Raw genomic sequence first — 128,738 nt, 5'->3', positions numbered from 1 at the left:
CGAGCCTATATTAAGTGTTGGTGTGGAATTAATAATGTCTGAATTATACTATTTGCAAATGGCTTATATTAGCGTAGAGGAATAACCACCACAATTAGTGACAGACTAATAAATTTTATTTATCATAAAAAAATATTTATAGTTACATTATAATCACTCTTACTAAATTTATCTAATTTTGTGGGGTTATTCTACCATTTTGATCTATAATTATTAAATTAAAAAATTTATATTTAATTTTTTAAAAAACACTATTTTTAGCCTCCACATCAATGTTAATGGGTCTGTCCCTCACCACAATCATCTTCATTTCTATAAAATCACTTCTAATAAAAATAAATAAACAATAATAAATGTACTATATAAGTCAAATGTGTCTGTTTCAAGGGATGTTTCTTCTTAATCTGTACAAAATATTATTGTTTTTATTTGTGATTGCGTTGTGTGACTTGTGTCAATATATACATTGTATATTGCTTAAATTTGAATCCCATGCAAATTAATTAATTTTAATATAGTATTCTCTCTTTGCGAAATTTAATACAGGCTTGTTTTTAATCACCAATTATTAGTCAATTAATCTTTAGTTTCTATTTATCTAAACAAAACTTTAAATTTTTGTAACGAATTAAGGAAATAAAAAACTTAAGAATAATAAGAACAAAAAATTAGCAAGAGAATTGAAAATGAAAAAAACAATAAAATTTAAAAATTTTAATAAGAAGAAAATTAGGACAGTTGAATTCCTCTTCTACCCTTTTAATTCCCAATGCAATTCCATAATTCATCTTCTTCCTATTTCAATTAACAAAATCAATTTATAATAATATATATTATGAATTATAAACTCAATTCTAAATGAAATTTTTCTATATTTCTATGGCAAAATTAATTACAACTAAGCATTAAGTATTTCAACTCAGAAAAATATACAATTAATTAAAATACTTTTGTTCTAAATTATACAATTGTGTCCTAACAATCAAAGTATTATCAAATTACACTTTTCAATTTTTGATTCGAAAACATATAGATATTGATCAATAATGATGGCCAATCAATAATCAAGAAATAATAAACTTAGATTGATAGGAAGTGAAACAAGAGTGAAGAAGAACATGAAATTGCATTAGATCATAAACAAGAATTCAAGAGATTCATTTAACAACTCTAAAGAAAGATTTAGCCTATAATTGTCATTCTAAACATAAAATATTCTGAAATTACCACAAAAATAGATAAAGAAAAGATAAAAACTCTTGGAAAGTAGTGTGTTTGACCTCAGCCTCCAAAAATCGCATCTCCTCTCCTCTCCCTTCTAAGAAAGAAATAAATTTAAAGAAGAAGAGAAAATAATTTTTACGTGATTTGAGTATTAATAAACTCTAGTTCACGAGTCAATATTATATAGAGCTAGAAAAGCTTAAAGATATTTTTACACAAGTGTTTTTGAGGAACCTTAATTCTTAGTTCTTGATCTTAGAAATCACTCTCCCAAAAATCTAACCCTCGATCCCTTAGCATGAAGGGATCCTATTTTATTTGCAGGGTAAATCGGGTATGGATATACTCGGACCTAGTAGGCTTCTAAGTTATCAACTAGGTCCACTGATGGGGTAAAATATAATATATACTGACTTTTTTCCAATTGAGTGAAGTCCAATTCACGAGGTAACGATCGTTCGCATGAGTGGGGACCATTTGAGGATGTCATGTGTCGTGCGCAACCATATCTGTATCAAGAATGTTAGAGAATGTGTCGTTAAATAAAAAGGTGATCTCCTTTTGGTAGTGTGCGCACTCCACGAGTCTGGCGTAGGAGATAAACCCTTGATGTAGTGAGGCCTTGTGTTTGGTAGACATCACGGGAGGTGACATCCAGGAACCATCCAGATGTATCTTCAACTGCCCACGTCCGGATTAGCCCATGAGGGTATCTGGGTTAGTCCTGGAGTACTTTTTGTCTTTTGATCCAGACAACCTCCCTCGGACTAGAGTGGTTCGACCTTGTTATGTGTGTAATTGGGCTTGCATCCAGATCTAGAGCCATAGCCTTGACTCTGCTTATGAGCTGAGTTATTAACCTGACTGGGCCCATGAATGGGTTTGCCTTCGCTGATAGTGGGCTTTGGAAGTGATTACGTAACGACTCTGAAAACACAAATAATAGGATTTAAAACCTTTTTTTTTGTTGGAGGGAGGCGGGCCTCAACTTAACCCATGTCGCGACCCATTATATATTTTTATAGAAAATTTTACCCCAATGTCGCTGATCTCCTTAGCCATGCTGCGACCTATGTCTGGACTTCAAAACAACGTTTTTGTATAGGGCCTAGCATTAGCTCTCCTTAACCCACGTCGCAACCCTTAGTGGCTTATTCAATTTTTGCATTTTTAATCCCAAAATTTTACCAAGGCCTCCAAATCGTATAGGGATCTATCTTATGTTGAGAATAACACCAAAACTTGAATTTTCTTCTCTTTTTGATTCAATTTCTTCCAAAAGATCAATCATTCCTCTTTATTCACTACAACTAGAGAACTAAGCCGCGCTTCGCGCGGTATTGTTCAACTTTTGTAAACATTTTATAATTTTTTTTTTACTTATGTAATGATATAATCTAAAATATAATATTTTTATATGTACGTTATTAATAAAGTAATACTATTAAAATAACAAATTATTATTTTTATAATACACAAAAAGATAACAAATTTGTGATAAATATTAAATAGTGGAATTAACAAAGAAATAACATGTATTTTTATAATAAAATAAAAGAAAAAGAAAACAGTCTTTGAATTTAATAATTTAAGCTTGTGACTGATGATGGAGTTATTTTTGAATTGTTGTTTAAACGTTTTTCTTAACATACTATTTATAAAAGTTTTAACATTTTATTTTGTGGTGTCAGCGAAATGCTTTTTCTACAAAATATTGAATGTAGGATGACAACTGTAATATGGGCTATCGCAATATTATATATTTTCTAAAACTAAAAAAATGAGAATTTTATATAAAAAATATTAGTGATGGAATTTTTCTATATGAAATGTTTAGTAAGGGGATTAATTTTAATAAATTATGTAGATGTGAAATTTCTACCTTAAATTGTAATGATGAAAAGAAAATTATAATTCATGCGACTAATTATTTCTATAATTTATTTGTCTTAATGTTTTGTAGTAACTAAAATTTTATAAGTATCGTATGAAATTAGTTAAGCACTCGCGAGATAGTTAACAACATATTGTGTCTCATGCAATTGTTATAATTATTGAAAAATAAAATTTAATTTATGATTATTTTATTATTTTAGAAATTCATATATTAAGTAATTGTTAATATTTTTATTAAATAAATAAAATATTATAAATTATTCTTTTTCTATTATTCAATTATTTTTAAATGAAAAATAGAATAATTTTTTATTATTTTATATATGTAATAGTGTTATATATATTGAATTAAAATTAATAATTTAAAATAAAAAAATCTATTTTTTATCTGTTAAAAAACTTAAAGGATTTTTTTTTTTAATTTTTAATATTTGACATGTACCGAATGAGTGCAATATAATATTCATTATTTTTTTTTATACCGAATGAGTGTAATATAAAATATACTATTGTGTTATAAAAATTATGAATTTTTTGAAAGAAGTTTGTAATAGTAAATATCTGGGTCAACTAAACCACATGACATGTGACGTTAAAATTTCATAATTTATTAATATATTTATTATTATTAGCTCTATTACAAAGGTTATTAAAATTTATTTATTATTGATTATATAAGAAAAATATATGTTAATTATTAAATTATTAGAGTGTCTATTTTAATACTAATAGACTGCAATAGTATTTTATATTAAACTAAATGATTTTAAAATTTTATGATAAATATGATATTAAATTGAGATTTTTTTATATATTTTAAAAGTGTTATAACCGTCACCATCAACTATCATTATGGCTATTGTCGCTGTCAATTCCCATATATTCAAGTTAGTATTGCCACGATATTTTGTATCATACCATACTATTAATTTGGAGTGGCCACCACTATTAAATGGTTAAATTAGAAATTTAATAAGAAAAAATTTCTAGTAATATTAATACCAACTTTAAAAGTGTTTTTTTTTTCAAATATTACTACACATAAAGTATATAACAAAATTTATACACAATACAAATAATTAGTTTGTTCTATAAAAGACTAAATAATGAAGAATCAATCACTATGAGATTATTATTATTATTATTATTATTATTATTATTATTATTATTATTATTATTATTATTATTATTATTATTATTATTATTATTATTACATTCTCATAATATTTCACTAAAAGAAAATCTCATTATAATATAATAATAATAATAATAATAATAATAATAATAATAATAATAATAATAATAATAATAGTGTAAGTTATAAAAAGTTAAAAAGACACTATTAATTTTATTAATAAGAAATGATTTGATGATAAATATATTATTTTCATTTTATTTTAATAATATATATTTATATATAATTGTTAAATTAAAATGAAAGATAGTTGATATAGGTTTGCTTAAATTTGTGTTGTTTTGAAAGTTGAAATAAGTTAATGGTATGTATACATTTATTATGTTGAAATAAGTTACTTAGGGAAAAAGTAAAAAAAAATGCTATATATTTATTTATATAACAATATATCATATATATTATAAGTTATTTATGAATTATATAAAAATGTAAAAGTAGATGAAAAGAGGTATATGAATTAATAAATCAATTACATTATTATTACATAATTATGATTATTTTAAGAAATTTAATTTAAAAATTAAGAAATGTACAATAATTTAATAATTAAGAATATGATGATTTTTAGAATAATATATAATTTTAATTATATTTTTAAATTTAAAATGTAATATATCATATATATTTTATTCTAATTATAATAATAAATTAAACATCCAACTTAACATACAATTACACTTTTTTCTTTAAAAGAAAAAGAAGAAAACGTGATTATAAAATATAAAAATTACACATAGAATAAAGTCACACATACATGATAGCCTAACCATTTAGCTTAAAAATTCCTCTAATTTTTTGTCGAAGATTCCCTTATTGTGAATGAAACTTTGTTTAAATATATATACATACAAGTAAGAGGGTGATTTCTTAAGAGATTGACATGACTAATAAACTAAAAACATGATGATCAATACTAAACTTCTATAAATACACTCGATACACACACATATTTTTCTTGGGTGTGATTATTATTACTATTGTTAAACTTCTTCTCCATAGACATTGTGTTTGTGATTGAGATGATAATGTTGATGATGATTTCTTCTCCATAGCCATGCATTTTAATTTTTTCCTCCCATTGTTTTTGAAAATGAAAATAGAAAAAACAAAAAAAAAAGGTTTTATAAGATTGAAAGGAAGAGAGAGAGGAGTGTGAGGAGATCAAGTAGAGAATGAATTATATTTATAGAGAAACTATTGCATGATTGTGAGATGTTATGTAGAAAAAAAAAACTTGAAAGGTTGGTAGGAAAATGAAAAGACTTTGAGGAATTGTAATAATCAAAGTGAAGTGGAAGAGTCTCTACTTGATATATATTATGTATAATTAATTAGTTAATGCTTTTTAATTTATATATATAAATATAATTATAATTGCTAATATGACTATTATTATGTGTAAATATAAATTTATGGTATTAGAGTCGTTATATAATTTTCTTTTATAATTGAATATATATTTTATTTTGAAAGGATTTGTAATTGAATATTTAATTATGTATACTATTACAATTATATTTATTAATAATAGGTAATAAATATATATAATAAAATATGTTGTTAAATTCTTTTTAAAATTCATCATAATTCTTTTTTAATAATTCTTAATAGTTATAAAAATTTAAATATGGATATTTTTTTATTTAAATATTAAATAAATATAAATTTAAATAACTAATAAAATGACAAAATAGAATTAAAAAAATATTACAACTATATAGTGAATTTTTTTTGAAAAATTATTATTATTGTTTTGACTTTTTGAAGGGATTATTATATCATTGTTGGCTTATGTTTTTTTTTTTTTATTTATTTTTGGTAATAATTAATTTTATTTTTACTTATTCGGTTAATACAAATATAAATATAATAGGTGTTGTATTTAATTATCATTCTATTAGTATAAATTATTTTGAATGACCTTTGGTTTTTATAATATTTATTGATATTAATTGGACACATAATTTCTCTTTTACAAACTTAATTAAGTTATTATTGTTATTATTACTAATTTATAAATTATTATGATGTAATTGAATGAAAAAGTAATTGAAAAACTAAATAAAAGTGATAAATGGAGATAGCAAAGAATTAGAAAGAAACTTCATATAAGATGCCACCTAGAATGCTTTGTGCATTCCTTTATATTTATATATAGATTGCAAAATGAACAAATACAAGCGTAAAATTGTACTAAATAAAATAAAAACAACATAAAAGACTAATTAAAACACCACTTAATCATGACATAAACTAACTCAACAACAAATTAATACATATATTTTTGTAGGGATATGATTTTGTCCCGTGATGTACTTTCATAGAATGTATTCCATAGTACATTAGATGAGTCTCATGGTACATTAAATGAGTGTCAAGGTACGTTTCTACTTTTTAACCCTAATTACCCCTAGATCAATCTCAGCCGTCAGATCAAATAACTCCCTCATCTGACGGCTGTCGTACATCACAGATTACAATCCGTGAAAGCATAATAACGGGACAAAATCATATCCCTATTTTTGTAATAGTACAAAGTGTTTTGTAAAAATTGTCATTGTAAAAATGTTTATAAGTAAAATATCTTCTTAGAAAAAAAAAATTATTAGTAAAACAATCATGTTTGATCGCATCCAACCGTTATGCTATGCAACAACAAAACCACTATTAGTTTGCAGCCATAAATTTATATTTTGCAACTATAATGTTCGCATAATTATTTTGTTAATTTAACATTTTCGTGTTGTTAATTTAGTAAATTATGTTCTTTTTAGTGTTTGACGATCTTCAAATGATTGGTGTTGTCAAAAATGTGTCCACATTATCTAACATGTCTACATTGTCATCAAAATTTACATCAGCAACAAGATTGTCATTAGTGTAGGACTTGTACTCACATATCTTTATTGAAAAATAAATATCTTATAAGCAACCATCCATTGTAAATTAAGAGAACACAAACTTGTTAATAAAATTTGCATTATGTTATTGTTATGTGTGTACAGCCTTTGTTATGCTAAATGCATGCTATTTTGTTAGATCTAACAAGATCACTAAAAATCTATGGTTAATATGTGACTAAGAGACATGTGCTCTATCTCAAATAATTATTAATTATTAATTTTGTTTTAAATTTACAATTAATAAATAGTTTAAGATTTAGATAAAAGAATAATAACCAATTTACAGTAATATTTTTTCTAAGAGCAATTTGCGGTAAACCTCTTTATGTTTTAATTTTTATACACTTAACCCTCTTTTTTTTGTGGCAAAACCTCATTATGTTTTAACTTTTATACACTTAATCCCTTATCTTTTTTTTTGTGGCAAAACCCCCTTAGGTTTCAATATTTATACACTTAATCCCTTATATTTTTTTTGTGGCAAAATCCCCTTATGTTTTAATATTTATACACTTAATCCTTTTATCTTTTTTTTTTGTGGCAAAACCTCCTTATGTTTCTTTTTCTTTACAAATTTGACATGTCAGTTAAATATTACCGTTAAATATCAATTGGATGACCACTGTATACACCTGTGTATATGTAACAGTAAAACTTCAAACTCGATACAGTGGTAATCTAGTTAGTATTAACGGTAATATCTAACTAAAACTTTAAATTTGTAAAAAAAAGTAAACTCAAGGGGGTTTTGCCACCAAAATAAAAAATAAGGGGTTAAGTGTATTAAAACTAAAATATAAGAGAGTTTTGCTTAAAAAAAAAGATAAGGGGGTTAAGTCTATTAATACTAAAATATAAGGGGATTTTGCCACAAAAAAAAGATTAAGTGTATAAAAAATAAAACATAAAAGAATTTCGCTGTAAATTATTCTTTTTTTTTTAATAGTTAATTTTTAAGGAGGTTTGAATATATTTGGTTAGATCCGAAATATGAAATATGCAACTGGAATGGTCTACAAACAAAATAATATGATTGAATTAGATAAAAACACCCATAAATTCACCAATGCTACACCAACACTTTGATTTTATTATTAATATTTTTATAAAAAAACATAAAGATAATGAAGGAAGGTATAATATAACTATGAAGTGAAAAAATAGTTAACATTTCCAAGTCAAGCCAACGTTAGTCCATAGATCCCACCTAACACCCTCCCAACCATGCCAGCGACCAATACTTCAATTTCTCTTTCTCTCTCCTCTCGTGTTTTCTATTTTCATTTAAAAGAAAAAAAAATAATAGTAATATACTAGTAAATTTTGTAGGGTGTTTCTCTAATATATACTAAAGAAAGATGCATCTTTAAATATTTAGATTCTTTGAAAAAAAAATTAGTCTATTTTTTTATTTATTATTATATATATTATAATTATTTAAAATATTTTTATAAAAAATTCAAAAAATTTATACTAATTTACAATATAAAAAACAACCTTTAAATAATTTATTTCACACGAATAAAATAAAATAATTTTTTTTGCAAAAATTAATAAATTGTTTGAACTTTATTTTTAATAAACATAAAAAAAATTTATGGAATTCCACGTAGAAACTCACATAGCAACCATCGAAATAATTTAAATCGCCACTAAAATCTACCTGACAAATTATATAAAAATTATTGGAACAACAACTTGAACAACTGAATCTGTAAATTTTAAAAAATAGTTAAAATATTGTAGGGTGATTCTATAATGCACCCCTTAGAATGGATGTATTGATGGACCCTCTACTTGTTTCGGCATCTAGAAAAAAAAATTAGTCTCATTTTTTTCATATTCATGTACGCTATAGCTATTTAAGATATCCTACAAAATTTTAAGAAATTTGAAATAATTTACAATATAGAAAACAATGTTCAAACAGTCTATTTTACACGCGTGCAACACACTACTTGAACGCAATTTTTGGCGTGTTAAACTTCTTCGAATTTCTTAAAATTTTGCCGGATGACTTATATAAGTATAATTTACATGACCATGAGAAAAAATTTGACTAAAAAATTATTTCGGATACTAAAATAGATAGAGATGTATCGGTGTATCTCTTTTAAGAGGGTGAATTATAGAAGTTCCCAATGACTCCAAAATTTATTCTAAATGTAAAAAAAAAAAACTGATTTTCTAATATTGTACAACAAAAAAAAAAACAAAAGATAAAATATTAATAAAATAAAATGAGTGAGTGAGCTAACTACCTTGCGCCACGTGATGACTTCCTTCAACCTTCTCTCTTCCCTCTCTCTTTCTCTCTCTTCTTGTTGGATTGGTGGTAGCTCCCTTGATCTGGCCTAACCTTCTTTCACTATATAAACCCTTTCATTTCCATTTTTCTAAGCTCCCAAACAAACAAACATCTCTTTCTCTCTCGTTACTCCATTCCATTGGCTGATTCCGCCGAAGCCACGGAATTGCGTCGCCAGAGGTAATATTTTCATTGATTTCACTCTCTCTCTCTCTTCATTCTTTCGTTTGGTAAGAAAAGAAAGAGAAATTCTTGTTTTTGCGAAGTTATTGGATCTGTTATGTTGGCTCTTTGTGTTGGGAGATTCTGTCGATGTGCTCGAAGTTGCGATTGATTCATGCTTTGTTTTTTTGTTTAGTGGTGGAAGTTTGAAGTTAAATATATTATTAAGGTAGTTGAGGGTTAGCATTATGTGAGAGGTTGAGATCTGGTGGTGGTTCTTTATTAATTGAATCTTTAGGTTGCTATTGCTGGTCTTTGAATCTGTATATATTGGTTTTGTTACTCGCATTTTGCTGATTTTCCTTAGATCTGATTTAGTTGAGTTTTCTTTTCTTTTTTTTTTTTTCTGATTTGGTATGCTGTAGTTATCGTTAGTTTGTACGGATATGTTACTCATGCATGTGGTCAATTATATGCTTATATTGTATGAGTATTATTTATGGAACACTTAAATTGTGTTTTTTAAAAGAGCTGCCGGCCTTAGAATAGATCTAATTGTTGAATATTGTAGCTGAGATTCTTTGAGCTTTTTTTTTTTTTTTCATATTCTCTTTGTGTATGCAGAATTATTGTTTATCTGATTATTTTTCTATCTGAATTGTCAATCTTTGTAATTTTTCGTAGTTTATATATTGGATCATGTGCTGTTAGCCTGTTAGTGTATCAAAATATTGGAAATTATTAATTGTACTACAATCATGTTTTGTTTATTCCAACCTAAGATACACGAGGAAGCATGACGGTTGTTCTGTATTTTGATAAGAATTGGAACTTGGTTTTCTCGCTAGTATCTTGGGTGTATCTTTTGAGTACTTATTCCGTCATAACACTTATAACTGTTATTCCTGTTCTTTGTTCTTTTCAACTGCAACCTGGTAATTAGGAATAAATTGTTATCATTTGTGTTTACAGGTTATCTTTGATTCAACGCAATGGCTACCGGACAGCTGTTCTCTCGCACCACACAAGCTCTGTTTTACAATTATAAGCAACTTCCAATCCAGCGGATGCTCGATTTTGACTTCCTTTGTGGTATGTATAGGGATATATATATATATTATATAATGCAAAAAACTGTTTCTTATGTTGTCTTTATTGTGTTTTTATTCAGTTGTACTATAAGTTTTTTATATTCTTATGTATGTAGGGAGGGAGACACCATCAGTTGCTGGAATCATTAACCCAGGTGCTGAGGGATTTCAGAAACTCTTTTTTGGTCAAGAAGAAATAGCCATCCCAGTCCATTCAACGTATGTGTTTCTTTTCTTTCTCACGTTCTGTTTTCATGTTTCATACATCTTTATTTGCTTTAATTTGAATCTAAGACAGTCATAAATAAATAAATGTTCATGAACGTCAATTGCAAGATGAGAGTGTACTGTTGTGTTATGCTCTTCTAAGTCCTACATTCTAACATGGCTTGTTCACAACCATATAGCGAGCACACAAATTTATAACTTATACAATAAGTTTTATTTGATGCACACTTATTTTTTATGATTTTGTTCAATGTTAGTCTCAAAATTTGTTTATGACAGACTTATTACACCGATTAATTATTTCAATTAGCCTCCCCTGTACATAAATTAACAAGCATGCTCATGTGGGCACGGGCACATGTGAATCTATATATTTTCACACAAATCTATATATTTTATTTTTAATTTTAATGTCTACTGATTTTCAAGAGATTCACATATCCTTTTAATTTATCAAGCACAAAAACACACAAAACATGTTTTTTCATCCTTTGCATGCACGATTGTAGTAACATTACTATGGACTTCGAAGATGGAACTTTAGGGCTAGTGAACATCTTAAAAATGGACTATACTATTAGTTGGCCTTTCTTTTCTGAGTTTAAGATTGGCTTACCTTCATATTGAATATTGTTAATTTTTGTAGCATTGAAGCAGCTTGTGCCGCACACCCCACTGCTGATGTCTTTATCAACTTTGCTTCATTTAGAAGGTGGGTACTTGTTATGCTCATTAACGATTAGAATTTTGAAGTCTTACATAAGTTCTTATTAATGAACATGTATTATTTATTTCTCATTTCCAGTGCTGCTGCTTCTTCAATGTCTGCACTGAAGCAGCCAACCATTCGAGTTGTGGCTATCATTGCTGAAGGTGTACCTGAGTCAGATGCTAAGCAATTGATTGCTTATGCACGGTCTAACAATAAGGTGAGAGAACTACTGCAATGCCAACTGCAATGAACTGATTATGAAGATGAACTAATTATGTTGTCAGATTTTCATACATCTTACTTCCCTACAAGTTGAGGAGTTGATAGATGAGAGATTGATGATCTCTGGTTTTGCAGGTTGTTATTGGCCCAGCCACTGTTGGTGGCATTCAAGCTGGAGCCTTTAAGATTGGTGACACAGCTGGAACAATCGATAACATAATTCAGTGCAAGCTGTACAGACCCGGATCTGTTGGTTTTGTCTCCAAATCTGTGAGTATACACTCCGACTCCTCTTTATCTCTTTTGTTTTTCATTATGAATTTGCTGACCAGCTGCATCTACATGTTGATAATATTTTGATTTTCAACTGGTAACTAGTTTTGTATACATTTTCCTGGAAAATAATTTCACTTTTCTATCACAGGGTGGAATGTCTAACGAAATGTACAATACCATAGCCCGTGTAACAGATGGAATCTATGAAGGTAGACATGTGTGCTTGCTTCTCTGTAAAGTTTCTCTTCCCCTACACTATGCTCGCTAAGGTAAGGATGTAATAAAATTTGGAAATGTTGGACCATTGCAGGAATTGCTATTGGAGGAGATGTGTTTCCAGGTTCCACTCTTTCTGATCATGTTCTGCGGTTTAACAATATTCCACAGGTACTTTATTGCTATCATCTGCTCCTTAAGTTCTGGTGACAGAAGTGCAATTTTTCTTCTTCTTCTTTTACTTGGGTGAAAATGGATTACATCTGTGTAGACTCTGGTCATTTTGCATGACTAAAAAAATTAGGAAAAGAAAATAAAAATGATTGTCTCCTCCTCACAGACTTCTTCTCATGTTTTGTTCATCGTCAATTTATTCTAATCTGATTGACTGGCGCAGATTAAGATGATGGTTGTGCTTGGGGAGCTTGGTGGACGAGATGAGTATTCTCTGGTAGAAGCTTTAAAACAGGGGAAGGTGAACAAACCTGTGGTTGCTTGGGTTAGTGGAACCTGTGCACGCCTTTTCAAATCCGAAGTACAATTTGGTCATGCTGTAAGTTAAATATTTTTTTTTCTTAATTGATATTTATAGACCTAGTAAAATGTTCAATTTGTTTTAATCTTTTACGCTATGTAAATCAGGGAGCTAAAAGTGGTGGAGAGTTGGAGTCTGCACAAGCAAAGAATCAAGCACTTAGGGAAGCAGGAGCTGTTGTTCCTACTTCCTTTGAAGCTTTTGAAGCTGTAATCAAGGAGACTTTTGAAAAATTGGTTAGTTCTTCCTCTTTCCACCCGAAAATGACAAAAGAAGGCTTAATAAATTATTCACTAATGTTCATGCTTCCTACTTAACATATTTGATTAATTTCTCAGGCTGAAGAGGGAAAGATTTCACCTGTCAAGGAAATCAAGCCTCCTCAAATTCCAGAAGACCTAAACACTGCTATCAAGAGTGGAAAAGTTCGTGCTCCAACTCATATTATTTCTACCATCTCTGATGACAGAGGTACTACCTGAACTAGATACTGATCATTCTGCTCAATTTTCTAAGAATGTTTGTCAGATTAATGCTGATGAAATTCTTCTTTTAATTATGCAGGCGAAGAACCATGTTATGCTGGCGTTCCTATGTCTTCCATTGTTGAACAAGGCTATGGTGTTGGTGACGTTATTTCTCTTTTATGGTTCAAACGCAGCCTCCCCCGTTACTGTACTCACTTTATTGAGGTAGATTGTTCATCTGTATAAATTTTGCATTGTCTTGATTTTTGATTCTTAATGCAAAATTTTATACTGCGGGCTATGTAACTAATGCATTTATTGTTGATTAGATATGCATTATGCTATGTGCCGACCATGGTCCTTGTGTCTCTGGTGCTCATAACACTATCGTAACAGCTAGGGCTGGAAAGGACCTTGTTTCCAGCCTTGTCTCAGGTAAATTGTTGTTGTTGATTGTTTTGTTTCTCGAAATCGCAAGCCAGCATATTATTGCAATCTACAGAGAAATAAAAGATGATCTGATGAAACAGGTTTGCTTACGATTGGTCCACGTTTTGGTGGTGCCATTGATGATGCTGCTCGTTACTTCAAGGATGCTTATGACAGGGTAAATCCTATATCAAACTACAATGACTGATTGGGATAACTCAGTGCCTTGCCGCTAAAATGTTTTTGTACACTTACCCAGCTTATATCTTCATGTTATTGCAGGGTCTTACACCTTATGAATTTGTTGAAAGTATGAAGAAGAAGGGTATCCGTGTGCCAGGAATCGGTCACAGGTATGGAGACTTCTTTATTGTCTGTCTATTCATAATGCCATGCACTCGTTTAGTTTTTTTAACGCCTTGAACACTATTCTTTTTGTTTGCCAAAAAGGATTAAGAGAGGTGACAACAGAGACAAGAGAGTAGAACTACTTCAGAAGTTTGCACGCACACATTTCCCTTCTGTCAAGTACATGGAATATGCAGTGCAAGTTGAAACATACACCCTCTCAAAGGCAAACAACCTGGTCCTCAACGTAGATGGTGCAATTGGGTCCCTCTTCTTGGATCTCCTTGCTGGAAGTGGAATGTTCACCAAGCAAGAGATCGATGAGATTGTTGAAATCGGTTATCTGAACGGTCTCTTTGTGCTGGCCCGATCCATTGGTCTAATTGGGTAAGTAACTTAGAATCAATTTCTTACAAGTTTTTTGTGCGGTTCATCGTGTATGTTGCTAACCCTTGACGCATCAACAGTCAAGATTATGACCTAACTTGTCTTTTTATCCCCTAGGGGTGATTTTCTTAAAACTTTATGTGCTTAACTAAATACATAAATAATTGGTGACAAAAGAAATCAGTTTTGTTAGAGAAGCCTACATAAGACATTGCCCAATTGGTTTTGAGATGAACCATATACATCTTACCGTACACCTTACCATAAGATGCCTGGCTATGGCATTTATTTCATTTTTGTTTTCAAATTAGAATTTTGAAGTTCCATACTAACTAATTGTTATGTTATCGAATGTTATCAATCAGGCACACCTTTGACCAGAAGAGATTGAAGCAGCCACTCTACCGTCACCCATGGGAGGACGTTCTTTACACCAAGTGAGAGAAGTTGAGCCCCATTTTCATGCCACACCCACCTGCTTTACCCGAGCAATGTTTGTTTTGTTTAATTTTTTTTAGTCTCCGATTTGCTGAGACAGTTATTTCTGCTGTTAGTTTAGTGTCTGTAATGCTAATGGCTGAGCTAAGCTAAGTATAATTCTCTATCTGTAAGTTGTAACAAAAAAAAGGTTCACAAAGATAAACATTATCTTCCTATTTTATTAAAACAAACGCAATTTTTCACGACTTAAATATGGAAATAAGAAATTGTAAAAATGAGTACCAAACTTTCTCAAATAACATATCACATAGGAACGATGTGTATATTGCGTGTGATTGTTAACATTTTTGTTTTTTAGTTGCTATAAGTACTTTCAAAAAGAAAAAAGCAGAATAGACTGTTCAAACTATCTTTTAAACACCACTCACAAATCCCCAGCAAAAAAATACGAGTCATAAATAATTGCACAATTTTTTCAAGTTCATGTTCAATAAATAATATTAAATTATTTATCAAAAATATATATATTATGAGCATTGCTATTAGGCACTAGTGGTGTCTAATACTTTCTCGACATGTAGCGTTGCGATTGGCTAGCGATACTTTCTAAAAATTATTATATTAAATTATATGGGACCCGATACTTAGGTGGACCAATAGCGATATTGACACATAGGAGGGTGTTAGGCACCACTGGTGCCCTTTAGCATTTCTCATATATTATTGCATTAGATTAAAAATGATAAGAAAATAATATAAATAAATAAACGAAATTGAGACTGAGATATGTATAGAGATGAAACGTTTGGATATAATAAGGTTATCTCATTTATTATTTATTGAGATAATTACGGTAGAAGTTTTCAAAAAGTTTACTTTCATATATTATCAATTTAAAAAAATAGCGATAATAATCTCTAAGGTTTCAATTCTTGTATGTCCATTCATACCCAATTCAACAGAAATAGTCACTGGCTGTGTAGACTTAAGAATAAAGTTTGGAAATGAGTCATTTACAAAATAAGTAGTCACTAGCTGTGTAGACTTTGAATATGCTGGGTGTCTAGACACAAGGAGGTCTCTCACTGATTTTGTGTTCACAATACTTGGTGGCTGTGTCAGTTGGAAAGCAACACTGCAAAAAGTTGTTGCTCTGTCTTCAACAGAAGCTGCAACTGAAGCCATTAAAGAAGCACTATGGCTAAAGGGTTTCACCACTGAGCTGGGGTTAAACTCTGGAGAACAATTATACACTGTGCACTCTATCTCATGAAGAATCCTATGCATCATGAGAGATCAAAACATATAGATATAAAGCTGCACTTCATCAGAGATATCATCTCCAGCAACCAAGTCCAAGTAAGGAAGATAAGTATTGATCACAACCCAGCAAACATGCTTACAAAATGTTTCGCCCTAGACAAGTTTAAACACTGTTTAAACTTACTCAACATTGAAGAAGCTTAAGTCTCATCTCCACAAAGTATCTCAGTTAAGGTGGAAATTGTTGTAATTAAGACAGTTAAGGACTTTGAGCCTGCCACATCACCAACTAACCTTAACTAACTGTGTTAGTTACTTAACTACCTCAACCAACTTCTATAAATAGCATACTACAACCTATTTTTAGTTGAGGGACTTGTATTGATACACAAAAAGAAATAGAAAGAAAAGTGATCGAGCCTATTCTAGAGAGAATGGAGGGATGTGAAAATAAATTGTCTATTCTTGAAATAGCTTCTCCATGTGAGGTCAATTTGTAGTTTTGATTACATTGTCACAGTGGCTTGGATCACTACTTTTCTCTCTGTTATTGTAATTAAAGATCATCAATAAAGCTTCTTCATGATTCATGGTGGTATTGAGTAATGAATCACATTGATCATAGCTCAATCCACTTCATTCTTGGCTGTTATTTTCTTTAATTGTTCATAGAATTCTTGTTTTGTTAAGTCTTTCTCTGCTAATTGATCTTGCTGAAGAACAGTTCATCTTTTACAAATATCTTTGTTAGAGATTTTACTAGTTTACTAATTCATATTCTTAATCATGAATTAGAGTGGTGGATAGTGAACTAGTTTGAATAGATTCTCCATCATTTCTTCATGATGTATTACTCTCATATTATTTTTCAATAAAATGTATGTTCATTGTTCAAAAAAAAGTGTTCTTATAACCTTCTAGTGCAAGTGACAGAGGAAATAATTCTCCTTTTCCATTACAGGGTGGGATGTCTAATGAAATGTACAATACCATAGCTCGTGTAACAGATGGAATCTATGAAGGTAGACATATGTGCTTGCTTTTCTATAGAGTTTGTCTTCCTCTACATTTGTGTTATCAATAATTGCAAAGATAACATGTAAATTTGCAAATGTTTGACCATTGTAGGCATTGAGGTGATGTGTTTCCAGCCTCTACTATTTCTGATCATGTTCTGAGATTTAACAATATTCCACAGGTACTTGAGATCTTCTTTCTTAACTTTCATAGAATTCAGTGATTCTAAACCATGTCAATGGTGCTGGTTACTTAAATATTTGTACATATGATTGTCTAGTGTTATTAGTTATCTAATATATATCTCACAAGCTGATATTTTTCTAGACTTTTCCTTACGTTTTGTTCATTTTCTAATCTGATTAACTGACTCAGATTAAGATGATGGTTGTACTTGTTGGGTGGGAGCTTGTTGGAGAAGATGAGCATTCTCTTGTAGAAGCTTTAAAACATGGGAAGGTCAACAAACCTGTGGTTGTTTGGGTTAGTTGAATATTCTCTGCTTGGTCATATAACTTCATTTATCTTGATTGATTTTTGGCAGGACTAGTAAAATGCTCATTTTGTTTAATCTTTTACATTACATAAATCAGAGAGATAAGAATGAAGCACTTAGGGAAGCAGGAGCTGTTGTTCCTGCTTCATTTAAAGATTTTGAAGCTGTAATCAATGAGACATTTGACAAACTGGTTTGTTAATTCTTGCTCTTTCCAGGCTGAAGAGGGAAAATTTTCACCAGTGAAGGAAAATCTAATGAAAGATACTGCTTAATTTTCTGAGCCATGTTGTTTAATGTTAACGAAATTGTTTCATTCAATTTTCAGGTGAAGAGCCACGTTATGCTGGTGTTCCTATATTTTCTCTTGTTGAGCAAGGCTATGGTGTTGGTGACATTATTTCTCTGTTATGGTTCAAACACAGCCTTTTATGGAGCTAGTGTGCTCATCATGTGTGTAAATTTTAATAGTTTCTTGATTTTTGATGTTTAGCTGCTGAGTCTTGATGCATTTATTGTTGATTAGATATGCATTATTCTATGTGCTGACCATGGTCCTTGTGTCTCCAGAGCTCATAACTCTATACTTACAGAACCTCATGAGTTTGTTGAAGGTAAGAAGAAGAAGGGTATTTCGAGTGCCAGGACTCGGGCACAGGTATGGAGATTTCGTCGACTCTGATACCACAAAACCGGCTCTAGGGGAAATTTATCCTCACCTTATTCACACACAAAACAAACATAAACTTGTTTAGTATTTTAATGCTTTCAACACTAAGGATCAAAAGAGGTGACAACAGAAGTTTGCAGGCACACATTGGAATATGCAGTGCAAGTTGAAACCTTAACATAGATGGTGCCAATTGGGTTCCTCTTCTTGGAAGTGACCAAGCAAGAGATAGATGAGATTGTTGATAATGGCTATCTAAAGGGTCTGTTTATGTTGGCCCAATCCATTGGTCTTATTGGGTAAGTAACTTCAATCAATTTTCTTTGCCTGAATTCATCTCATCTCTTTATGTTGCCTGTTAAGGTAGATACAACCCATGACACATCAACAGTCAAGATTATGACATAAACTTGCTTTTTTATCCCCAAGGGGTGATGTTCTTAAAACTTTATGTGGTCCAAAACAGATTAGATGCTCCTATTTAACTAATAATACATCACACTAACTAATTGTTGACAAAACAAGTCAGTTTCATCTTTTAGATACCTGGCTGTGGCATTTATTTATTTTTGTTTTTAAATTAGAATTGTATAAGGAGAGGGAAAACAACAAACAAAACTGGCCCCCCAAGAATGCATGCAGCAACACAAATATTTCTCTTTACTTTTCTTAATTGCTATCATACTCAATTTTCCCTAAATGGTCCTATAGTATAGAACTTTATTGTAGAATAATAAAGTTCCATAATAACTAATTGTTGTGTTATCGAATGTATCAATTAGGCACACTTTTGACCAGAAGAGATTTAAGCGGCCACTCTACCGTCACCCATGGTGGACGCTCTTTACACTAAAGTAGTGTTTGGTTGGAAGTAATGAAATAATGGGATGAAAAGGAAACAATTTTCATTCCATTGTTTGGTTGTATTTTAAAGTATTAGAATGTCATTCTAATAAAATGCTCTTTTCACCATTTCAGTGGAATGAGTATTTCATTTTGAAATGAAAAGAAAAATTATTCCAATGTAACATAAAAAAAAATTTAATAATTTTTTTTATTAATTTTTTTATACATTTAAATTTTATTCCATTCTATTCTTATTTTTATTCATATTCTCATTTCTTTTCTTATATTTTCATTTCTCTCAACCAAACGCTACCCAAATAAGAATTTCGATACCATTTTCATGCAATGCCCACCTGCTTTACTCGAGCAATGTTTGATTTGTTTATTTTTGTTGTTAGTTTAGTGTTTGTAATGCTAATGATGGTTGAGCTGGGTAAGTTGTAACTAAAAAAAAAAGTAACTTTTGGATAATTATCTTCCTAGTTTTATGAAATCAAAAGTAACTTTTGGATAATTTATGTATTTAAGGGATTAAACATATAAGTTTCTAATCTAGATTGCACAATAATTCCTATTCCTACCCCATAAATCTTGTGTCAATTATCCATATTAAGGTTAGATGAAATAAGTAGTAGAAGACATAGTATGGTTGAGGCAAGCCCATCTGCCCATGTCTTTTCTTTTTCTATTATTGTGTTTGAAGAAGACAATACTTTACATTCAAAGTTGTCTCAAACACACACTTGAATGCTTAAGATCCACTTCTTTCAAGGGCTTAGCTTTCTTCAATCCCCACTGTACTCTATGTGTCATATCCTCAATAGTTTAAACATTTTTTTTCTTTATTAAAAAAGAGGAAAAAAGCTCAAAAATAAAAAGGATATAGTTTAATTTTATTTAAACAATATAAGAATATTCTTTTCATCTACAGTTTTCTACATTTTACAATTAAGAATATGTACTGTATATATATAATATAAATATTTTTCAGATTCCCCATTTGGTTTCGAAAATTGGATTTAAAGATATTCCTTTCCTTTCCTTTCCCTCTATTGGAAAATTAATCCAATTTTCTTTCTTCCAATATATATTCTATTTAAAAATACTTTATTTAAGAATAACCTCTTATTTGTTATAAAAAAATCAAGTCCAAATTTGAGCAGTTATAAATAAGAATAAATTAGTTATATATTTTTTAAGTCCCGTATTAACAAAATATACCTCTATATAAGAATAATTACATTTTAATAAAATATATACATATATTTTGTAAATTTATTTACACAAAATTAATAATTTTATTCTAAATTATAATATATGTATTAACATTATATTTAATCTAAAATAATTCTATTATAATATAATATTAATAATTATTTATTGTTATTATTATTATATTGATATTTTTTGGTTTAAATTTTATTTTCTAAATTAATTTTATTTAATTATAACCTCTCAATTCGAATATAATTTGCTTCGTGTATTCTTAAATAAAAGTTGCCGTGTATATATAATGTTTTGTCTTACAATTGGTGAAGTAAGCAAATATAACATAAAATAATAACATTTTATGATAGCTGACTTTACTTCACTACCAATCAAAACGAATTGCAGTGTCAAAAGATTTTGTTCAATTAATAGAAAAAAAAAACAGACACAATGGCTTAGGCCACCAGAGGTTTTCTGTTTTAATATGATACAAAATCGAAGTGGGTTCCCTCTTCCAGATCATTTGGTCATATAATTTATATTTTTTTTTCTTGAAACAAAACGTCATTAACTAAATCCCATTGGGATCTCTGCTTATATGATTTCTTTTTGAAATAATACTAAAAAAGAACCTTTCTTGTGAATGATTAAAAAAAAGTCCTATTCTAATCCATAAAACCAACCCTTAACATTTAGATAGTTTTATGATGTAAAGTTTGATAAATTAAAATCATTTATAATACATAAAGTAGCATTCATTTTACACATTAAGAAAAATAAGTAAGGGTGTTTATGCAATAAACCATGTTAAAATTAGGGCTGTACAGAAATTTTCGTAAACCGCCCAACCCGAATAACCCGACTAAACCAAACCGACAAAACTGAAAAAAAAAATACAAACCGACATAACTTGACAAAATTCTAAACCGCCCAATCTGTAAATTGGGCGGGTTGAATTTTGACCCAAACCGCCCAATGAACCTGCCCAAACCGATTTAACCCGATTTTCGCTTTTTTTTTTTTTTTTTTTTTTTTATATATATTATATAATACTAGGTGAATGTACGTGCCGAGCCACGTATTGCTAGTTTCATTTAAGATTTTGGTCTTTTTAAGATTTTAAATGTATTTTATTTTTAAAGATTACAAATTTTTTGTTTGAAAAAATTAAATATTTATATTTGAAATATTATTTAATAATGTATTAAAAATAATATTAGTGTAATTATAAAATTGTAAATAAATTTATTATTGGAGTAGTATTCTATTTAGTTCTTTTTTTAACATAGCATTGTAATGTAAGTTTATATCTATAAATATTCTGTAAAGTGTTAATATTATATGAACATCTCCATTTATAAAGCTAAAAAGTGAGTCAATGACAGAAGTGGTATATCTGCAATCACACAAAGATAGAAGTGGTATTTCTGCTTCCTATGCTTATCTAGAGAAAACATTAGATAAGTGAGGTTAATTTTAATATATAAAGATTTTTTTTTTTTTCAAAAAAATAAATAAAAAAAATTATTAATATTCTCCCAAGATGTTTGTTAGAATTATATGTGGCTAAGATGATTTTTTTAATTTAAAAAGAGATTATTAATATTTAAAAGATTGTTTAATTTTTTGGTTTAATTATTGGGTTTATTTATTAACGGGAGATCAAACCTAATCGTTAAATTTAACAGAATATTCTTTTATTTTTAAGTATATTCTGTTAAACCAATAAATGTCGTTAGATAGACACTTTTAATATATAAAGATATAATAATATATAATATATATTAAAAAAAACCCAAACCCTAAATTTTAGTCTCTCAGTCTGCCTCTTTCTCTCTCACTCGTTAGATTTGGAATATTATGTATTTAATGTTATTAATTTTTATTTTAGTTGAATCTGAGAAAAAAAAAAAAAAACATCCTAATTCGGTTTGGGCGGGTTAACCCGCCCAACCCCCCAAAACCGTCGGTCGGGTACAGAATTTTTTTTTTTTTAAATTGGGCAGTTTGCATGCAAAATTTTATAACCCGATCTTTATGTTGGGTTGGAAAATATATAGTATAAACCGACTAAACCGACCGATGTACAACCCTAGTTAAAATATCTATTTATTTTGACATTTAAAAGATTTTTTTAATCAAATTTAATTTTATATTATATTATAATTATTTAAGATATTTCATAAAATTTTAAGAAATTCAATATAATTTACCATGTAGAAAGTAGTGTTCAAACAATTTATTTTACACGTTTATAAAATTAAATAATTACGTGTGCAATATACTATTTGAATTTTATTTTCAGCATGTTAAATTTTTTCGAATTTTTTAAAATTTTATAAAATGTCTTAAATAACTCTGATGTACATGATCACAATAAAAAAATTAACTAAAAAATTATTTCAAATACCAAAATAAATATAAGTGTATCAACATATTTAAAAGATATATTGTAAAATTTTCCTAAACTATTTATTTAAGCTTTATTTATAGCAAATTTACATCAACATACAGACTCAGAACTCCAAAACACAAAGGGCTCGTTTGGAACGCCGTATTAGGTCGTATTGTATTGTATTGTATTATATTGAATTGTATTTTATGCAATATTTTTATGTAAAACTATATGTGGTATTAACTTTTATGGACACCTAAATATATAATATTTTATTATAAATTAAATTTTAACATAGTATTATATAAAAATATGATATATAATCCAATTCAATATAATACAATACAATACAACACGATCTAATACGGCGTTCCAAACGAGCTCAAATAGTATATATTAATGCACTCTTTAAAAAGTGCACTAATAAAAGTTTCAAAAAAAAAAAAAACTTGAATTTATTAAAGAAAAAAGTTTAATTTTTTATTTTTTAAAAAAAGTAATGATAAAGAAAAGAGAAGTGCAGTGCAGTGTCAATTTTTGTGGTGCATGGCCCAGAAGCTGACTCCATTGGACCACCCATCAAAATGTTCTGGCTCTTATTCTCACCATTCCTCTCTCTAACTCTACACTACAATACAATCTCTACTAAAACATTTTCTTTCTCTTTTTATTTTTATTATTAAATTAAATAAATTTGCTCTCTCTGTCACTTCATTCATTTCCGAGTTTTCAATTCCTCTTCTTCTTCTTCTTCTTCACAGTAAATAGATGATAATTCAGTTTAAGAAAGAAGGAGAGAAAAAAAGAATGTAAATTTCATCTAAGCCATAAAAAACCCAAAAAAGCTTTCTTTTCTTTCATATTTATGCTCTTTTAAAGTGAAAAAGAAAAAAAGAAGAAGAAGAAATTAAATTAAATAAACAACAACAACCGTCCAAGCTAAAAACATACTTTGTTGTTGTTATGGGTTCGTCCTATTCCTTATTTTCACCATAATTTTCTTTCCATTTTCACGTAAGAATCAAAATTTGGAGATATGGGTTTTGTACTATTGGATGATAAAATTTAGCAAACAAACACAGTGCTAAAGAAGAAGAAGAAGAAGAAGAAGACCCATTAATGGCTTCTGGTGGTAAAGCAGCTTATGCTCAGCAACAACAACAACAACAAGCTCAGTCTTCAGGTACAAGTAATATACGAGCTCAAAATACAGAGTCCATGAACAAAGCCATTGCTCAGTATACCCTTGATGCTCGACTCCATGCCGCCTTTGAACAATCCGGTGAGTCTGGTAAGTCTTTTGACTACTCAAAATCCGTTAGAACCACTACCTCAAACTCAGTGCCGGCGGAGAAGGAAATCACAGCTTACTTGACGAGAATCCAGAGAGGTGGTCATATCCAACCCTTTGGGTGTATGATGGCCGTTGATGAATCCACGTTTCGGATCATTGGTTACAGTGAGAACGCTCGAGATTTGTTGGGTCTAACCCCTCAATCAGTTCCAAGCCTCGAAAAGCCTGAGATCCTAACTATCGGAACCGATATCCGTACACTCTTTTCTCATTCGAGCTCTTCACTGCTCGAGAAGGCTTTTCGAGCTCGGGAAATCACGCTCTTGAACCCAGTTTGGATTCATTCCAAGAATTCTGGAAAGCCCTTTTATGCGATTCTTCATCGAATCGATGTTGGGATTGTGATTGATTTGGAACCCGCGAGGACAGAGGACCCTGCTCTGTCCATAGCCGGAGCCGTACAGTCTCAGAAGCTTGCTGTAAGAGCAATTTCTCACTTGCAGTCTCTTCCCGGTGGTGATATCAAGCTGTTGTGTGATACTGTAGTTGGGAGTGTGAGAGAGCTTACTGGTTATGATAGGGTCATGGTTTACAAGTTTCATGAAGATGAACATGGTGAGGTTGTTGCTGAGAGCAAGAGGGCTGATTTGGAACCCTACATTGGGCTGCACTATCCAGCCACTGATATTCCTCAGGCTTCCAGGTTCTTGTTCAAGCAGAATCGAGTTCGAATGATCGTTGATTGTAATGCCTCTTTGGTTCGGGTAATTCAAGATGAAGGACTAATGCAGCCTCTTTGCTTGGTTGGTTCTACTCTTAGAGCTCCTCATGGTTGTCACACTCAATACATGGCTAATATGGGTTCTATAGCTTCTTTGGTAATGGCGGTTATCATCAATGGAAATGAGGAGGAAGCTGGTGGTGGTAGGAACACTATGAAGCTTTGGGGTCTTGTTGTTTGTCATCATACTTCAGCTCGGAGCATACCGTTCCCTTTAAGGTATGCTTGTGAGTTTCTTATGCAAGCTTTTGGACTCCAGTTGAATATGGAGTTGCAATTGGCTTGTCAGTTGTCTGAAAAACATGTTCTTAGGACTCAAACTTTATTGTGTGATATGCTTCTTCGTGATTCTCCTACTGGGATTGTTACTCAAAGTCCTAGCATTATGGACTTGGTGAAGTGTGATGGTGCAGCACTGTATTACCAAGGGAAGTATTATCCACTTGGTGTTACCCCAACTGAAGCTCAGATAAAGGACATTGTGGAATGGTTGTTGGCTCACCATGGAGACTCAACTGGTTTGAGTACAGACAGTTTGGCTGATGCAGGGTATCCTGGTGCAGCAATGCTTGGTGATGAAGTTTGTGGTATGGCTGTTGCTTCTATCACAAAAAAAGATTTTCTTTTTTGGTTTAGATCCCACACTGCTAAGGAGGTCAAATGGGGTGGTGCAAAGCACCATCCCGAGGACAAGGATGATGGACAGAGGATGCATCCTCGTTCTTCCTTCAAGGCGTTTCTGGAAGTGGTGAAAAGCCGTAGTTTACCTTGGGAGAATGCAGAAATGGATGCAATTCACTCTTTGCAGCTTATTCTGCGAGATTCATTTAGGGACGCCAAGGCAAGTAATTCTAAGGCTGTTGTAAAGGCCCAGGTTGAGGGGGATATGGAGTTGCACGGGATTGATGAACTAAGTTCGGTTGCAAGAGAAATGGTTAGGTTGATTGAGACTGCAACTGCTCCTATACTTGCTGTTGATGTTGATGGCCGTATAAATGGGTGGAATGCTAAGGTTGCAGAGTTGACAGGACTCTCTACAGATGATGCTATTGGGAGATCTTTGGTCCATGATCTTGTTTATAAGGAATCCAAAGAAACTGTTGAAGAACTCCTTAACAGTGCTTTAGAAGGTAGTTTAATTGTCTTTTGTCTCATTTATTGCTGAATTCCAGAGGTTATATCAAACAATAGAGTAGAGTCAAGATTCTTTTATATAAATTGTTTTCTACTAAAAGTTCAATTCTTTATATGATGATCTTTTTTCTTGGAAGTAAACTTTTATGTTACCAAAAAAAGCCATCAAAAAAAGTTCAATTCTTTATATCAATTTGACAGATTTGTTTTATAAATTAAATGGTCTCCCTCTCATTCGTACAATAGAACAGCATTGTGCTCATTTTGTCACATAATGTTTTGTTCTGCAGGAAAAGAAGATAAGAATATAGAGATAAAGATGAGAACATTTGGCCCGGAACACCATAATGATCCTGTTTTTTTGGTGGTTAATGCTTGCTCTAGCAGGGATTTTACAAACAATATAGTTGGTGTTTGCTTTGTTGGTCAGGATGTTACTGGTCAGAAAGTTGTCATGGACAAATTCATTAAATTACAAGGCGATTACAAGGCAATAGTTCACAATCCTAATCCTCTGATTCCTCCCATATTTGCATCAGATGATAACACATGTTGTTCAGAATGGAATACTGCTATGGAAAAGCTCACTGGATGGACTAAAGAAGAAGTCAATGGGAAAATGTTGGTTGGGGAGATCTTTGGCAGTTGTTGTCGGCTCAAGGGTCCGGATACTTTGACAAAGTTCATGATTGTACTGCACAGTGCCATTGGAGGGAAGGATGCAGACAAATTTCCCTTTTCATTCTTCGATCGAAATGGAACATTCGTACAAGTTCTCTTGACAGCAAATAAGAGAGTTAATATGGAGGGTCAAGTGATTGGAGCTTTCTGCTTCTTGCAAATTGCTAGTCCTGAGTTGCAGCAAGCTCTTCAAGTTCAGAGGCAACAGGAGAAGAAAGATTTTTCTAGGGTGAAAGAGTTGGCTTACATTTGTCAGGAAATAAAAAATCCATTAAATGGCATCCGCTTCACTAACTCTCTCTTGGAATCAACCGAATTAACAGAAGATCAAAGGCAGTTTCTTGAGACTAGTGCTGCTTGCGAGAAGCAAATGTTGAAGATCGTAAGAGATGTTGATCTGGATAGTATTGAGCATGGGTTAGTTTTTTACTACTCAACTTATCTGTTTCTCTATTGACAAAGCAATGTTCTTCATTATAGTTATCAATTTCTCGCAAACATGTATCTTTGGAATCCTTAACTAGTTTTTCTGATATGTGATTCACTGATCTGTTAGAACTTTGTGTCAATTTATGGTGTTGTACTGTTTGGATCCAAGTAGAGGATTACTTTGGCTTTTTACTTTTGTTGATAAATGTAAATTCAATTGCCACACATTTTCCAGGGAGATGGGGAAAATCTTTCCTGTATTACCATATATATGTTGCTGTTGAGTCTGTAGTTGTAAGATTACATCTTTTGGGGATACGAGCTTCCAGATACTTTTTCAATAGAGAGAGCCTCAATCTTATATGTTCTAATTTTATTTTGAAGCAGTTCATTGGAGCTTGAGAAGGCGGAATTTCTACTTGGAAGTGTAATAAATGCTGTTGTTAGCCAAGTAATGATGCTGCTAAGGGAAAGGAGTCTACAGCTTATTCGAGATATCCCAGAAGAAATCAAAACAGTGACAGTTTATGGTGATCAGGTGAGAATTCAACAGGTATTGGCTGAATTCCTACTGAATATGGTGCGTTATGCGCCAGCTGAAGGCTGGGTGGAGATTCTTGTTCGTCCTAGCTTGAAGAACGGTCCAGATGACCAGACTCTACTTCATACTGAATTCAGGTAAAAATTATGAGCTCTAATCATTCAGCAGCACATGTAATTAGAGTAAAACAGAATAGCATCTAATAATCTGTCCTGGAGTCTCATATTGGTAACAATAAGTATCTTATTATCATCATTAACATTTACAAAAATTGTATGTTGCTTATGGCAAAAGGATGGTATGCCCCGGGGAAGGCCTGCCTCCTGAGCTGGTTCAGGACATGTTCCACAGCAGTAGATGGATGACTCAGGAGGGGTTAGGGCTGAGCATGTGCAGGAAGATTTTAAAGCTCATGGAAAGTGAAGTTCAGTATATCAGAGAATCAGAGAGATGTTATTTCTTGATTGTTCTTGAACTTCCAATTCGTCGAAGAGCCTTAAAGAGTATTCTTGACTAAGTTATTGACACATAATATTACTAAGCTCACTTATACTTCTTCTTTGTCTTACCTACCCTGAGGATGATTTTTGATGCTAGTTACAGATCAAACTTGAACTGAAGCAAACTGATTTGGATCAAGCTATTGATATTCTACTTGTTTTGGCTTGCTATATTCATCCTAGCTGGTGTGGGCTCACAAGGACTAAATCACCAACTCCCCCTCATGTAATATAGCTGATTATTTTTCAGTATAAGTGCAGTCTTTGAAAACTACTTAACGTAAGCCAATACCATATGCTAATTTGGTGGTGTACAATCATTTGTTTTTTCCCATCAAGGAGGACCAAGTAGTTGTCATCTGAGTTTGTCTTTGAAACTTTAAAAAAGACTGAAGGATTTTGCAGATTCAGACTCAAAAACCAGATTCTGGTGCATCATCATCTTTCATCGACAAACATGTATTCTACCTAAATAATTTGTAATATTTATTATCGAGTTTCGAAATAGCTGGTACATTTTTGCTCTCTTCTGAGTTACTCCCTCAGAAGCTAGCTCTCCCTCCTTTTGTAAATTTCAGCTTACTCTGGAAATAAAATACCACTATTTTGTGCATTGAAACTAATTACTCACAAATGATTATAACAATTGCTCTTATATTCAATATGAGATCCTCTTGTTGTGTTTTGTGTCTTTTGTTTTTATTGCAGCTCAATCTCTGAGGTCCCAGCTGTACAAGCTCATTTTGGTGTCTCCTTAATGACTTTATGTCATTCTGCTCATTTTTGGAAGGTGGGTAATCATTAACTGATAATATTTTCCATTTAAGTTCATTTCACTGTGCATAATCATATTGTTGAGTAGGAGTAAGTAGTAGTTCCAAGGATCCATGATAAACAGAAATGGTCTTTTTTTTCCTGTTCTATTATATATAGAAATAAATGTAAAGGATTTTGATTGTTTACTTTATTGTATTTATCATTCTTTTTTTTCTTTTGATATAATAAAGTTTTCTTGTTTGCATATGTATTTTTTTTCCCTCTATGTGCTGTCCCAGCTGTTGGTTAGTGAAGTATGACTATTCCATTCAAAAAAATAAAGTCTTTTGGATTCATGGTTATTACCAAAACACAAACCAAAAGGGAGAAATAAAAATAGAGAAAGAAAATTCACACCATTCTCAATTAGAAATGATGGAGTAAATGGTATTAATTATTCTTATATTTAAATTGAAAAAGGAAGAAATAAAAAATAAAAACATAGTTTATGAAGAAGATATTATCTGCATGTGTGGGCTTAAATAAGTGACAAGAAGAACCAATGAACTTAGTAGGGGATTGAGTTTTGCAGGTCAACTTGACAGGTCATATCATCTTAATAAACTAAGTTTTGGTTTTGGTACATACATAGATATATATCATATATGAAAGAAAGATTTTGTTGCTATTCAAATCAAAGTATGAAGAAGCCTTTTATAATTTATTATGGTAAAGTTTTAGCATTAATGGCCTTAATGGAAGTATCACTTAGTTTGGATTATTTTTGATAATATTATCCCTTGGTTGTGGGAAGACAACAAAAATATATTTGTGTTTGGTTCTGCTCTTGTCTCTTTCACTATCAAATTTGTGTGCTTGCACGCCCCTTAATCCTTATCATGCTGTGCACGCAAACAAAAAGTTCTAGTGAGAGAAACCAAAGTTTCATATATAACATAATTTTGTATATATATTTATATACATTAAGAAAGAGAGAGATAGATTAGTTTGTTGTTATTCCTTCCAAATGCCAAACTTTATTTTTGTAAAATTCAAAACAATTAAGGTTAGTAGAAAGATAAAAGAGAGCATATGAGCAAGAGTGAAGAGAAGGTAAAAAGGAATATAAATGCAAAGAATGAAAAATAAAATTAGTTCAATACTCAAAGAGGTAGGTAAATTTTATGAGTTATTTAAAATTAGGAAAAGTTAGTTAATATTAACAAAGACTCTTCCTTTATTTATAGTGCTAATCAGTGTGCTAATCAGTGGCAGGTCATGATTTAAAACGAGCAGGGTAAGTAAAAAAAAAATATTATTAGTGAGATTTGAATTTTTACCTCTAATATATTTACAATTGAGCTTAACTATTACACTAAAATTAATCTAATTTTTTATCATAAATATATATTGTAACTAATATAATTCTAATTTACTTCTTTTAACTCAAAAAAAAAGTAATTTTTTTGATAGATTTAATTACACTAAGCACATCTCTTTAATTAGTGATTAAGAATTGCTTTTCATTTTTCTTCTTTCTTTTTAAGATGTGAACCTTAATTAAACCTACAAAACATGATCTTTTTGGCCATAAGAGATAGTTATGGGCAAAAGGGGTTTTGCTCATATAATAACATGGGATGTACCCCAAGTCAGTCCAATTGAAATTTTGTGTGATATCAAATCAAGTAATCTAATCCTCAAATTAAACATACTTTATATACAAATTTCCACAAACACATGTAAAATTCAACTCAACATAGATAGCAATTGGGAAATTAAACAAATTAAAACACAATGTTTTGTATGAACCAAAAATATATAAACTAAAAAGACTGGAAGGAGTAAAATTAGGAGTGGAAATAGGAAGAATAGAAGGACCTTTTAGCAGAAAAGGAAAAGACAGTAAAGAGTTTGAGATGATATAACAACCACTCAACATTGCTACGTGTACTACACTCTCCATCTTATTGGACACAATGGCGGCCGTTAAATACAATGTCAGGCTATAATCTTACACGCGCCACCGTAGGCGCGTGGGTAAGTAGAATAGTTAGCCTATAATTTATAATAATTTTCTGGTCTCAATGGTTAGATTGAGATGATGACGATGGATTTGGAAGCAGACACACAAAAACAAACTCCAAAACCCGAACAAAGCAGAGAATAAACCTAACCACAAAAAGAAAAATCTCATTAGAGTGAGAGAAGCTCTTAAGGATAAAAAAGAACAGAGAAAGAAAAGAAAGCTTCTATCTTGACCTCTCAAATCACAGTTGTTTGTATGGGAGTTTTGATATAAGATAGAGAGAGAGAGAGAGAGAGAGAGAGAGAGAGAGAGAGAGAGAGAGTTGATATAATAAGTCAGAAGTTAATACCAAGTAGAGAAGAAAGGAGAGAGAGAGAGAGAGGGAGAGAGATTCGTAAATCATACTCATATCCATCTATGTCTCATCAATTTTCAACCCATACTTACTCTTAAGACTTATTATATTTCTGCGAATTGTCAACTGGGTTTCGTTCATTTTTCATCATTATCTTCAACTTCTTCTTCTTCTTTGTCTTACAAGAGAGAACCCCATTTGAGAAAAAGAGAGAAACCCCATTAAAGATTGAGCCTTTATAGTTGTTTTGCTTCATGTTTTATCATTTGCGATCCCCCGAGTTGTTGCTGTTGTTGGTTGTTTCTTCTTCTTGTTGTTGTTCTAATGGAAACCCCACCAGCAGAGGAGCTTTTAAAGAAGATCCAAGAACTCGAAGCGGGCCATGCCCATCTCAAAGAAGAGATGTCTAAGCTCATGCAATCTGGTTCTGAAGATTCCACTAAGCGGGATCAGCACCACCACCGACCCCACCAAAGGTCTCACTCCATTTCCCCTCAACGCTCAAGGTTTGGTGGTCCACGAAGAAGAGCTGCCGCTCTTGATGGCTCTCCTTCCTTCCGCCATTCCTCTCCTCTTCAGAGGGAGAGTCGTAGTCGTGATCTTTCAAATGCCACCACTGCCTCCGCCGCCGGAGGAGGGGAAGGAGTTGGCCCTTCAGCTGTTAACTTTACTAGTAAGCAGTATCTGAATATATTACAGTCGATGGGGCAGTCTGTTCATATTTTTGATCTTAGTGGTCGAATAATCTACTGGTGGGTAATTCAATCTCTCTCTCTCTCTCTCTCTCTGTATATATATACACACACACACGTATACTGAGATGTTCATTTGGGCTGTGCTAGTTTTTGGGATTATTGAGAATTGTTTGTTTTGTTTGATTATTAGTGATTTCTTTTCTCTTATTTTCTTTGTATTGATATTTTGGTTGGGTTGCAACTTTGTTTCCAATGTTGAAAGAAACTGTAGATTTGACTATGGTTGGTTATTGTGGTTATGATGTTTCAATTAGTGCCTTGATAAATTCTTGAACTTTAATAGTTAGGCAATGTATCTTTTTTACTAAAGAAAGCAATTTGGTAAATCTGTTACTCGTGGTTTGGATATTTATTTGCTTTCCAATTTGGTCCATTTGGATTTTTTTTGGTACTATTTCAGGAACAGGTCTGCTGAAAATCTTTATGGTTTTTCTGCGGCAGAGGCCTTAGGCCAAGATGCCATTGAGCTTTTAGTTGATCCCCGTGACTTTTCTTCAGCCAATAATATAGTCAAACGTGTCACTGTGGGGGAGAACTGGACTGGACAGTTTCCTCTCAAAAATAAGGCTGGGGAAAGGATTTTAGCTGTTGTAACAAATACACCATTCTATGATGATGATGGTGCTTTGATAGGAGTTATCTGTGTGTCAAGTGATTCACAACCCTTTAGAGAAGTAGTGGCTTCACAGGTTGATGGAAAGCATTCATCAGAAAGTGGTCTTCGGCCCAGAAATACTGTGACAACGAAACTTGGTCTCGATCCTGAGCAGCCTTTGCAGACTGCTATTGCTTCAAAGATAACAAATTTGGTTAGTGTTAGAATTATTTTCCTCCTTCTTGTGAATTATTGTAGTCTGGCATATGTTTAATTGTTAGAACCAAAGAAAACAGGCATCCAAGGTGAGCAACAAAGTCAAGTCTAGGATTCGCTCATCGGAGAACAACATGGATCGTGAAGGTGGGAGTGGAGATAGCTATCATTCTGATCATGGATACTTAGATGCTGGTAACTCTGATCACCGGGAAGATGCTAATTCAAGTGGAGCAAGCACACCTAGAGGAGAAATATCGGCACTCCCATTTGGTGTATTTTCCAATCTTGATGAAAGATCTCCGGGAAAAGGCTCCAGAGATTCTGGTGATGAGGGCGAAGGAAAATCTGCAATCCACAAGATGATCTCTTCGAAGGCTGAGGCATGGATGGGTAAGAAAGGGCTATCGTGGCCATGGAAAGGAAATGATCGAGAGGGGTCATCGGATGTTAAGACTCCACGTTTTGTTTGGCCTTGGTTACAAAATGATCAAGAGAATGATTCAAGTCATTCGAAGAATCCTATTATTAAACTAGAAAACCATGCAAATGATTTCAACCGCCAACATGCAAATAACGAGGCTTCAGGATCCTGGTCGTCCTCATTTAATATCAACAGCACAAGCAGTGTCAGCAGCTGTGGAAGTACCAGTAGTAGTACTGTGAATAAGGTGGACATTGACACCGACTGCTTGGACTATGAAATCTTGTGGGAAGACTTAACAATTGGAGAGCAGATTGGACAAGGTAGTGTTGATGAAACTGTTTCAATGAAAGTAATGTTAATTGTAATTGCCAACACTGATCTTCAGCTTCTGATTTCTTTAGTATAGTTCATATGTGTGATTTATGTTTGCTTTCCCTTTGCAGGTTCATGTGGGACTGTGTATCATGGTCTGTGGTACGGATCAGTATGTTCCTTGTCTCTTTCCTTAGTTCAATTGAAATTTAAGTCTATGTTCAGTTTAGATAGTAACTTCACATTATAATTAGACAGCTCTCAATTGACCTGTGTTACAAGTAATAAAATTTGTTGGAAAAAAAGGAATTTTTCTCTAAATTAGATGGAAGCCAGTAAATGGTGGTTGAATAATTTGTTTTGTATGGCAGGATGTTGCTATCAAGGTATTCTCCAAGCAAGAATATTCAGATGATGTGATTGTTTCTTTTCGACAAGAGGTACGCTTCTTACTTGTCCTTGTCTCATTATTTTGGTGGCTTAAGCTCTTCTTAGACCTGTATACGAGCAAGAGGTCCCGACGCAAATTTCTAATTAAGTTTTGCAACCTTGAGAAGATAATCGTGTGAAGCGAATACAGAGAATTACTTAAATGGTTCTCTTGGCTGTAAGACTTAACAATCTCGTGCAATTTTACTTAGATAAAGTGAAAAACATTAGTGAATTTCTCGGACCTTTACATTGCTACTCATTATACATGTTAACACAGGAAGATATGCTTAATGTATAATTATATATCTTCCCACTTTTTTTTCTTCTCTAAGGTATCTCTAATGAAAAGACTTCGACATCCAAATGTACTGCTTTTTATGGGAGCTGTGACTTCACCTGAACGTCTTTGCATTGTAACGGAGTTCCTTCCACGGTGTGTTCTTGATCTTTTTCCTTCAAGTTTATCAATCTTAATAGGTAAATGGTTGAAAATAATATTTGAATGCTCTTACTGCAGTGGTAGCTTGTTTCGCTTACTACAGAGGAACACATCAAAATTAGAATGGAGAAGGCGTGTACATATGGCATTGGACATAGTGAGTGTTATGTAATAGTTTGTAGTTTGAACAGTGCGATTTCTCATATTATTGTTCGCAATTGAATCACTTTTAAAATGTTATGCATTTCAGTTTTCACTCAGTATTGCTATCTATGTCCATACACTTATTGCTATTTTTCATCCCACAGGCGCGGGGCATGAATTATCTTCATCATTTCAACCCGCCTATCATTCATCGAGATTTAAAGTCATCGAATCTTCTTGTGGATAAGAATTGGACTGTCAAAGTACACTCATATCTTTTTATCTTTCCATTTCATTTTTCTTCCCTAGTTTTCCCAAAGGTTTTAAGGGAGCTAAAAAGCTTTATCAATTTTCATCTGAAACAGGTTGGTGATTTCGGTCTTTCGCGTCTGAAGCATGAAACATATCTCACAACCAAGACTGGGAAAGGAACGGTACTTTAATCGGCAAACATGATATCCTCTTCTTTCTCTATTTGATTTTATGACTTATGAAGCGATTTGTGCTTAACATTCTTACCATTTTTCTGTTTTATAGCCTCAATGGATGGCACCAGAAGTTCTTCGTAATGAGCCCTCAGATGAGAAGTATGTTCTTAACTCTAGTTAGGGATTAACAACAATAATGTAGCAGAATCTTTATGCTCGATGTTATTTCTGCCATGTTTTTATAGGATATACAGACCATATGAAGTAAGCTTATGTTTTTTCTTTTCATTGGTGGAAAACATTAGGTCTGATGTATACAGCTTCGGCGTGATACTTTGGGAGCTTGCTACCGAGAAGATTCCTTGGGATAATCTCAACTCAATGCAGGTAGGTTTTTGCAATATGTACTGCAATAATATAGTCAAGAAGCAATTCAGATTCAATAGTTTTCTATTAATCATATTTAAAAATAAATATCCTTGTTGTTTATAAGATCCATTAAATGAAATGTGTACTTTTAGTCTTATCTCTATGCTGTTTAAAGGGAATAGCCTTGATGCTACTTCGTACTACGTATAACACACCCATATAAACCTCAAATCAATATTTGACATTTTCAGGTAATTGGTGCTGTGGGGTTTATGAACCAAAGGTTGGAGATACCAAAAGATGTAGATCCACAATGGGCTGCAGTAATTGAAAGCTGCTGGCATAGGTATGTGTAGACCTCTTTTTTTCATTCATTCATTTTAATGAAATTTGCAACTGCAACCTCCTAAGAGATGTGTTTTGCATTGTTTAATACATAATTAATATAATGCATAGTTTGGAATTCAGTTGATCAAACCATATGTATAGTTTATTAAAATCACATTATGTTATGATTTCTATTTGGCGAAATGGCTTGAATCTTAACCCATTAAAATGATCAAACATCAGTGATCCAACTCGTCGTCCATCGTTCCAAGAACTGCTGGAAAGGTTCAAGGAACTGCAGAGACATTACGCCCTTCAATCTCAAGCAGCACGTAATGCTGCAGGAGAGAGCACTCAAAGTCAAAAGGAAGGGTAGCCTCGGCTTTCAAATGATTCACAACATGGCAACAGCTGAAGCAGCCTCTTTCTTTCGTTGACAGACTTTCAAGGGAGACGGGTGCCATTCATTTAGCCACAAAAACATTTTGTGGTAGGTATTGAATCGAAATTCGTAACTCAAAATCTGGCTAACCATTTGGCAGACAAGAAAAGGGAAAAAGGGAAAAAAAAGATTGAAGAGGAAAGAGTGGTTGTCATTCATTCATGTGTGCTACCTAACTAACTAGAACGTTGATTGGCTTGGGTTGGGATTGTGTGATGGTTGTTTTTTGTCACTGAAATCATTTAAAAAAATTCTTCAAAGTGGGTCATTGGTGCTCTATGATTTGGGATTAAAGTCGAAATGTATAATCACGTGCCACCTTTTTCTTCATTATTATGAGATTTTGTATTAGAAGAATGGGCTGACGACTTTTGTACAAAAGAAGAAAAGAAAAGGAGTCATAGTCAATATTGTTAGAGATTAAAGTTCTTAATTGAGTCTTCTACTGCATTTTTTTTTACTTGGTTTATTTTTAGATGAAATACACTTTAGTGGATCTTCTTTGTTTAGATGAAATATACTCTATATAGTGGCACTGACTAGTGCTGTGCCTGGTCCATTTTCTGCCACCATAAAGGCAATTTGCATGTGCATTGCCTGGCAACAACCAATATAATAACCTATGGTGATAATAACTTGTTATATAATGATGCAATGACATCATCAAATCTTTGACTGTGTTTCACACATTACACACTTTCTTCTCAAATTTTATTAGGCAAATACTATTTTGGCCCCATCGAACCTTCTATTCAAAATGGTAAAAATATACCTTAGATTAATCAATTTCAAGTGGTTTCGAGCACATTAAAAAAAATATAATCAATCTCATCATAACACTTTTAGATTAATTGTAACTTTTGCAATAGATAGACTAAAATTGTATTTACCCAATTTTATACTACTGTTCATTGACATAATTCAATGATGTTAAAGTGGATTAAAATGAAATCAAGCCCATTTGGCAATGGTCTAATTTGCCATTAATTAACTACATGAAGATAACCCCTATATTTATAGATACACATTCATCAGAACAAAAAGATGTCTTGAGTTAATAACACATGCAAAGTTCGATGAAACAAAACTCGTACAATCTTTAGATAAAAACAATAGGATGTGATCATTTTTTTTAATTGTAATTAGCTGAAAGCAACCATGTTTTTTCTTCTAATGGAGTAAGTGTCTAATAGCAGCAACAGCATCACCTTTGTGCTCCCTTAAGGTTCTCTCAGCGACCTTTTTGTCCATCTGTAACCCAAAGAAAATGCCACCACAAGCCTTACATAACTAGAAATCTACACAAAAATGGAGATTGTGTCCACATAAGAAGAAACTAACTCACCTCTAGTTCACTTGCAATTATGTCCACATCAGCTGCATTGATCTTAACAGCAGCCAATTCTTTCTCTCTAAAAGAAATATATATATATATATCAGATCAGTGATACACAATATAACCAAAAAACCAGGAAAAACATGGAATGTAGCCAATTAAAAGTAACAAAAACCAACTAATATTCCAAGGAAAGTGACATTTAATATGAAGATGGTTTGTGTTTATTTTGGAGGATGTGAAGAAAACAAATATCAAGTTTAGATACAAACACAAGCAAATATACAATAACAATAGATAAGTTAAGTTATAACTCCTACAATAGAAAATGCTAATTACAATCAAAACCACAAGACTGAAAATAAATCCAAAGGTAGTAAATAACACATAAGAATGCAAAAAAAGTAGATGATAACTACACCAGCCATCATAACATGGGAGGTGTGTAGAGTCTATAGACTAAGCACTGTCATCATAATCTTGCTTTAATGGGATTTAGAAAGTAAAGAACTTTCTTGTGAAGAAAAGCCACAAAGCTAGTGATACAACAACTTCACCTTACAAAACCAAATGAAATGCATTATCTCATATTGCCCAGTAGCTCTAAGCTCTTTAGAGCTCCAATTCAATTCTAAAGTAAAATATACATTAATCACAACATTGAATAATTTGAAAGCATGAGAATTTTTATACACCTCTAAGTCACAATAATAAATCCAAACTTGAATTTATCCAGTAAAAAGAGACAGAGATAGAAGAGAGGAAAGGAGTGTGGTACCTCATCTTCATGGCATTCCAATCTGCATCAGCAGAGGCAGCTATGGACGCCATAGCCTAACAAATTGAACCCAAAATAACAATAAAATTATATATATATTTTTTTTTAAAAAAAAAAGTAAGAAAATCAGAATCAAAATATATATAAAAAAGTGTGAACCCTTCTACTGAAAAAATTAAAAATAAAAAAAAAAATAGGAATAATATGAAATAAGAGTACCTCTTGAACACGAGTTGAGTCGAGTTGACGATCTTCAACTCGGTCAGTGAGTTTGTCGAAGGCTTTACTCTGTTGTTGAAGGTCTCTATCATCGACCATTCTGTCAATCGCTCCTTCGTCCACGGCTCCTTCCATTTTCGATGAGTTTAGCTTGAGCTTCTCCACTCTCTGCCCTCTCTGCTCTGTAATTTGGTTTGTACAGTCGTGGAAGATGAAGGACACAACTAAGGCTAAACTAAGCCCTAAGAATACTACCACTCACTTGGCCCATAACAATAGACCCAATGCTAAGCCCAAAATTATATATTCCAGCCCAGTATTTTCAACCAATCCATTTGGAATTACTGGAAATTATAATTATTTTCATAAATATACAAAAAAAGGCAAAAAAATTCACAAAAAACTCAGATTTATTTACATTTTTACGGATTTTAACCTTTTTTTATAAAAATATGGGCGTTTGTTTTTCGTTACTTTCCATAAATCTGTAAAAATATATATATAAAAAAAATATGATTTTAAGTATGTTGAATAACTTTTTTTATATAAAAAAAAAAAATCACATTTTTGTTAATTTTTTCCATCAAAATTATAAGAAAAACTTACAAAAATACTGCAATTTGGATTAATTTTTACAAAAATACTGCCACACAGAAATTTTTTCAAAAATACTGTGTTTTTATAAAACACCAGTAAAACACAAAGCAGAACAACTCAAAACAACAGTAGAACACTAGTAAAACACCAGTAGAACACCATTGAAAACTGAACACAGTATACTGCAGTATGAAACTTATAAAAAAACACAGTAAAAAAGTAAAAAATACCGTCTGGCAGTATTTTTGTAAAAAAATGACAAAAGTTAGTATACCATGTAAATTTCTCAATTATAAATAGTGGCCTATTAATAAATTATGTTTTGCATGTTATATGTAGGCCTAAAAAATTGGAAGAAATTAGACTTTATATTCTTTTATTTTTATTCTTTTTTTAAAGTATCATTTTTATATTTTTTTTTTAAATACTTTACCAATTTTGTCTATTTTACTTCAATGTACTCTTCATGTGACTCTCTCATGTCAGGGTATTTTAAGTACACTACGTATAAAAAGAAATATGTTTCAATTAAATATAAATTAGAGATAAATTTAGTTAATTGATAAATAAAAGAAATATTTTTCAATTTATGTACTAAAATTGTATATTTAGTACTAAATAACCCAATTTGGGAAGTTAGTTAAATAGACTATCATACTACAGCTTATACAATTTCACCAAAAATATGGTTTTTTTTTTTCAAAAATATCATTTTATAGAAAGAATTCCAAAGAGAGAGAGAGAGAGAAATAATATAAGGTAATTGGTTTCCTGATATCTTTTTTACATCTTTTGAATGTTCCCACAAAATAATAGCCATATTTTTGTAAACTTTCCATTTTATTTTAATAAAAATGTGTAACATCGCTAGGAACTTCTTGATGACAATAATATTATAATGAAGAATAATAGTCCATACAAAAAAAATATAGGTAAATACTATTTTAGACCTTATATTTTGTAAAAGTTATTAATTGGACCCTCTTGTTTTGTTAAATGACAATAGACCCTATTTTTCTTAAAAATGGTAAAAATTAGTCCCTGAGCTCAATTTTTAACAATGTTATTTTTTAATATAACTAATTTTAAGATAATTTCTAATACCAATAGGTACAGAAAATATAATCAATTTTGTCATAACATCTTTAGATCGTATTATTATTAAGTTTTATTTTGACAAAAAATCAATTCAGGGTCCTGTTTGTATAATTTTAAAAAGGGTAAATAGTGGCAAAAGTACCCAAAGTTTTAAGTTTGTAAGTGACATAATCCCAATGTTTATTTTTAGCGGCAAAAGTACCCAATGTTTGTAAAACTGTAATTTTTCTCTAATTTCGTCAATACAAACCCTGTTATTTTCTTAAACATGCCACATATAAGGTCTAGATTCTTGATCATTGGGTCTAGACAAAAACATGTAGTATTAGTTACTTTCAAATGTTCCTTTGATAAATTTAAAACGGAGTCTGTACTGACAAAACTGAAGAAAATTTATAGTTTTACAAACATTGGGTACTTGTGCCGCTAAAAATAAATATTGGGATTATGCCGCTTACAAACTTAAAACTTTGGGTACTTATGCCGCTATTTACCCTTTTAAAAAATACATAGTCTATTTTATCATTTAACAAAACAGATGGTCCAATTAGTAACTTTTGCGAAACATAAGATTTAAAATGGTATTTACCTGAAAACTATACATATATGTATATGGGTATGCTCTTAATGGGTATTACCCATGTATGGGTATTTTATTCTTGACCATTGGATCAAATATCTAATGGTTGATATTTATAATCATTAATTAAATATTAAAAAATTAATATTTCCTATTTTGTTATTCTCTATATTCCTAAAATAGATAAAACTATTAATAGAAATAAAAAATTTATAAATGGAAATGTTATTTAAAAAATAAAACACACCAAAAAAAAACTAACAAACTATTTTTTTTTTAATAAAAATCATTTCAAAGATTAAAAAGAAAAAAAATGTATATTTATGGTTTTATAAAATCTCTTCAAACTAGAATTCTAAATTGCATTACTGAAAACAAAAAAAAAATAATAATTTTAAGCTTTAAACTGTAATACATATAAAATGTATAAGATTTTTTCTAAACCTAAAATCTTTAATTTTATAATAATTAACAATTATTTATATATTTTTATTTTTTTTAAAATACTTGAGCTTACCAAATCTATAAGAACAAAACCAATAAAGAAAATGTTAACAAAAAAAAAATGAAGAAAAACGTGTCATAAACATTATTAAATAATGGTAATTGCCAACACAAGAATTTCATGCACAAAAAATTATATTTAACCCCTAGACAAGATTATCATCTTCCAATCCTAAAAATATAAATAATGAACAACACCTCATTAGTTATTCTAGGAAAATGATGCATGGTAATATCAAAAAAATCATTGGATGATAATAATATTTCTCTAACAATGATAGCCTATGTAAGAACTAAGAAGTATTGTAGCGTTTTATTTTTAAGAGTATGAATAATATTAAGACAATTGGATTCCACAATCAAGCTCTTATTCTCCTAATAAAAAAAAATACATTAATATACATGTAAATGATTTTTAGTTTTACAATAATAAATTATTAACAAACTCACAATTTCATAAAATAATAAAGTAGTAATTTTAATTAATTTTTAAAAATAATTTATAATTTTTTTTCAAACTATTAGTTGTAATTATTATTTCTAATTTTATAAATAATAAATATAATTTTTTTTTTAAAAAATAATTGTTAGAAACTTGCCATAAAAGGTTATTAGATTATTACCTTATTAATTTTTTTAGTTCCCATCAATGGGTATTACTCATTAAGATGTACATTTATATATAGGTAAAATATTAATGGTAATATTAAGAAAGTTTGACTTTTAATCTTATTTTTTTTTTATTTAATTAGAATTTTTTTTTTACATTATATGGATTATGATTGTTTCAATATTTTAATTTAAATATTTTGTATTTAAATATATTTTTGATAGGGGTTTTTTTATTTTTACACTTCAAAATAGTTTTTTTTTTATATATATATTTTTTACGGAATTTTACATAGAAACCTCTATTGCAACTAGCACTGCAACTTAAATTGCAACAAAAAATCGTATAGAAACCCCTACTGCAACTAGCGCTGCAACCACTTTAGAAACTCAAACTGTAAATTTGAAAAAAAAAAAACAAAATAAAAAAATAGTATATGAAGTAATTCCCCTTTTTGATATAATGTAAAAAAAATATATTTTTTGATATTATTTAATTAAGTAATTAAATTAAGCATAAAAATTTAAATTTTAGTCATTAAATAAAAATTTAATAATTTAATATTTTTAAAATTAATATTTATAATTAAATTTATACAATAACTATTAATACCATTAAAAAGTTTTTTCTCATATATATATAGTTATAGATTTTTTTTTTGTTTTTTGAGAAGTATACATAGTTATAGATTAAACATTACAACAAAGTGGCCTTTAATGCAAAAGATTTTGAACATTAATAATGATGAATAGCATGTTTGATCGATCTTTATGAAGATTTGTTATTTACAACATTGTCCCTACACTCTTGAATATGGATCTAATTTCTCGAATATTATTAAAGATTTCTGCATTGCTTTTTTTTTTTTTTTTCAATTGAAAAACGTCTTTATTATTGACAGTAATATGAAGATAAGAAGAAGATAATTAAAATGATGATTTTGTTTGTATAGTCTCTCTCATTATCAATCTTAATCATGATTACTTGTTTGGTGGTATATAGATATAGTCTCTCATGTGAGCAACATTAATTGTAGTATTATCATTACATAACCAAATCACCACTTTTTAACTGTCCAATCACAAACAATACCCATTTCTTTGCTCAAACTGGCATTTTTTTTCTTCAACTTTTTAATGTATTTTTAGTTTTCATAAAAGAATTTTAAGATCATTATAACTATTTGGATCCACTTGAATTGGATAATGCCAACTAATAAGAAAGCTTTGATACCATATATAAGAATTATAGAGTTTTATCTTAAAGTTAATCGGTAATTAATAAGTTAAGTAATGTATGTAGTTGTTATAAATAGATTAAAAATATTTTTTCACACATTTGTAAAAAAACAAATGAAAAAAAAAGTTTATTATGATAGATTATATTCATATTTCTAATTTGTTAGGACCGTTTTAATTATTTTAGAGCCATTGTTTTAATTTTAAAAATTAAGCTCCTATAAAAAAAATTATAAATAATATTCTTAAATATTATTATGCAGTTATATATTTTACAAAATATTAAAAAATTCCAATTATTTTATTAAAATTATTATTGATTCTAATAAAAAAATAATAGATAAAAAAAATATGAAAGATTTACACTAGCCCAACTTACACACCTATAGGGCCGACCATGGCTATAAGATGAAAGAATCGTTTGTAATTCAAGAAAAATAACTTAATAAGTAAAAAAAGAGCGTCAAAGTCACTTCTTCAAAAAGATGAACTAAAATAGCCGTTTGTAATTCGATAAACTAAAACTTATGAACCACTATAATTGATATAATTATTGTGGAAAATAAATTTAGAACAATATTTTTTTTTTCCTTTTTTTGAAAGATTGATTGCCACCTGAAATAGAAAGATTAAATATATGGATGGACAGCTTACTTTGCGCGTGTATTAAAAAAGACATTTTTTATATAATTATCCATAATAAAATTATAATTATACATGGTTTTGCACGCATTAACAAAAAATGTTGAAATAGTCATACTTGCAAAACTCAAATTTCCCTTCTCCCAATATATTAGAAAAAAAATGTCAAGAAAAACTGTAAACCTGTATTTGTTATAAATGTTCTTGTAGAAATTATCAAGTTCGTACAGTACCTATGTTTATATTAACTCTCATCTCATCTTGTTGGAGTAGTAAATGAAAATTGCTAAGTATTACTATTCAGAATGAGTGGTACTTAATACTTTTTATGAGTGTCTTCTTAAAAACTATTTTCTTAGGAAGAATTGCTAAAAAGTACTACTGGTGTCTAGTATTCTCCTTAGTGTTATATTGTTATTAGTTAAATTAAGTATCGGGTCTCATATAATTTAAGAAAATAGTTTTTAGAGAATATCACTAATTAATTGTAAGGTACCACCTATTAAAGGTATTGGACATCACTGGTGCCTAATAGCAATGCTCTTTCTTAAATTATATATGATCTGATACTTAATTACACTGATAAAAGTATGATGCGCTGAGAAAAATATTAAGTAATAATAGTACTTTTTTAATATTTCTCATGTAATAACTATTAGAAAATATATTAAGGGTAAATACTATTTTAGATCTTGTATTTTGTAAAAATTATTAATTAGACCATCTGTTTTGTTAAATGACAAAACAAACCCTCTGTTTTATTAAATGGTACAAATAGGACATTAAGCTCAATTTTTAACAATTTTATTTTTTGATATAATCAACTTTAAGACAATTTCTAACACGAACAAATACAGAAAATGTAATTAGTTTTGTCATAACATTTTTAGATCGGATTATTATTAAGTTTTATTTTGACAAAAAATCAGTTTAATTAAGGTCCTATTTGTATAATTTTAGAAAATATATGGTCTATTTTGTCATTTAACAAAACAGATGATCCAATTGATAACTTTGCAAAACACAAAGTCCGAAATAGTATTTACCTAAACATTAATCATTAATATATTTTAATTTAATAATTATTATAAAATATAAATAATTAATTATATGGTAGTCTTTTTTATAGCAATGCATGGTTAATAATTATTTCTCCATGTTGAGAAGAGTTGCATTGCATGTGAGTAATAAATGTACTATATATTTATATTGGACTACATATATTAATATATATAATATAATTGTATATATACTATTACATGGACTTATTTTCTCATATCATTGTCATAAATGGCTAGAGTTTTCTTCTTTTCAAACCTAATTAAAGCAAAGAGTTACCCAGTAGTTGAAGTGTATATGGTCTTGTTTGGTTGAGTTTCTCGAAAAGAAAATTCTTGAAAAAATACTAAAATTATAAAAATAATTTTAAAATTAGAAGTTTAAACTCATTAATTAATTACTCAACCAACAACAGAAATACTTTTGAAGCTTAAAAATCCAAAAACAATTTAAAAGTTTAGAAATTCAAAAGCCAAAAAATAATTTTGAAAGCCCAACACCAACAATAACATGTATATAACCATATTTTGAGAAATGTTCAAGAGCACTGGTGCTACTAGCTACAATTCTATCCCACACAGCAAAAACCCAATTCACCCTTTCTGCTTGTTGAAATAACAGGCCATGTCCTGTTTTAATACTGTAATTTAGCTCTTTGAACTTCTGCAGATCGACTTCAACTTTATATTATTGTTTGGTAGAAACTAAGTGATGTTTGCTTTGGTGTAATAGAAATGTAACGGTAATAGTAATAGTAATGTAATGGTAATTAATAATAATTAGTTTGTTATTGGAATAAGTATTGTAATTAAAATTATTGTGTTTGGTTTAGTATGAGAATATAATAGAATAAAATATATATTGACCAAAATATCCATATTACTTTTATTTTTTATAATTATAAAATATTTAAATAAAAGGTAAAATAGACTTTTGAATTTCTTTATTATATTTTTATTATAATATTATATTAATTTCTTTATGATTCAACTTTAAAGTAGTACATCTATCATGGTATTTAAATCCTTGCCTAGAACCTATCTCTCTCATTATTCTACATAAATATTCTATTCCTAGAACAAATAAGAGAAGAGATATAGGATCTCCTTGCCTTAAATTCCTTGTTGACTCAAAGAGTCCATGAATTTCTCCATTAAGTAATAAAGAAAATTTTTGGGTAGTAATACATACCATGATAAGCTTAATATCGTGGGAACTGAAATGCATTGAGCATCTCTTCAATAAATCCCCATTTTATAGTGTCATACGCTTTCTTCAAATTAATTTTGATCATTTAACTCGGCTTACAACTCTTTCTTCCATATAATCTTACAATATCTTGACAGACCATGATATTATCAAATCCAGCTATGTAACGCCCATGTACAAATCCAGCTTGGTTTTCAGCTATCAAATCTAGAAAGAACCTGCCTAAGTCACGAACAAATAACTTTGGTAGCTTCCTTATATATCACATTACAACAAGATCTTGGTCTGAAGTTTTTCATACTATCTGAGCATTTGACTTTAGGGATGAGTATAATAGTTGTAGCATTGATTTCTTTTAGAATTCTCCTTGTATTAAAAAAATTTTAGCACTACTGTTGTCACAATTTCATCTCCAACTAACTCCCAATTGTCTTGATAAAAAGAGCTCTCAAATTCATCCATTACAAAAAATCTTATTTTTAGTCAGAACAAATTTGTGACTAAAGATAAAAAATAGTTGTGTCTAATTATAAATTATTATTATTGTGTTGTGACTAAAAGGTCCGTGGCTAAAAGTATTACTCACAAAAATGACGATTTGTTGTGACTAAATGCGTTTTTAGTCACAATGTTTATTGTGACTAAAACTAAATTAGTAACAACTTGAAACCAAATACTATATTTTAGTCACAAGTAACTTTTTGTTGTGACTAAAAGTCACATTTAGTCACAAAAAATTTATGTTGTGACTAAAACGTTGTCACTAAAGGTAGCAGTTTTTTGTAGTGATCTGGACCCAGAGCTTTCATACCAGGAATGGTAAAGAATGCATTCTTCACTTCTTGGCTAGTATAAGGTTAATGGAGGATAAGCACATGGTTATTAGAACCATTAGCTATGATCAATGGAGACACTTTCATTCCGTTGGGCATATTTGATCCTAACAAATTTTGATAATACATCAGAATAGCTTGTTGGATTCTCTCTTAGTATCAATCCACATTCCTCCCTTATCCCTTATGGAATTAATTCTACTTTGAGCTCTTTGGGTTCTCAATGATGTATGAAAAAAGAGAAATTTTCATCACCATATTTAATCCAATTTATTTTTGCTTTTTGAGCTAAAAACTACACAGTAATGCTATAACATGATGATCTCTTATAATAGTTTTTTTGATAGATGATGTCGTATAATGTTATTAGTGCACATAATTGAATATTAGCTCCTACATATTTAATTTTATAATTGTTATAAAAAATTAGTTATTTGTGGTGATGTTGGCACAAATGCATCTCTAATAGTAGATAAAAATTGTACTTTAACATAAAAATTAATTTTATGATATATTTATATTAATTTTTATTATTATATAAACTTCAATGTATAATTGTAAAATTTGATACAAAATTTAATATTTTTATTAATATATATATAATAACAACTTATTCATCATTAATTTTATTATGTAAAAACAATAAAAAAAAATACTATAAATGATTCATAATTTAATGCTATAACTAAATATGATTATATGATTTTACGAGTTACAATTTTTCTAAAGCATTTTTATTTGGTAATTTCTTGTAAATTAGTTATGTATAGATTCAAAATGAATAAACTTAATTGATTGGAGGATATTTTTTTCTTTATTTCCATGTGAAAAGAAAATAGAAACCAATATATAGGATATTAATTGGAGCATTGGTGAGAGTGGGAATGAAGGTGCGCGCGGCAGCTCCACACGATGAGATATAACTAGGTACTGTTACTTACTACTGTTGTATATAGTGTATAGCGTATGATGATATATATGATCAGACTTGGTCAAGGGTGATTGGTTATAATGTACTTTCAAGGTGGTTGAGAGTGTTATAAAGACAACAATTATTATATCACCGGCAAATGAGTGTTCATTTTCAACATCACCCAGTTGAATTTTGTGTCATTGCTCATGCATATATAAGCTGGCCATGAGAGAAAATTAATTAACTAATAAATATTTATTATTATTATTATTATTATTATTATTATTGCTACGTAGATCGATCTCTTACTTACATATTCTCAACTGCATGCATTAATGTGTGTGTTTTCACTCTATAATGTTTGTACTATAAAAGTAGGTTAAGCCCACTAATGGTGAAGCAATATATTAACTATTATTATTACTTCCTCTTCTCCTTCTCTTTCTCTTTCTTTTTGAGAGTAAGAGAGTAAGCCAAGAAAACATGGGGAGAGTTTCTAATAAACATGTGAGTGTGTTGGGTGTGGCTGGTCTTATGTTTGTTTTGGTGATTGGAGTTGTTCAATGCCGTAAGCTTGAGAAAGAAACATTCTCTGATGGTGTTGGTCTTGGTGGTGGTGGTGGAGGTGGAGGTGGGTTTGGTGGTGGCCATGGTGGTGGTATAGGCATTGGAGGAGGATCTGGTGGTGGACTTGGTGGTGGTTTTGGAGGTGGAAAAGGAGGCGGCTTTGGAGGTGGAGGTGGAGTTGGTGATGGTGGTGGTGTTGGCGGTGGTGCCGGTGCAGGAGGTGGATTTGGAGGTGGCAAAGGAGGAGGAGGAGGAATTGGTGGTGGTGCTGGAGGTGGAGGTGGTAAAGGTGGTGGCTTTGGAGGAGGAGCTGGTGGTGGTGCTGGTGGAGGCGTTGGTGGTGGTGCTGGAGGTGGAAAAGGTGGTGGTTTTGGTGGAGGAGTTGGTGGTGGAGGAGGTGCTGGAGGTGGAGTTGGTGGTGGTGCTGGAGGTGGTAAAGGTGGTGGTTTTGGAGGAGGAGCTGGTGGTGGTGCTGGTGCCGGTGGAGGAGTTGGTGGTGGAGCAGGAGGTGGTAAAGGTGGTGGTTTTGGAGGTGGTGCTGGTGGTGGTGTCGGTGGAGGAGTTGGTGGTGGAGCAGGAGGAGGTAAAGGTGGTGGCTTTGGAGGTGGTGCTGGTGGAGGAGCTGGTGGTGGAGTAGGAGGAGGAGTTGGTGGTGGAGCAGGAGGAGGTAAAGGTGGTGGTTTTGGTGGTGGAGCCGGTGGAGGAGCTGGTGGTGGAGTAGGAGGAGGAGTTGGTGGTGGAGCAGGAGGAGGTAAAGGTGGTGGTTTTGGAGGTGGTGCTGGTGGTGGTGCTGGTGGAGGAGTTGGTGGTGGAGCCGGAGGAGGAGTTGGTGGTGGAGCAGGAGGTGGTAAAGGTGGTGGTTTTGGAGGTGGTGTTGGTGGTGGTGCCGGTGGAGGAGTTGGTGGTGGAGCTGGAGGAGGAGTTGGTGGTGGAGCAGGAGGTGGCAAAGGTGGTGGTTTTGGAGGTGGAGCTGGTGGTGGTGTCGGTGGTGGAGCGGGTGGTGGCTTTGGAGGAGGAGTTGGTGGTGGTGGTGGAGCAGGAGGAGGCATTGGTGGTGGTGGTGGAGCAGGAGGAGGAATAGGTGGTGGTGCAGGAGGAGGTTTTGGTGGTGGTGGAGGAATTGGTGGTGGGTTCTGAACAAATTACACCATAAATGTTTTAGCTACACAGCCATTATATAGCAAACCCAACTGTGTAATAATCACACGAGAGAGTGTTCTTAGTTTGGTAGTGGCATCAAATGGGATGAAATATTAATATCGATATAGTTACCTTACTATTTCTTACTAATTATTATGAAAAAAATAAAAGATAGCTTTTGATGGCTTCTTCCATTCCATGCATATATATATATATATATATTTATATATATTTATATAAGTAGAGGGTAGTCAAACTAATTTATATATAAATATATATATTTATATAAAATTTATTAATAAACATATAGTTAACTCAAACTAATTTACTCTTTCATCCAAATCCAAATCAATCAATATTATAAATCACCTAAAGCATATATATATATATAATATAAGTAGAGGGTAGTCCACAAAATGAGGACTAAATAATAATAAGAAAATCTAAGGCTTGCCACATATAACAGCATTGAATTAACAAACATTCACATCCCCAGAATATTGGAGATGAATATATGCCCACTGTAAATATTAAGAGTTTTAATAAGAGAGACTTTCTCCACATGACCAAATGATGATGATGATGAAGTTGAATTGATCATAGCCAAACTGGTAGCCATTCTGTCCCATCAATGAAATCGATGGACATGAATGGACCAACCTCTTCTTCTGTCAGCTGTTTCGACCAAGGAGCCCGATACTCAGTGTCTGCTCCTGGTCCATGGGTTTTGAACTCTGCCTGGAACAAGTTCCTGTTTCAAAAATTCATAAACATATATATAAGAAAAAGAAATATTAAAAGGTATCATATCGCTATTGGTACAATTAAGTGTTAGGCTACACGCAATTTAAATAGCTTGATACAAAGAGAATGGCATTACATATTTATACGCATTTCATACTACCATAAAATTGTTAACAAGTCCCTATAGCCTTTGCATAGTGTAACATAACTTTTATGGAATATCGATAGCTATTCTTAAGGCGTTACCTCATAGTGGTGTGGTGCCTAATAGCAATGCTCGTATAAAAATACCATATGATTTTGAGAAGTATATATTAATTAGTATATATATATCTATATGTAGATTCTTACTCTGAACTGTTGGCTCCACTGCTCCAGTTAGTCCAACCTTGTGGGACAATAGTCCTAGAAAGGTATGTCTTAGCAAAGATGGTCCTAGAATAAGGCCCTTTTGCTCTTCCTAAGTAAACATCATCTGTACCATAAACCTTTCCTTTAACAAACACAAAACCACTATTGTCAGTTGGATTCTCCCTGTTATGTGCTGTGATTGATCCATGTATTGCCAATCTTTTGTCCGAGATTACAAATATCTCACAGCTCTGCAAACATTAACAAATATATATATATGAATCATTATTATGTATAGTGTTATATATATGATTTTTTATATAGATATAGATATACACGATAAATTCTTACGTGATATTGTGATCTTGCACGGCCAAAAATGAAGTCCACAGAGCCTTGAATATAGCAATTATCGTAGTAATGTCTGCCTTTATAATCAAAGAGAGTGTTGTGAGTACTGTAGAATGCACAATGGTAAAAGGCAACCTTGTCTGCAGCCACAAATGCTGCCACTGATTGATTTTGAGATGTGTATGCCACCCCAGTTGGAGCTTCATTCTACATATATACATATATTTATATACAATATAAGATATGTATAGATTCACATCATTAAGTATATGATTATATATGTAAGTATAAATAAAATATGTACCTTGAAGCTAATACCGAAGGCAATGAAGTGGGGAGATTCAACCTTAAACGTTGCAGACTCAACATTGTCACTTGAGCTTTGAGACCAAACAATATGAGTCCTTCCTCTACCGTTTCCTCTCAAGAAAATATATGGCTTGTTTGGTGGTATGTGCACCTTTTCTCTGCCATAAATATATATCGATATACATAATTACATATATTGTATTAGCAGTAGACTTTGAAAGAGAATTGAAATTTTGGCATGAAGAAGTTTGTTTTTCATTACCTGAAGACCCCTTTTCTAAGGTGGATGATAATCCATTGAGAATTGCCTTCAGGAACAGAGTCTATAGCAGCTTGAACAGATTTGAATTCACCATTGCCATTGAGATCAACCTTAATCGTCCTGTTTGTGCCAATTTTTTGTGTCAAAAGAGGAGAGTCAATGACAGCTTTGGCATCAAAGCCATGGACAATATTTGTCAAAGAGACTGAGATGAGAAAAGTTATAGCTAATGATACATGAATTGCTTTCGTGAAAGAACACATGCTTGGAATTTTTGTTTTAGTTTTTTGGTTAATTTTTCATTTGGGAGAGATTACAGTTTTTGAGTTCTTATGTGATTCAATTATGGTAAATCTTTTTGTGGAGGTTCTTAATTGAAGAGGGTTTGTCTTATTATTTTTATGGTACATAGTTCATTTGGATGGTGAAATTGAGTGTTGTTGAATGGAAGGCATGCAATTTTGGTAGGGAAGATTTTTCTCTCTCTCTATTTTGGAGGGTTTCTAACAAATCCTTGTGTGGTTTACATATGTTGGTTAAATTTTAGCTCATTTCTTGTTAATATGTCAAAAATAACTAAAACTAAAATGATATCATTAAGTAGAAACCTCATATTCCCTTCCTATACTATTTTTGGCATTTATTTAATTTATTCACAAATTCTCTAATGGACCTCTAATCATTTTTTTAGTTTTTGCACACAATTCATTTTCTTTTCATGGATCCACTAATAATAATAATGAAAACTAATATGTATAAGAGATTTTCTTGAAAAATAAAGGACTAGCTTTAAGTGATTTTATTTTTTCATTTGTACATATTAGTTCTAATTTTTTTATATACAGAAAAAAAAAAAGAGAGAGACAATTTTGGATTTCTAAACTTATAACTTTTCTTCAAATTATATTTTAAAAGACCAAATAGTAAATACATCCCGAAGATATATTGATCATGTAATAAACATCTATTAAAAATCTCCCTTTTAACATTTATACAGTAAATATTGGTATAATAATTATTTTAGATCACAATGGCCATGTCCATGAGCTTGAGGCAAGGCTGTCCTCATGGCACGATGCAGATTCGGTTATCATGTATATACATATACTATGGCTGTTACACTTCATCAGTACTATGACAAAAGATTACATAGTCAATGACAGCCTTTAAAAATGAAAAGATGGTATAAAGTTTTAATATGGGAAAACCATGAGTTGGAAAATAGAACTATGTGGGTGATGAAGTGTATAATAATAATGATGAGTATTGATAAGAAGAACACATGTTCTACTTGGGTGGTTTCAAGTCATTGTCATACCAAGTGAAGTGATTCAAACTAAGTGATATCAGTACTTGTATTGGTTCTGTTTTCTTCCTGCGTGTGAATACTTATTTTTATATATAGAAACAAAGGAGCAGGTAATGATAAAATATCATAATCCAGTTTTGGAAATACAAATAAATGAGGAATGTATGAACTTTAAAATTGTGTCATTCTCCTATATATCATGATATATATATTATAAGCTAGCTCTAGAGAATTCATACTATATACTTTAAGTAATTGTATAGATTAAAGCTTATGCAAACCTTTGTCAACTTAAGCTGTGCAGCTCTAATTTTCTTGTTTCAAGTAATATTACTACTGCTGCTGCTGCTACCAAACTTGGGTTTTGTAAACTACACAAGAGTAAGAAGAATGGTTCAGCAGCTGGGAATTATAGTTGTATTGACATGTCTTTTTTCACTGTTGAATTATGGGGTTGAAAGTAGTGGAGGACTTTCTTATAATTTCTATGAGAAAACATGTCCACAAGTTGAGAATATTATAAGAGATGGTCTCAAACCTGTTTTCTCTTCTGATATTACTTCACCTGCTGCTTTGTTGAGGCTCATGTTCCATGATTGCCAAGTTCAGGTCTTTATCTCTTTCTCTTCCCATCTCATATCCATCTGCCATTAAATGAGCTAAACAAGATTAATTATCTTACTAACATTGTTGTCATAATGATAAACCAATTGCAGGGCTGTGATGCTTCTATTCTGGTTGATCAAGACAGCCAAAAAAATGATTCATCAGAGATGGCTTCAACTAAAAACTTTGCAATCCGACAGAGGGAAACGATAAGCCTTCTGAAGTCCATGGTTGAAGTAGCATGTCCTAACCAAGTTTCTTGTGCTGACATTCTCATCATGGCAGCACGTGAGGCAGTAGCTACTTCTGGAGGGCCTCGTATAGAGGTTCCCTTGGGATGCAGAGACTCCTCGAGCACTCCAAGCTACGAACTCGCCAATGCTCTTCTTCCTCCTTCCACCATTGGAGTTGAAGAACTGCTTCAGATTTTTGTCAACAAAGGAATGTCAGTTGAAGAATCTGTTGCCATTATGGGTATTCTTTGAGCATTGTTACTTACCATATTGCATACAATTTAGAACACTATGAGTAATTGAATAATATAGAAGGCATAACTGATTAATCCATGACATAATTGAGAAACAAGAGATTAGTAGAATAATACTAAAAAAGTTTTAGTTAATTAGAAAAGCTCACACTTCTTTTTTGACCCATTAATTATATTGACATTTTCACAAACAGTTGATACGCATAATATGATGTTTTGCAGGTTCACACACACTGGGAGTAACACACTGTTTGAATATCAAGAATCGTCTTTACGAAGGCGAAGAGGGTCCAATAACAGGAATGGAACATGGGTTTGAAGCGTTTTTAAGATTAAGTTGTCCTAATAATGAGGAATCAATGATGAGTAAGTCGAGGTTTGTGTTGAATGACCCAACAGCACTTGGGTTTGACAATTTGTACTACATTAACGCAATGAGTGGACATGGGTTGCTGAGAATAGATGCGGAGATGGTAATGGACAGTCGTACGACAAACTTTGTTCGTCGTTTTGGTTCTGACCAAGAAGCTTTCTTTCAAGCCTTCGCTTCTGCTTTTGTTAAGCTGTCCAGTTATGGTGTTCTGGTTGGGAAGAATGGTGTTATTAGAAAGAGATGTGATGTTGTAGATTAAGATTAAGATTAAGATTAAGATTGAATTGAAGTGTATGTGTTTGTGTTTTATTTAAGATTTTAGTTTAAAATTAGGTGTCTTTGTGTTCAGTGGTTTTTTAAGATTGACCTCATCTTATTTGAGGATTATGTTTATGGGATAGAGATTCAAATTGGTAAATTTCGAATTTAATATATCTATTTTATATAAATTATGGTTAAGTGGAATTTTTAGTTTAAATATATTTTTTAGATTTTTACTTTAATTTTGATAGAATATTCTATTACTTAATAAATTATTTTTTTTATTAATTTTATAATATTATTATATATGTTTAAAAATAAAAATTATATAAATATTTTATATAAAAAAAATTAATTTAATTTTAAATTAAAATAAAAAATATATATAAATATTTTATATAAAAAAATTCTATTTAAAATATTATAAATATTTGTTACTATATTTTTTAATTTTACTATTATTTATTTTAAAAAAAATTAGCATAGTCTAATTTTAAAATTATAATTGATAATTAAAACCAGTTAACTGAGTCTGCAAGCAGTATTATCTCAACTAGTGAGGGTAACATGAGCCTATATAACCGAGCTTCCAATTAGTAGATCAAGAATTGATCAAGTAAATTCTCTAACTTATTAATTCCTCATTGCGCCATTATAGATTCAGAATTGTACTCTCAATTATATAGATTGATCTATATGTACCAAGATATAGATACATTATGATTATGAGATTATCTATTGTTACAATCCTAATAGTCAAAGATTCTCTATAGATGATCTACATCGAATAAGGACAAATATACTGTTCTACCCTTTAATGTATTTTATCCTTAAAGTACCTATAAATGATATTTCAGTAAATTAATATAATTACTGAAATGAGGCCTCAATCATTTATCACTATCAAGCCAAGCTCAAAAGAAAACATCGTTTCACTTCTAAATACTTATAGAAGCTATAGAATATATTTATGATTAGCGCTCCCACTTAATTGAACTACCATGTTCTCAAGATGTAAGTATCTGCCATAACTATTGGTTAGCTTTCACGGACAACTTGAAGAGCATAAATAATACAATTGAGTTGAACCTAACCATATAGGATTAAGATCCATAGACCTAAGATCAACCAGTGATATTAACTTATAGAAAGATATAACGGTAAGTTTATGATATCTTATCCAAGTTCAATATCGATTCAATCCAATGTATACTCCATACATTCGATACTGGTAAACTTTTTCAACACTTATCCAATGTGTAAGTATACCTTATCGCTGATTATCATGTCAGTCTAAATTCAGTGTATTGATCAATCATGGGACTTAAATTTTTGAACATATAATCATGATTATATTTCATTATAATGACAACACTATAATCATGAATAAATATATGTTTTGGGCTTAATAGAATTTATACATTAAGCATATAATCATGAAATAAATCATGTGAACCATGCAACATAAAATGATTTCTGATCTTTTATTAATTAGTAAATCTGATTATATTAAAATGAGTTTTATTTAGGGCACAAAACCCAACATCTTCGTCTATGATTCTTATTTATCCAAGTTGTTTTCATCTATGCAACTCTAGGGGGATCACATCGGTAGTGGAGAGGCCTCATAGACATTTTCACCTAGTTTGTTCTTCACCTTCGACAATGGAGGATGAATCTAGGTAGGAGTATCCCAAACCATTGAACTTTCTTTTCTCTTCTTCTTCTTCGATTTTGGCCAACCCTTCTACTGGGTTTGTTTTGATTTTCAACGAAAATGGGTGTGAGATTTTGATTAGGACTTGGGGTTCTTCTAGTTTGGGTTTTGTGGGATTCTGTTCATAAATTGGTTTTGATTTAATTTAGGTTACTTTTATTTTTATTTCATTTATTTTAAATTGTCTTTAATAAGTTTTTTATTTCATAATGCCATGCAATTGAAATTTTTGTGACTTGGCAGTTGTAAGTCTACGTGGAAATTTGTCTCCCGAGCCACATAGGGCAGATAATGGGGTCTTGTTGACGGAGGAGTGTTTTTGCTAATAGGCACGGAATTTAGGTGGTTTTATCATCAAAATTTAAGAATTGGTAGTTAGTTGCAAGCGAGATGACACTTCTAAAAGTTATGCCACAAGTAACTCTCTTTTAAGGAATAGGTGGCTAAATGAGAAGAAGAGAAAGAGATGTGTGAATCATATTAGTTAGGGTTTTTTTAATTTGTCTTTATAAGAGAGAGAGAGTATTTTATTATTAATAATAATAATAATAAAAGAAGTGTATGCGGCTAAACTTTTAGTTTTTTTTTAAAATAAGAGTCACGTTCAGCATTGTTGGTCGACATGCCCTGTGTCACGGGCTCACCTTTTCAGGCAGCGGAACACCCGTGCGGCACCTTGACTTCTCTAAGCCAAGGTCAGCCTTCCAACCATCCGAGTAACAATGGGCTCATTTTTCGCGCGACCGTGTGCCTCGTGCACACTTCCGTCTCTCGAACAACTCCCGCCGAGTCATGCTCGCAAGCATCCATGAGTGCATCCATGCATCGAGGCTCTCTAGCCAATATACTCGCACTGTCCATAGGTTCCCACCATGGTAAGACAAATCCCAACACCGACGCTCACCTTGTCACTCGTGACCAAGGTAGCATGTGTGGCAAGATGCCAACACCAAGCTAACGTGCCAACGCTTCTATTATGCCCCATTCGATACTGTCCGAACAGTCTCCCTCGTCGCCCAAGGACTCCCATACGTCCATGGACCAATCCTCAAGGCGCCATGCCTCCACGCATGTTGGCAGGCCCTCCAGACAAGCCGCCAAACTAGTTGCATACATTAGACCTCTGTCCCTTTCCAACATGGTGCATCCGTCCCTATGCGCGTATGCAAACTAGCCCACGGATGACTACCCGTGTCGTCCCGTGTTGAGACTCGTGGCCTAGGCGCACCACGACGTCTCTTGGAGGATCTAGGCCACGTCCCATGCCAGCGGCATACCGGTAAGCCAAGGGAAACGTACCATTGAACCTCTGGCGGCATTCTTCGACACACTACTGGGTCGGCCCAATAATGTCCATGAGTACTCCAACTCATGGAGACATATGAGTCCCCTCGTGGTCCTCATATGCCCGCCCTACCAGTCCCCACTGACTAGTAGTAGCTCACTTAGCACCAAGGTGCAAGGGGTGGTGGAGAGCTGACACCAGGGTACCCCCTTAAAGAGCATTCTGAGCTTTTAGCATTATACCAGGAACATAGATGATTTTTGCTCTGTAGACATATGGGAAGCACCATATACCAAATCACCTAGTTTCGCCAAACCAATCGCACCATTCTATTTGTAGACCCAAATAAATGGCGAATACCAAGTCCCGTCCCGTTCTGGACAATATTAAAAATATTTACGAAAATGTCACTGCATACAAACTAAGCATCAGCATGCCACCTGCATGCGTCACAACATGCGCCACCACTTCACCACCACTTAGCCAACTTGTGGGCATCACTTAGCTTGTGACATGCCATCTTGGACTGCACGTAACACCCTGCAACACCATGTCCATCAAAGTTGGACGTAAAAATAGAATCAAAAATTAAAATATATATATATATATATAGTAATCATTTGTCACATTCCCACTCACTTTTCATGTCATTGGATATGAAATCTCCCCAAAACTTTTCTATCTCTATCACTATTTTTATTGGACATAAAAAAGAATTTTTTTTATAGTAGTGAGATCTCTACTCCTCATGCGACAACCACAAAGTAACAATTGCCAAAAGTTAAACATGGAAAAACAAATAATTCACAATTGATGAAGATGGAAGAGGTATACAATTTAAGAGCGAAATCATGACACAATTAATGAGTAATAACTCACAAATAATTCATAAATTAATTGAGATGTTATGTTCTAGATCACGATATTTATAAAAATGAGTAATTAATAATTTTTTTTTGGCAAATTAATAAGTGAATTAATGTTCTTATAAAAGTCTCTATTCATTTCTTATCTTATGGTTTTGGAATTTGGTAGTGTTACTAACTATATTGTTAGACTTGTAAAAAAAATATTAAAAGATACCAATGGTACTTAGTACCCTTTAAGATGTTATGTCACTATTAGTGGAATTAAGTATCGCGTCTCACATAATATAATGTTATAATTATGATAGAATATCATTAATCATTAATAAGACGCTACCTCAATATGATGCTAGACACCACTGGTGCGCAACAATGCCAAAAATAAAACTATATAGTTAGTCTTTGGAATTTGGTATACATTCACTTTTAATCAAGTATATATTGGTTTGGTAATTAAGTATGAAGAATGAAGTGTATTAGAGTGCATATTATTTGACTTCATGGCCAATTAATTAATAATGTTACGTATCCTTTAGGGATAAATAGCACTATAGTTATTTAAACTTTATAGGTACATAGTATGAGTAATGTAGTGATATATACACATACACATTTTTTTTATATACATTATTTAATTTCTACCCTAGACATAATTAAATATGAGAACTACATCATTTTAATTATGTTAACATTTGAGATTAATTGCATATTATTGTGAGTAGATAATCATGTAGTAGTATATATACCTTATTTATGATCTATAATACACCCTTAGTTATATATTACATTCATCATCAAGATATTCAAAATACATATTTGTTACTCTTTAGCATGGCTATTTACTCATCAAATTGTAGTAAATTATATATAGTAACATTAATATTGTTTATGATGATGATCAGTTTGTTTGGAATATGCTTAGGACAAAATAGTAGTGTTGGTCCTAGCTTTATTTTTGGAGATGCTTTGTTTGATGCTGGAAACAACAACTTCATACCAACACTTTCCAAGTCTGATTTTTATCCCTATGGAATCGATTTTGGTCAACCAACTGGTCGATTCACTAATGGCAAAACTGTCATTGACATCTTAGGCAAGACTATGTATATATATATACTCTTTTTGCTTTGATTTTCTTATGACAATAAGTTAATTAATCTTTTAATTATTATTAACAGGTGAAGAATTGGGTTACAAAGATTTCACTCTTCCTTACTTGTCTCCCTTATTAGCAATTACTGATGATAAATTATTAGAGCCAAGAGTTCTTGATCTGGGTGTTAATTATGCTTCTGCTGGTGCTGGAATTCTCAATGAAACTGGCAAAATATTTGTAAGATATATATATATATATATATTTATATAATAATAAATATATTTTTATTATTTTTAATTGTTTTGATTAATTTATGTTTATATATAGGTTGGAAGAATAAATATGGATGCCCAGATAGATAACTTTGAAAATACAAGGCAAAATATAATCTCAAGCATTGGAAATGATGGTGCTATGCAACTATTAATCCAAAAGGCTGTGTTCTACATTTCAATTGGCTCAAGTGATTTCATTCATAATTACATGATACCATCTATTCTTTCCAATGCTGACTTGGACTTAGTCCCTTCCCTAAAGTTTGTACAAAATATGATCTCAAACTTTGGAAACCAACTTACTGTAATTCTCAACTACCTCTATCTTTTTTTTTTCAAAAAAAAAAAAAGCGTGCTTAGAATTAATAAAAAGTAGTTACACATCACGGTCATTACATAAAAGGTTTACAGGTATGGTAGAAAGCGGGATACAACCAAATCTCTGGTGAATAAACGGTGGACAGCAAAATTACAAATCCTACTAACTTTAGAAAAAATACAAGTCCTCCTAACTAGCTCTATCTTTTAATTAATTTAATTTTTTCCTCATAAAATATTTGTGGTGTTATGTTATTTCATGTATATGCAGAGACTTTACAACTTGGGTGCAAGGAAAATTGTTGTGTTAAATGTGGGACCAATTGGGTGTACGCCAAGTCAGAGAGATGCAAATATATTATCATTAGACAATAATAATTGTGCTATATTCCCAAATAGACTTGCTCAAATATTCAACATGCAATTGAGAAACCTTATCACAGAGCTCACAAACAGTCTTGAAGGCTCAAAGCTTGTTTATGCTGATGTTTACAATGTTATGGAAGATATTATTGAGAATTACTCAAAATATGGTATTAATTATTAACTAACTGCAATATTTGCTTAATTAAGAGAATTATAATTAGTTGATTTTACTTAATTAATTAATGAACAGGTTTTGAAAATTCAGACTCTTCATGTTGCTATGTTGTTGGAAGGTTTGGTGGTCTAATCCCATGTGGTCCTAAATCAAAAGTGTGTTTGGAGAGAAACAAGCATGTGTTTTGGGATCCATATAATCCTTCTCAAGCTGCCAATGAAATCATAGCTAAGTCTCTTTTGGATGGTGACACTCACATTATTTCACCAAACAATGTTAGGCAACTTTTTCAGTCTTGATGTTTTGTTCATCCAACTACTCATCTAATTATATACTCTACAAAAGAGTTTTATAACACCAATTTCAAGGTATTCTCTCTATTAATTTTTTTATATATATATAAATAACTAGAAAAATAATTTGAAATTGGTTGTGTTTGCTTGGATGTGTAAATCATGTAATAGGACTTTGTAATGTAATTAAATTGTCACTATTATTGTGTTTGCGTTTTTATTTTTGTTGTTGTAATGGGCATAATATTATTACAATGGATGGTGTAATAGCCATTACATATATAATGAGAATATACATAATTGGTTTTAATAAAATAATACAATTTATCTAAAAATGGCTTTAATAACATTGTATATCTAATTTATCAAATTAAAATATGGGTAGTTTTATTGCATTTTATTTTATTACATTCTTATACTAAAGCAAACACAATATAATTCTAATTGCAATATGTTCAACAATAAACTAAACATTATGATCAATTTTCAATTGTTTTTATTCTATTATATTACATGCATATACAACAAAATCAAATAGTTTTTTAATTTATACTTACAATTGCTAAGATATAGATGGATTACTTTTATTTTGTGTTATTTTATTCAAGTTATTAAGTTATCAAAATTAATTTTTCATATTTTTGTACAAAATTTAGTTTAAGTCAAAAATTTACTATTAATTATGTTTGAGTAAATAGTGGCTAAATCGCTATTTGATTACGTTACCAACTAACCCCCCAAGGAAATTTTTCAAACTTATATTTTATTTGCAGACATGACTTTCGATCCAATATCATTCGTTAACTTTCAAGTTGGACTCTCCACGTATACATCTTGTACACCTAGCAAGTTTACATTGGTTCACACATAATTACATTTTTTTTAAAAGTCATTCTAAATGTAATTATTTTGTAAATAAAAAAATTTATATTATAAAATTTAAAGCCTATTTATAAAAACTAAAATAATAATAGAAAATTCTATAATGCACCCCTTAAAACGGATACACCGATACATCTCTCTCTATTTTAGTATCCGAAATAATTTTTTAGACAAATTTTTTCTCATGGTCATGTAAATTATAGTTATTTAAGATATCCTACAAAATTTTAAGAAATTCGGAAAAGTTTAACACGTCGAAAATTGCGTTCAAGCAGTGTGTTGCACGCGTGACTATTTTATTTTATACGCGTGTAAAATAGACTGTTTGAACATTGTTTTCTATATTGTAAATTATTCCGAATTTCTCAAAATTTTGTAGGATATCTTAAATAACTATAACGTACATGAATATGAAAAAAAAATTAGACTAATTTTTTTTCTAGATACCGAAACAAGTAGGGGTGCATCAATACATCCCTTTAAAGGGGGTGCATTGTAGAATCACCCAATAATAAAATATAGGGTGATTCTACAATGCACCCCCTTAAAAGGGATGCATTGATACACCCTTGACTTGTTTCGGCATCCAGAAGAATTTTTTAGTCTAATTTTTTTTCATATTCATGTACGTTATAGCTATTTAAGATAACCTATAAAATTTTGAGGAATTCTGAATAATTTACAATATAGAAAACAATGTTCAAACAGTCTATTTTACACCCGTATAAAATAAAATAGTCACGCGTGCAACACACTGTTTGAACGTAGTTTTCGGCATGTTAAACTTTTTCAAAATTTTTAAAATTTTGCAGGATGTCTTAAATAACTATAACATACATAACCATGAGAAAAAATTTGACAAAAAAATTATTTCGAGTGCTAAAACAGACAAGGGTACATCAATGTATCCATTTTAAGGGGGTGCATTGTAGAATTTCCCAATAATATATAATTTAAAAAAATTGAAAACTAGTTCTCCCTTTTATGTTTTTCTCTTCGGCTCACTCATGCACACAGATAATTGACATCGACAAACAAGAAGATGAAATCGCAAGTCCTCTAACGTTGTCACACCTCTCTTGTTCGTTATTGTAGATCATCACAGTGTCGCATCTATCTTATTCATCGGGTCTCAAATATTCCTCAAAGAAGGTGGAAGGTTCGAACTAGTGCTGGCTTCAATGGGATTAGGTTTTTGGGGTTTGGGTACTTGATCTCCGTCATGGGATCAGATCCTTCGTCGACAAGCGAAGGAGGTGGCGGAGAACCACACACACAAAGAAGAGGGTTTAAATCTAATATTTTAGGTTTGTGATGATTTGTTAGATGTGGATTTTTTTTATCGTGTGTGTGTTTTTTATTCTTTTTTTTTTTGGGTGATAATTTGGATTTGAGAAAATTGTGCGTGTGTGTTGATTTGGATTTGAGAAATAGGTTGTGATGGTAGTGGTGGTGGTTGTTACAGTGATTTCAATGCGGGTGGTATGAAAAAACATGAAGCAAAAAATAAACAATTTGGAAAAACAAAGTTTGTAGAGAAAAACAATATGTGTTTGTGTTTGATTTAAGGTATGGTTTCTTTGAGTTTTCGGGGTCATGGTGGTTTTGGGGTAAAGCACCTTGAAAAAACTAGCACCAAAACCATCAGGATCGAGACTTTTTATTTGGTTTATATTATTGAATATTGCATCCTTAAACTCCTTCAAAAAGGGCTTGATGAGCTGAAGTTGTTGTTGCAATGTAAGTTCATTTCTTTGAGCCAAACAATTAGAATTCAATTTTTTGGTGGTCGAACTCTTAGCTTCCATGAAGTTCCTGAAATGATCAAAATAGTGAGCTATAACATTATCATAATCATCAGTGACTTTACCATTCAAAATAAAGGTAGTGATCCTATTTTGCAATTGTACCCCTTTTCTTTTTTTAAAAAAATACAAATAATATAGGAATCTTACAAAAATAATTATTTTTTTTGTCATTTTTATATTTTTACTAGGGAAATTTGACATTATATACTTAAAAAAAGCATAAAGTGTTTTTATATGTTTCTTAAAAAAATGTAAAAATAATACCCTCCAAACATTTTTAATCCCAACAACACCCTTCTCATTTCAAACCCCCACTCTCCCTCTAACTCTCTCGTTTCTCTCTCTATCTCTAACTCTCCAAACCCACTCCCAACAAAACCCCATCGGACCACCAACGAAACCCCACCGGACCACGAGAAGCACTCAAGCCCCGAATGTTCACGAGCTCCGGCCGACCAAGACATCCCACGACCAAGACGACCCACGACCGAGAAGACCCATGACGACTTGCGACGACCCACGAGAAGCACCCGACAACCCACCACCATCGCACCACTTCCGGCAAAACCCACTCGCTTATTTTCTGCATTTTTTTTTCTAGTTTTTGACGATGTCGCGAAACATCGCTAAATGTCGCGAAACATTGCGAAATCATGAAACATCGCTAAATGTTTTCAATTCACAACAGCGCTTGTTTTCTACATTTTTTTTCTTCTAATTTTTGACGAGGTCGCAAAACATCGCTAGATGTCGCGAAATATCGCGAAATCGTGAAAACATCTCTAAATGTCTCAAATTCACAATATCGCAAAACACATCACGAAACATCGCTAAATATCGCAAATCATCACTAAACTTCATCCCTGACCTCAGATTTGTTCTATCATCGCTAAATATCGCTAAATATCGCAAAAAACTGGTAAACTAGAAGAAAAATACAGAAAACGAGAGAGGCCGTGAGAGAAGATGACGGCGAGGCCTTGCGACTGAAGTTCTGGGTCTGTGTGTTCGACGGTGAAGGTTCTAGGTTAGGGTTAACGCCGGAGAAATAGAGAGAGACATGGATGTTTGGTTTTTATTTGTTTAAGGGTAAAATTGGATAGAAAAATAGTGTGAGTATATTTTGCATGATGCAAAATATGCTAGCATGTTTTTAGTGGATAAATTAATTTTAACCATATAATATCAAATTTTCTTTTTACTAGCACACTTTTTTTTTATATATATTTTTACTGTATCAAGTTTTCAAAAATATTGTGTTAAAGTTTTAAAATTACAAAACTATTGTGTTTCAGCAAAATATAAACAACTAAGACAGCTAAAAATTAATTTAACAAACAACATGAAAATAACTATAAAACAACAAAAAGATAACTACAAAGTAACTAAAAAAAAAATATTGACCTTATTGCAACATGCAAAACAATATCAACTCTTCAATATGTTTTTGTATTACGAATTTTTTTTACTTAGTTTTGACAACTTGATTTATCTTTTTGTAATGCATTATTTTTTTATGGAATTTGTTGGTACATCTTCATACTTTCAACTTTTTTTTCTCTTTTTTTTTTTTTTTGAGTTAGTGACAACTAGAATGATAATTTATTTTTTAAAATTTAAATAAATAATTACATAAATAATAGAAATAATAAAATTTTATAATTTCAAAATGAGGTATATAATATAATAGGTAATATATAATTGAAAAAATCAGATTTATCCCTCCTAAACTATGACCCTTGTAGAGTTTTTGTCCTTGAACTTTTCTTTGTTGCAAAACCCTCCCGAACTATAAATGTCCCCCTGTGGTTGCATTCTGGTCATTATTTAAACAACCTATTCATATAGCATTAACATAACATTAATCTAGCACAATTCAAGAGTTTAGACAAAAAATAAATACATAAATAGTTGTCTAACGATAAATTGTGAGAGTATGTATGTGTTAGTTATGGTCAGTTATTCTGTTAAACTCCTTTTGAGAGTTAGTTATTTCTGTTAGTAACTAGTTAGACACTTAGGACAAAGCTATAAATAGCTTTAGGTCATTCATTGTAACTAGATATTTTTGGTTGAGACATCAAACTGTAAATACTTTTCCTGTTATATTCAATAAACGAGCTATACTGCTCAAGTTGTAACTTCACTTTCAGTTCAAGCATGGTTTGTACTGTTCTTGGATCAATGTTGTTGATTCCATAGGAATCGATCATTCCTTACAAACTGGTATCAGAGCTGGATGGATTCTTGAGCTTCGAAGAGGTAAGCTCAGTGTGGTTATGCGTGAAGAACATCCAGAGTAACAATGGGAAATGCAAAATTTGATTTGGAGAAGTTTATAGGCAAGAACGATTTCAGGTTATGGAGGGTGAAGATGAAAGATTTGTTAGTGCAACAAGGGATTCAGAAGCCTTGCATGGTGAAGACAACATCAAGAAAAAGACAGTGAAGGAGAAGACTAAAATTCTTGAAAAGGCACTCAGTGCCATTATTCTCTATCTTGGTGACAAGGTCCTGAGAGAAGTGTCTAAGGAAACAACAATTGCTGGCCTATGGAAGAAGCTTGAAAGTCTATACATGACAAAGTCCCTTACTAATCAACTGTTCTTAAAATAAAAGTTGTATTGAAGATCATATGGATGATTTCAACAAGATAATTCTTGATCTTGAAAACATAGGCATCAAGATTGAAAATACAGATCATGCCATAATTTTCTTGAATTCTTTACCTTCAGAAAGCTATGAATACTTCGTTGATACGATGATGTTTGGAAGGGACTCTTTGACATTGAAGGAAGTACAGAGTGCTTTGATGTCAAAAGAGTTGAAGAAGAAACAAGAACTAAATGGGCATAAGTCTGTAGATGGCCTACTGGTATCTCGAGGAAGATTTGATCAAAGAGAGAACAAGAACCATGGAAGCTTGAACAAAGGAAAATTTAAGTCAAAATACAAGAAAATGTGTTACATCTATCATAAGACTTCACATCTAAAAAAGGATTGTCCAGATTATGTGGAGACCGAAAACCAAATTGCAAATCTCTTTACAAAACCTATACCAGCAATGTCTTTTCAATTCTTTCTTAGCAAGTTGACACTCGACTTTGACCAGTGTTGACCGAGGTTTTCGGCAACTATTAAAATATAATTATAATGATGAGCTGTAAGAAAGTGAGATGAAGACTTTTTACGTGGTTAGGGCGTTAATGAGCCTTAGTCCACGAGCCACTGCTATTAATGGATGTATTTAATACAGATTCTACACTTAAGAGAATGTTTTTCTCTTAAATACAGAGAATGTTCTTGGTGAGTTTTCTCTCTTCTTGCTCTTTTGCAACCAAGATTCTCCGACCCCATTAAATGAGCTTTGAGGGGGTATTTATAGTGTTTTGGTGGGGTAATCCCTAGAATTGTTCTTACACATGTGTCTGTAAGTATCCATAAAGTTGGGCATTTCCGATGAATATACCATGGATGATGCATGGTCAAATCCCTAGGTGCTGTAGGGTTTTCATGGAGAGTGTCCTTTTTGTCTTATGATTGACGTGACTCTTCGCAGAGTAGCCGTCGCTAGACTTAAATGATCATTACTGTAGCGCTGCTGTTCGGGGGTTGTGCCGTCAGACTTTATTGCGTGTTACAGTCCCAACACGCTTCCTCCCATGCAGCATTAAATGCGACTTGATTTCTCGGGAGAGACCTGACACATCCCGGAGGGCCTTTACGCTATGCTAGCTTCCAAGAGTAACTTGTACTCCGGATGTCTCCTCCGGGACCCATGCTAATAGCGCTTCCTGGTGGCATAAAAAGACTTAGCAAATCTTTCCAAGTTATCTGATCCACGTGTCCCCTCTTGACTGGTCCATGTATTTTGGGCAAATTTTGGAGCAACATTTACCCCCCAAGCCTTGTTTACTTAGTAAAATAAACCAAGGCTTGTTCAAGTGTCTCCGGTTGACCCCTCGTTCCCCTAGCTCGAGCCTCGAGCGCGTGGGGGCACATTAAATGATGTCATTTAATGCAGCAATATGCTTGTCTGCAGGAATGTTTCCAGCCGCCTCCTCGGTCTTCTGATACGACTTGGGGGCGCGTGAAGGTGTGTCTAATAATGGCATTAAATGCGGCGATTCGCTTTTGCAGAGGTCGATTCGTTTCACGCCCCATGATTGATGCGGCGCATTGATGGTGTCAGACGGATACTCAAACGTTTCCACCGCCTTAATGGTAGATTGATCTGGTCCATTGATCTTTTGGGAATTCGAATCGTGCGTTTCCCCCACCGTGCGATTGGTAGGTGAAGACGCCTGTTCCTCATGCACTTTTGCCTATAAAAGCCACCACCTTTCCTTCATTTCGGTTACTTTTCATTCCTTGCCATTTCTGCTCGAATTTCTCAGAGAGAAAATTCCTCAAAGTAGCACAAACTGCTTTAGCACTTAAACACTCCTTTCAATTTTCCAGTGTTCGATTTTGCCGGTTGCTTCTCAACTCTCACTCAACCACACTCGCACCCCCGCTCAACAATCATCCGTAAGTTTCTTGCATCTTTAGATAATAGCATGCTTACATTTACTTCGTTTGTTTTCCGGGGTTCGCACTTAGAGGCTTCGGGTGTGTGAGTTGTTTAAGTTCTTCGAGTTCGCTTTATGTTTACTGTGTTAGTTGTAGAGTCGCCATTGTCATGCCTCTGTTGTAGGCATACAGCTTTGTTTGAAGAAGGCCATGTGTTCTTCGTTTAGCAATTGCTTAGGGCATAGGAAGGCTTTTCTCTTTTCTTTTCCTTTTTGCAAAACCACTTTTCTGCGATTTTACTGCACCCGACACTTGTTCAGGGATTCTCTCCTGAGTTTCCCAGGTGACACGTGTCCGGAGGGGGCCTCTTTCCAGCGGTTAGGGGACCCCCACTCCCTTCTTCCTGATTTAGGGTTTGGTATGGGGCCTAACTGCTGGGTTTTTTCTTTTTGTTTTTCTCAGAACATAAAATGTCTGCTTCTGGCTCGAAATCTTCGAAGAAGAAAGGGAAAAACATAGCCACCCTGGAGGAGGTTTCTCTGGGACCCGTTGCCCAGGAGGGGTACAAGTCCCGCGCCACTGGTTGGGAAGCGGCCGAGCTTCGATCGACCCTGACTTGCCCTCACCAGCTGGAGAACATCATTAATGTGGCCGGGATCAAACCCTCTACCTCAGGGACCTTCCACCGGCCTCCTCGTGACTCGGAGACGCCTAATCACAACTTTGACGGCTTCGGGGCTTGGAGTCAGACCCATTTGATGGCCGGTGCCATGCTCCCGCTCCAAGATTACTTTGTGAATTTTCTTGTATTTGTCGGCCTTGCGCCATACCAACTGTAATATCCAGATTAAAATAGTATTTAATTTTTTTTTTTTTTTTTTTGGATATTAATTGAGCGAGGATAATTATCTTGTTTCTTTGTGTTGTTAGTGAGTTGATATTATTGCTTAGAGTAGTTGTACCAATTTTCTAGAGAGAGTTAAAGTTGTATTAACTACGAAAGTAAAATATTATGGTATTTTTACAGAGTAAGTAATCGTTTAATTAAAGCCCAATATGAAGGTCCATTAGGGTTTTATAATATATTTAGTGAGTTTAATTAATTAATGTTAAAAATTCGTAGGTTTGGATAAATTCGCAGGATTAAAAACTGTTTTACTAAAATGATCATATCTGGAGTTCTAGAGCTCGGATTGAGGTGATTTCAGTGGCGTTGGAAAGATAATTTAAAGATCTATAAATTTTGTAGAAATAACTATATCAGAATTCGTAATTTTTCTAGGTCAAAACTAAGCCCTAAAGTTACGAGATTGAGAGATTACAATTTAAATTTAAAAGTTAGATATTTGTTTATTTAATAATTTATCATATTATTATTGTTATTATGTTAATATTATTATTATTCATAAAACTAAAGCTAATAAGAGTCAGAATAGTATAGGTTTCATTAACCCTAAAATTATATCGTTCTATTCTTCCCACCTATCTGAGCAAGACTAACCCTAAAAATTTTCAAGTCATCTTTCCATTACATCCTTAGCCAAATCTATACCACTCTTCACTCTCATCTTTGATCACCATCATCTTATGTCTATCGATCCAAGTAGCTTGATGTATTTGAGGTAAGAAACTCTACATTTACTTATTTATTGATCACAATAGGAGAATTTTCGTAGGTCTCCTTTTCTTATTTTTCAGAATGAAACATGTCTCAGTAAAACTGTCATATCTCTTTAAATACTCATCTGATTCTCGCAATCTTGGTGTCTATAGAAATCTTATTAAATTTCCTATAATTCTTATGAAGAAAGATTTTACAGAATCGAAATTTATCTATGTCAAAAATTAGTATTTTTACGCTGTTTGTTGTAAATTATTTTTTTATATTTTCTATATAAGTTGTTTCAGTAAAATCCGAATATCTCTCTGAATAATGATCCGATTCTAGCGATCTTGGTACTGTTGAAGAGATAATTCAATTTTCCAAATGTTTTATGAAGAAACCATTCACTAATTATTGATTATTCTAAGTCAAAATTATTGTTTTATTGCTGTAGTTCGAAATCCATTTGTTTCAGGATTTCTAGAAAACTGTTTCGGTATAATATCTATATCTCTTACGTTATAACTCCGATTTTAAAGATTTTAGTGTCATTAGAAAGGGAATTTGATTTTCTAAAACTTTTATGAAGAGAGTATTCTCTGATTTGGAATATTTCAGTATCAAAACTTTGTATTTCCGATGTCTCCTGTGATTCGTTACTCCATATTCCTCCTCAGAAATAGTTTCAGTAAAACTATCATAACTCCCTCAGTTTTAATCCATTTTTAATGATCTATATATCGTTGGAAAGATAATTGAATTTCCTATAATTTTTATGAAGGAAACTTTTACTGAATTCGTATAGTTATTGGTCAAAAATAGTATTCTTTCTGCTGTACTGTAAGAGTGTGAATTTTAATGTTAGGGCCTTGACCCATGTGTTATTATAGGTAGTAGTGACGAGATAACAAGTTTAAGCAGCGGGATTTGAGGTAAGGAAATTAGATAGTTTTGTATGTGTTTATCTACATAAATTTAAATTCTTTATGTATTGAAATATGACTTATGATTTGTTTTTATGAATATGTATATGGTACTGAGAATGTGTGGTATGGACACAATATGAGTTTGTGAATTGATACATAGATTATGGTTGTATGACTTGTATATGTTGTATGTTGTATGTTGTGTATTGTATGTTGTATGGTGTATGGTTTATGTTGTATGTTATATGTTGTATGCTAACGTCTCAGGTAAAGTGAGGGACCATGGTGGGGTATGATACGGGATAAGGCCGTTGAATGTAGAGATACCCTACCCTACATTTTACTGAGTCGTGTATGAGATTGTTATGGTGGGTATGATACAGTGATGTTACTGTTGAATATAGAGATACCCTATCCTATAACAATGGTAGGGCTGCTTAGGCCCATGTTATTATATGGGCATTAGGCCAGATATTGTAGGGTCAGGCTAGGCCCGGGTTATGTAAGTAATGGCTATGATATGCCAATGTTGTGATAATGTTATTATTATCTATAGTATTGATATGATTATGTTATGAGTATGATATTGGAGTTATGATCTCTGTATATGTGTACGGTGTGAACAAATAGTATAGACTTGTATGATAAAGGTTTCCATATGTACAGTTATTTGGTTATAGTTATAAAAGAGCATGTATGATATTGCTAAAACTTAATAAATACATTAATGGTATGTGTGATATTATATGGTATTGTTTGATAAGCATTTCCTTACTGAGCTTTTAGCTCACCCCCCTTACTTTCCCCCTACAGGTATTAGACAGGGAAGTATGTATAGTGAGCAGGGTCAGTTCTGGTACGTATACTGTGAGCGGCTACGGGCGGACAAACGATCTAGAACGCCAGTGGTGCCTTAGTTTTATTTTAAGCAGTTGATAAATCTAACACAGTGGAAATGCATTATTTAAAATTATTTACTTACTGTATCTTGTTTTACAAATGAAGGATCCTTCTCTGTTGCATTTTGATTTTTTTTAAAATCCACTGTTGTATTTAAATTATTTTTTTTATCTTTTCAAATTATGCATGAAAATAGTATTTTTGTAAAATAAGGCAAAATATCGGGGCGTTACAGTTGGTATCAGAGCCGATCGTCCGTTAGCCCGAAGGATACTCACGGTATACATACAGAAGACTGAAAAAGATCCCTCTCACTATTATGTAAGTGTTAGTTTTAATTTTCTTGGTATTGCCATTAATAGTTTTATATGTGATACATAGATTTTTGTTAAAATATGTTTCCTAGAATTAGTGCCTCATCTGTAGTGGGTGCTTAGAGAAATTAAGAGTATATTACCTGTTATGATTGATTACACTTTTTATGAAGAATATGAATAGGTTTTATTTTTCTTTATTGTCTTGAATTGAAACTAGGAAGGACAGTGTTCCTTTCTTGAAAATTTAGAATAAATTATATTAGGAATTCATAAGACTTTGTTTGATAAATAGAATATTACTAGTTAAGCTTGACAACATTAAGTTTAGATATATTCATGGAATCTTCTCTCCCTATAATTGAACTCTTTTGTTTCTATTAAATTAACCTTTCTTGTAAGAGCTCACACATGAAACTAGAAGATCAGTTAGAATCAATGTGAAAAGAACGACCAATAGAGGTGGGGGCTAAGGATGTGTGTTCCGCTGACCCACAGATGGTTGATGTTCTAGAAAACCCAATAATAGTTAAGGCTAACGATCTAATAGAGGTATTGGAAGAACTACGAGCATGACTAAGACAATTTGTTGAAGAGTTTTCACAGGCTCAGCAAAATATCACCAACACTAGTAGTGGAACTTGAAGCACATAATGAAATGTACCAATAGCCAACTAAGTACCGACGCATATATTTTCACCTATCTATGAATGGTTGAAGAAGCGATCTCTACACCTAGCCATGAATGGAAGCCCAACATATAGGAAGTAGGGATGACTTAGAATAGTAGACGTTATACCAGACTGGGACAGTATAATTTACGAAACCTACTTATTAAGAAGGATGAAATAATAGATCTTTAAGGAGAAGGTACTATCTTGTTGGATATTCTATAAGTTACACACTCTTAAGTTAGATGGTAAGAAGTATGAGTACTGTATGCAAAGACATTGGAGATAAGTATGTTATAGAAATGAGTCAGGAGAGGACGATGCCATCATATAGAAAGGAGTGTAGTGTGCTGAATAGAATCCAAAATGAGAAGTTAGAAAGAGACATGATAAAATTACTAGAGGTAATAACTTATGAAGGTATCTTAAACACTAAGAGATAAGCAGAGCATCAACAAATATTAGATTACCGAAGGAAAGTTGTAAACTTTAAACTCAAGGTCATCTACTTGGTGGAGGAGATAATAGAGAAAAATGTGTATGGCTTCGACAGAGACATTTTCAAAGGAGAAAGACAAAAAAAGGTCCAGGCACGGCTAACAATTTGGGTACAACATGAATGAGAGACAACTAAGAGGGTGACTACTCGAAATTGATCACAACTACACAACTAAGAGATTGTGGATGCAGCTTTGTGGCGGGTGTACAACAAACAACTATAGAGAGTAGATCGCAAATTCAAAACTTGAGAAAGAGGAGGAATTAGCATTCAAGGGTGACATCCCTAGATTCCAAATACTCACTGATGCAACAACAATGGTGTGGAGTATAGCTCAATGAGAAAATGTTAGGAAAGCCTCACTTAGAGACAGGAGAAAAGTGAGACACAATTAGGACCAAAGTAACATATATTGAAGAATGTCATGGCATGTCAAGGACTATACAAGTTTTTGATAAGTGTTGGGATTAGAAAATACACTCATGCAACATAAAGGAATTCAAGGCACAACGTAAGCAAAGGATACTACAATCCAATTACGACTTATATTATGGGCAATAGTATAAGTATGTTGGAGTGTCATCTAATGAGAAACTAAGAGGAAAACTCACAAAGTCCAAATTTCGCCGAAAAGAGATGGTGTTTCTAGGCCCTATAGTGCCCGAGAAGAAAATGACTATGGATTTGTCAAAAGCTAAAATTGTTAAGAGCAAAAAAAAAAGGAAAAATATTAGATATTTTTCTCAATCTAAAAAGCCAGTAATAGAGATCTTTGGAAGGACTCTCTCAAGCTGACAATAACTAACTTATTGCACACTACTAAGTCTTGTCCAATTGAAAGTGCAAAGTTAGAAGAAGAAAAAAAACAAGATAGGTATTGATAATTTGGTGGCGTTTGGATGTAAAATGAGACGCTTGAACAAATTATTGACTTGTGCTTAAAGGTAGTATGGGAAGTAAGAATAAAAAATTCCTGACTAAGGAATTATAAATAGTGAGTCTCCAGTAATAAATCAAATACAAGTAGGGGTATAGGAGGTATAATAGTGATGGACAGAGTAAGGTCTGTTCGGCATAGTTTGCAAATTATATATATAGTATCCTTACCCTGATAACTTGGATGATCAATACATTATGAGATTGGTATGGTTGACTTATTGTTAAAAGTCAACAAATAATAAATAGTTGGGCTACGATAAGCTATGGTAGGATTGAACTTATTTTAAAGGGGTTATTAGTGTACTATCTATGTTTTAATACATATATGTTATAGTCTTAAGTAAATAATCAGTATTGGAATGTATGTTTAAGAGATTTGGAAGATTTAGAGGTACAATTAAGAAGTTGAGATATTTTTTTTTTTTTGGTGAATTAAAGAAGGCTACAATATATATAGGATATGAATATGGCTGGAATAATCAATGCTATGATAAGTATGAAGTTATGTGATACCTCAGATGGCTGGTATATTAGAAGAAGCAATCATTGAACATAACTATCAGAATCTATCGGCATTACAGATTTAAACTTCATCACTATATCGATGTAATACCAAAGTAGATAAAAGTTAGTATAGAAAACTAGCTAATCTCATAATCAAGTCAACTTGATTGAAGGGGGTAATGGAGGACCAAGCACCATAAGAGAGATTAGCAAAGAAAATACAAGAGAGTGATACAAAAATCAGACAACAAAAGGATCCAAAGACGATTATCTTGGAAAATGGGAAGTCATGTCAAGTGCAACGAATGCATGGATAAAGGAAATTAAGAAGTGAACGTTAGACAAAAAGGTGGTCGGATAGATAGTTAAATATTTATACATAGAAGACCTTTTAAAGAGATTCCATGTTTATTTCCAAGTGCCATGGAAAAAGTATCTATCGATGAGTAACAACTATGAAACTGCAAGAATGACACCGTAGCTTTACAGTGGAAAAAAAAAAAGACAGAGAGAGAGTAAGATTTTAGTCTGTAATAACATTCAACGAGAGAATGGGAATAATTAAAGAGAAGTTTGCATAAGATCTTTTACCCTACTCTTTGTGTTTGTTATTTTGCATTGTTTAATGTGTTCTCAAGTGACATGTAAGGATGTTCATTTAGAGAATAAATACTGTGACTCTAAATGGCATGTAAGGATGCTCATAGAAGAATAAATAATTTTACTCTTAATGGCATGTAAGGATGCTCATAGAAGAATAAATAATTTCACTCTTAATGGCATGTAAGGATGGTCATAAGAGAAAGAAAAACTTTTCATATATTACGAGCATGTGATTGCAAAACTTATGTATTCAAAGCATGTATATGTAAGTTATTATGATGGAGTATATTTTGGTATTTAAAGTAATGTATAGAGAAATAATAATACTTAATTAAGTTGTGTATATTTTATGTGTTATGGATTGACCGATAAGACATAGGTTAAATGCATGTTTATTGGGTCCATATATATATGGTAGATAATGAGGTAATGCAGTAAGTGGTGAAAGACATGACGACTCAACACCCCGAGTGTTGGTAAGTTAAATTTCGAGGACGAAATTTCTTTTAAGGAGGGTAGAATGTAATATCCAGATTAAAATAGTATTTAATTTTTTTATTTTTATTTTTGGATATTAATTGAGCGAGGATAATTATCTTGTTTCTTTGTGTTGTTAGTGAGTTGATATTATTGCTTAGAGTAGTTGTACCAATTTTCTAGAGAGAGTTAAAGTTGTATTAACTACGAAAGTAAAATATTATGGTATTTTTACAGAGTAAGTAATCGTTTAATTAAAGCCCAATATGAAGGTCCATTAGGGTTTTATAATATATTTAGTGAGTTTAATTAATTAATGTTAAAAATTCGTAGGTTTGGATAAATTCATGCAGATTAAAAACTGTTTTACTAAAATGATCATATCTGGAGTTCTAGAGCTCGGATTGAGGTGATTTCAGTGGCGTTGGAAAGATAATTTAAAGATCTATAAATTTTGTAGAAATAACTATATCAGAATTCGTAATTTTTCTAGGTCAAAACTAAGCCCTAAAGTTACGAGATTGAGAGCTTACAATTTAAATTTAAAAGTTAGATATTTATTTATTTAATAATTTATCATATTATTATTGTTATTATGTTAATATTATTATTATTCATAAAACTAAAGCTAATAAGAGTCAGAATAGTATAGGTTTCATTAACCCTAAAATTATATCGTTCTATTCTTCCCACCTATCTGAGCAAGACTAACCCTAAAAATTTTCAAGTCATCTTTCCATTACATCCTTAGCCAAATCTATACCACTCTTCACTCTCATCTTTGATCACCATCATCTTATGTCTATCGATCCAAGTAGCTTGATGTATTTGAGGTAAGAAACTCTACATTTACTTATTTATTGATCACAATAGGAGAATTTTCGTAGGTCTCCTTTTCTTATTTTTCAGAATGAAACATGTCTCAGTAAAACTGTCATATCTCTTTAAATACTCATCTGATTCTCGCAATCTTGGTGTCTATAGAAATCTTATTAAATTTCCTATAATTCTTATGAAGAAAGATTTTACAGAATCGAAATTTATCTATGTCAAAAATTAGTATTTTTACGCTGTTTGTTGTAAATCGTTTTTTTATATTTTCTATATAAGTTGTTTCAGTAAAATCCGAATATCTCTCTGAATAATGATCCGATTCTAGCGATCTTGGTACTGTTGAAGAGATAATTCAATTTTCCAAATGTTTTATGAAGAAACCATTCACTAATTATTGATTATTCTAAGTCAAAATTATTGTTTTATTGCTGTAGTTCGAAATCCATTTGTTTCAGGATTTCTAGAAAACTGTTTCGGTATAATATCTATATCTCTTACGTTATAACTCCGATTTTAAAGATTTTAGTGTCATTAGAAAGGGAATTTGATTTTCTAAAACTTTTATGAAGAGAGTATTCTCTGATTTGGAATATTTCAGTATCAAAACTTTGTATTTCCGATGTCTCCTGTGATTCGTTACTCCATATTCCTCCTCAGAAATAGTTTCAGTAAAACTATCATAACTCCCTCAGTTTTAATCCATTTTTAATGATCTATATATCGTTGGAAAGATAATTGAATTTCCTATAATTTTTATGAAGGAAACTTTTACTGAATTCGTATAGTTATTGGTCAAAAATAGTATTCTTTCTGCTGTACTGTAAGAGTGTGAATTTTAATGTTAGGGCCTTGACCCATGTGTTATTATAGGTAGTAGTGACGAGATAACAAGTTTAAGCAGCGGGATTTGAGGTAAGGAAATTAGATAGTTTTGTATGTGTTTATCTACATAAATTTAAATTCTTTATGTATTGAAATATGACTTATGATTTGTTTTTATGAATATGTATATGGTACTGAGAATGTGTGGTATGGACACAATATGAGTTTGTGAATTGATACATAGATTATGGTTGTATGACTTGTATATGTTGTATGTTGTATGTTGTGTATTGTATGTTGTATGGTGTATGGTTTATGTTGTATGTTATATGTTGTATGCTAACGTCTCAGGTAAAGTGAGGGACCATGGTGGGGTATGATACGGGATAAGGCCGTTGAATGTAGAGATACCCTACCCTACATTTTACTGAGTCGTGTATGAGATTGTTATGGTGGGTATGATACAGTGATGTTACTGTTGAATATAGAGATACCCTATCCTATAACAATGGTAGGGCTGCTTAGGCCCATGTTATTATATGGGCAGATTAGGCCAGGATATTGTAGGGTCAGGCTAGGCCCGGGTTATGTAAGTAATGGCTATGATATGCCAATGTTGTGATAATGTTATTATTATCTATAGTATTGATATGATTATGTTATGAGTATGATATTGGAGTTATGATCTCTGTATATGTGTACGGTGTGAACAAATAGTATAGACTTGTATGATAAAGGTTTCCATATGTACAGTTATTTGGTTATAGTTATAAAAGAGCATGTATGATATTGCTAAAACTTAATAAATACATTAATGGTATGTGTGATATTATATGGTATTGTTTGATAAGCATTTCCTTACTGAGCTTTTAGCTCACCCCCCTTACTTTCCCCCTACAGGTATTAGACAGGGAAGTATGTATAGTGAGCAGGGTCAGTTCTGGTACGTATACTGTGAGCGGCTACGGGCGGACAAACGATCTAGAACGCCAGTGGTGCCTTAGTTTTATTTTAAGCAGTTGATAAATCTAACACAGTGGAAATGCATTATTTAAAATTATTTACTTACTGTATCTTGTTTTACAAATGAAGGATCCTTCTCTGTTGCATTTTGATTTTTTTTAAAATCCACTGTTGTATTTAAATTATTTTTTTTATCTTTTCAAATTATGCATGAAAATAGTATTTTTGTAAAATAAGGCAAAATATCGGGGCGTTACACCAACTTATCCCTCAAGCTTACCGCCTGCTTTCAGGCTTATTTATTTTTTACACCGCCCGCGGCTGGGGGTCTCCCAGCCCGGCGGAAATTTTATATTTTTATGAACTTGTATCCGTCCCCAAGAAAGGGGACAAACTTAAGGATGGTTTTTATGGGTTCCGGATCCACCCTGCTAACGAGGGGGTGGTTCCATATAATAAGGCGTACTCATGTTAAGGAGTACCGCCACCGATTTTTCTTCTCGTCCGGTTCGTGGCCGTGGACCACCCGCAGCTTCTCACGGAGTGGGTGCGGATCCCACCTTACCAGCGGACGCTCCCCACTCAGGCTTTCCTTCGAAGGGCCCAAGCCTTCGCCTCCTACGATCATGCCGATCTTGATGTCGGGGGCCTGGTCACCACGGAGAATTGCAGGAAGGCTAAACTTATCCTTTCTCATCAATCCGTGGATGACTCCAACCTCTCAAAGGTCATCTGCCCCAATGTGAGGGCGCCGGTCGCGGAGAAGGCCTTCCGGGATGAGCTCATTGCTACGGCAGAGAAGAAGTACCAAGATTATCTCTACCGGAAGGCCCAGGAGAAGGCGTATTCTAAGGCCCAAGCTGCCTCTGGGAGAGGGCTTCGCGTGGGGAGTCCGGTGGTGCGAAGGAGCCAAGCCATTGGTGGGAAGTCCGAAGCTAAATTTTTTGACAAGATACTTCAAGAAGAGATTGGGGGTCCTTCCGCCGGGAGGCCCCTTCGTCTTGAAGGTTCTTCTGATAACCAGACTTCCCGGCCTCAGCCTTCAGCCCCCGAACCAAACTCGGGTGCTCCCGGTGCTAGCACTTTCGGTGCCGGTGGTAAGTCTCCCTTGATAATTCGCTATGTTCCTTTCGTTGATGAATATACCAGTCATAGGCCCATAGGGTTTGACGAGCGTCTCCGTAGGTTTAAGATGCCGTCGACCCGGTGGGGGGATCATTTGAAGGAATTTTATTTTACGAACTTAGGAGATTACCTAGGTCGGTCCCGGATGGGCTCCGCCCTCCGAACCTATTCCCTTAGGTCCGTCGGCTTACATAGCGTCCAAATTGGTTTCGGCCCTCGGACGGTTATCTTGGAGATGATCTTGCCCGGCATTAAAGTTCGGGACTTTGCTAGGGCCGAATTAGGAAGTTCGGGTAGGAGTAGTTTATTTGCTGCACCTTTTATAAGCAGTTTCTCACAAACTTCTAACACTTGCTTATTTTATTGGAACAGGTACCTCCATGGATGTCATCCTGGAACAGCTTGCCGGGGTTCATACTCCCGTGGCTCCTCCGGCTTTCACCCCTTCTCCCCCGGCTCCTTCCTTGAAGGTTCCTTCCGGCGCTCCTCCCGAAACCATTGACTTAGTGGATGACGAGGAGGTGCTTTCGGGAGAAGGCCAAGGGAAAGGGTGGGACTTCTCGGAGGAAGCCGCCGAGGGTACTGGAGAGCCTCAAGCCCTTCCAGTGGTAGCAGAGGAGGACGAGGAGGAGCCTGAAGTGGCTCTGATTCGCAAGCGTAAGGGCAAGATGATTGCCCAGGACGAGCCGAAGAGGCCTCGGAGGGCCGACACTCTGCTCATGGCCTAGACGGCGGGGTTTCTCCGATGGAGGAAAATCCCGCTCCTCCTCACATTGATCTTACCCCCGATTCCGGGGATGAGGTGAGGCAGAGCTTCGCATAGCCAAACACAACTACGCTATGGATGAGTACTCCCGGGTATGCCGAGGTAAAGGCCCTTAGGAGGATTCTCGGCGGGCCGAGGTTGAGGCGAGCATCAACCATCCGACTATCATGATCCGTGGAACCTCAACCTCGGACCCTTTAACGGACCGGGTTCCGTCCCCTCCTAGGGCCCACTTTGGCTCCCTTTGCCGCGGAAATGACCGGTGAGTTCGCTTCTCAGCTTACACGCTGTGCGCCCAAGCGGTTTGCCACTTGCGCTTCCCTGAACTCCATCTTCCAGGTCCAGGACCTTAGCCATTCCCTCACAGTGGTAAGTACTTTGCAATTTCTTGCGTTTCCTTTTTGTTGTTTGTATTTTGTTTTCTTCCTTTGAGAAATTCTTCCTTATACCCCGTTATGGTTCAGCTTGCTGCTGAGGCTGGGTCGCCTCTCAGGAACATCATAAACCATGGCTTCGCTCTGTCCGACTTTGGGGACATGAACGACGTCAGGAAGGTCCTCCAAGACCTCACAGCGGAGAGGCAGATCTACCAGGAGGCTGCCGAGCGCCAGGAAGCAGCGGCCAAGGCCAAGGAAGAGAAGGCCAAGGCCAAGGAAGAGGAGGCCACTCGGAGGGAGGCTCAGGCGGAGGCCATGATCCAGGCCGAGGCCCAGCGGAGAGGCAGGATGGAGGCCCATCATCAGGAGGAACTAAGGGCTCAAACCGAGGCTGCCGAGAAGGCCAGGCGAGATCTTCGGGAGGCCAGGGAGGCTTTGGATGAAATGGCCGCCAAGGTGAGGTCTCTAGAGGAGACTCACCAGTCGGATATCGAATCCAAGGCCGCTCTAGCTGCGGAGTTGAAGGAGCTTCGGGACTACAAAGATCAGTCTACCAGGAAGGCCAAGAGGGCTGAGCTCCTTTCTCCTGTCTCCTGCGCCCGGTGCCCGAAGCGCTTTGATGATGGTGTCTACATGGCTTGGGCCACCAATGATCAGAGTATCAAGCTTACTTTTTATCCCAAACCCGAGGACATGATTGCCAAATTTTGGGAAAAGAAGAAGAGGCTTGATGCTGAGCTTGAGGCACGGATTGGACCTCGTCTTCCACCGCGGGCTGACTGAGCTGCCGTATTATTGACCCAGATTCTACCCGTTCTTCTTATAACTTTCTCTCTTTTTTTTTTGTTTGTACATATTTGCTTTGCCTTAGAACAATTTACATATAGGCGGCGGCTTTTATTTGAAGGGAGACAATTATATCTTAAGGCTGTCCCCGGCCATTTACATGTGTATGACCTACCCTTCGGGCTAGGATATATTTTTTTTTTATTTATATATATATGCGATCTTTTTTTTCACACTTATATATTTCAACCTGTCCTTTGGCTCAGGGTTTTTATACTTACGCTCTTTATTTTTGCGCATATTTTTTTTGACATGCCCTTTGGGTCAGGATATTTTACTTAGATTGACCTGCCCTTTGGGTCAGGATATTTTACTTAGATTGACCTGCCCTTTGGGTCAGGATATTTTACTTAGATTGACCTGCCCTTTGGGTCAGGATATTTTACTTAGATTGTTCTTGTTTGTCCGTGCGGTATACCCTAGTACCCCCCTGAGTGGCATAGAAACTTTGTTTTTAAGACACTCGGTTTTCTTTAATATAGAGGAGGCATACATTTGGACGGTACAAACCCTTTGAACAAAATCTAAGTTTAATTCGCTACTGGTAATATTTTCTCCGAGGTGATCGGCATTCCGTGCTCTTGGGACGGTAGTTCCGTCCATTCTTTTCGGTTTGTAAGTGCCAGAACCGATTTCGTCCTCGATTTCATATGGTCCTTCCCAATTTGGTCCAAGTACCCCCACTCCGGGTTCTTGGGTGGCTGGGAAAACCCTTCTTAGGACCATATCCCCAATAGCGAATTTTCTGTTTTTAATCTTGGAGTTAAAATACTTGGTCACCTTCTTTTGATAAGCGGCCATCCGTATTTGGGACTCATCCCGGAGTTCTTCGACTTGATCCAGAGCTTCTTGGAGCAGGGCCTGATTGGTGGCTGGATCGTAAGTCGTCCTCCTGTGGGATGGGAATAATGTTTCCACCGGGACAATTGCTTCACAACCGTACGCCATCGAGAACGGCGAGTGACCGGTTGTGGTTCCGGGGGTCGTCCGTAGGCCCACAATACCCTTGGCAATTCTTCGTGCCGAGTTATTTTTACAGCTGCCAGCTTCTTTTTCAAGGTGACCTTTAGGATTTTATTGACTGCTTTCGCCTGGCCGTTTGTCTGAGGCCGGGCTACCGCGGAGAAGCTTTTTACCACTCCGTGTTGGTTGCAAAAGTCAGTAAATTCCTCGCAATCAAATTGCTTTCCATTGTCTGAGACTATCTTGTGAGGCAAGCCGTATCGACACACTATGTTTTTGATAACAAAGTCCAATGCCTTCTTAGCAGTTATTGTCTTCATAGGCTCAGCCTCTGTCCACTTGGTGAAGTAGTCCACTGCTACTATTGCATACTTTACCCCTCCTTTTCCCGTAGGTAGAGACCCGATGAGATCTATGCCCCAGACCGCGAAGGGCCGGTGGGCTGGTCATCAAAGTGATCTCATTTGGAGGAGCTCTCGGTATGTTCGCGTACCTTTGGCACGAGTCACACTTTTGGACATAGTCTATACAATCTTTTTTCATTGTTGGCCAGAAGTATCCCCGCCTCAATATTTTCTTTGAGGCCGAGTCCTCCCGTATGATCTCCACAGAACCCTTCATGGACCTCCAGCATGATTTGTCTAGCTTCATGGTCCGATACACACCTTAAATAAGGCATGCTGAGTCCTCTCCGGTAGAGAATTTGATCCATCATTACATAACGATGAGCCTGATACTGAATCTTTCGAGACAGTGCCCTCTCTTGGGGCAACTCACCTGTGGTTATGTATTTTATGATGGGGACCATCCAACACCGGGTTCTTGCCCAACCGTTTGTGTGGTCTCTTTTATTTTGATGCTTGGCTCGCCAAGCGTTCCACCGGTACTACCCCCGGCTCTTCGATTTCGCCGTCCGAGGCTAACTTAGCTGCGGACAGTCCGCGTGAGCGTTCTTTTCTCGGGGGATTCTTTCTATTTTATAGTCCGTGAACTCGTGGAGCAGTTCTCGGACTATTGTTACGTACGCGGCCATCCTTTCGCCGCGAGTTTGGTATTCTCCGGAAACTTGGTTTACGACCAGCTGAGAATCGCTGTAGACTTCCACCCTCTTGGCTCCTACAGCTTTAGCCAATTTTAGCCCTGCTATCAGGGCCTCATACTCGGCTTCATTATTCGAAGGCCGTGAAGTTGAATCGGAGTGCCGCCCGGAGCCGCAACCCGCAGGTGATATCATAGCCACTCCGGCTCTGAACCGTTTTCATTAGAAGCTCCATCCACAAATACTCTCCAAGTGGGGATGGGTGGCTCCGTGTATTAGGCTGTTGCCTCGGCTTCATTACATTCGGTGATGAAGTCCGCCAAGGCTTGGCCTTTTATGGAAATCCGGGGCACGTAATGTAAGTCGAACTGACTCAGCTCCATTGCCCACTTGAGGAGTCTTCCGGATGCTTCAGGCTTCTGGAGAACTTGCCGGAGTGGATGATTGGTCAAAATTCTGATCGGATGGGCTTGGAAGTATGGTCTCAACTTCCGTGATGCCATCAGGAGGCAGAATACTAACTTTTCAATAACCGGGTACCTTGTCTCGGCCCCTACCATGCGTTTACTAACATAGTACACGGGGTGCTGAATTTTCTCTTCCTCCCGGACTAGTGCAAGATCGACCGCATGCTCGGAGACGGCCAAGTAAAGGAACAAGTCTTCTCCAAGGACGGGTTTTGATAGGATAGGAGGTTTGGCCATGTGGTCTTTTAACCTTTTGAATGCCTCCTCGCATTCATCTGTCCATTCGAACTTTTGGCATTTCTTCAGTATGTTGAAGAAGGGTATGCACTTGTCCGTGGACCGTGAGATAAAGCGGCTCAGTGCGGCTACCTTTCCGGTCAAACTTTGCACGTCCTTATGTTTCTTGGGGGATGGCATGTCCAGGAGAGCTTGGATTTTCTCCGTGTTCGCCTCGATCCCCCTTTGGCTGACTATGAAGCCCAGGAATTTTCCCGACTTGACCCCGAAGGTGCATTTTTTCGGGTTGAGTTTCATGCCGTATCTCCGGACGACTTCGAAACATTCCTCTAAGTCGCTTGCATGGCTGTTGCAGGCTTTGGATTTGACGAGCATGTCGTCTACATATACTTCCATGTTTCGTCCCAGGAGGCTTTTAAACATCCGGTTAACCATTCTTTGATAGGTTGCTCCGGCGTTTTTCAGTCCGAAAGGCATGACTAGGTAACAGTATACCCCCTTATCTGGTCCGAAGCTAGTGCACTCTGGTCCGCCGTATGCATTTTTATTTGGTTGTACCCGGCATAGGCATCCATGAAAGACAAGCTTAAATCCGGACGTGGCGTCCACCATCCGGTCGATCCCGGCGGCGGAAAGCGGTCCTTTGGGCGAGCTTTGTTTAGATCCGTGAAATCTATACAAACCCGCCAAGTCCCGTTTGGCTTGGGCACCAGACCAGGATTGGCCAGCCATTCCGGATAGTATACGTCGCGGATCATGCTATTGGACAAAAGTTTATCCACCTCTTTCTCTAAGGCCTCGGCTTTCACCGAGTCGAGCGGGCATCTCTTTTGCTGTACAGGGGGCATGTCCGGGTTGACATTGAGTACATGGGTGATGACATGAGGGCTGATGCCGGTCATGTCTTCTTGGCGCCATGCAAAAATATCGATGGCGCCCTTCAGTGTTTTTATTATTTTATCTTTTTCCTCCGGATCTAGGCTTCTCCCTATCCGGAGTACTTTGGTGGAGTCGTCGTCGCACACTGGTATTTCTTCGACGTCCTCCATTGGTTCTACGACCCTTTCGGATCCTATGCGAGGATCTAGCTCGTCTTCTTCAGCCTTCTCTATTTCAGGGGGCCCCCGGACCATGAGTATTGGCAAGTGGGTGGCAACATTGTAACATTGCCTGGCCTCTCCTTGATTTCCCCTCACCGTTCCGACTCCGGCTTCCTGGGTAGGGAATTTTAGGCATAGGTGTCGGATTGAAGTTATTGCACCAAAATCGACGAGGGCCGGTCGGCCTAAGATTGCGTTGTAGTCGTTGGACGGTCTACCACCACGAAGGTGCAATACTTGAATGTGCTTTGGGGGGTATCCGGCACAGGTAACTGGAGCTCGACTTTTCCCATCGGGATTAGCGTTGTCCCGTTAAACCCTGTGAGCTGCGATCCACTAGGAGAGAGGTCCCGGTCGGTCAACCTTATCGCAGTGAAGGCTTCTTTGAAGAGCAAGTTCACGGAACTTCCATTGTCAATCAGGACCCTAGCCACCACTTTATTTGCGATGGGGGTCTCTATGACCAGCGGGTCGTGATGAGGAAAACGCACCGTCTTGGCGTCCTCTTCCGTGAACGTTATGAGTTGGTCCATTAGCCGAGGCCTTTGAGCTGGGAGTTGAGTGACCTCCCACACCTCACTGTGTCTTGCGGCCTCGGCATATCTCTTTCGCTCCTTTCGAGTGTTTCCTCCGATATAGGGACCTCCGGAGATCATGGCTACCCGTCCATTAGGCCGGGGCGGTAGTCCGGGTATATGCTGGGTGTCACCTGCGGGAGCAGGCGGAGGCAATACTCCGCCGTACCCCCGGTGTTCCCGAAGGCATACCCCCGCCACCTCGCCCCGGTTAAGGTGGGGCAACCTATTTTTGATCCACTCGTAGAGGTGGCCCAAACGGATCAGATTCTCAATCTCATCTTTGAGATTTTTACACTCATTGGTGCTGTGGCCAATGTCATTGTGGTACTCGCACCTTTTACTCGGATCTCTCCGGGAGCTGTCTCTGTACAATGGCTGGGGTCTCCGGTAGTGCGTATTCTGCCTTGTGGAAAAATATACACGTTCCTGAGAGTCCGTGAGCTTTGTGTACTGGGTGTATTGGGGTGTGTACCCCTTCTTTTGGCGCTTCTCTCCCGTTCGGGTGCTGCCCTTGGAAGACCTTTTGCTTCTCGACCCCTGGGTAGGGCCTCGTTAAGCTAGCGGTCGGGGCACTGTGAAGGAGCTCCGTCCATTCACCCGGACGGGTTGCCGTAATGGGAAGATGCCGGGGCAAAGCTTGGCCCTGGCCGTACCCGGGAGTGGCGAACCGTATGCCACTTATCGGAGGGGTCGCGGTCGGGACAGCACTCCGAGGGCGATACTCCCGGCATGTATCCCGCTATCCCGGTGGGATAATAGCCTCCGTAAGCCACGATCCGGGCTTCTTCGAGGTTAATATATTTTTGGACTCGCTTCGGAAGTCCCGAAGGCTAGCGGCCGCCTTCTTGCTGTAATTCGTTCCGAAGGGAGTCCCGGTGCGGATTCCCGCTGGAGAAGCGCAAGCTCGTTGTCCGTCGTCGACCTTCTTGGTCTTCGAGGCTTCCTCTCGGAACCTCTTGATGTAATTCTTCAAGGTCTCGGTGGGCAGTTGCTTGATGTTGGTCAAGGCACTAACCTCCAAGTTGACCTTCCGGCGGCGACAAATTGTCTCCGGAAGTTGGTTTGGAGTTTGTTCCAACATCCCACCGATCCCGGTTCCAATTTCTTGAACCATTCCTCTGCCGATTCGCTCAGAGTGAGGGGGAAGCATAGGCATTTGGCGTCATTGCCGACCCGCATGACTGTCATGACTCGGTTGAATCGTGACAAGTGATCACCGGGGTCGGAGTTCCCGGTATATGCCGCCATCTCGGCATCTTGAAGTTTTTAGGGAGCTCCGCCTCCGGGATATGTTTGGCACAAGGCTCCCGATCCTCACCGTCCGAGTCGGAGTCATCTCCTTCCGCCTCCGGAGACTCGGGCAATATCTTTTCGAAGTATGGCAAGCTCGCCATAATCCCTTCGTTTACAGCACCCGAGGAGACTACGGGTCCGTATCTTTTGGTCAAGGTGATCCCGGAGGTCACCTTGATTCCCATTGATTTGATTTCTCAGATCAATGGGTGGACATCTCTGTCCTCCTCTTCCTCTACCCCCTGGTTCCTGGTGCACGGAAACGCTTTTCGGCCCCTCGATCCCGAGGGCCAAGACTCCCTCTTTGGGGCTTGCCCCTCTCGCGGACCTTTCCCTTTAGTGGAAATCCGAGCGGACCTTTCGCGGATCCCGCGCCCTTTTCTTTCGACCGGGGGCGAAGTAGGGTTTTTTGTTTGGTTTTCCTCGGCCAGGTGCCTTATAGGGCCAGGTTCCCAGGCCTTTGCTGCTGGGAATTAGGCGAAGACGTCGCTGGCTCCCCGTCGAGTCCAGCGGCCATCGCCTTGGGATGCACGTGAATACCAGCTGCCTCCATGGCTTTCTGCATGGCTAGCATCACTTCATGCATTTTTTGATTTTGCACTTTCTGAGCTTCGATCTCAGCTTCATGATCGATAGCTTTTTGTCTGAGGAGCACCAGCTCTTGGTAGCTTCCATCATCATAAGCATACTCGTCGAGGTGTTCCTCGTGGTTTTCATCGGGAACTATTCCTTCTTCTTCTTCCTCGGACTCCTCTGCTGCCCTTGAGGCTACATCTTCCTCATTGGGATCTTGAGCGTCTTCTAGAGGGCGAGGATGACGTGTAGCTCTTGTCTCCACCATTATCGTGAAGTTAAATGCTTGTTGTGAAGCAGCTTTCCTCAGCTCTCAATGAAAGCACCAAAATGTTGACCGAGGTTTTCGCAACTATTAAAATATAATTATAATGATGAGTCAGAAGAAAGTGAGATGAAGACTTTTTACGTGGTTGGGGCGTTAATGAGCCTTAGTCCACGAGCCACTGCTATTAATGGATGTATTTAATACAGATTCTACACTTGAGAGAATGTTTTTCTCTTAAATACAAAGAATGTTCTTGGTGAGTTTTCTCTCTTCTTGCTCTTTTGCAACCAAGATTCTCCGACCCCATTAAATGAGCTTTGAGGGGGTATTTATAGTGTTTTGGTGGGGTAATCCCTAGAATTGTTCTTACACATGTGTCTGTAAGTATCCATAAAGTTGGGCATTTCCGATGAATATACCATGGGTGATGCATGGTCAAATCCCTAGGTGCTATAGGGTTTTCATGGAGAGTGTCCTTTTTGTCTTATGATTGACGTGACTCTTCGCAGAGTAGCCGTCGCTAGACTTAAATGATCATTACTGTAGCGCTGCTGTTCGGGGGTTGTGCCGTCAGACTTTATTGCGTGTTACAGTCCCAACACGCTTCCTCCCATGCAGCATTAAATGCGACTTGATTTCTCGGGAGAGACCTGACACATCCCGGAGGGCCTTTACGCTATGCTAGCTTCCAAGAGTAACTTGTACTCCGGATGTCTCCTCCGGGACCCATGCTAATAGCGCTTCCTGGTGGCATAAAAAGACTTAGCAAATCTTTCAAAGTTATCTGATCCACGTGTCCCCTCTTGACTGGTCCATGTATTTTGGGCAAATTTTGGAGCAACAACCAGTATCACTTGAGGGTAGAGATGGAAACTGGGCGGTTAATGTACGGGGAATGCAATCCCCGCTACCTATTTATACCCCCATCCCTGCCCCATCCCCGTCTAATAACTAACGGATTCGGGGTAGGGGAATACCCATCGGTTATGGGGAACCCATCGGATATCCATTAAGGTAGAAAAAATGAAAAAGAAAATTAATTTAAAATAATTGAAAAAAATAAATTAAACCAATATTCTCACAAATATTTATTATGCATTCATAATTCATAGAAGATAAAAGATAATCCTACCTAAAAAAAGCATAACCTAGTAGAAAATAAAAACTATATATGTCTCAAAGTTTGAAAAAAAAAAACAAAAAAATAATAACTCAAGTATAGAATCATAGTCTCATACCTCTCAAGCCTCCCAACAAATTAAAAAGTAAACAAAGATGAAATTAAGAATCGAGAAGAAAATATCTTTACACATGTAATTCACAATGATCATCAGTTTACTATCGTCATTAGATCTTCATAATTTAAGCATATGATATATAATTTTGATTATGGATAATAATCAAAATAATTTTGATTATCAATCATATATACTATATATATGTTAAGAATAAAAAGAAAATTATATATATCTATATCGGGGTCGGATATGGTGTGGATAGTATTATCCCCGGCCCCGCCTCATCCCTGCTTCAGGTATTGAAATTGTCTCCCACCACCGCCCCATTAACCACCAAGACGGGGAATCCCCACCCCATTAGGGGCGGGTCCCCGCAGTTATCCATATAAATTTCTATCTCTACTTGAGGGGGTGTGTTAGAACTGAAAATGGTTAAAAGATTTACTCTGTTATTTTTCACTGTTTCATTTCTCTTTTACTGTACACTAAGTTAGTTAGAGGTTGTTAAAGAGTTAGTTAGTTGTTTTTCTTTTCTGTTACAATATACCTGTAATCTGGTTCTTCACAAATAAATAGCAAGTCTAAAGCCAACTGAGTTCAGTTGAGCATTCTTTTCACATTTCATCTTCTTCCATTTCTCTCTCTCTCAACATAGTTTTTCTTTTTGCTCCAGTACTGAGTTTTCAGTACTAGTCCTACAACCTAACACAGCACACATTGTACCAAACTTCTCTAAAAGTAAAACCTTATTATACTACATCTTACTAATTGTTAGTCACATATTCCATATATAAAGTATATTTGATTCCAATAATTGTTAGGCAGCACATGACTAATAGTAAAAACTTAGTACACATCTTACTAATTGTTAGGCAGCACATGACTAATAATATTTTTTTGCTATATATATAGATTTGAAGTGGTGGATTGTAATATAATGTGATTAACTTTTGAGGGAGAAAGAGAGAGAGATTATATATAGCTATTAATTAATATGGGGGAAGCAAATAAGGGAGTGGTGAAACATGTGTTCATATTGAAAATGAAAGAAGGATTATCAAATGACCAAATTGAACAAATGAACAAGGATTATGCCAATCTCGTTAATCTAGTTCCATCCATGAAAGCCCTACAATGGTAAATTTATATATATATATATATATATATTTTTTCTTTGGTTAATATTTATTCTATTACTTATAGTTATTATTAATTGACTCATTATGTTTTTATTTATTTGGTATATAGGGGAAAATTAGAGGTGAATAATAAGCTTGGAAATGGAGGGTACACTCATATATTTGAGTCTACATTTGAGAGTATGGAAGGTGTAGCTGAGTATGCAGATCATCCTGCTCATCTTCACTTAAGAAATTTGTATTTTCACACCCTTGACAAATTTCTAGTTTTTGACTACAAACCAACCATAGTTTTACCTAATTCCTCTTAATCATCATCATTACCCAAAACATTATTCTCTTTCATTGGACTTATGCTATTAATTATTAATAATATATCTCATATATAAATATATGTCTTTATTAATTATAATAAATTTAGAATTATTAATAAAGAGTAGTTCAACTCTTTCTATATATATTAATTGTTATAATTTAAGTATTGAAATATAATAAAGTTTTGGGATCAAATATAATAAGCTTCTATATGCAAATAAGTTCTTGCTAATTAATTGTTAATCTCTATATTTTTTGATTGATTCAGTAGTGTAATAAAGTATTCAGGGCTATGTAATCTTGAATTTTGAAATTCTAAACTAGCTAAGATATTATTTAGGTTTTTTTTATTATTTTAATTTTTTTTTAAGAACAAACATGTTCCCTTAAAACAAACCAGCCCCTTGGTTAGAGACTCTACCTCTTTTTGCTAGTCCATTCACAAAAGAATTCAAACAACACTTAACAAAGAAAAAATTACAATCTAAAATCGAACAGAAAAGATAAAGAAAATCCCAGTGAGGGGGACATCTTTGCTGAGCCAATTAGGCACTCACCACACCAAAACAATCAGATAATAAATTGATTTTACTCCAAGAGTTCCATAGGTAACTTTGTCTTTGTCTGCTGAGTGATATAACTCCAAGAATTTCCCATTCTCTACTAAGGGATATGATTAATATGAGTTTTCCCTATAGAGGAAAATTCAAAGGAGCTAGCTGACAATTCTTGCAGTAGAGGTAATGGCATTAGCTGGTGTTTAAAACTTAAAGAATTTCTCTGCTGCCATGTCTCTTGAAATAAGCAGCCAACATAGTTCAAAAAAACTTGTCTATTGAGAGTGACATTGCTTAGTTGAGAGCTTCAACAAAATGACAATCCCAGAAGATATGAAGACAACTCTCTACATGCTTCACAAAAAGAACTGCATGTCCTTGTCTACCAGAAAAAGGAGTCTTGAACAAGTAGGAAGAGCCTCGTTCAAAGCTCTCTAAGGTATAATTGATACCCTTGGATGAAGTTTAGGATGCCAAATCCATTTCCATATATCTTTTGGGATCGAATTTATGCTCTTGATCAGCACCATGTATGCATCTTTAACTGAAAATTGGTCATTTTTCCAACCCTTCCAAATGAGTTGATCATTATGAGGGCTAGGAATTCTAGGCATATTAATAATTCTATTACCAAGTTCCTCCTCAAAATCTGCAAAACCATCTCATTTTTCCATTCATTATTGATTGAAATATCCGCCACTATTTTCACAGTAAACAAACTCTCCATAATCTCCTTGAATTCCCCAAAACTTAGCCAAGGAATCAAAGGTTGATTCCAGAAATCTATGGAATCACCCTTAGCAACCAAAGTAAATGAGCCTTTTCTTATGGTTTTTCTTGGCTCCAAAATACACTTCCAAAGAGGTGAATCACTACCTTTTTGAGAAATTGACCAGAAATTATGATGGAGGCATTACTCATTTTTTGCAATCTCCAAGCTAATTTTGACAAAAGGGCTTTATTCATTTCTTCAAACTTTCGTAAACCCAAGCCCTCCAACGTCTTTGGCTATAAAATAGAATTCCAGGATTTAAGAGCCAAAAATCTATTCTTCTCCACATTACTGTTGGTTTTGTGGTACTAAATCAAATAGACATTGAAAGAGTTTTGTATTATCTAATTATCCCCGTACTATTGTGGATTGGACATTTAGTATTCACAAACCGATACATTAAAAATTGAGAAAAAGAATAATTAGTTTTACTAAATTCGTTACCACATACAATACACATAAAAGTTTAAAAGCATAAATAAAGGAATTGAGAAGAGAAGGCAAAAGTAATGATGCACAAAATAAACATAAAGAGATTATAAGTCAGAAGTCACCGAATTTGATTGAGAAATCAAATTAAATCTTCTTAGACTCGACGTATTGAAGCAATATTATCCAAGAAAACTTTGTTTCAAGTCTCTGCTAGGGTTGGCTACAATCGCTTGTAGCTTAACACTCATGGAATAAGTTATCACTGTTGATTATGGTTACAAGTTTTGTTTTCTGGGAAGCTAATTGTTACTCCGAAAAAAGTTACAGAAAGCTTAGTGTTTATCTGGAAAGCTTTGTTCGTAAAGTTGTCGCCATTCTGGATGGTTCTTCTAGATAGCTTGTCATACATCCAAAGACATACTTCCAGATAGCTTGTTGTCACTCTTGAATGCCCATTTGAAATATGTGTATTGTCCATGCCAAAAGTGCATTTCTAAAGCTGACGTGGAATATGTTTGCTAGCGCTGACTTAGAGAATTTAAGATAGCATTAATTAGCCACAATAGAATCAAGGCTAATTTTAGCAACTATGAAAATCTATATATAGTTATCACCTTTGTAATCTATTGTGTATCAGACCATTAAAAAGCTTAAGAGAATATTGTAATTGCGTAAGGTTAGAGAGAGAGAGAGAGAGTTTAAACTAGAAAGAGAAAGTTTATCTTATAATCTCTATATTAGTTTGAAAGGATTCTTGTAACCTTGAAAATACAAATATCAATAAAAATATGACTGGCATTGTTCTGATTGAGATGTAGAGCATTGAACAAGGCTTGAACTCATTAAACCTGGTATTATTTTTCTCTGTTTTACTACTTTAATTCGTTAATTGATTCTTGTGATTCTTTAATAGTATTGTTCTCGATTTCATGTTTGTTGGTCCAGTATAATTACATCATAAGTCATTGATTGAATTTCACAATAAATTAATATCAGAGCTTGGTTCTTAATCATGGCTACAGCAAAATATGATGTTGAAAAGTTTACTAGTACTATAATGTCCTGACTCCCAGGGATGTCACGTGTGTGCTTTTATAAAATTTACCTGTACTACGAAGCACCCATGAGTCACAGAGACTCAACAAGAAAAGCAAAGCATAACAACATACATTCATGTACGGATAATAATCGGACATAAGCATATGGGATCATAATTCAGATAAATCTAGATAATAGCATACAAGAAACATAGATAATTTCATATGCACAAGCATCTAGTTTTGCTCTGGTATTTGTCTAATAAGACAAGCTATCATTACTTTATAAAGTGACTTGTTGCCTAATAAAGCAACCCTAACAAGCCTGACCAAGCATCCAATGTCACTGTCGTTATCTAATGAGGTAACTGACAACAAGAAACCTAACAACAATTTCAGATTATAGTCATGGCTTATAGTTATTCAATAAAACAATCTTTCAACCATTGTCTATAAGACAATCTTTTCATTACATAATGATAATCACCATATCTATATAATTGATAATAATCAATTCACAAACAATAATAATTGTAACTTATTTTGACATGCTAAGTGGTACGAAGATACTTTTTTTTATCTTTAATCCAAACTCATACATGCTATCAATACCCTAAATATCAAGAAAATATCAAAAATAGAATTTTGGAAAAAAAGCCCCTAAAAAATTGTAGGTCGTTTCTCTAAAAACAGTAGGCCATTTTTTTTGGGTCACTGCCAGAAAAAACGGTCTAATCTGATGTATAACGATATATCCAATTCAAGCTTACTTTACCAAGCCTTCAAAAGGAGAACATATAAATAAACTAAATTGTTGTATCATATCAATGAAAATCTTGTACTTTGTACAACAGTAACACTATATATGTTATTTTTAAATGTAAGATACATACACTTTTGGTAACTAATTAGTTTTCTAAAGGTAATCAAATGTATCTAAGAGCTCACTCCCATCTGTGTCTCTATTCTATTTTTTTAAAAAAATATAAAAATAGCATGAAAAATATCATTTTAAGGTAATGTAAGATATGATGTGTTATAGGAAGAGAAACAAGTTATTAGATTTTTTTTCTTTCTCAAGAAGTGGAATAAACAAAATTAAGTACAATCTGAAATATGAGTAGACACACTGTGATCATCTTTCGAAATAGAAGCATGTTAATTATATTATTTTTAGGTTAGATATTATATATTGCAAATAATTAAATTTGTTTTAAATATAGATATAGTGAAGAAAAATTATCTTGCTTGATTTATCTCGAGGTAGTTAGAAAATTATATCCACATTTAATTTAATTAATTTGCACTGCAGAATTTATTACTTTTTTTAAAAAAATTGTAAGTAAGAAAGAAAGAATAAGATTAAGAAAGAGATAAATTAGATTATTTAATTCCAATAAATTGTTAGGCAGCACTACTTGACTAATAAGTTATTAAAAAATTGTTAGGTATGCATGCAAAAAGCTTAACATATTCTTTTATTATATATACATATATATGTTAAGTCATACATTGTAATATTAATATGTGATCAACTTCTTTTGTTTATTTATTATTGAGAGAGGGAGATAGAGAGAGAGATATTACATATATATATATAATAATAAATGGAGAAAGCAAATAAGGGAGTGGTGAAGCATTTGGTGATAATGAAGTTCAAAGATGGAATCTCAGATGACCAAATTGAACAAATGAACAAGGAATATGCCAATCTCCTTAATCTAGTTCCATCCATGAAAGCCCTACAATTGTAAATATTAATATTTCTAAAATTATTATTAATTATATATATAACTAACATACATGATGTTTTTAATTATAGGGGAAAAGTGGTAGAGATGAGCCCTGGAAATTATAAGCATGGAAATGGAGGGTACACTCACATATTTGAATCGACATTTGAGAGTATGGAAGGTGTAGCTGAGTATACATTTCATCCTGCTCATCTTCATTTAGGACATTTGTATTCTCATACCTTTGACAAAGTTCTAGTTTTTGACTACATCATACCAATAACAACAATTTCACCTAATTCCTCCACATCATAATATTATTATTTATTCATATTCATCATCACCCAAAACAATATATTCATATAAATTATCTCAATCTTTTAGGTTACACCATATATAAATAAATAATAAAAATATATAATAATAGAATGTGTTTGATCAGAATGAACAGTGTGTATAGCTGTACATCATGAAAAATGAATAGTGATGCTTAGTTAAATTTCTTAACTATTTATTATAAATAGTCCCAATATATAGCTGCTGTAAAATACATCAATCTTTAAATTTTTGAAGAATTGATCCAAATTAAAAAGGCAGTATATACCATAAATTATTTTTGTTTTAAATTTATAATTATAATATATTGTTTATGTTCTTTTCTTTACTATTATTATTATTATTGATTTCTCGATCTCCATTCTCTTTTACGCTTTAAATTTTACGTACAATATTCTCAGTTTATATATATATGTTTTTCTTTTTCTTTTTTTGAGATAATTCTTTTCTTCAATTATTTCATGTAAACAAAAGATTCTATATAGTACGTGCATGTTATATATAACAAAATTCAATAATATAGGATTTATTCTAGTAAATATTGTTTAAATTTATTATTTTCGATACCAATAAAAATTCAATAAATAAGTTGGAGGTGTCAATGAGTAATTAGTAGTTCAATAGTTTATATAATCTAGATTTTACTCATAATTTTATTGACTTAAAGTGCTTGTTCTTATATCCCTATTAGCTAGTAATCAGTTTCTTTTACTTGTTGATTTGCTTTATCATTAATAAAAGTAGCATTTTCATTAAAAAAAAGTTTATATGATATATTTCTAGTGTACTGCTATTAATATATATGAGAGTAAATTTTAAATATATGATTATTCACATGGTGATATTATCACGGTAAAAAATAATTATGATCATATATTTTAAATTATATATTAAGTCCCATAATTAATATCTGTACTGAATTTACGTTGATGTGATAATCAACAATAAGATTTACTTACACTTAATATCTTTTCCTAAGCATTAGTAAAGTAAATCAAGATTGAATGCATCGATATACATCATATTGGATCGATATTGATAGTGAAAAAGATATCATAAACTTATATATTGTATCTTTTTTAAATCAATATCATTTAATTGATCATAGATTATTTAATCTCAATCCTAAGATGATTAAGCTCTAATTCAAATGGATTGCACGAGTTCTTTGACTTGTTTCTTACAAGCTTACTGTAGAACCAACTCAATTTATATCTTAGAAACTCTAGTGCAATTGAGTGAGGGTCTTAATCATGAATATAAACATCTATAGCTTCTATAACTATTTAGAAGTGAAACAATAGTTTCCTTAGAGCTTGGCTTAACGCGATAAATGATAGAACGCTCATTTTGGTAATTCTATATTAGTTTCCAAAAATATCATTTACAAGTAATTAAGTGTTTAATAAAGGATAAAATATATTGAAGGGGTAAAACATTAATTTTGTCCTAACTTAATGTAATTTTTCTATAGAAGATCAATCATTGTTATGATTAAAGCAATGAATAATTAATAGTGTATCAATATTCAGTATATAGAGCGTTTTATGTAATCAACAGTGTAATTTTGAATCTATAGTGGAGTCAAAAGGAATTAATAAATTAAAAAATTTACTCGTTAGACTCAACTAATTGATTTTACAAGTCAATTAGAATTCAAAAATAGACTATGTGTTATTTGAGAATTTTCACCAAAGTTTGAGCAATTTTGAGAAGAAAAGAGAAATAAGGTTTATTTGTTAATTAATACACTTTTGTGGGTCTAATTAATAAATATACAGTAGAATCTCTATTTAAGAATACTCTATTCAAGAATAACCTCTAATTTGTTATAAAAAAAGCAAGTCCCAATTTGGGCCAGTTATAAATAAGAATAACCTCTAAATTGTAATTAGTTATACATTTTCTAAGTCCCGTATTACCAAAGTACACCTCTATATAAGAATAATTACATCTTAATAAAATATATACATGTATTTTGTAAATTTATTTATATAAAATTAATAATTTTATTTTAAATTATAATACATGTACGAATATTATATTTACTTTAAAATATTTTTATTATGATATAGTATTAATGATTATTTATTGTTATAATTGTTACATTGATATTTTTTTGTTTTTAATTTTTTTTTCTAGTGTAACTCTATTTAGTTATAAACTCTCAATTAGAATATAATTTACTTGGTCCCAAGTGTATTCTTGGATAGAGGTTCTATTGTATTTAGATTATTTTATTGGGATAGGGCGGCTAAACCACCAGAACTTTACGGTTTGTAACACTTAACCACAAAAACTTTGGCGGCTAAACTACCTCAACTCCCATTCCGTTTTGCTCTGTACACCTCCGTCCAAAAATCTCAGTTAAGTGCCACGGTGGACTGTCCACGTGTACACACTTGTACACGTGGCAAATTTTTAGTGGTCCACGTAATATTACTAATTAAAATATTATAAAAATAATTTAAAAATTATAAAATAAATAAATTATCAAAAAATATATTATTTTATTTTATTCTTTTCCTTTTTTCTTTTTTTTTCTCCTTTCTTTTTCTTTTTCGTTTTCTTTTTTTTTTTCTGCTTCTTCTTCTTCCAAAATCCTTATCTCTCTCTCTTCCTCTCTTGATCATGTCTATCTTTCTCTTCTGCACTGTCGGCACCGTCGATGGACCAAGAGCTCCAGCCCACTAAAGTCAGACCACAAAATCGGAATCCCTAAACCAAGGAACCCAAAACTCCGATTTCCCTCCTCCACCCGAGCTCACCCTCGACGCCGTTAATGGCGATTTTCCCACAACCATGACGACGGATCTGGGAGGACCAAACTGAGTCGTCTCCGGTCTCCTCCTTGGCCTAATAACATTACATTTTCAGGTTCTTACAATTTTCTTTTACATCTGCTCATATCAGATTGAAAATAAAAAATAAAAAAAGGGTTTTTTCTTCTTCATATCATTGAAAAATTGAAAACCCTAAAATCTTCTTCTTCCAGCTGTTGTGATAAATCCAACACGCAAGTATACGTATCGTTTTAACAAGTAATACTCAGGTAAGTGAGATCGTTCCCACGAGGACTGTAGCTAAGTACCAATCAATTGAATTCTTGTTTCTATTTGGCAGAATCAATAATAAGGTTGAATAATTAAATAACTAAAAATTAAAAAACAGGATAATAATAATAAAAAGTGTAATTAATTATGGATGAATGTTTAGGGAAAAGAATCCTGTTGATTTAATTACCCAATTGTTAATGCTAATTACTATTCTCTTTCTCAATGTGAATGACAGATTATAAAAATTAACCTAACTCTTTTCAGATCTTTTAGGTCCTAAATCACATGTTATCTAATCATCTCTGGGATAGATTAACATATAATTAGCATTAAGCAATAATCTAAATGTCACAAAGGCTATGCAAATACTTTCGTTTCACATCAAAACCTAGTTTATCCAATTTTAGCATTCCCAATTCTCACTTTTCAGATTTTGAATTAGGATCATAGAACATGAAGAAGGTGATCAATCTTAAACGTGTAATTAAACACAAATATGGATAAATTCACAATTAAGAAAGGAGAAATAGCAATTATCATTAACCAAAAGTAATTTCAATCAACATTCATCGTCTCCCTAAATAGGAGTTTAGTTCATAAAATCCATAATAACATCCATAATCAAAACTAAAATAGAAATTAACATAGAAACTAAGAGTTTAAGAAAGAACTAGTTGGTGATTGCATTCCGGATCGCCACAATTGCTTCCCTTGCCTCCTTCTTCATCTCTAGGGTTTTATTTCTCCCCCCTTTCTTTCTAAAACACAAGCCCCGAAATTAAGGTTGCTACCTTTGAAAAAGTCAAAAACTGCCCAAAAATCTCGTTTTTCGCCCCTAGTCGCGACTACATAAAGTCTAGCCGCGACCATAGGCAAAATACGAAAAAATACTCGCTGTTTGGCTCCTAGTCGCGACCATGGTCGCGACCATAGAAAGTGGTGGTCGCGACTACTGAAGCAAAATTTGACAGCTTCAGCATCTTTCAGTAAAATGTGCATAACTTTCACATACGAACTCCAAATGAGTTGATTCAAGATGCGTTGGAAAGAAGAAAAATAAATCTAAAACTTTTATGTTTTGACGTTTTCCAAAATCTGATAAGAACATAGTCGAATTTAAGCTTGAAGTTTCAGCTTTATTTTCTTGCAGAATTTTCTTTATTCTATAGCTTGTTATTTTCCGAAATTTGATCAATTGATATATTCCAAGTGTGAAACCTGAAATCAAGGAAAACAAGCATAATTCTATTCCAAAAAGAATAACAAGGAAGGAAAACAACTATAAAAAGTGACCCAAAATGTAGGCTAAAAATAGCCTAACACAAGCCCTCTTTCTCTTTCTCCCAACCCTCTTTCTCTCCAATCAACGACCTCTTCACCCTCGACTGAGCCGCCGACACAACAAGGTTCGAAGAACTACTATTGGTTTTGGTATTGTGAGGAATTTGATGATGACCCTTTGGTGGTGGCTGGTTTTGGTCACTGAATTTCGAAGAATTAGCTCTGGACTCTGATGGATTTTCTTCTCTTAAGCTAACATGGAGGAAGAAGAAGAAGACACAGAGTGAGAAAGAAAGAAAGAAAGAGAGCGTTAAAGTCTGAAAAAAAAAAGAAAGAAGAAAGAAAAAGAAAAAGAAAAAAAGAAGTAAAAAAAAATATTAATTTTTAAATTTTTTTAAATTAAAAAAAGTAAAAAAAGAAAAAAAAATTGATTTTTTATTTTTTTTAAATATTTATAATTTTTCTTAAAACTAATATTACGTGGACCACTAATATTTGCCACGTGTACAAGTGTGTACACGTGGATAGTCCACCGTGGCATCTTAACTGTGATTTTTGGACGGAGGTGTGCAGAGCAAAACGGAACTAGGGTTTAGGTAGTTTAGCCGCCAAAAATTCGGTTTTTGTGGTTAAGTGTTACAAACCGTAAAATTCAGGTGGTTTAGCCGCCAATATCCCTATTTTATTTGATAAATATTAAAATAATTAGATAAGATAAATGGTAAAATTAGAAAAGACACTTTAGTTTCATTAGTTGAAATAAAGTGACAAAAATCTCTTTAAAAAAGTGACAAAATCGAACTCTAAAGCCCATATATATATTCAGTCCTATGAGAAAAATTCAACTCAACTCTTTATTTTAAGCTCATCTCATCCAAACCTAACCCTGTGTGAATGTCTACACAAAAATTGAGAAGAGAATTGGAAAAGCTAATGTCACTTCTACCTCTTCTTTTAATTTTCGAAATTCACTATGTTTTCTCCCTCAAAATATGTTCCAAAGGTATTTGAGTATCAATCCACCCTATTTAAGTTGATATACTCAGATCTTTGTGAAAAACTGTAATGAACACAATTAAAGGAGGAGAAGATTCAGGTTCAGATCTTGATAATACTCTGCTACAGATAGGAATCAAGGATTAGAAATCTAAACGAAAGGAGGCATATTCTGCAGCAATCATTATAAGGTTTCTTTAATCCATGTATGTGTTTATTTATTGTATTAGAAAATTATATATTTAGAATGTTAAATTATAATTAATCCACAATACATGAATTATTTTTACTCCTGAACTTTTTACGTTACCAAGTTGTGTCCCCCAGGATCGGTCCTGAGTTGAAATGGACCATAGGCAAAAAATAAATTTTAGTCCCTTCATATAAAGATAAATGATATTTTTAAAAATTATTAAAAAAAATATGTATATTTTTTAAAAGATAATTTTTTTATTTGGCTCCTAAAATGAGTGTACCCTAAGCGCGGGCTTAGTCTGCCTATGTCTAGGGTCGGCCCTGGTGCCCCTCATAGTATACGATTCGTTAATAATACCCCTTAAAATATCAATTTTATAGTAATATGGTCCTTCCATCATATTTTATTCAATTTTACCGTGAAACAAGTGACACAGTAAATAATAGTTAATAAATTGATACAAATTAAATACTTTTAACCCTTTTATTTCACCTTTTACTTCAACAATTAAAAAACAAGTTATATATATAAATTAGGGATATGATTTTGTCCCGTGATGTGCTTTCACGGAATGTATTCCGTGGCACATTAGATGGGTCTCAGGGTACATTAAATGAGTGTTAGGGTACGTTTCTACTTTTTAACCCTAACTACCCCTAGATCAATCTCAGCCGTCAGATCAAATAATTCCCTCATCTGACGGCTGTCGTACATCACGGATTACAATCAGTGAAAGTACAATAACGGGACAAAATCATATCCCATATAAATTATTATAAAAAGAAAAAAAAAATATATTCTATTAACATAAAAAAGTAAAAAATATTCAATTTTGGATCTTGGTCAAAAATATAAATTATTCATTTGTAATTCACAATAGGATAATCTCCTTATAAAAAGAAGAGCAATTTGCGGCGAAACCCCCTTATGTTTTGATTTTTATACACTTAACTCCCTTATCTTTATTTTTGGTGGCAAAACCCCCTTATGTTTTAATTTTTATACACTTAACCCCCTTATCTTTTTTTTTGGTGGCAAAACCCCCTTATGTTTTAATTTTTATACACTTAACCCCTCTATCTTTTGTTTTGGTGGCAAAACCCTTTAGTTTACTTTTCTTTGCAAATTTAAAGTTTTAGTTAAATATTACCGTTAAATACTAACTGGATTACTACTGTATCGACTTTGAGGTTTTACCGTTACATATACAAAGGTGTATACAGTGGTCATCCAGTTGATATTTAACGGTAATATTTAACTGGCGTGTCAAATTTGCAAAGAAAAATAAACATAAGGGGTTTTGCCACCAAAAAAAAGATAAGGGGGTTAAGTGTATAAAAATTAAAGCATAAGGGGGTTTTGCCACAAAAAAAAAGATTCAATTTTGGATCTAAGTGTATAAAAATATAAAACATATTCATTTGCCACCAAAATTAAAGATAAGTGTCTCCTTATAAAAAGAATTGGATAAGGCGCCAAGTATGCACGCGTTTCAAGACGCATCGAATTCATATAAAACACTCCACCGCAGAGGATCACAACCCACCAAAATCCATTTCCGGTTTTCTGATGGGTCAGTCTTCGCCGGAAAAGCTTATAGTCGTCAGTAATGAGCCCAACGGAATTGGATTCGTCACGATCAACCGCCCCAGATCTCTAAACTCACTCACCAAGCCTATGATGACGGACCTAGCTCAATCCATCAAGGCCTTGGCTCAAGACGTTTCGGTCCGTGTAATCGTTCTTTCCGGGTCGGGTCGAGCCTTTTGCTCCGGCGTCGACTTGACTTCGGCCGAGGATGTTTTCAAAGGAGACGTTAAGGATGTGGAGTCCGATCCGGTGGCGCAGATGGAGCTGTGCAAGAAGCCGATTATTGGAGCCATAAATGGATTCGCGGTCACTGCTGGTTTTGAGATCGCGCTAGCTTGCGATTTATTGGTGGCTAGTAAAGGAGCTAAGTTCATGGATACTCATGCTAGGTTTGTCATATTTTCTTGCTGTTATTAAAGTTTGATCCGAATTTTTATATAAATTTGTATTTGAAAAAAAAAGGTCAACTTTTGTGAAGGAGGGTTAGAAATTCTTATGCAAGAATCCATTTTGAATAGTTGATTAGCCTAAGTTTGAGATTTGAATCTGTACTCTATTTGGGATAAGTCAAATCTACTTAGAATCTCCCAAAAATTGAATTTGGGTATGAATTTGTGCTATTGGAGCTATTTAGTAATTTGGGTTCAGATTTTGTTTATGGAAAACGAAATTATACTGCACAAACTTGATGTAACAAAACTATGTTTTGAGTACTTGATGAGTCTATTAAAAGCTATAATGGCAGCTTTATGCATCTATCTGTGTCTTTAGATTCTTTACCATTTGTTTGCATTAGAATGAAAATATATGTTGGCTTTGGAGAAAAAGTACTTCATTAGTGTGAAATTCTTCCATCCATTTTGAAAATTTTAGTGATATGAAAAACTACTATTCTTGCAGATTTGGGATATTTCCTTCATGGGGACTTTCTCAGAAGCTTTCTCGCATTATAGGAGCCAACAAAGCTAGAGAAGTATCTCTTGCAGCCACACCCCTAACTGCAGAGGTAGCTGAGAAATTAGGCTTTGTGAATCATGTTGTTGAAGAGAATGAATTATTGAACAAAGCCCGAGAAATTGCCTTGGCTATTATAAAAAATAATCAAGATTTGGTGTTGAGGTATAAGGCAGTGATAAATGATGGCCTCAAGCTGGACCTTGGTCATGCTCTTTCATTAGAAAAGGTTCTTATTTTTTTTGCTTCTATCTTCAACATTAGATAGTTTTGATGTTTCATAGTAAAAAATGTTTCTTTTTTCTTTATTGAAATTTCAGGTCAATTCTCTATACTTATGTCTTTGTTATTGTTACAGGAAAGAGCTCATGACTATTACAATGGAATGACCAAAGATCAATTCAAGAAGATGCAGGAATTTATTGCAGGTCGCAGCTCAAAAAAGCCTTCTTCTAAGTTGTAGACTACTCATTCTATTGTTTTTGTTTTCCTTTCTGTTCTGTTCTGCTAAGTTTCAGTACCAATCCATATGCTTAATTGGATCTCTTATATACAGTTCTTTTATGAAAAGTTTGTACTTACAGAGTTTATCAAGTCGATTAGAAATAAATGAATGGGGAAATAAAATGTATATTGAATGTAAGAAAATGGAAACTGGAGATGGTCAAATTTATCAAATTGTTCATATGTGTATTTTTAGATTTCAATTATAAAAATAGTGTTCTGAAATAACATTTGTTCTAGAATGTTTATATATTTTTCTTCCAAAAGAAAAAAGTACACAATTATTGAAAATTTATAATTTCTTATTAAATTATTTAATTAATCTTATCATTGTAATTTTTTGTGGGTGTATGGAGAAATCACACCTCTTGCCATATATATTTTTGTTTTTCATTAATGTGTGAAAAACTTATTTGCATTCAATTATATTTATTTAACTATTTACATGTTATCATGCTGGGTGTGGACATTTTTCGGATTCAAAATTTATAATTTCGTTATGAAATTATTTTAGCAATCTCAGCAAAAATTATTATTATTTTTCATTATTTCAATTGGGGACAGAGAAATCAACCCTCTTGCCATAGAATTCTTTGTTGATGATAAATGTGTAAAAATGTTATTTTAACTTATTGACATGTAATTTATTAATTCAAGCTTAAAATGAAGGAGCACATAGAGGCAGCTAGCTGTGGATATTTATTGGGATGCAAAAGGAAAATGAGTTTTGCAAAAGATTTGTTTGCTAAGTTAATTACATACGTATAATTTTATGTTCTTTGGTCACTATTGAAAGACCAGCTATTTTGCAGAGCACCTAATCTAGTGAAGATAGTGTTTTAGGCAAGAAAGATAGTGCTATGTTTGGTTTTTGTTACATTGCTTATGTTTTCAGTCTTATTGTCCCACATTGGCTATGTAAATAAAATAGGATATCATAGCTGCTATAAAATACAAACTTGTTTAACGTTAGAAGCATACCTTTCTCGGCCTTTTGGCTAAGATCAAGTGTAGTATCTGTTCTTATCAGTTTAATATCTGATATGTGGGCCAATGGTCCACACGATATTAAATTAATTTTTTAAGGGTGAGGGGCCTCCACAGTAGCTTGCTGCTGGGCCTCTCGAGCGTCGCCTGTGCGTTGCACTACTGCATGGGCCTGGCGCAACCCACCCAAGCCCAGTTCAACTTTAAAATTTTTCCATTTTATACTCTTTGTTAAAATTTTAGTTACTGTGTTTGCTTACGTGGATATGATAGCCTGTACAGGCCCTCTTCAATGGAACCCAATCAAATATAAGGAGCTCACTGGTCAGTGGTCAGTTCTTGACTATGGAGAAAATACAATTTTATCTTTCTCTTTCGTTGTGTTGGGCTGTGCCATTTTGTTTTTCGAGAGAAGAATTTATTGTGGACAATGTCCCACATGGAATAAATGGTAGAGAATTGAGTCATATATAAGAACATGGGCTACTCCACTTGCCAATTAGTTTTGAGATGGAACCCCATGATTCTCAACATGATATATCTGATATCTTGAGGGGGTTTTGAGATGGAACCCCATGATTCTCAACAGAATTAAGTGGTTCATACATTTGGCTAAAATTATATAAAATTTCATCCTTTTCAAAGAAAATAAAAACACTACTAGTGCACAAAAGTTTACCTCTCACACAACTTAATTTATGTCTCCGTGTTTAAAAAATAAAAATGCATTATTTGGTGAAAGGGTGTGTTAAACATGATATTTCTTTTGCTACTTTAACTAGTGAACGCCTAAAGAAGATGCTTGCTCATAAAAGCTCCAATAGACACGCCTGCTTTTAACTATAGACTCTAGCCATTTCTAGCTATATATATAACAAAAGTTCTTTGCTGGAACCCAAAAGTTTTTATATAACCAAAGTTTATTTTGAATATTTTTGACAACCCAAAATGGGAGTGGGAGATTACATTATAAGGATTAGTTCAATATTTAGCACATAATATGTTAAAAATGTTATAAGATTTGGACATTGTAGACTTGTAGTATAGTTAGAATAGTCATCCCATAAAAATACACACATTAACGAAATTGGCTTGTACCTCATTTGAATCCATCTTTTTTTTTTTAAGTCATATTTTGTTTTTGCTTTTCAAAATAGCTGTTTCCAGAATTAGAGCTCGGTTTTCTTCCTTAAATACATATATGTTCTATACATATTATATAAATCGAGGCTGTCACTTATCACATATTGAGACAAAATTAAGGAAAATATTGACATAAAAAATTATTAGAAATGGTAAGTGTAGCAAAATTATATATATTTTTCTGAACAATTAAACTTTGGAATTTTTCTTTTTTCTTTTTATTTTTTTTTATAGAAATAGAAACTTTATTAGTAAGAAATTTCAACTATTACAATAGATAATAAGAACTGGATAAAAACAAAATTACAAGCGATCGTAGCCTTACTTTAAAAATGGAATTATTCATAGGAAATGCAAAATATTATATTTTCATTTTCAGAATAAATTAGACACCATAGATGATGACTTATATAGTCATATAATTAGAATTTGGAAAGTCTACGTAGAGCTCACGCAAAGGACCAGAAAGAAAAAACTTCTCTCTCATATCTACACTTGACCATTTTATCACTAATAAATCTCAATCATTATTCTCTCTCATTAATTAAAATTAATTAATATTTTTCTTGTGGGGAAATTCTCATTAATCATTTACTTGAAATGACTTTTACTTTTTCCTGTGAACAACCTAACAACAACACCTAAATATCTCAACAAAATTATTTATTTACTCTCTAAATAAAAAAAAGTAACAAATTAGTACGTACTCATCGCTAAGGTAAAACAATACGTTGAAATCGTATATAACCCTTTTTTTTATCACCGTTGATTCAAATCCACGTAGACTAATCATATCAATTGATTTTACTATTTGGGACCCACTCTTGCTGACGTCATTCATTATTTATAAAGCAACGAAGCTCTGTTTCTTTTTTTCTCTGTGGAAAAAAAAAAATAAGAAGATCAGTTCTTAGTAGTAAAGTGATTATGGCACAAAATGGCACTGAGTTGGAGAACGATATTTTACCGTTTAAACGATTCGACGTCGTTTCGAACGACTCTGATCATTACTACGCAAAACGAAAAAATAAGGCAAAGAAGAACGACGTCGTTTCGGCTGGTGGTAGCGGTGCCGCCGTGGTGGCCACCGGAGAAGATAATCACGATGATGATAGCTCATCCATGAACGACTGTGCTTCGGCTACAGTGAGTCAGGTACATAAAAAGATTATGAAAGAGTGGAGAATCTTAGAGAGGAATCTTCCCGATTCTATCTATGTGAGGGTTTACGAGAACAGAATCGATCTACTCAGAGCTGTGATCGTCGGCGCCGCTGGTACACCGTATCACGATGGACTCTACTTTTTCGATCTCGCTTTTCCTTCTGATTATCCTGCTCGACCTCCCAAGGTACACTATCGTTCTTACGGGCTGAGGCTTAATCCCAATTTGTACGCGAACGGTACGGTCTGCTTGAGTTTGCTTAACACTTGGTCAGGGAAGACGACGGAGCGGTGGAATCCGGCGGAATCGACGGTTTTACAGGTTCTGGTTTCGATTCAAGCTCTGGTACTGAACGAGAGACCGTATTTCAACGAACCAGGAACTGGATTGTTCGGTCAAGCTAGGTGGGAGAAGTATTCAAGGGATTACAACAGAGATGTTTTTCTCTTGTGCTGCAAAACTACGATTCATTCGATTCGAAATCCGCCGAAGCATTTCGAGGAATTCGTCGCCGCGCATTATCGAGAGAGAGCCAAGGTTTTTCTGGGCGCGTGTAGAGCTTACGCGAATGGACGCGTGAGAATCGGGTACTATAGGGATGGTGATGAAAACGACGTCGTTTCGGAAGAGATCTACGTATCGAAAAAGTTCGTTGGGACGATGAAGCTGATTTATTATCAACTGGTGACGAGTTTTTTGAAGGTTGGAGCTACCGGCATCGGCGGGCATCAGTTGAAGTTGGTGAAGAAAACGACGTCGTTTGAGGTGGAAAGTAATGGGAAGAATCAGAAGAAGAAGGCCTTTGTTGAGAAGCTTGTTACGACAATCAAAAGGGTTTTTAGATTGGTAAACAAGAAAAGTGGCAAAAATAGCAATAATAATGCTATTTCTGTGTAAGTAATAGAAGTTAGAACAAAGTTAGGGACCTGTTTGCAAAATTGTCTTATTCTCTTTAAGGGGGTAGTAGCAAAGTCTTATTTTAATTTTCTTAGGGTTTCTTTTTTCCTTTTTCTTTTTTTGATTTAGGATAGTTTGGTTCTCTGTTTTCAATAATTGCATATAATGTTATTTGTTAGTACGTTACTAGACATATATGATTTTAATTTTATTTTTAATCCTAAAGTAAGAATTAATCTACATGATAAAACCAGAGTTTTCTAATTTTATCTTTGATGGAACAAATGTTCTAACATATTTGTAATTTAAGAATGAATAGAATTTTTTCTCCCTAAACTATAAGAGTTTTGCTTTTTAATTTTTTTTGTTGCAAAAATTATACAAATTATTGTATATATTTTTCTTTAATTATATGATTATTGAGTTAATTATAATGGTAATTAGATATGAGGTAATAATAATTATAATGAATTTTTCATAATTTATATTTAAAATGAAATTTTCTTAATAATTACCAAATGTAATTTCATAATTCGAAAAATATGAAAATTGTGTAATTATCTCGGATTATACTCAAATTCAACGACTTTACAAACACGCATTAAATTAAATACATATCCATATACTATTTTCGTAATTTTCATTTAACATTTAAGAATGAATGTTTTTTCGGTTGAACTAGCACTTTTCTTTTCTTTAATAATTTTTGGGCTCTTCCACTACCACTAATTTGGAATTTTTTGTTCTTACGTTAATGCCACGAAATTACAAACCAAGAATTATAACAAATCAAAAGGCATGCTACCCCTGATGCGATGTTCCAATACAACGTTATCTAAATAGTTTTTTCTTTTGAAAATAATAGGGCCAGTAATTTCAAGTGGTAACTAAAATATACTAATATTTACAGCATTCTTCCCATATATTTTTGAAAATCTATGTATTACAAATTATTTCTGTTACACTATGAATAAGTGATTTGTAGTTAGTGGATAAAACCTATAAATATGTCATTTTGAGATTGGCAATGTCTCAAAAAGTGTATTTTAAAGATTTCTTTTGTCTAAAATAGTGTCTTTCGAAGATTTGTCTTGTCTGATTATTACTCCAACAATTAATGTTTTCATTGAGAGTTCCACGAAATGACTAACAAAGAGCTTCATAAATTCGTGAGATCCACATTGAAATCCATGAAATTGTGTATGGATCAATTTCGATTTACATCATCTAATTTTTTTTTTAAAAAAAAAGTCAATAAGTTGACATGAACATGAAGCTTCTAAGCACTCTTGTCTTGAAATTTTTTCTTGATTCATTTTGTTCTTTTAAAAATCCTTCGTAGAAAGTGGGGCACTACCAACTTTTTTTTTTTTCCAATTAGTGTACACCAGTATGAGTAGCAGACAAAATATATTGGTCACTAGAGATATAAAAGAAAGTCCAAAGCTATAAGTAGTAGTAAACTACATCTTTGAGCACCTTTTCTAAGGCCTTTTTTTCCAAATGATAAAAGTTTAAAGTGTCCTCAGTATTAATTGAGGAAAAGAAATAGTATGAGGCCACTACAAAAATTCAGAAATAAAAAATGAAAGAGTAAAAGAAATTGATCCCATAAATATTTAAAACAAATTGTCAATATTGAAGCCTGGAACCAGATGACAACTCACACCAGGAAGATTGTCATAAAGGCATTGAAATTCCTGAAAAGCAGTGAGAATCAAACGATTAGAAACTTATCATAACAAATTAGTTAACCAATAAACTATGTTTTATTGACTTGTTCAATTTGATTTAAAAGAATTGAGAGAAAGAGCCGGTATTTATAGGCACCCAGTGAAATGGTTACAATAATATAAATAATGACAAATAAGAGAAATAACAACCTAACTAACCTAAATGAATCAACTATATGTAACACAGCATGAAACAACATAAGAGTAGATTATATAGAATAGAAGAAATTCTAAATTGACTCACACCCTCATAGCATGTTCGTTCATAATAGATTTATTTTCAGTTGCGGTACTATATTACTTACTACATATAGCTCATTTCCTGGAAAGCCTTTCTTTCCACAATGTTTACATCAATGAGCTCATTTTCACTTTTTTTCTACCTCAAAAGTTTGGAATTGGAGGTGTCAAAATAAACTTGTTTAATCCACTGGGACAACTTTCCAACTATCTGTGTAAGTGCTAAACGGTCAAAGGAGATTTTACAATCGAATTGTACTATTGGTGCAAATACAAGTGCCAAAGATGAACAAATGGTTTTGATAGACACCTCCAACTTTTTACAACTGAAATAACTTTGATTACGTGAATAAAACATGAATTGTGACATAAAAAGGTTATAGAAACCTATGTAATACAGATTTATAAGTTTTGAGATCAAAGTTGATTAAACAAATGCTTTTCATAGCCTAATTGTAGCACTAGCAAGCAAGTGATGAAAAATTGAGCCACAATAAACAGTAACCCTTTCCTACTTGTTGTAATGAAATGAAAAACAAACATGGGCTTGAGCTTGACATGGAGATTAGAGAGAAAACAACATTGTTCTTCTTTTAAACTTTGACCAAAGCAAGTAATTAATTCAATGTTTTTTGATTTGGAATTGGAAGAAATTGGCTTATTGTATTACAAATAAATTTCCACCACCTAAAACTAATAAACTCCACAATGATATGTAACTACTAGAGTTATAGTTGGTCTTTTAATTCTTTTCCATTCAAGTCACTCTAAAAAATACTCAGTCTTACCATAATCACTAGCTGAACTTCTATTAGTATTAGAATAGAGATCAACTACCCATTATTTTCAACTAGTCTAGCCAAAAACATTTTATGAAGAATGAAGAATTAATCATCACTTAGCTAAGAATAACCCAAATTAAAATAAGTCTGGAAAATCAGATTTCAGTCTCTCTTTGTTTTTTGCTTTTAAAAAAGCACTAAAGGAAGAAGTAAGTAATAGACAAACCTTGAGGAACCAAACCCCATTGCTGAGAATCTATGGATAAGCTTGATATTAATCGTGCTGAAGCCACTGCACTGTGCAACGGCATCATTGAACTCAATTCCACTGGTAATCTAAACCAAACCACACAATCAAAATCACCGAAATTAGAAGAGTATCATCACAGTAAACAAACGAAAAAACACATGTAGCAATATTACAACAGCTTAAAATATGAATTCATTTTCCAATTTCAATACTTGAACTGTTCAGGCTTTGAGTCTCAAACCTTGAAATTCGAGAAGTGCGTGTCAATTTGGGAGAAGAGAGCTCGGAGAGTAGTGATCTCTTGTTGGTGTTGATAGTTAGAGACTGTAATCGAGATGAGAGCCTAGACAAAGCTCTCGTGGACGCCATTGAGGTTGGTTGGGTTTGAGCTTTTCTTCTTCTTCTTCTTTAGGTCTCTTTGGGTTTGGGAGATTCAGTTCTGAAAGGGTTTTAGCTGAAAACGACGACCAAATTGCCGTCCAAAACGACACCGTATCTAGCTGATTCAATTTCGGGTAAATGCCATTTTAAAAATGTTGTGTTGCAAAATTCACCAATTAGACTATATCTTTTGATAAATAATAATTTAGACTTTTATATTTTTATAAAATAGTAAAATAATATAGAATAATATCTCAGTTCAATTTTTGTCAAAATAAATATAATCAGATTACAATTTTTATATTCCTTAGTGTTAGAAACTGTCTTTAGCTTAATATATTAAAAAACAACATTATTTTGAAACAATGGAAAAACTATGTTATTTTTTCATAACAGCAACGTCAAAGTATAATTTTTTTATTCAGAAACAATGGAAAAACAAAATAAAAATGTAAAAAAAAAAAAAACAGCAGATCCGTAAAAATGTAAACTTTTTGACTTTTTCTATATTTATGAAAGGGAAATTTTATTTACACCCCAAAATTTTTTAAAGGCATCCCATTTTAATAATTTTTATTTTATATAAAATTTATATCTTTAATTGTACTAAATTTTTTTAACTTTTTTTTTCCAATTCATATTCTTAAAAAATATACCTATCAAACAAAAATAAATTATATTTTAAATATTATGAGAAAAAAATTAAAATAAAAAATTATATAAAATTTTCTTAGAAAAAATTTTAAAAAAATATACATGAGTTAGAAAAAATTATGAAAATAAAATCAAAATAAGTATTGAAATTAACATAAAATAATGTGAGAAAAATTTTTTAAAAAAATATTAAGAGTAATTTTTAAAATGATTTAAGTTTATATTTTTTTTAATAATGGGGTGTACTTATCATTTTGTGGGGTGTAAATAGAACTCCCTTTATGAAATAGTAGTCCCATCCCTTTGCTCTAGTTGGGCCGGTGAAAAACACTGGGCTTTAACAGGCCCAAACGACAAGAGAGGAACTTAAAGGAGAATTACCAAATTGCCACTGCAGTCGGAGTTCAGGGCTTCAGGCAACATTTGCTTTGCGATCAGAAACAATCTCCAATTCAATTCAGCCATGAAAATTTCAGACTCTTTGACTTGAAATTCAGTATCTTTCTCAACCAAAAACTCGAGCTTAAGCTCTTCTTCCTCAGTTATGGCTTCTAAGTCAACATCAACGTCTCCGTCATCTTCATTGTCTTTCTACACGAGCTTTCTTGTACTGACCTTGCTCGTCTTCGTGTCCGAATCGAAGCCTAAACCTTTCAAGAGAGATCAGGGACACTCACAGTGGCACCATAGCGCCTTTCATGATGTTCGAGACAGCGTTCGATCCGATGTTCGTCGCATGTTGCATTCTCGAGCTGAGGTATTAATTTTCTTTTCGATTTTGAATGAATCCGTTTAGTTGCCGAGAAACTATGCGGGAGAATTACCCAAAGTGATCGAATTTTTAGGATACTAAGTTGAAGTTTTACGAATGGAATCGATACAGTTTGAGAAATTTTAATTTGTGTTCATTACGACTGTTCTATGTTAGAGTTTTGGTGATTGAATTGGAATGTCTATGTAGGTTCCTTTCCAGGTTCCTCTTGAAGTTAATGTAGTGCTAGTAGGTTTCAATGGAGATGGAGGTTACAGATACGCTTTAGATTCACATAAATTGGAAGAGTTTTTAAGGGTTAGCTTCCCATCACACAGACCCTCTTGTTTTGAAACCGGAGAGCCTCTTGATATTGAGCACCATATCGTCTTCAATGCATTCCCTGTAAGCTTGTTTGACCCTGGTTGTATTTTTTTTCGTGGTTTCAGATTATATCAGTTGCTTATTGAATAGAATATATGTATATGTATATGCTTGTGTGACCTTTCCTTCTTAACTAGTTCATGACAACTGTTGTTTTTGAATATTTCATTTTTATGGTTAAAATTCCAGGCTGGGCAGCTAGAGTTGCTAGCTCTTGAGAAGGCATTGAAAGAGAGCATGGTTTCCGCAGGAACAGCAAGAGAGGTGACTTTCATGTAGTTGTTTCAAACTTCATTATATTTCTTCAGTATTTTGCACCTTGAGCTTTATTGCTATAAGTAATTTTCTGAATATGCGATGATTAGGCCGGTTTCGGAAAGGAGGTTCCTTTGTTTGAGGTGGAGGCAACAATGGTAGAGCCAGTATTTCAGAGTTTATATTCTTACACATTCGATGTGGATGATGAGGCCTCCTCAACAGAAGAGATGGATAAACCTATGCCTTATGCAATTTTTATTGTCAATTTTGATAAGGTATGGTATCCAGTATTTATTTTCATTCAGTTTTCTTTTTTGCTCCCTTCTCTAACAAACTTTTCCTCCTAGTCCTACCTAGGTTGTTGTGTAAAAAGAGTATCTTTGCTGACTTTTCTTACTCTTTGTTCTCTTCTTTGGCTGTTATGCTTCTTCAGGTGAGGATGGATCCTAGGAACAACACTGATTTTGACAGCTTAATGGGTGGAACAATTCCCCAGCTAAATGAGGAAGAAATGAAAGGACAAGAGGGAGGCTACATGTATCGTTACCGATATAATGGAGGTGGAGCAACTCAACTATGGCTAGGCTCTGGCAGGTATACTTTATGGATGTATAACTGAAGCATGCTTAAAAATTCAAATCTGTTGGATAAAGTCTTGTGATCATAGTTTATGAGAAATGCTCAAGAGTATTTTAGGGTATAACAACATAGAAATCTCTGTTTCACTCTTTCGGGATCTGTTAGACCTAACTTGGTTCCCACGTTGTTTAGATTCGTTGTGATCGACCTCTCAGCAGGCCCTTGCACATATGGAAAGATTGAAACTGAAGAGGGTAGTGTCAGTCCTAGGACACTGCCTCGTTTACAGAATGTGATGGTTCCACTGGGTTTGACTTTGCCTTTGCTTTCTGATCATGTTACGCATGATATCTTCATTGGCGAGCTTGCCTCTTTGATATCCACCACAGTGGAGCATGTTATTGCCCCAGATGTTAGGTATGACGCCTATTTTCCTCCACTAAGTCATATTTCCCCTTAAATATTTCCCTTTGTGTAACTTACAGTTAAGACTGTTGTAAGTCAGGCCAAAGTTTGATGTCAAGCATGCCTTTATGGAAACTCATCTGATAGATTCTGAACATGCTTGATTTTCTGAAACTCAGGTATGAAACTGTTGATCTTGCGACAAGATTACTTGTACCGATCATTGTCCTACAAAATCATAATAGATACAATATTATGGATAAAGGCCACAACTACAGTATAAATATAGAAGAGATTGAGGCAGAGGTCAGTTGTTTTTCTTGACATAAAGCTAAATTTTTATGCTTTGCCCATTTATCAAGCAGGTAATACTATATAGATGAGCAAAAATTTTCATCACTTTTAATCTCTTGTATTCAGTTGAAGAAGATGGTTCATGATTCACAACAAGTTGTACTTATTGGGGGTTCCCATGCATTACATCGCCATGAGAAGCTGGCTATTGCTGTTTCAAAAGCTATGAGAGGCCATTCCCTCCAAGAAACTAAGAACGATGGTCGTTTCCATGTCCATACCAAAACCTATTTGGATGGTGCTCTTCTTAAAGAGGTGGGCATTCTTTTGGAGCTCTAGTTTTTTAACTTATTAATTAACTAATTTTTTAAAAGTTCGTTGGGTAATTGGTGTGAATATGTTATTGTTTGTAATTCAATTCTGTTCATTACGGAAATATTTTATCATCTCTATTATACTAAGTTATTACTACCCAACATCATGATATCAATTAGCTTTTATACGATTGAAATTGTGATGATTCTTAGAAATTGGCCATTGTTTATTTTATGTATTCTCAATTTTTTATTCCTAAAAAATGTGAACTATAGGAAATGGAACGCTCTGCTGATGTTCTTGCTGCGGGTTTGCTAGAGGTGTCGGACCCAACCCTTTCAAATGAATACTTTCTTCGTCAGGTCAGCTTTTAGCTCTAATCCTACTGTCATTACATCAGTACACCTCCCTATAGAATGTTTAGAAGAAAACAATAATTTTTTCTTCTTCTTTCCCTTATGCGTAACTCTACAAATTTATTGATCCTATTCAATAAGCCTATGTGAATTCCCCAACCTGACTTTACTGCCTATTATGTACTTCTCTCCAGAATTGGATGGATGATGTTGATGGCATCAGTGACTCCATACTGAAGCATAAGCCTCTTTGGGCTACATATGATTCGAAGCGTGGAAAGAAGAAAACAAAATCAGTCAAGAAAGAGGGAGGATTATATCGAACTTATGGAACCAGAGTAATTCCTGTGTGAGCATTTTACCTTATCCTCTTGCAGTTGCAGAATATGATATTAAAAAAAATTGTTTGCTTGTATTGTAGTACGTCATTGAACTTTGGTTGTATTGTAAAGTGTTTTGTTTGCTTGCATCAGGTCTCAACGAGTAGAATAATATAAAAATGTATTCTATGTTTTGTCGCATGATATGAAGTGAATCACGATTCTTGAAGACTAAGAGAGTTATTTACAAAATGTGATGAAATAGTGTTTCATTAGAAAGTCTAAATTGATTAAAGTATGTTTTTATGTCTTTGTGCAGATTCGTGCTGTCATTGGCTGACGTGGATGCTCATCTTATGATGGAAGATGAAAGTTTTGTTTGGACTAGTAAGGATGTTGTCATTGTACTTGAGCATCAAAATGAAAAAATACCTTTAAGGTGAGAGGACTGCTTGCTTACATTCTTAAGCATCCAGTGTCAAGCCTTTTTGATTGGCAAAGCCTTGTGAGATTGGTGTTACTCGCATCATTAGTTATTTTTGCTAAGACACATCCATTTAGCCCATTTTCTTGTTCAGAGTTCTATCCAGTGTGCCGCTTTGTAGGATGTGTTGCAGAATCTGTGATGTCACAGTTTTCAATCCTCTTTACTATGCTATTCGTTTGTCTTTTTTGACAGCTATGTTTCAGAAACACAGAGGCAGTATGCCAATCCATCACAGGCGCAACGCCATATATTGGCAGGATTAGCATCCACTTTGGGTGGTTTAAGTGCGCCATATGAGAAGGCTTCTCATGTACATGAAAGACCAGTTGTTAATTGGCTCTGGGCAACTGGTTGCCATCCATTTGGACCATTCTCTAATACATCTCAAATCAGTAAAATGCTTCAAGATGTTGCATTGGTAAGGCCAATCTCTCAATGAGAAAACTTTGCAGAACTGTCAACTCAAATTGATAATTTGCTGGTCGCAAAATTACTACTAGTATTTGTTTCATCATGGTAATTAACATTGATTCTATTTTGATTTGTAGAGAAACACAATATATGCACAAGTGGATTCTGCATTACGCAAAATCCGTGAGACATCAGAGGTGATAATTTGCCTTTCAACAAATTGCTACTTTTGTGTTCCATCTTCTGACATTAATGCTGTTGTAGGCTGTGCAAAATTTCGCTGCAGAGCGTCTGAAAACTCCACTTGGGGAGCCAGTGAAAGGAAAGAAGAACAAAACGACTACTGAACTCTGGCTGGAGAAGTTCTACAAAAAGACAACTCACTTGCCCGAGCCTTTTCCCCATGAATTAGTTGATCGGTTAGAAAAATACCTAGATGTAAGTTATTCCCAACCGTCTGTAGTAATGCATTTGCCTATTCTTATCGATACTCTTAAATTGCACATCATACATCTTTTTTCATGGTTTAATAACAGAATCTTGAGGAACAGCTAGTAGACTTATCATCATTGTTGTATGATCATCGCTTACAAGAGGCACGAGCAAACAGTTCAGAAATTTTCCAGAGTACCTTATTTACACAGCAGTAAGTACTCTTAACATTCTAGTTTCTTGGCATTTTAGAAAACAAATTTGTATTGATGATTGTAATTCTGTAATGTGGCAACAGGTATGTAGATCATGTACTGGCGAACGAGAGAGAAAACATGAAATGTTGCGAGATAGAGTACAAATACCCAGTGCAGTCTTCTCAAGCTTACATATATGGAGGCATTCTTATCGCAGGATTTGTGGTATATTTTGTTGTCATTTTCTTTTCGTCTCCTGTGCGCTGACCTTAACAAAATACTGAATCTGATATCGCCCACGATGGAGGTGCTAGATAGGATTGCCTCTTTTAGTCTCGAGTCTTAGGTTGAAATGTGCAACACAATTTTTTTTATACAACATGCTCTCAACTCATTGAGAGAGAGAGGCAGGAGAGAGAAAGAGCAACATTGTTGACATATTTAGATTCTATAAATTGAGTTTTCTTTTCTTTTGTTTTGGCCAATATTGTAATTCAGAAACTTTACCGTATTGTGTAAAAATAGATACATTTTTAATTTCAGGAGAAACATGATCGTTTTTGTATAAATATACATTTATTATCAAACTGATAAGCTCAAAGGTCCCTTATTATTTATCTTTGAAGTTTATAAAACTCGAACTACCAAATAAACTGTGATGTTGAGGTGGGTCTCAATTCCATGTCAGTTGCAACTGTTGCTAGGAGTGATCGATCTGAAATTATTTGGGTAGCGACCCTTTAGCGGGTGAAGCTGCTGCATGCGAGCTTGCCTGTGCAGTGGAGAAAGGCAAAGAATTTCTGTTTTTTAAGAACTCAACCCATAGACGGGAAATTACTAATTATGTTAGTAACTGTAAGAATATTGCTATAGAGATGTGCTTGGGTGTAATTTTTCCAAAGTTTTCGCAACATTGCTTGTTTGGCAAAAACTATGGATTTGGATGAATTTGTAGAGGTTTCATCCCTCTCAGATTCGGCATTTCCTACTGTTTTGATTAATCGATGTTTTCTTTTTCAAAAAAAAATAAATAAAAAAACTACCAAAATTGTGGCTTTGGTGCATTGATTTTAGATAGTCCTATTCTACAAGGTATTCATAGTGCTAGAGAGCGTTTTTTTAACAAACAATTTTACTGTTCAAAATTGATTACTCATCTTTTCATTTTTTTACTAAGTAAAGGTTTGGAATTTATCCTCTATAGCTTTTTTTTTTCTTATATTCTTTTTGAATATCAATCCTTGAGCATGTCTTCTGGAGTTATAATTTATTCTCGCTTTTCACACACATAAATTCTATTAGTAAACTAAAAAAACTCCCTCCTAACACTCTACCTTGATAATTTGCAAAATAAAATATGTTATTTAGAGCAAACTCTTTCCAAAGAAGCTATTGTACCATGATTATTTACATCAATTGGACAACCTAAGTTACCAGGTTAAAAAACTATCTTCGGGAATACTCTTTCTTAGAAACATCATTTTTTCCAAAAAAGATGCTAAGTTGAGACATGTGGTTTTGGGTATGAGTTAGGGAATAAAAATGTTGCATATTCCTTTAATCTAAACTCCTTTAAACACCCCATAATAATATTTTTATTTAATATTTATTTTTGGAGTATGTAAAAAATTGAAAAATATTTTTTAGCTAGAGCAGAGTGGCAAGATTTTGGCTTTAGTGAATTTATGATCTTGTAACATGTATTTATTAAAAAATACAATACCATTTGTTATTGTAGAATTAATCTATCTAATATCTTAACCAATGGGATTTGTCCTATAAATAAAATGATCTTTCATTAATAACGTTCCTCTTTAATCTTTCTTAGTCGTTGACACTTGGCAATACGAATTGTTGTGTAACTGAAAGTTGTTCTAATCACCCACTTTCTCATAAACTAATTTTTAGCTTACACTGTTCTTTCTCATCAAGCAAAAAAACTAATTGACCAACTTGGCATTTTTCAAACACAAAACTAAAATTTTAGAAAATAAAATAAAATCAAACAAACAAATTTAAAAATTAAAAAAAAAAATACTTCCTTTGTGCCAACACACTGTTATTGGTGTAATTCTTTCTTTGAACTGATATATTGATAAGATGAAAATGGAGATGCTAAATCAGTAAGACAGAAAACAAACAATTTGGTTTAAATAAATACCAATTCTTTAGCAGAATCAAAAACATAATTTTAATTTTACAACTCAATATGTTTCCTAATTGTAATGCTCAAAAAACAAATAATTTGACTTTACACATATCATTTTACAAACAAACTTAAAATATTGTACTGAATTCATAACTAAAAAATTGTTTTTTATTTTTAAAAACAAAAAATTATTTTAATTTGGCTTTGTTTTAAAACAATTTTAAAAAATAAAGTTAAAAAAACAAAAAAATTATTATTTTTTATTTTAAAAATTAATTCACTTTTAGTCAATATTATTTAAAAAAAAAAAAAAATTAAATGACTTATTTTTATAAATTTAAAAATTATTTTTTATTCTCATTTCTAAAAACAATTTTAAAAAGAAAAAAGAAAAAAAAAATATGGTGTATATGCAAAGATCAGATATAGTTTTCTAGACTGCATTGTACTTCATATAAACAGTATATACAACTGCTCAGAGCCCAGTGCATGTTCATCATCTCTATTGCAATACCCACAAATAATCATTTCTTAAACATAAATCTAAATTCATAAAAAAAAATAGGGATCCTCAGCGATTATGCTTGTAGATGTCATCAATTAGGAGATTCAGGTCTCAAAGATTTCATGCCATCATCGGAACCCTAACAAAATCAATCAAATATTTACATACACAACACAAATAATCAAAAAAAAAATCGATAATTGGAAAAATGGGTTGAATTCAAAGGACTAAATATAGCAGAATAAATATTCACTGCGCCTGGTAAAATTCGAAGGCGAAGTGACTCAACTTTCCTGCAAAACTATGGGCCTCTTTTGTTTTTAAAAAATATAGGACCAAATTAATCCTTAAATCAACCAAAACAAGATCTAAGGTGTCCTTTAAAGAGGCACCCATTGAAAATTTCAGATAACTATGCAACCCTAAATTAAAACAACTACCAGAGAGCTTTGAGAATGAGATGAGACTAGACGAATTGCATTGACGAAGATGGAGTGGGTTGGGGTTTTATATACTCTGATGATTTAGAATTAGGGTTTTTCTGTGGTTGAAGCAATAGGAACGAAAGTTATTGTAAGTTATTGGTTCGGCCCATTGGGCTCTATAAAATCTGGCCTATCTGCTTTACGTGACCTAATGGGTAGGCCCAATCCTTGGATGATGTCAGAGCTCACATCGCCGGCCCATTTCTTATTTCTTTTCAAATATACGAAAATTGCAATTCATGGTATTTACAATTTATAAAAGGGTAATACGGTAAGAGCATTTTGTGAAGGTAAATTTTATTTACACTCCAAAAAATTTTAAGTACATTCTATTTTAATAATTTTTATTTTATATAAAATTTATATATTTAATTTTACTAAGTATTTTTAACTTTTTTCTTTCAATTTATATTCTTAAAAAATATACCTATCAAACAAATTTAAATTACATTTTAAAAATTATGACAAAAAAATTAAAATAAAAAATTGTATGAAATTTTCTTAGAAAAAAATAAAAAAATATATATACATGAGTTGGAAAAATTATAAAAATAAAATCAAAATAAGTATTGAAATTAACATAAAATAATGTGAGGAAATTTTTTTTAAAAATATATTAAAATTAATTTTTAAAAATTATTTAAGTTTATATTTTTTTAATAATAGGGTGTATTTATAATTTTATGGGGAGCAAATATAACTCCTCTTTTGTAAAAATTTTCTAAAACTTTTATTTAGTCTCTAATTGTTATTTACAAACTTTTAAATATATAAATAATTATTATAAAAATAAACTCCATAATTACTATTTCACTTTTTAATATTTTTGTATTTTTCCAAAATTCTATTTTTAAAATATTTTTTTTCGATAATTCTCTTTATTTTCTTACTTGAGAGAAGTAGCAGTCTTATGTCTAATTTTTTTAAACTTAACCCGACTAATAAAAAATTATATCGTATTCGTGTTGATCTATTTTAACTTATTTTACTATTACTGAAATTGGGATTATAGAAAAAAAGGAAAGATCTAGTCTTTATTGAAAACTTAATGTGTGTATGTATGATGAGAACAATTTAGTATCAATTTTAACATGTGAAGGTTTAGTGCGACCTAGTATTGAAAGAACAACGTGAGATGAAGCAAATCATGCAACCAGTAAGTTGGTCATCTCAGTACAATAACATTTATTTATATGCAAGTTGCATGAGACTATGTTTTCACTTAAACAAAGTGACATTGGTCTTTATTTTCAATTCAACTAACTTAATTATCCAAATACCCTTAGTAGTTTTGAATTTGAAAACATACAAAAGTTTATTTGAGTATTGCTATTCATAATAATGATTTATGGCTGCATGGTACTCTATGTTAACTTTGAAATATTAAATTAATTGTAAGCGAAACTCATTTATTAGATACCTATAGCCACAAGGAGATTTGTGGCCGAAATTTCTTGTCCAACTGCAGGCATCCGTATTGCGGAAGAGAGAAAGTAATGAATTTCATCTTTGTATTAAGTTGAATGAATTGATTACACAAAAGCATAGGATATATATATAGAACAGAGGACCTGAACTTAACCGACTAAGACTAAGACTAGAACAGACCAATAAAGCTAACAACCTACTGACATAAACTAACAAGAATAACGGAAAGGAAAATAACTGTCATAACAGTAGCAGTGAACTAAAAACATAGAGAACTATAGTAAGTGAATCTTAATACCCCCCCCCCCCCTTCAAGATGGACTGTACACATCATGTACAGACATTTTGCTTATATGAGAAGTTAAAATCGTGGAAGCAAGGGGTTTAGTAAACACATCTGCGAGTTGCAAGTTGCTGTTGACTGGACTGAGGCGTATTTTGGAGCGGTTAATCTTGTCTCTAATGAAATGGCAGTCAAGTTCTATATGTTTAGTTCGTTCGTGGAAGGTCGGGTTGTTGGCTATGTGGATAGCAGATTGATTGTTGCAGTATATGAAAGCTGGTTGCTCTTGAGGAATTTGAAAATCTTGAAGAAGGTATTGAAGCCAAGTGATTTCACTTCCCGTTGCTGCTAGTGCCCGATATTCTGCTTTAGCAGAACTGCGTGATATAGTTGGTTGTTTCTTTGTTCGCCAAGATATTAACCAACCGCCAATGAATATGCAGAAGCCGGTGGTGGAGCGTCTAGTAACGGGGCAGGAGGCCCAATCGGAATCATAGAAACCTCTTAGTTGAAGGGAAGAGGAAGTAGAGTAAAGAAGTCCTTGACCAGGGCTCCCTTTTAAATATCTTAGTAGATGGTGTGCGGCTTGTAGATGTGGTGTTCTTGGTGAAGACATGAATTGGCTAAGACAATTTACAGCAAATGTTATATCTGGCCGTGATAACGTCAAATAGAGAAGTTTTCCAACGAGCTGTCGATAAGGAGAGGGATCCGTGAGTGGTTCCCCTTGTTGATCATCTAGTTTTACCCTTGGATCCATAGGGGTTTTTGTTGGTTTACTACCAAGATATCCATTGTCTTCAAGAAGTTGGAGAGTGTATTTTCGTTGAGATAGGATTAATCCCTCTGATGCACGAGCTATTTCGAAGCCGAGGAAGTATTTGAGAGGACCAAGAGCTTTGAGAGAGAATTTGTTGTTGAGAGTGCATTGTAACTGTTGTAACAAATCCAAGTTGGGGCCAGTGATGATTATATCATCGACATACACAAGGAGAGCAATGAAGTTGTCTTGAGTGCCTTTAGTGAACAAGGTATAATCAGCTTGCGATTGAGTAAAGCCTTCATGAATTAAAGCATCAGAAAGTTTGCGATACCACTGTCGTGATGACTGTTTGAGTCCATAAATGGACTTGTTTAATTTGCATACAATGTCAGTATCCGTAGCAAATTCAGGAGGTAAAATCAATCCTTTTGGGAGCTGCATATAGACTTCTTCGTGTAGATCTCCGTTTAGAAATGCGTTATTAACATCTAGTTGCAAGGTGTGCCATTTCTTGATGGTGGAAATAGCCAGCAAGAGTTTGAGAGTAACCATTTTAGCCACCGGGGAAAAAGTATCGAAAAAATCCAAGCCTTCTTGTTGAGTGTAGCCTTGAGCAACGAGTCTGGCTTTGTGTCTTTCTATAGATCCATCGCTGTTGAGTTTGATTTTATATACCCATCGACACCCAATAGCTTTCTTGTTGGCTGGTAATTTTACATAGGTCCAAGTTTTGTTTTTGAGCAAGGCCAATAATTCGTTGTTCATTGCTTGGTTCCATATTTTGTATTGAGATGCTTGGTTGTAAGTGGCTGGTTCATATAGGGCTGTAATGACAGAAATAAAAGCTTTGTGAGACTTAGACAATTTGTCATAAGATAGAAATTTATGTAGATTATGTGGAGTAGAAGTTTTGTCTTGTAACACAGAATTGCACTCATAATCACGGAGGTATGGGGGAGGTCTTGATATTCTGCTGGTGCGTCTAATAGCGGGTTGTGTTGCATCTGTGGAGTTTGTGGAGTTGTCATCTGTATTGGCATCTTCGGTGAGAGGGGGATCATCTTGCATACTTGTCTCCTGGTGTGAGTAATTATCCTAGGGAGTGATATTAGTGCTAGAAGGAGTAGAAGAGACAGTAGGAAAGTCATTAATAATAGTGTCAAAAACATGTTTAGATGGTAAAACCATGTTAGAGAAGGGATCAACTAAATCTTTAGTGGTGTTAAGCTTGTGAAAAGGGTATATATTTTCATGAAAGATTACATTTCTTGAGATGAAAACTCCTTACTATTAACATCATAAAGCCTATACCCTTTGATACCTTGTGGATATCCCATAAAGACACATGTACGGGCCCTTGGGGTGAATTTGTTTCTATGAGCAGTAAGGGTGCTTGCAAAGGCAAGGCAACCAAAGTTCCTCAAATTCTCATACTTGGGCTGTTCATTGAACATTATTTCATAAGGACACTTGTTTGCAAGTTGTGGTGTAGGTGTGCGGTTGATGAGATAAGCCGTTGTCATAACACAATCACTCCAAAACTGTATAGGAATTTTGGCTTGAAAATAGAGAGCTCGAGCTACGTTTAGAAGATGTTGGTGCTTTCTTTCTGCAATAGCATTTTGTTCAGGTGTTTCAACACAAGTAAAATCATGCATAATACCAAATTTAGCAAAAAGATCTTTAAAGACTAATTCAGGGGCATTGTCAGATCGAAAACGTTTAAAAGTGCAATTGAATTGGGTTTGAACATAAAATAGAAAATCTGGTATTATTTGAAGAACATCAGATTTTTGTTTCATTAAAAAAATCCAAGTGAATCTAGTGTTGTCATCAACTAAGGTGAGAAAATATTTATGATTTAAGTGGGATGGAATATGGTAAGGCCCCCAAGTATCACAATGAATAAGATCAAATTTAGATTTGGCAAAATCATTATGTTTGGAAAAGGGAAGCTTTTTTTGTTTAGCCATAGGACATACAAAACAAGGAGAAAGTTTGTGAATATTATCAATATTACAATGAAGTTTATTGCAAAGTAAAGCTAATCGCTTGTGTGAAGGATGTCCCAATCGGGAGTGCCATATATCAGCAGTAACCGTGGCATTGCAGGTTGCAGCAGGAGAGTTATCCAAGACATAAAGGCCATTGTTTTCTCTACCTTTGCCAATCACAATCTTGTGTTGATTTTCCTGAATGTAAAAGTTGTTAGTAGAGAATTTAACCTCAATAAATTCATTACTGGTTAATCTACTCACAGAGATGATATTGAACTTGAAATTGGGCACATACAATACATTCTCAAGAATCAGATTTTTGGATATGGGAACAGTACCATGTTGATTAATTAACAAGGATTCATTATAAGGTAAAATGAGTCTTGTAGTGGAAGTGTGACTGATGCTTTGAAACAACTTCATATTATTACATATGTGCCTAGTGGCACCAGAGTCCAAAATCCAAGAAGTGTCAAAGAATTTGGAAGAAATACAAGTTAGGATCATACCAGAATTGTCTGTTGATGTGCAGGGTTCTGCAATAGACAAGTTACCATTTTGATTGGCAAGAAGGTTGAGCAATTGTTGATATTGGGTTGCACTTAGTTGGGGTAGGAGAGTGTGGGTATCCTCAGCTTTAACACTTGTTTCCCCACTGGTTTGAACTTGGTTAGCCACAGCATCTTTAGGCTTGTTGGGTTTGTTATATCCTGGTGGGTAGCCATGAATCTTGTAGCATCTCTCAATGGTGTGTCCATGGATGTTACAATGAGTGCAGAAAGGTCTTCCTTTCTTGGATCCTTGAGATTTCTGGCCTTGATTATCACCTTTGCTGGTTTTGTCACCTTGTAAAACGAAAGCATGGCTGGTGTTGGGATCATTTCCAGCAGCAAGACTGCCTTTTTGATTTTCTTCTTGGGTAACAAGATGGAAGACCCGATTAACATTAGGAAGAGGATCCATTAAAAGGATGCTTCCACGAACTTGAGAGAAATTGTCAGACAAACCCATCAAAAAGGACATGATATATTCCATATGATAATGTTCTTGAAGTTTCTTAACTCCTCCATAGGTGCAACCATTGCAGGTGCAATTCGGTCTATAGTTAGACAATTCTTCCCAAATTGTCTTCAATTTGGTAAAGTACATACCAATGGTCAATGCATCTTGTTTAAGGTTCATTAAACCCTTCCTAAGATCGTAAATATGAGGTCCATTCCTTTGATGGAATCGAACTTTAAGATCATTCCATATGTTGGCAGCCGATTCATCATATAGAATGCTTGAAGAAATTTCCTTTGAGACAGAATTTAGGATCCAAGAAATAACAATGTTGTTATTTCTTATCCATGCATTATACATGGTGTAATCAGAGGGAGATGGTTTTGAAATAGAACCATCAAGAAAACCAATTTTGTTTTTAACAGAAATTGAAAGTTGCATAGCTCTACTCCAAGAAACGTAATTATCTTGTCCAGTGAGGAGTTGAGAGACAAGAACGTTACCTGGATTGTCGCCATGGTGAAGAAAATACGAATTCGTGGGATCTTCGAGAGGGTTCTTCGAGTTGATGAATTGCAAGTCTTGATTTCCATGTTCAATGGAAGCAGATGGGCTTTGTGTTGTTCTGGTTGTTTGATCTTCACCTTCCATTGAAATTTCAGCTTGAGTTTCGCTTGACATGGAGGGAAAACCAAGAACAGAGAGGTAGAACGCAGTAACAGGGTATCGGAGAAGACTGAGGAAAACACGATGCCGTTACCGGAGAAGAAGAGCAAGATCAGGATCGTTCAGGGAAAGTATTTCTTTCCCGCTCTGATACCATATTGCGGAAGAGAGAAAGTAATGAATTTCATCTTTGTATTAAGTTGAATGAATTGATTACAAAAGCATAGGATATATATATATAGAACAGAGCACCTGAACTTAACCGACTAAGACTAAGACTAGAACAGACCAATAAAGCTAACAACCTACTGACATAAACTAACAAGAATAACGGAAAGGAAAATAACTGTCATAACAGTAGCAGTGAACTAAAAACATAGAGAACTATAGTAAGTGAATCTTAATAATCCGTGTGTGGAATGCTAGCAGTGGCCGAAAAACCTTGGTTAGCTTCTCCTATAGCGCCTGCACGTTCCCCTGATGCATTAATTTCCTCAACACGCGCATATGGTGATCGAACCAATTAAAACAAGAGTACAAAAATATCACTATCTTTGATTAAAGTGGGGACAAAGACACAACTCTTTGTCAAAAAAAATTTCATTGAAAAATGAAAATTACAAATATTTAGTTACATTATTTTTATGATTATAACATATACATCTATTATTTTTCTACTATATATTTTTTTGTACAACTCTCCAAGACAAAAAGAAAAAATAATAATAATAATGCTTTGCTTTCTTTAAGGGGAGGCATTATTTTTCTATTTCTTATCTTGTTTTTTCCTACTTGATTTATACCTTTTCGTTCATTTCAAATCCTATCAAAACCAAATGTGAAAGTAACCTTATTTTTATTTATTTATTAATATCATTATTATGACTCGAACTGAATAATTTGGTATATATTAATAAGAGAAAGGGTAAATACCATTTTGGACCCTCTGTTTTACAAAAGTTACCAATTGGACCCTGTGTTTTGTTAAATGACAAAATAGACCTTGTATTTTTTAAAATAGTACAAATAGGACCCTGAATTGATTTTTTGTCAAAATAAAGTTTAATTATAATCCGATCTAAAAGTGCTATGACAAAACTGTTTATATTTTTTGTATCTGTTCGTATTAAGCATTGTCTTCAAGTTGGTTGTATTAAAAAAAAAGTTGTCAAAAATTAAACTCAGGGTCTTATTTTTACTATTTTAGAAAATACAGGGTCCATTTTGTCATTTAACAAAATACAGGGTCCAATCTGTAACTTTTACAAAACACAGGGTTCAAAATTGTATTTACCCTAAGAGAAAAGGGAAAATGCTTTGTATTTCTCATTTCTTAAAAAAATGCATAAACCATTCAATGATTGGAAAAGGTACACATATTAATTATCACAGTTGGAAGTAATGGAAATGAATTTTTTTTTTATTTTTATTTAGTTATATTTTAAAATATTATAATATTATTTTAATAGAATAATTTTTTTTATTATTTTGGTTAGGAGCATATATATTTTTTTTTGTGAGAGGGGGCAAAAAGTAAACTCTAAATATTAAAAATAAAATATGTTCAAAAAAAAAAATTAAAAATAAAAATATTGGAGATTTGAACAATTCACTTCTATTATATATGTCAAAACTAGTATTATTATATTTATATATAATTATATATCACCTTTAATTATAAATATATATTGAATAACTAATTAAAATACATGTTTATTTTTTTCAATTTTTTTGGCCACCCTCACCTCTGTGTGGGTATATCCTTGGGGATGATTTTTTATTTATTTTGTTATTAATTTATTTTAAGGGTAAATACTATTTTGGACCTTATGTTTTGCAAAAATTACAGATTGGACCCTGTATTTTGTGAAATGATAAAATGGACCCTACATTTTCTAAAATAGTAAAAATAGGACCCTAAATTGA

General features: G+C 33.5%; 14 protein-coding genes, 3 long non-coding RNA genes and 3 other non-coding genes across 27 annotated transcripts; 14 read left to right on the top strand and 6 right to left on the bottom strand.

Annotated features, from left to right (window-relative positions):
• The first annotated feature begins 9,537 nt into the window (after window positions 1-9,537).
• LOC115724085 (ATP-citrate synthase beta chain protein 2) lies at window positions 9,538-15,291 on the top strand. Its single transcript, XM_030653541.2, has 17 exons — window positions 9,538-9,706; window positions 10,661-10,780; window positions 10,896-10,998; window positions 11,654-11,719; window positions 11,813-11,936; window positions 12,077-12,211; window positions 12,366-12,426; window positions 12,528-12,604; window positions 12,831-12,986; window positions 13,076-13,204; window positions 13,307-13,439; window positions 13,533-13,660; window positions 13,765-13,870; window positions 13,966-14,042; window positions 14,147-14,217; window positions 14,315-14,599; window positions 14,965-15,291. Exons 2-17 carry the CDS (start codon window positions 10,681-10,683, stop codon window positions 15,038-15,040), a joined length of 1,827 nt encoding a protein of 608 aa, XP_030509401.1. The 5' UTR covers window positions 9,538-9,706; window positions 10,661-10,680; the 3' UTR covers window positions 15,041-15,291.
• Window positions 15,292-23,556: 8,265 nt separating this feature from the next.
• LOC115721719 (phytochrome B) lies at window positions 23,557-28,915 on the top strand. Of its 2 annotated transcripts, none has more exons than XM_030650789.2 (4): window positions 23,557-26,141; window positions 26,436-27,243; window positions 27,643-27,933; window positions 28,091-28,915. In XM_030650789.2, the coding sequence occupies exons 1-4, from the start codon at window positions 24,056-24,058 to the stop codon at window positions 28,311-28,313; spliced, it is 3,408 nt and encodes a 1,135-aa protein (XP_030506649.1). In that variant the 5' UTR covers window positions 23,557-24,055; the 3' UTR covers window positions 28,314-28,915. The 2 variants fall into 2 exon arrangements, with proteins under 2 accessions (XP_030506649.1, XP_060959492.1); XM_061103509.1 differs by having other exon boundaries at window positions 23,561-26,141; window positions 27,640-27,933.
• Window positions 28,916-31,140: 2,225 nt separating this feature from the next.
• On the top strand, window positions 31,141-36,755 carry LOC115721720 (uncharacterized). Its single transcript, XM_030650790.2, has 13 exons — window positions 31,141-32,188; window positions 32,592-33,000; window positions 33,083-33,749; window positions 33,873-33,913; window positions 34,113-34,181; window positions 34,506-34,606; window positions 34,691-34,769; window positions 34,921-35,019; window positions 35,122-35,190; window positions 35,294-35,343; window positions 35,490-35,571; window positions 35,805-35,899; window positions 36,124-36,755. Exons 1-13 carry the CDS (start codon window positions 31,761-31,763, stop codon window positions 36,254-36,256), a joined length of 2,322 nt encoding a protein of 773 aa, XP_030506650.2. The 5' UTR covers window positions 31,141-31,760; the 3' UTR covers window positions 36,257-36,755.
• Window positions 36,756-37,309: 554 nt separating this feature from the next.
• Window positions 37,310-38,921, bottom strand: LOC115721722 (uncharacterized). Its single transcript, XM_030650792.2, has 4 exons — window positions 38,656-38,921; window positions 38,437-38,492; window positions 37,668-37,734; window positions 37,310-37,573 (listed from the first exon to the last, which is right to left on the bottom strand). The coding sequence occupies exons 1-4, from the start codon at window positions 38,788-38,790 to the stop codon at window positions 37,493-37,495; spliced, it is 339 nt and encodes a 112-aa protein (XP_030506652.1). The 5' UTR covers window positions 38,791-38,921; the 3' UTR covers window positions 37,310-37,492.
• Window positions 38,922-48,210: 9,289 nt separating this feature from the next.
• Window positions 48,211-49,832, top strand: LOC133031158 (glycine-rich cell wall structural protein-like). 4 transcript variants are annotated; one of them, XM_061104576.1, is made up of 2 exons: window positions 48,211-49,556; window positions 49,587-49,832. In XM_061104576.1, the coding sequence occupies exons 1-2, from the start codon at window positions 48,422-48,424 to the stop codon at window positions 49,640-49,642; spliced, it is 1,191 nt and encodes a 396-aa protein (XP_060960559.1). In that variant the 5' UTR covers window positions 48,211-48,421; the 3' UTR covers window positions 49,643-49,832. The 4 variants fall into 4 exon arrangements, with proteins under 4 accessions (XP_060960559.1, XP_060960561.1, XP_060960560.1 ...); XM_061104578.1 differs by having other exon boundaries at window positions 48,212-49,049; window positions 49,146-49,832; XM_061104577.1 differs by having other exon boundaries at window positions 48,212-49,049; window positions 49,110-49,832.
• A 410-nt stretch (window positions 49,833-50,242) lies between these two features.
• On the bottom strand, window positions 50,243-51,460 carry LOC115723494 (probable pectinesterase 67). The gene is made up of 4 exons (XM_061104619.1): window positions 51,410-51,460; window positions 51,092-51,298; window positions 50,741-50,991; window positions 50,243-50,396 (listed from the first exon to the last, which is right to left on the bottom strand). The coding sequence occupies exons 1-4, from the start codon at window positions 51,458-51,460 to the stop codon at window positions 50,243-50,245; spliced, it is 663 nt and encodes a 220-aa protein (XP_060960602.1).
• Window positions 51,461-51,538: 78 nt separating this feature from the next.
• LOC133031159 (uncharacterized) lies at window positions 51,539-54,435 on the bottom strand. Of its 3 annotated transcripts, XR_009684644.1 has the most exons (5): window positions 54,214-54,355; window positions 53,510-53,993; window positions 53,253-53,342; window positions 51,663-51,782; window positions 51,539-51,558 (listed from the first exon to the last, which is right to left on the bottom strand). It is a non-coding gene; the product is annotated as an uncharacterized LOC133031159 (long non-coding RNA). The 3 variants fall into 3 exon arrangements; XR_009684646.1 differs by lacking the exon at window positions 51,539-51,558 and having other exon boundaries at window positions 53,510-53,996; window positions 54,297-54,435; XR_009684645.1 differs by lacking the exon at window positions 51,539-51,558 and having other exon boundaries at window positions 54,297-54,435.
• On the top strand, window positions 52,611-54,886 carry LOC115723493 (peroxidase 29). The gene is made up of 3 exons (XM_061104579.1): window positions 52,611-53,580; window positions 53,688-54,051; window positions 54,287-54,886. Exons 1-3 carry the CDS (start codon window positions 53,245-53,247, stop codon window positions 54,694-54,696), a joined length of 1,110 nt encoding a protein of 369 aa, XP_060960562.1. The 5' UTR covers window positions 52,611-53,244; the 3' UTR covers window positions 54,697-54,886.
• Window positions 54,887-59,314: 4,428 nt separating this feature from the next.
• Window positions 59,315-61,309, top strand: LOC115724088 (GDSL esterase/lipase At4g16230). 2 transcript variants are annotated; one of them, XM_030653544.2, is made up of 5 exons: window positions 59,315-59,659; window positions 59,745-59,899; window positions 59,990-60,241; window positions 60,527-60,788; window positions 60,872-61,309. In XM_030653544.2, exons 1-5 carry the CDS (start codon window positions 59,320-59,322, stop codon window positions 61,093-61,095), a joined length of 1,233 nt encoding a protein of 410 aa, XP_030509404.2. In that variant the 5' UTR covers window positions 59,315-59,319; the 3' UTR covers window positions 61,096-61,309. The 2 variants fall into 2 exon arrangements, with proteins under 2 accessions (XP_030509404.2, XP_060960557.1); XM_061104574.1 differs by lacking the exon at window positions 59,990-60,241 and having other exon boundaries at window positions 59,320-59,659.
• Window positions 61,310-70,204: 8,895 nt separating this feature from the next.
• On the top strand, window positions 70,205-72,266 carry LOC133031157 (uncharacterized). The gene is made up of 2 exons (XR_009684643.1): window positions 70,205-70,826; window positions 71,634-72,266. It is a non-coding gene; the product is annotated as an uncharacterized LOC133031157 (long non-coding RNA).
• Window positions 72,267-76,724: 4,458 nt separating this feature from the next.
• Window positions 76,725-78,531, top strand: LOC133031156 (uncharacterized). Its single transcript, XR_009684642.1, has 2 exons — window positions 76,725-77,473; window positions 78,284-78,531. It is a non-coding gene; the product is annotated as an uncharacterized LOC133031156 (long non-coding RNA).
• Window positions 78,532-90,139: 11,608 nt separating this feature from the next.
• LOC133028907 (stress-response A/B barrel domain-containing protein HS1-like) lies at window positions 90,140-90,745 on the top strand. Its single transcript, XM_030651509.2, has 2 exons — window positions 90,140-90,353; window positions 90,465-90,745. The coding sequence occupies exons 1-2, from the start codon at window positions 90,211-90,213 to the stop codon at window positions 90,664-90,666; spliced, it is 345 nt and encodes a 114-aa protein (XP_030507369.2). The 5' UTR covers window positions 90,140-90,210; the 3' UTR covers window positions 90,667-90,745.
• Window positions 90,746-94,984: 4,239 nt separating this feature from the next.
• On the top strand, window positions 94,985-95,827 carry LOC115722321 (stress-response A/B barrel domain-containing protein HS1). Its single transcript, XM_030651507.2, has 2 exons — window positions 94,985-95,218; window positions 95,291-95,827. Exons 1-2 carry the CDS (start codon window positions 95,076-95,078, stop codon window positions 95,514-95,516), a joined length of 369 nt encoding a protein of 122 aa, XP_030507367.2. The 5' UTR covers window positions 94,985-95,075; the 3' UTR covers window positions 95,517-95,827.
• Window positions 95,828-102,518: 6,691 nt separating this feature from the next.
• LOC115722320 (probable enoyl-CoA hydratase 1, peroxisomal) lies at window positions 102,519-104,288 on the top strand. Its single transcript, XM_030651506.2, has 3 exons — window positions 102,519-103,045; window positions 103,557-103,839; window positions 103,969-104,288. The coding sequence occupies exons 1-3, from the start codon at window positions 102,636-102,638 to the stop codon at window positions 104,071-104,073; spliced, it is 798 nt and encodes a 265-aa protein (XP_030507366.2). The 5' UTR covers window positions 102,519-102,635; the 3' UTR covers window positions 104,074-104,288.
• An 803-nt stretch (window positions 104,289-105,091) lies between these two features.
• LOC115724225 (U2 spliceosomal RNA) lies at window positions 105,092-105,287 on the top strand. The gene has a single exon (XR_004013027.2). It is a non-coding gene; the product is annotated as a U2 spliceosomal RNA (small nuclear RNA).
• A 1,530-nt stretch (window positions 105,288-106,817) lies between these two features.
• On the top strand, window positions 106,818-108,555 carry LOC115721899 (putative ubiquitin-conjugating enzyme E2 38). Its single transcript, XM_030651002.2, has one exon. It carries the CDS (start codon window positions 107,172-107,174, stop codon window positions 108,303-108,305), a length of 1,134 nt encoding a protein of 377 aa, XP_030506862.2. The 5' UTR covers window positions 106,818-107,171; the 3' UTR covers window positions 108,306-108,555.
• A 1,147-nt stretch (window positions 108,556-109,702) lies between these two features.
• On the bottom strand, window positions 109,703-111,797 carry LOC115721864 (uncharacterized). Its single transcript, XM_030650956.2, has 3 exons — window positions 111,552-111,797; window positions 111,287-111,396; window positions 109,703-110,005 (listed from the first exon to the last, which is right to left on the bottom strand). The coding sequence occupies exons 1-3, from the start codon at window positions 111,677-111,679 to the stop codon at window positions 109,986-109,988; spliced, it is 258 nt and encodes an 85-aa protein (XP_030506816.1). The 5' UTR covers window positions 111,680-111,797; the 3' UTR covers window positions 109,703-109,985.
• A 901-nt stretch (window positions 111,798-112,698) lies between these two features.
• On the top strand, window positions 112,699-118,121 carry LOC115722493 (uncharacterized). Its single transcript, XM_030651712.2, has 16 exons — window positions 112,699-113,102; window positions 113,307-113,501; window positions 113,670-113,744; window positions 113,846-114,013; window positions 114,172-114,332; window positions 114,510-114,734; window positions 114,902-115,028; window positions 115,143-115,331; window positions 115,607-115,693; window positions 115,882-116,036; window positions 116,327-116,446; window positions 116,687-116,912; window positions 117,043-117,102; window positions 117,170-117,343; window positions 117,442-117,551; window positions 117,636-118,121. The coding sequence occupies exons 1-16, from the start codon at window positions 112,890-112,892 to the stop codon at window positions 117,799-117,801; spliced, it is 2,451 nt and encodes an 816-aa protein (XP_030507572.2). The 5' UTR covers window positions 112,699-112,889; the 3' UTR covers window positions 117,802-118,121.
• Window positions 118,122-120,099: 1,978 nt separating this feature from the next.
• LOC115724360 (small nucleolar RNA snoR118) lies at window positions 120,100-120,187 on the bottom strand. Its single transcript, XR_004013153.1, has one exon. It is a non-coding gene; the product is annotated as a small nucleolar RNA snoR118 (small nucleolar RNA).
• Window positions 120,188-120,250: 63 nt separating this feature from the next.
• On the bottom strand, window positions 120,251-120,324 carry LOC115724332 (small nucleolar RNA R66). The gene has a single exon (XR_004013129.1). It is a non-coding gene; the product is annotated as a small nucleolar RNA R66 (small nucleolar RNA).
• Between the last annotated feature and the right edge of the window lie 8,414 nt (window positions 120,325-128,738).

This window comes from Cannabis sativa, chromosome 9, assembly GCF_029168945.1.
Source record: "Cannabis sativa cultivar Pink pepper isolate KNU-18-1 chromosome 9, ASM2916894v1, whole genome shotgun sequence".
Lineage (NCBI taxonomy): Eukaryota > Viridiplantae > Streptophyta > Magnoliopsida > Rosales > Cannabaceae > Cannabis > Cannabis sativa.
The sequence above is the reverse complement of the archived record's forward strand: the minus strand, read 5'-3'. Positions and strand labels throughout refer to the sequence as shown.

Bases quoted from the DNA above. Each gene is read 5' to 3' on its own strand.
- LOC115724085 (XM_030653541.2), top strand. From the start codon at position 10,681: ATGGCTACCGGACAGCTGTTCTCTCGCACCACACAAGCTCTGTTTTAC. The intron at 12,427-12,527 runs GTAGACATGTGT...GGACCATTGCAG, and splicing joins AACAGATGGAATCTATGAAG to GAATTGCTATTGGAGGAGAT. The intron at 13,661-13,764 runs GTAGATTGTTCA...ATTGTTGATTAG, and splicing joins ACTGTACTCACTTTATTGAG to ATATGCATTATGCTATGTGC.
- LOC115721719 (XM_061103509.1), top strand. From the start codon at position 24,056: ATGGCTTCTGGTGGTAAAGCAGCTTATGCTCAGCAACAACAACAACAA. The intron at 27,244-27,639 runs GTTAGTTTTTTA...TTTATTTTGAAG, and splicing joins CTGGATAGTATTGAGCATGG to CAGTTCATTGGAGCTTGAGA. The intron at 27,934-28,090 runs GTAAAAATTATG...TTATGGCAAAAG, and splicing joins CTACTTCATACTGAATTCAG to GATGGTATGCCCCGGGGAAG.
- LOC115721720 (XM_030650790.2), top strand. From the start codon at position 31,761: ATGGAAACCCCACCAGCAGAGGAGCTTTTAAAGAAGATCCAAGAACTC. The intron at 35,344-35,489 runs GTATGTTCTTAA...GGAAAACATTAG, and splicing joins AATGAGCCCTCAGATGAGAA to GTCTGATGTATACAGCTTCG. The intron at 35,572-35,804 runs GTAGGTTTTTGC...TGACATTTTCAG, and splicing joins ATAATCTCAACTCAATGCAG to GTAATTGGTGCTGTGGGGTT.
- LOC115721722 (XM_030650792.2), bottom strand. From the start codon at position 38,790: ATGGAAGGAGCCGTGGACGAAGGAGCGATTGACAGAATGGTCGATGAT. The intron at 38,493-38,655 runs GTACTCTTATTT...TCAATTTGTTAG, and splicing joins ACTCAACTCGTGTTCAAGAG to GCTATGGCGTCCATAGCTGC. The intron at 37,735-38,436 runs GTACCACACTCC...TATTTCTTTTAG, and splicing joins TGGAATGCCATGAAGATGAG to AGAGAAAGAATTGGCTGCTG.
- LOC133031158 (XM_061104575.1), top strand. From the start codon at position 48,422: ATGGGGAGAGTTTCTAATAAACATGTGAGTGTGTTGGGTGTGGCTGGT.
- LOC115723494 (XM_061104619.1), bottom strand. From the start codon at position 51,460: ATGTTGAGTCTGCAACGTTTAAGGTTGAATCTCCCCACTTCATTGCCT. The intron at 51,299-51,409 runs GTATTAGCTTCA...GTATATATGTAG, and splicing joins TCCCCACTTCATTGCCTTCG to AATGAAGCTCCAACTGGGGT. The intron at 50,397-50,740 runs GTAAGAATCTAC...TTTTTGAAACAG, and splicing joins AGTGGAGCCAACAGTTCAGA to GAACTTGTTCCAGGCAGAGT.
- LOC115723493 (XM_061104579.1), top strand. From the start codon at position 53,245: ATGCAAACCTTTGTCAACTTAAGCTGTGCAGCTCTAATTTTCTTGTTT. The intron at 53,581-53,687 runs GTCTTTATCTCT...AACCAATTGCAG, and splicing joins TCCATGATTGCCAAGTTCAG to GGCTGTGATGCTTCTATTCT. The intron at 54,052-54,286 runs GTATTCTTTGAG...GATGTTTTGCAG, and splicing joins AGAATCTGTTGCCATTATGG to GTTCACACACACTGGGAGTA.
- LOC115724088 (XM_030653544.2), top strand. From the start codon at position 59,320: ATGATCTATAATACACCCTTAGTTATATATTACATTCATCATCAAGAT. The intron at 59,660-59,744 runs GCAAGACTATGT...TATTATTAACAG, and splicing joins AACTGTCATTGACATCTTAG to GTGAAGAATTGGGTTACAAA. The intron at 59,900-59,989 runs GTAAGATATATA...GTTTATATATAG, and splicing joins ATGAAACTGGCAAAATATTT to GTTGGAAGAATAAATATGGA.
- LOC133028907 (XM_030651509.2), top strand. From the start codon at position 90,211: ATGGGGGAAGCAAATAAGGGAGTGGTGAAACATGTGTTCATATTGAAA. The intron at 90,354-90,464 runs GTAAATTTATAT...TTTGGTATATAG, and splicing joins TCCATGAAAGCCCTACAATG to GGGAAAATTAGAGGTGAATA.
- LOC115722321 (XM_030651507.2), top strand. From the start codon at position 95,076: ATGGAGAAAGCAAATAAGGGAGTGGTGAAGCATTTGGTGATAATGAAG. The intron at 95,219-95,290 runs GTAAATATTAAT...TTTTAATTATAG, and splicing joins TCCATGAAAGCCCTACAATT to GGGAAAAGTGGTAGAGATGA.
- LOC115722320 (XM_030651506.2), top strand. From the start codon at position 102,636: ATGGGTCAGTCTTCGCCGGAAAAGCTTATAGTCGTCAGTAATGAGCCC. The intron at 103,046-103,556 runs GTTTGTCATATT...CTATTCTTGCAG, and splicing joins TTCATGGATACTCATGCTAG to ATTTGGGATATTTCCTTCAT. The intron at 103,840-103,968 runs GTTCTTATTTTT...TTATTGTTACAG, and splicing joins ATGCTCTTTCATTAGAAAAG to GAAAGAGCTCATGACTATTA.
- LOC115721899 (XM_030651002.2), top strand. From the start codon at position 107,172: ATGGCACAAAATGGCACTGAGTTGGAGAACGATATTTTACCGTTTAAA.
- LOC115721864 (XM_030650956.2), bottom strand. From the start codon at position 111,679: ATGGCGTCCACGAGAGCTTTGTCTAGGCTCTCATCTCGATTACAGTCT. The intron at 111,397-111,551 runs GTTTGAGACTCA...GGTTTGGTTTAG, and splicing joins CGCACTTCTCGAATTTCAAG to ATTACCAGTGGAATTGAGTT. The intron at 110,006-111,286 runs GTTTGTCTATTA...ACTGCTTTTCAG, and splicing joins ATGGGGTTTGGTTCCTCAAG to GAATTTCAATGCCTTTATGA.
- LOC115722493 (XM_030651712.2), top strand. From the start codon at position 112,890: ATGGCTTCTAAGTCAACATCAACGTCTCCGTCATCTTCATTGTCTTTC. The intron at 113,103-113,306 runs GTATTAATTTTC...ATGTCTATGTAG, and splicing joins TGTTGCATTCTCGAGCTGAG to GTTCCTTTCCAGGTTCCTCT. The intron at 117,103-117,169 runs GTGATAATTTGC...ATGCTGTTGTAG, and splicing joins AAATCCGTGAGACATCAGAG to GCTGTGCAAAATTTCGCTGC.